Raw genomic sequence first — 129,449 nt, 5'->3', positions numbered from 1 at the left:
AAAAAAATGCTTTTATGATCTACAAATTTTTTTATTTTTAATAATTTTAGTATAAATTACAATAAAAAGTTTTAAAAAATGCATTATAAAAATCTATTACAAGTGTAAACTGTAAATACATAGTTTTAGTATAAATCTATAAAAAAAGTTGATTGTCCGATAATATAATACGAATTACGAGTGCCTACTTATAATCTGTTATTTTTATTTAAAAACCATATTGGTGTAAAAATCTAAAAATAAAATTTCAAATTCATACACTTGGTTTCCAAAAATTCAAAAAATGCTCCTAAAACTCTAAAATGCCCTAAAAAATTAAGAAAATGACCTAAAAACTAAAAAATGCAAAAAAATGCAAAATGAACTTTCTTATTCTCATTCAAATGTACATAAAACAAATTTGTGACAAGACAAGCATTGCACAGTAAGCTTTGAAAAACAATGCAAAGTGCATCGAAATCCCAGCCCTAATAATAACTTATGCAAAAGTAATAAATTTTATTTTACATTTGTCAATTATTTTTCAGAACTTTTTGCTTGACATGTTATATAATTTTTTTTTGTATTATTGTATTCATTTTTTGAAAATCAACTAATTAAATATATACCTATATGATAATTATTAATTATATATGTATAAATATCAAAATCAAATGTCACCTCTTACATATTGTTATAATATATTGTTGTGGCGTGGTGTTTCAGTGTAGCTTCAGTCACAAATGTGTTCTGAGTGCTAGTACACGGTGTCACTAGTTCCCAAATGGGTGACTACCCGGGTTCTTAGTGACAAATCCTTGCCACCCATACATGTGTTCCAAACCAACTCTCTCACAGTAAAAAACTGGGGAAAAAAACTTGTTTCATATTTGCTAAATAAAATATATATTAAATATACATAATTATTATGTTTTTCAGCGGTTTGTGTAAATTGTGGTGCTATTGGTGTTAAGCACTCATTTTATACAAAACTAAGAAATTTCTGCAGTCAAGCTTGTGTTAAAGCAGTAATGGAAAAGTCTGCAGTCTATTGGTCTGGAGAATCTCAAAAAAAAAATATTGCTGAAGAACTAGAATCTTCTTCTACTTCTGTAAATGATGAGCATTTATTTACTGAAATGGTATGTTTTTGAATTAAAAAATGTTTTGCATTAGTAACTAAAAAATTTAGAATGAATATTAGTTAGAAATTAACGTATTTAAGTCCATTAATATTTACAAGTACATTAAACACAACATTTATTCACATGACCACTATGTTAAAATAAAATAAAGTGTTTGGCACTTTGTTCTATGAACTATTGTCTATAACAACTACAATGATTTCTTAACATGTATTGCTGCATCAGCGGCCATGACAAATTAGCCCCTCTACTGTCTAATGGCATAACTATTTGTAGAGAAATCTTCTCATTATTTGGTATAGAGTTTGTAGACATGAGTAAAATTGTATATTGCAGACTTTAAAAATAATTTAAAACCAAATGCTTTCTAATTATTGTTTTCAGCCCAAAATTGATGTGAATATGGATAATTATCTTATTCCTGCTGCAAATAGTGAAGTTAAAGCTCACCAAATTGTGGAAGATGAATCTGAATCTGATGATTCACTTTCTTTTACTACATATCCCACTGAAGAAGATTTATTGTTTCCTCCTGATAAAAAACCTTGTCGACCAATTCCTCAAACATATGATTGGGTGAAAGATTTGACTAACAAAAATTATGATGTTGTTCCTGTTCAATGTTTCCGTTATGTATGTATTAATATAAATAATAGTTTATACGTACAGTTTTGACTCAAAAATGAATTTGATAAATAGGCTCCTATGGCTGATTGTTGGGATGATATAGCAGTTGGAATTAAAGTTGAAGTTGTAAATACAGATTGTGATAATTTTAGTGAAGAATTTCCTGACTACTATTGGGTTGCTTCTATAATTAATATTGCAGGTTTGTTTTTTTTATATATATATTATGCATGTTTCATTTGTTTTTAGAAATAAATTAATGTAACTTTTTTTGTAGGATATAAAGCGAAATTACGTTATGAAGGGTATGACTCAGAAGAAAGTAGTGATTTTTGGGTAAATTTATGTTCTTGTGTTGTACATCCAGTTGGGTGGTGTGCAACAAGGGGTAAACCATTAATACCTCCAAAGTGTAAGTATTAAATTTAACAAATTGAATTTTATAATATTGTTTAGTTAACTTAACATTTTTTAGCTATTCAATCAAAACAATGTGATTGGAAAGATTTTTTAGTCAAGCGTTTAACAGGAGCTAGAACATTGCCTACAAATTTTCGTTTAAAAATATTTGAATCTCTGAAGTCAAAATTTCGGTAACATTTTAGTTAATTATTATATATTTTTAGCTTGTATAAATATTATTACTTAATTAAATTGTATTGTGTCTTAGAATTGATTTGAATTTGGAATTAATTGATAAAGAACATATATCAAAAGTTAAGGTAGCCAAAATACTTAATATAATTGGTAAACGGTTAGAACTAAGGTATTATGATGATGAAGAACAAGGTAAGACCTTTTTTTGTACACTTATACAATACTCTCTCTCATACAAGAGTAACCTCTGGTGGTGGCTGATTTTTGTGTAGTTTAATCAGATCACAGCTCTCAAATAAATTGTTTTTGTCGGCTTTCTTTTTTGATCAGCCACAGCCAAAGAATTGCTTTACTGTATTAATTTTAATAAAATGCCAGCTAGGCTTTTATTGTAATATTAAAGTGATGTTCCCGAGAGAAGAACACTCAGCACTTCTGTCACATACTCATTGTGAACAGAAGCCCATCAATTGAGGTTATAGTTATATGAGACAGGTTATGGTAGTTTCGAGGATGTCAGCAGCACAATATTTGTTTTCCCTCACACCCATGCTCAGCATAGTTAAAAACGCATTCATGAAAAATCGTTTTTTTAAGATTTTTGAATGATATATTGTAACACAATGAAAGAGCTTAATATTTTTGTATAAGTTAACTCTAAAATATTTTTTTAGAAATTTAAATGGATGTAAAATTGTTTTGAGACAATATTTAGACAAATCAATAAGTAATACAATCAATAATATTACTCTCTATAATTTTGCTCTAAGATAACTTAAAAATATTTTTAAAAAAATGATTTTACATTAACGTGTTATGTCTATGTTGCGAGTGGACCAAACAAAGGGAGAAAACAAACAGTGCGCTAACATCCTATTAATTTAATCTTGAAGAACTAATAAAGTATAAACTATGAAATAAAATTGTATAATTTATAGTATTTTGGGTACATGAAGACTCGCCATTAATTCATCCAGTTGGTTGGGCTGGCCGAGTAGGTCATAGTTTGTGTGCTCCTGATGAATATTGTGATAGAACATCGAAAGGTTTACGTGATAAAGATGATGCTACAGAAGATCTATTTCCAATGTCAATACCATTTAAGTCAGGATTTCAAGTTGGAATGAAGCTGGAAGCTATTGATCCTTTAAATCTTGCATCAATATGTGTTGCAACAATTATGAAAGTAATGATGAAAACATTTTGCTTAAAATATAATACTAATTAAGAAAAATGGTTACATTTTTGATGTTCTAGGTATTGAATGATGGTTATTTAATGATCTCTATTGACTTTTATAACAGTACACCAAAAGATTGGTTTTGTTATCATTGTACATCAGCAAGTATTATGCCAGCTGGATTTTGTGAAGCACATGGCATTAATTTAAAACCTCCTCAAAATTCAATTAACCCTTTTATATGGAATGACTATCTAGTCAATTCTAGCAGTATAGCAGCTCCAGAATATCTCTTTGACACGGTATGATTAATTCATATATTATTGTATTTGTATGTACAATTAATTAATATATTAATAACATAAAATAACACGACTTTGTGATGCAGATTGACCTCAGTCATAGCACATGCTTGTTTTGTAACGACTATTAATTACATTTTAAGTATGGTTAAAATTGCTTAACTCAACATTTAAAGAATCTTTTAGTTTTATCGTATTCAACCGATAAAACCTTACAAAACAATGCAAACAATAACTTAGAAAATTCAGCCAGGACTTAAGATTTTGTGCCTGTTAACTGATGATATACTATGCATATTTACTGTATTAAAAAAAAAAAAACAAACAAATAAACTAAATCCTTATTTTGTTACCCTGGCAATATACATTAAAATTGAATAACAGAATAATTAAATTGTTAATATCATTGAGTATAGATAGTTCTAACTCACTCAATGTTAATAAGTATTTTAAATAAGTGGAACATTCTATTGGAGATTATTACTTTTATACACTTAAGAGATGTCAGCGCACTATTTGTTTTCTCTCTTTGGTCCACGCGCAACATAGACAAAACAGATTTACGCAGAATCATTTTTTCTATGTTTTTAAGTAATCTTGGAGTAAAATCACCCATTACAAAAAAGATAGAGAACAATATTTTTGAGGGAATGAGATATCGATTTATCTAAATATTTTCTCAAAACAATTTAAACATCATTTAAATGTACAACATTTTTTTGTTTATTTTGAAAGTCGAATACAAAGTCAAATTTCAATAAAATATAAAATCAATATGACATTTCCTCAAAAATATTATTGTCTATCTTTTTTGTAATGGGTGATTTTACTTTAAGATTATTTGCGAACCCAGAAAAAATGATTCTGCTTAAATGTAGTTTGTCCATATCACGCGTGGGCTAGAGAGAGAAAACAAATGGTGCGCTGACATCCTCTTAAATTATTATGTGGATTTCTTTTTACTAGGATGACATTTTCATCATTTGTGTTCTCCGTCTAACAAATATACAAAATAGTAATATTTCAATTTTGTAGCAAGTTATAGTCTTTTTAAAATTTACAAAAATATACAGTTCTAAAATGTTCATGACTTACTTTATAATTAAAATATAAATAAAAACTTCCAAGTTACCCTGGATAATCTTAAAATTGTATAATATTTAATAGGTCAAATTTTAAAAATATCTTTGTAAAATGGATTATTATATGTAATATAATATAATAATATAATATAATATAATATAATATAATATTATCATATAATTTTCATGTTGTACGTTTGTAAGACTGGGACACATGCAGGTTTGGTGAATTGGTGTCCTCTTAATTTAGTCTTGATTTATATAATAGATGACTGCATTTGCAATTTACATGTGTATATTAAAGTGATAATAACTGTTAAAAAATAAAATAATATGTGTGTAATATGAGTATATATTTAATACATAACTTTTTTAAATTTAATTTTAACTTATATATAAGATAATTAGTAATTATCTAGTAATTATTTTAAAGAAATGATGCTTCATATTATATTATTTAGTAATACATAATTGTTTTAATACTTATACATTTTAATTAAAAATTGTCCTTAGGAAATACCTGATCATGGATTTAAATGCGGTATGAAACTTGAGTGTACTGATTTAATGAATCCTCATTTAATATGTGTGGCAACTATAGTAAGAACAGCGGGCAGGTTAGTTGAAGTTCATTTTGATGGATGGGAAAATGACTTCAACCAATGGTTAGATTGTTGCTCATCTGATATATTTCCAGTTGGCTGGTGTGAATTAGTTGGCTATAAATTAGAAGGACCTATCACACAACCTGTTCAAGGTAATAATTGTTAAATAAACTTAAATTTATTTGACTGACATTGATTTAATTGCATTTTTATATTAGAGCATCGGCCTAGTAAACACAAAAAGAAAAAATCAAAAAAACATCAACGTTTACCAACTAAAAAAGCAACTGTACCACCTTTAGTAATTCATACAAAGGTTCCTACTTCTTGTTATACTTCTGTGGATGTAATATAATATAAACATTAATACTTTGAGACAGTACTAATATGTATTATTTTATTTAGGTCTGTCAAAAATGGACTGCCGACAATAAAATAACTTGTGTACGAAGTCCAGTTTCAGCAACAGAACCATTAGGTCCAGATCAATCTCTACCAGTTGCTAGTGTAAATGTTAGTACTATTTTTAATTTTAATCATTTGAAGAAAAATGAGTTATTTATATAATATACATATCATCTTGGAGCAATGACTCAAATGTATTTAGAATCATTTTATTTGAAGGAAATATATAATAGTTTAAAATTTAAATTAATTGATATTTATTTGTTCTAAGAATGCAACAAGTATTAAAGAAGATAAACCAGAACGATCATTTTTGGAAAAAGATACTAATATGTGGAACGAAAGAGATGTATCAGAGTTTTTACTTTTTAATCAGTGCGCTACATATTGTGATGTTTTTTTAAGCCAAGTAATTAGTTTGTTGAAAGGAAATTTCTATATATTTCCTATATTTTGTTTCATTAAATATTGTTTGCAGAATATTGATGGTTTACAATTGCTGAATCTCACCAAAGAAGAAATTATACATATGACAGGAAATAAAGTTGGACCATCACTGAAAATATTTGATCTTATACAAAAATTAAAAAACAAATCTAAAAGAAAAAAATACCTGTGAATTGACCTTATGACTTGTGTTTGTGGTTGTATATGCAAATATAATTTATGTTATAATATTTATAATGATAATTGATAATAATAATTATTATTACTACCTATGGTTATTAGATCGAATTAAACGAAATGTTAAATAAATATGTATTTATAGTTAAAATACTAAATAGTCTAGTGAACAAGTGAACACTATTCGACTTAGATTGGTTAAATAGTTTTAATCTATATTTTAATATAATTAGGAATAATAACAGACTAATAATGGAAATCATTTTTGCTCAACTAGTAATTTTAAATCTGATTGAAATAATATTCATAATTTTTAGAAAATTTTAATTTTTTTATGAATGATTGTAATATTCTAAATTATGTTAAATTGTTTATTATAGTATACATGAGAGTTTCATATGAACACCAAAATTAGTGTTATTTTACAAATTCTTAACTTATTAGAGACAAATGACTTAAGTATTGTTGAGCTTTTAATCTGTTGACTAAAATTATTTGAGAAATCACTTGTATAATACCTACATTACTAGAAAGATTTGTACAATTTTAATTCTATTAACTTTTATTTTTTTATTAACATTACAATATGATAAATTCAAACATTTGGTACTGTATCATTATTAGTTTGTATTTTTGTTTAATTTTTTTTTGTTTAACTTATGTGTAATTTTAATATTTATTTTGATCATAAACAGCTAATGGCAATCATGATGGGAAGGGAGTTTAATGTACCCTTCCCATCACCACAGTGGCCTTTTTTTATACTTATTAAGCAATAATTTGTACGCATTATTAGAATTAGATGTTGTTGTAATATTGTAATACAATCACAGTCTACTGAAATATAGTTTAGTACAATTGATTTATGATGTAGCTCCTATGATTTTTTGGCACTTGCAATTTGTCAATAGCCGATTACTCATAATAAATTAACTGTCCAAGTTAAGATGACAATGATACTTGACTTATTATTTTATTATTTATTATTATGCTGTTTTAAAAAATGTAGTATATGTATGAATTATTCACAATAAATGCCGTGCACATGTATAAGAAAATCATACATGAGTCATAATTATTGTTAAAGTGAAAATCGTCAAATTATTTGATGTATATTCAACGTACATTGGTACCATTACATGACTAAATACCAAAAATGTAAACTTTTATATTATTATCGGAGTTAATAGGTATAGTAGTGTGTATTTGAGTCATAATGATGAACGGTTAAAATATTTAATAATGCAATAATACATGTGTTAGAATATTATTATTCCTTTAAGTCCCTGAATAACCTTAGCCATTTTATCATTACGTTTCTCCTATAGGCGAATTGATACGGAACGATTTATACCAACATTTGACAACATATATCCATATTTTTATGCATTAGAGATGTTTGTTGGTAGAACAGGTAAGTATTTATTGAGTTCAACTAAAGTACGACACCCCAAAAAATTGAATGGTCGGCAATACCGATCGTCAAGTAGCAACGTTTTTGGACGCGCCCTAGAGGAATTCGAAAAATTTCCTCATTTCGGGTCGTTGTAACGTCGCGGAATTTGAAAAAAAATTGGTGGGGCGGGTTTACTGGCGTACTACTGTACTAGGTACACGTATTCTGTGCTTTTCACGGTCGACGGAATGATTCACATTTCATGTCTGCACACAGTGTCGCTCCCTGGCGGACGTCACCGGGCCACCGCGATCCTCGGCCTGTCGCAGTGCCTTCGCCGTACACCCGTCCGGCCTATCCCCACCACCGCTGACGGGCCGGTCCGCAAGTGAGCAGTACCCGTGTAGGAAAGGCCGTTTATCGGCTTTTAAGGCCGTTTTCGATGCCACCGATCGGATGGCCCACGTTGGTGGCTAATACGTCATGCCGTGGCCGCGTCCAAAGGCCGCCGAGCGCGAAAAATGTTGAGAAAAACATGGTGGCCGCGTGCGCGGCGTACGAATACGCGCACGTCGCTCTGGCGGCGGTATCGGTGCGCGGCGCAGCGGACAGCTGTTTCCCGCCATAACGCAGTTCATTGTGTTGGCGTACGTACGTGCATCGGTTACGCGCGCGCGCCATTTTTTTTCTCGCCAGCTCCCCGTTGCCGGGCAAACCGCCGCCGTCGCCGTACGAACGCCCCGCCGACGAAACCGCGCGCAACCCGACGGGAATTTCGCTTCGTCCGCCAGGCGACAATCACAGGGATATAATTATAACAATAATATTTAATTATATAATATCGTCGAACGTCGAATAATTACAGTTCGTGCGAGTGCTGTCGTTTGGAGAGGAAAAAAAAACAAGGGGGACTTCAGTTTGTTCTGACCGTGCGCTACCTCCTCGCTAAAACAAACCGCCACCCATCGGGTTCGCCATCGCCGTAGTCTCGCGCGCGACCAACGTCGGGCCGACGTTCGCACGTACCATGGACACGGCTATAACGATCAGATCGGAAGACCGGTTCGACGATTTGCAGCACTACGACCACGAGGACTTAAACTATTGCAGGTGAGCGGATTTTTCTGTTTGGTTTTTTGGGGGAGGGGACGGGGCGAAAGATAATCGGTAATTGGTATCATTTATACAAACGAACGTTGGTTTACGATTACGTTCGCATGTGTGTGTGTGTACGTGTGCATAGTTATCTGCCGTGTCGTACACGCCCGTCAGCTGTTGTGTGCGGCGGTATCTTTATCAATGCGCAAAAATAAAAACAAATAATCGATAAAAAAAAAACCCGCGTTGTTTATCATTTCCCATCGGCTGCTGACGGTGATAATGTTCATAGACGAAAGTAGTTGCAATAGTGTAATATTGCCGAATAGTCTACGATCGGCAGTCGGCTTTCTCGCGTGCACAGAAACCGTAGTTTACGATTTCATCGCAGCCATCGTTTTACCTGAGCGTTTTTCCCTACTAGAAATGATTGTTTTATTTTCAAAAAAAATCCTCTGGTTGGGTCATCCTGAACTCCCCGACTACTAAAGCGGCCCGGACGCGCGCACGGCAGATGGTCGGTCGGTCGCCGGCATCCAGCTGTTGGGCCAGCTGTCCTCCCCTATTGTTGTCGTCGTCGTCCTCACCGCGCGCGCTCTCTTGTGCGCCGGTGTGTGTACTAGTCGCCGGCGGCAACCGGTTTCGGCTGGCACAGCTGTCAAAACGGCGGCGTGCACACCAGTGGTGTATAATAATAATAATTATAGGCTATAAGGCGTCCACGACGACGACGATTCAACGATGTGTCCCGTCGTAGTGTTTGGTTATTCTTTTATTCGGTCCCAGAGGCCGGCCGGCCGGCCGGTTACACTATTATGTAGGCCACGCTTGGTATATTATTCTAGGTGGCCCTCGTGGAAGGAAGGCCGCACACCGCCACACCGGCCGGCCGGCGAGCGTGGTTTCGTGTGCGGTGGCCGGCGGAGCGGGGCACGGACGGTCGGAACGATCAAAACCCGCCGCCAGCCAGCCGTCTGCGGTTTTGCAGTGCGCGCGCGCTCGATTTCGCCCGTCCGTCCGTGGGCAGAGCGTCACCGCCGTCGCCGTCGCTACCCATCCCGTCTGGAGGTCACGGCGTCGCCGAGGCGAGGGTACTCGGCCGCCGCCGCTTACAGCTGACGAACAGAGATAATAATGTGTAGTCCAGGACGGAACGAAACGTGTGATTTCGTCGGTTGGTGGGCGGAGGGGGCCAGACGGTGATTATTTATGGCAAAGAATAATAATAATAATAAACCGCACAAGGACACGGACGCGCGAAAAATAGAAAGAAATAATAAACGAGCCGTCGGCGGCAGCGGTAAGACTTTAGAGGAGGAGGAGGAGAATGCGTGCCGATCGCGCCGAAACGAGTTCGAAAAAAATCAAACTGATCATAAAACGACCACAGACACGATGTTGTCTTAATATGTTCACCTACCTATTTTACTTTTGTTGCGATTGCGTTAGGTTAGGTCTTAGGTATATGCGAGTATATTGCAATGTTAGGTTCTTGCGACTCAGCTTTTGATCTTAAAAATATCCTCTTAGTCATCAGCGCGTGAGTCACTGACGCGCGATAAGGTTTAGCTTCTTCTGCGTATTCCGTCAAACGTGGACGGCTGAAAAGTTACCCATGTTCAGATGTCAAGTAGTGTAGTTTTTGTCCACACGTAGTTTAATTAAACATTCATTTCCACCAGGTTGCATGTTAGTTTTTGTGTGATATACTTACGTCTATACTGTCAATGTACTCTCGAATATACACCGTTCTAAGTCTAGAGTTTTACATGGCAATTAAAAAAAAAAAAAACAATTACATACTTGTAATACGTTTTAACAATGACCACCGGAGTAAAGCTTTGTATTTTTACCCGTAGAAAATGCAAAGATGAATGCTTAAAAAAATTTTGTAAACCGTATGCGCTGTTCACTTGTATATTTTACGAATTGTGCCTACCTGCGTTGTGTAAAAATACCGAATTACCATCAAATTTGCTGTAAATTTCGTGCTTACTATATTAATAGTTGGACTTAGAAATTAGTTGAACTTATTAGGTATAATATGTATATTATGTATTTAATTGCATAATATAACCTTATCAATTAGGTATCTGTTTAAAATGAGTAAGAATTTTAATACACCATGTTTTCCTTGATGTTTTCCCTATTAAACCAAATAACTGATGGATAGTTATAGTTACTTACTAAAGGTAAATAAATAAAAACTGATTCAAAATTCAGAAAATTCCAAATGAGTGCTATTGTTGTTTATAAAGCACAATTTTGCATAAACTAAGAAAGTGTCAATGGAAAGTTGAGAAACAGGTGTTCTAGAGAAGTACATTTTTAACGAACGAAAAAATTGAATAATTTATAATAACATAACTTACAGTTTTAAATTCATTAGCTTTGTTTTTGGTGAATGAAAAACGATGCATTCTATTTTTACACTTGTAATTTTTGAGATAATTTTACTTGGTAGTCATATGCCATTTTTAGCGAGTAGTATTAAAATAAAATATATAACTGGACTAAACAATTCCGTGATGATATTAACATATTTACTTCCCTGTTTCTTGAACACTTAAATTTATTGTTTTCCAAAGTGAATAGGTACCCAGGTATTATTTCCTTATGTTTTGAATGATAATCAAATCGGTAGTATAACTATAACGTTAAAAAAATATGTGGAAAGTACAGTGGTATTGTGTATTACACGGTTTGTACGGTAACAGACTTACACCGACCATTGTAGTGTACTCGTATGCATAATTCAGAATATAACCCTCCCATCTTTTAATATTCGTCTATATTGCTCTGCATTATATTGTGTGACGGTGAAATTAAATACCTTACATAATAGAAGCATTTGTAAAAAAAAAATGAATGATGTACCTATTATACTAATCAGTAATCACTGTTGGCGCCTTGTTGGCTGTGCAATTTGTTTGGTGTTTTTTCAAGTCAGTACCTATCACATACAGATTAGATAGTTATATCACGGAGTGAAAGAATTTATAAGGAAACTCTTAAAATATTTAACAATATAGTATATTGGTGCACTTTTTTAAATAGCGTGTTCGTGGTGTCGCGGGTATTATAGGCAGTACCTACAATTTTGATTATTCTCAGATTATTTATCGATAAAGATTAATAACTGTGTGTGACTGGTTTTCCTGTAGAAATGCTCTCTATCCGTTTGATTTTCTTACGTTTTGTTTTGTTAGCCATCCTACACTTACAATGTTAATTCTATCCAAACACTATCAAGGTTGGTGTAGTTAGGTTAGGTTAGAGGTATCTAACCTTAGGCTATGAGCCTCTCTTGTCATAGGTTCAAAATTAAAAAGAGCACTCTAGAAAACGCCATTCTGACAAATCAAGAAAAACCTCGCATTGTGAAACATGTGACTATAGACGGCAATAAGAATAACTAATATGTAGAGAAGGTTTAGACATTAGACTTTCATAAGCTATTTCAAGTTATCATTAATATTGTATAAAATTATATACGTAAATTCTTATTCAATTTACCTACCTAGTTGAAATTATTTGAATTTATTGTTATGAGTAAACTTATGATATTTACAAATATTAATTTGTATTCAATATAATTATATTTTATTGTGTGTTCATGGTGAGGGTTTGGGTCAAAGTTCATTGTCTGATTTGACTATAACCTAAAGACTCATGCTTTGGATCCTATTTACTTTTATAAGAGAGGGGTGTCAAAATTAGATTGCCAGGTGTTGTGATGTACCCAATGGTAAACGGTCACTTTTCCCGGCCCATTGTTTAAAATGCAAAACTCGGAAAATGAACGATCGGGTAAAAATGTAGATTGCCGAACACATAGACTTTGTACGGTCAGGTAAAAATATACGTTGCAGAATGTGGACGCCTTGTTTATTATACGCAAATAAACTCATAGTATACCTATTATGTATAATATATTAGAATTTAAACAAGTCATGACAAATTATATCAAACATGTTTAATGTTTAATGATATTTATTTGGTTCTAATAATATATTTATATATACATATATAAAGTTGTGACAAATAATATTTAAACAAAAATGCTTATAACCTAAATTAGTTATAATAAATCATATAGTGTTATACCTATATAGTCAAAACCATATTTTATGAGTCTTGGTCTCAATTTAATTGAAATAATTATAGTGTATAAAATCTTAGGCATTAAACTTATAACATTGTTAATATAATTTGTCATGATTTCAGACTTAATTATATTATTATAAATTATACTATAAAAAAAAAGGTTAGGTTAGGTTGTATATGTTTGATTGTTCGTATAAACTAGTACAAAGTTTTCGCATTTTCAATGTTCGACCATCCAAAGTGACCTATAATTGTGTACAACACACTCGATCCACTACATGTAATTAGATTTTCTTTACACCTGTCTTATTAACGTCTTATAATTATTGTTATCAGCTATAGTACCTACTATTTCCAGTAAGTTATCGTTGTGGCACATCCGTAGGATTATTTTCGGAGCTAAACTTTAAATCGCCTACACTATGATCCCCCCTCACTTATATCGTTTCAATAATACTGATATTAAATTGATTTTTACGTGTAGTCTGACAAACGCGTCTGAGGAAGGTGTGGATTCGCCTCCGACGGGACTTACACCCATCGTGGTTGGCCACAGGACACCCCAGATGAGCGTCACCATGGAGCACGAGAAGCGGATGCGCCGGGAGATAGCCAACTCCAACGAAAGACGACGAATGCAGTCGATAAACGCGGGTTTCCAGAACCTACGGACGCTCATACCACACCACGAGGGCGAGAAACTCAGCAAGGTAAAAAAAAAATAATAACTTTGCTTAAAAAATCTAAATCATTTTTTTTTTTTTTTTGGTTTTACAATATTAATAATAATTTTACAATAAGCGTAAGTGACGATTAAATATAATATTATATTTATATGGATATACAAAACATAATTATGCGTGTGGTGTGTACGTATACGTTTAAACGTTATTATTTGGCGGGCAACGATGGTTATTTTGTTTTCGGCTGTCGGAAAACGCCGCCGCATCTCGTCGCCTTACTACTATAGTTCTGATTATTATTATTATTATTATTATTATTATATTTTTACGTTTGCGTCGTCCTTGTCGATGCGTGTACACATAATAATATTATACGCGCAACGATTTCATTCATCGAGCCCATCATCTGCGGCGGCAGCTCGAGTACAATAATATTACACACACACACACACACACACACACACACACACATCCGCACACCCGCTACAAGTACGTAACTCTGTAGGTTGTGTGTGTGTCGACGGCGGTGGTACGCGAGACTCGTGGGGCCACGATATGGGTGTCGCAGCAACGGGCTGTCAGCTGTTTATCCTTTGGTTTATTACACGGCGTGCTAGTGTGTGTGTGTGTGCGTCAATCGGAGGTTCCCACTCTTTTTTTTCTCGACGTAACGCTGTTTTGTACGACGACTAAATAATATTATAATATAGTACGTCGTCGTTCGTACGCAAAGACCGCCGCCGCCGCACAACCGTCGTTCAGACCACAGCTGATGAATGCGGCGGTTATAGAATTATATACCACTCCTCCCCCCGCCGTCGTCACCGGTGTGAACATAAGCTCGCGGACCACTGTTGCCAACTTCTAATAATATATATAAAAAAAAAAATTTAATATTAATAAAAAAAACCACTTCGGACGGATCAGCAGCTACAAGCGTATATACAAACGCCGGCCGGGGATCGGCAAACCCCGCAGATGTATTGTAAATAGTGACGGTCGCCGGAGCCGTACGGGTAGAATGTTACGACGTAAATAATAATATTATTTCCATTTTCCTCCCGCGTTTGGGTCACGAGTCACGGCGACTGCAGCTGTCTGCTACAACTCTGCGAGCAAAGATTGCCGCCGCCGTCGTCGTCTCGGGTACCTGCGGCGGTGTCGGTTGGTTCAACGCACTCGTTGTCCTTCACGCCTATAGTTTCTCGGAACTGACTTGTTCTTCAGTTCTCCATTACTTTTTCGTCCACTGTGGTGCATCCATTATTAACAGCGCTCCCATCCCACACCAAGTCTATGTAATGCATAATAATTACAACAGTACACCGTTGCGCCGGTCGTGCGTGCGTGAAGTTTCGTTATATATTTATTATAATAAAACATAATAATATATACAATGTGAGAGCGGTTTAACGTTTTACCTGCGTCTGCTGGTATTGTTTCTAAAAATAGATGACACGTAGTAAAAAAAAATATACACGACTATTCCGGGGGAACATAATTAAATAATAATATATTACAATCGTAGCTGCTAGTCGTGTACCTCAACTGACCTACGGCATCCGGTGACGTGTTCTATGTTTCAATAGAATCTATAAAGTAAGTCTGAGTCTGTAACCCGTTTTATGGTCACGGTGATCATTTCATTGGATAAAAAATAAAATACACAAACAAATAGAAACAACTGCTTTTTCGAAGCAGCGTCCTGTACATGGCACATCGTGATCGGTGACGACGTGAAGCTCGCGGGGTACCCTTTTGGTGGCAGTGGTGATGCCCCACGCCCCGCGACGCTATCGATCCCGTCCTGCGGGAGCTGACGTCAGCCGAATGTACGCTTGCGCCCGTACGTGACGTCAGCGTCGTTACTACCACCACCCCGACATGATGTTTTGCGGCGGGTGTATCGACCCCGCCCGCCGCCGTTTTCCAAAACGTTTTTTTCGAAAAATTACGCATCTCGCCTCCCCCCCCCCGTACGGATTTCCGGTGACCCGTTTGGTTACCGTGGTAACGCGTCTCCAATTTCTTCCTTTACGGTAAAACTCCGATGTTCGCGCTCTTCAGATTTTAATGAACGGTTAAAATCGTCGCGCACACTACACGGTACTACTACTACTACTACTACTACTACTACTACTACTACTACTATTACTACTACTACTACTATTACTACTACTACTACTACTACCACTACTACTACTATTACTACTACTACTCATTTTTGCTCCTACTATTACTACTGTCTACAACTACTTCTAATAATAATATTATATTAATACAATTATTATAGTCAGCTTGTCTAGAAATAATATAATAATGTGTAATGTGTATAATAATGTTTTTCTGCGTGATAACGGGGCCCGTAGATTATGATATTATGAAGTGTGCAGAATGCGTTCTCGGAATGCATTCTTCAGCTGACTGGTTTCCACGTCGTGTCGCGTCTCAGTTTGTTTTCGCTGCGTGTTGTACCTTCGTACGTGTACCTAGAGATAATAATGCGTACCATGCGATACCTATACGTGTTTACCGAGGGGCATACGGTCGGAGAGAAAGTTGCGCGCGGGAATTGACCGACAGGAAATGACTCAGACGCTCGCGGTAGATTTTCATTCAACGCATTGCCGCATATGGATAACCGGGCCTCGGGTCAACCGGCAACTATAATACACACATACCTATAATATATAGTATTATACGCGCGCATTCCATCGGAGGCGGTGGTGTCGGTGTGTACTATAATATTGTTATGTATGTATAACGTATTATTGCGCATGCGCACATATGACATGTTTACGACCGTCGTCGCTGCGTGTATGACGTGTACGGCTATGCTCGTCCGTCGCGTGTGTATAGTACTTACTACAACTATTTTTGTATGATAATAAATCATAATAATAAAGTACGGGGCCAGCGCGAGGAATCCTTAAATAGCCAAAATTGCGATATCACGCTTTTCACTGTTGACTCTTGGATCGTTGAACTCGATAGGTTCGAAACTCCTTTTATTATTGCTTTAATTTTGTTTTACGGGGTTCGTCTAATTTGAAAATTTAATTTTTAATGTCTGGTGGAATATAAGGAGGGGGAGCGAGACATTGCATTATATTATGTATATTATATGGCCGAAATGGGGTATATAATTGATTTTTGAAAACCCTTCAGTTCAGTTGGTATTTTTACGACTACGCCATCCAAATATGAATTTAATATCATACTTAAGATATCCATAGTATTTATTTATTTAAGTAGTTGGTACTGTGTACACACGCATTAAAAAATATTACAATTCATTTTTTTTTAAACCTTGGTTGTTTAGCTTTTTATCGCACATTTTATATGCACATGAAATATTCATTTGGAAAAAAGTGTAGAAAAGTAAATATAACTTTTAAGTTGCAATTTGTAAATCATTTATATCTATAGTTCGATTTCGAATGCCTTTCTTTCCAAATTGTAAATAATTAAGAATAATAAACATTTGTATACCTACAACAATTTCATTAAATCGTATCTATTCTTTCGGGAGATACACCTCAATCATCGTAATAATAGTTTAGGTATCAAATTGTATTGTATTTTTCATGGTCAATTATTCTTAATTAGTATAGGATTTGGATTTAGAAGCAAATATTCTTCTATTTGTTGGAACGATCATTCGTACACATAATTAATTTCTGGTACTACTTTCATAAATGCACTATTTGGCTTTTTGACAAAGGGTGTTTTTTTCTATATATTTTGTTATTTGAGGGACCTAGTCTGTGGTTTATTAGACTATGGTAATCACTAATCATTATTATACATAATCATATAACCCTCTTATGTATGGACTATGGATGTTACTATTGACTGCTAACATTATATGGTACATAATGTTAATGCAATTTTAACCATTACCCTAGGTTTCAGCTAGGTCGTCTGTCGTGTCATGTTCTAAAGTTGAGTTTGATATTACTCTGGACATTTCCTGCAATATCATTATGGTTAGTGCATGAAACGATGATTTCAACCACTTATCAGAATGTAAATATAATAGCTAGGTATATACAATATTTGAACTAATGTTGATAAATAATTTTATTATAAACATAATATGGTGTTAAACGTATTACGCATGAGTAACAGATACAGACTTAAAAGGATTTTTTACCACATTTCGTTTATGTTGTAATTCTACGCTATGAAACCCTAAAATATTATTTCACAAAGTTCAAGTGTCTTATTACCCTTTTTTCATCCTAATAAATGTTATGTCTAAGCTTATACTTAATGTAGGTACATAATTTAATATTTAACATTTATATATTAATGTGTACAGAGACAGTACTTATATGGACATAAATTCACCTAAAAATGACAAAATATTCTAATGAATATTTATCTTTCGAAGACAACTTGTATATACATGCACTACCATATTTGTTTTATAAATTATTCGTCAGACTTTCGCTTTAAAATTTCTATCGAGAATAGTAATATAATACATTATATATTATACATTTTATTAGTTCCTGATTTTTCGAAATATTCCATTTTTTTAAATCTGAAATTTATCTTGTGATTTTGTTTTCTTTTGTTCACACATATTTTGATATGTATTTTTGTTAGTAGATTAGGAATTCAAATAAACTGTATTAAAACCAGTGTTTACAGATATATAACACAACTTTGTTGTTGGGGAGCGGGGTATATAAATGCAGTACTACATATTCATTCGGAAATCCTTTAATCTTTTCAGCCTAACATCTATGAGTAAAATTTGAAACAAGTTTTTATTTTGCAGACTAACATAAGTGACTGAAAAATAAATGTAAAGTTTATTTTCTTCCCTTACTATTACCTGCACCCAAGAATTTTCTAAACCACAATTAAGTATATAATATATTCCAATATAGAAACACGATTATGTTAAATTTATTATTGGTGACTGCTATTAAATGTTAAATGAGCTTTTTTATTAATTACTAAAAATCTATCGTTAAATAATTTATTTAATTCACTTTCGTTGATGAAACTTGTACTAGGTATATAGTTAAATTTTGTAACCAGTGATATGTACTTTTAAATAACATAATATTGTTAAGTTTTATAAGAGCTCTTTTAGAACATTTTAGGTAAATTATATATTTATAGGCTCTAAGCACTAGGTATATATATATTTTCTGAATATGTTTAAATAAGAGAACTTTTGAAGTTCACCTATTGTGATTAGATAAGTTTTCATATCCATTATAAAACAATCGACTTTTCTAGACATGTTTCTGCTACAACAATAATACTTCTTTCTGAAGTTAAAACAATTTTGTTTAGGTTATTCTTTCACACATCTCCCCGAAATATCCGTCATTGTTGTAACTGATTGTGTTTTTTGTCTTAAAAAAATGTAAAAACTAAAACTAGTTAACTACGTATTTTTATGTGTAAAATATTACTTGTTGAAACAAGTCGTTACTTATTACTATAATATATGCTACATATATTACCTCTTAAATACTTTTATCAATGACTTAGTTTTGATGGAATAATCTATTTCAATCAGTCAAAGTGAAGAGTAATAATGATATACAGTATATAAATAGAAACATTAAGATGATATAAGCACACATATTTGGTTCTGCTGTACGCCAATTTAATATGTTGTGCGTGGGTCAGAGAGGGAGAAAGCAAATAATGCTCATTGCATAATTTTGAACAATTTGTAAATTATTTCTCATTAAATGTTGCTATGAACGATTTAACATTAATTTTAGACTATTTAATTTAAAAAGGTTAAACTCTTTTCCCTATTAGAAAATTCTGTGATGCACTTTAATAATTGTAAAATTTAATATTGGACATTTTGAAAATATGATTAGCAGCAATAATATTCTCGTCAGACTAAATAAAATTAATTACCTACTTATAAGCCGTATAACTTTTTTCACATTAAAGAGTTGTCATCTACCTTAAAAAAAACATTTTACACTTAAGAAATAACTTTTCATATTTTCTTAAAATTCTGATTTAACAATATATTTCCGTTGTACAATTTTTTGGAATCTAAATGTATTTTTTGTAAATTACCAGTAAATGAGTGAAACCATAATACCTTTTGTATAATATATGATAATGATACAGATCAACTATAAGGCTTGTTTCATTTTTAAATATAGTTTAAACTTAAGATATCAAAAATTAGATAAAAATTTGTAACTTCTATAACCACTACAAGTGAACTGGTTAAATAAATATTTTATATTTAAAACCTGTTTTCAGTTGAAAAATGAAAACATTTATTATAGGTATATAATTTTTGTTATACCCAAATATTCAATATAGGTACTTACTTTATCTAGCTATTTCTACACCGAATTTATTTCGCTTAACTCGAACTATAGTTAGTTAACTGATACCTAAAATCTTTATTAATTTTAAGGTTTAGTACTTTTTTTTATAGATTTTATTGATGCACATTCTTGTCTCTGGTTTGAATATTTTCGAAATACCTTTATTATTAAGTCGGCGTACTAAAATAATGAGTTAGGTATATTTTAATATGTAGATAACATTTTATGAAATCGTTTCGAATATACCTATTTTATTATGCTTTTAGGTTTAAACGTTATTTTTACATAATATATTATGTATTTCAGTATTATAAATGTTATACTTTATATTCGTTTAATGAGGACGTATATAATACCTTTATAATATTAGGTAGATATCTTTACTCGTTCGTAATTTATTTTATTAAATTTATGATTTGATTTAACTGTAGTAATATCATATTTAGTATTTCATTTGAAAAACGTTTGTTAGTAAGCAATAATATTATATTCTATCTGCACATATTAAATTCCGGTAGGTAAATATTGTGTTCAAACTGTATTGATTTTATCCGGGTCAGGCGCATATTCGTCAACAAAAATGCATTTTATCATGTTATAAGTCATGACACTCGTAACAAATGCGTGTTCAGAGTATTTAATTTTTAATACTTAAATAACATTTTGATGACTCCTACAAAACGACGAGTTTTCTTGGATCGATGTTCATTATGATGTTCACTTTGGAGGCTGTAACATTTTTTGAGGACAATCATGTTTCAAATCGTGCCTTTTTATATATCGGTAACACACGCGTTACTTATTCAAACATTAAAATTCATAACAAACGATGTTACTGAGAGCATTGCTCGAATTGAGAAAAATGTAACAGGCAATTTGTACTCCCTGGTGATATTTACTGGGGGAGTTACAATTTAATCTGGAGAAAATATTTTCTATGCTGACCAACGATTTTAACTCCTTATTACCCGGGAGTAGAACTTGGTGAACGCTCGGGTATTCGGTTTCCGACTGCGTCTCATTATCAACTATATAGTTGCTATATATCATGATAAAACCTCTTATATCCTCGACCCTGGCCAAGTTCGTTGACTGAAGTGCTGCTGATTATATCACTAGCAGCTTTTAGTAGTCGTCAACGATTATCGCATGAATTCAACATGTGGACACGTTAAAGTCTCGTCCCTCTGCAAGAGAGCAGTGTTTACGTTTTCGGGGATGTCACGTACGACAGCGGAACACCCGTATTAGAGTATTTCGTCGGTCCCTTTCGGGCGTGGCACCAATCCTCTGTAATAATATATATAGTATATGTGAGTACGCACGCTGTTGTAATAAGGGATGACGAGTGGGGGTGAAGGTATAGGGCACGGTGGAGGAGACTTTGACGTACAATATCCCCAAGTTACATGTTTTATAATTTATATATGTATATGTATTATTGTTATTATTATTATTATTATTATATTGGTTTGGGCGCGTGCGTATACGCCGGTCTGTACGGCGGCGGCGCGATTCGATGTCGTGTGTAACCCGCGTGGCGTACAATATTATACGCGTGGTTATACCGCCGCGTGTGTGGATATAGTAAACCGCCGTCGAGACGGGCTAGAGGGTTTTTATTGATCCGTCTGCGCCGCCGCCACCCGCTCACCCGACTGCTATTTTCCCTCACGGTGGCTGTTTTAAGGGCGTGGTCCTCGTGCTCTCCGGAGAAGGGGGAGGGGGGTGAAATAAATATAAAAAAAGTCATTTTCGGTATTCATTAATTACGACGACGCCCCCGCTGCCACCAACGAATGATCGATCGAGTCACGTGCGCCAAACATATTTTTCCGTCGTTACTTGATTGATGATTAATATTCGTAACGCGAGTTTCCGCCGGATCTCCAGGATATAAATGAAAATTGAAAAAAAAATTAAATTAAAGGGGTCTGTCTCTCCCGCGCCCTCCAGCCGTCCAACCAACGTAATTCCCTGCATACTATCTACCCATTTAAATCCACTCTTTCCATATTTCGAAACCACATTTCCACAGCACGATGGTATATATTATAATATACAGTTTACGGTAAATGGTTTTCTATAACAAATATATTACATAATACGAAGCGCACTTGCTGCAGATATCCTACGCAGCGACGTTTCCTGTATAATTGATTCACTACGTGTAAAAAATAAAATTTGTCTCCGGTCTTTGCTCTTGTTGTTTTTAGGACTCGTTTTTGAATTGCTTACTTCATATTATACATAAACTATTTGAAGGGTATTATGATTTTTTCCCTTCGTTTCAATTATAGTTGATTGTTGTATGTAAAGTACATTTTCGTCATGATGAATCTTAAAGGGAAGAGGAAAAAAGTTCGAGATATTGACATTAAGCATAATACGAATTTACTGTATATTTGTTCCGAAATCATGATTAAAAAACTCATGCTTCACCGTGTAGTTGGTTTTTGCGCATTTTTGATTACCACGTTGTAAAATTATTACAGAAATGTACAATATGGTTTTTATGTTTTCCTTCGCTTTTATTAGGTACACAAAATAAATTACAATGTACAAAATAATTATGTATTTTTATATATATATTGTATTCAAAGTTTAAATATTTCTTAAATCAGAAATTTAATTGTTGAACAAGGTGCTATATGTTTACCTGTTCAAAATATTTTTCAATTAACTATACATACATTTCTTATCATGCTTAGGTTATTAGTTATTACTTTTTACTTATTAGTTATTACTAATACTATGAAAACTACATTTTAGTTAAATAATGACTTATGTATTGAGTATACAACCTATGTATGTCCCATGTTATATTATATTTTAAACTGGAATTAGATTAATTTCAATTATTAATTTAAAAATATTTATAATTTTGTTGTGGTTTTAGTAATTAATAATAAACATATTTTCATAAACAATACCTGTTCAATATTTCCATTAATGTTCCCGAGATTCTTTTAATTTTACTCTATTCCCTTGTTAATATTGTTATTCACAAATTAAATAATTAATAATCATTTTTGAAAATTAAAAAAAAAATTGTTATTTATTTGTATAAGTTAAAGTTCATTGTGCAATTTTATTCTGGCTACATTCTGCTATCATTATCTTACATCAACACCTTATCGTTTCAATAAACTATTAGTTTTTATTTAAAATTACAATAATGTTTAATGATTCTTTGAATTAATTATTGACATACAATTTATTATGATAAAAATACAATTCTTGGTTATAGTTAAAACTTTAAAAATGTAATTTTTAATTATTATACTTACCTAGTTTAATAGTTTGCCAATTATATCGTTATTTTTTATTTTGGATTTTTGTCCGATGAAATTATGGAAGAAGCAGTCCTTGTAAGTTATAATAATACAAGTTTGAAATGTATTTTGGAATTGTACTTATTATAATGATAATAAAAAGAATATTTCTTTTGATTTTCAATGTATAATATACAACTAAGGTCTTGTTTCTAAAATTAAGTCTATTGTTATTTAAAATACACTGTTATTCTTTTATCATATACTTTGTGTTTTTTAGAAAGTCATTATTTTTTTTTTTTATACTTCAAAAGAAATTACGCTTTACTTCATTATAATTGTTACTAGGTACATACTTATTTAAATTATTCTATTATTTGATCTTGTTTTAAAATAAGTACAGAATTTGTTTCCTTAGTGTAGCAAAAATAAATAACCGAAATAATGATTATGTGTGTAAAATATTATTTACTTATTATAACTGGATATTATTGTACAAGTAATGTATGTATTATCTTTATTGGTACCGATTTTTACAGTTTTGAACAATGTTTTCTTATAAAGTTTTGCCTATTTTTTTTATGAACAATGTAATTCAACAGCAGATCAGTTATAAAATAATATGAATTTCCGTAGACTTCAGAACTCGGTTTTTCTGTAGGCACGTTAAAAACAATCAACATAATTAATTCATTAAAAACAATGTTAATGTAATTAATATTCTCCTTCTATAGTTATATTTTAATTCCTTATTAAAATTTTGAATTTATGTTGTATACAGCTTGTTTTAATGTAATGAATCGTTTTCTAGCTTCTCAAAACATGTTTTATTATGTAAACAGAATGCTGACCGCAAACATTCGACCGATTGACTCAAATATTAGGTATTATTACGTCCATAATATATTATATAACAATCACGTCTGAATGTCTGAACTGTATTTCGATCCACTTAACTATTTTTTTTCCATTTTAAGTTACCTGTAACCATCGTGTGGTTAAGTCGATTATACTCAAGTGGTAATTCGTTTACAAATCGTACACATGATTTTAATATTTTTCTTATGCATATTATAATATTATATTATAGTATAAACACAGAATTTTTAATGCGATAAGACTATAATTATTGTGAATCTTTGTCGGGATAGCATATAGCTATATTTAATTAACTATTCGTTGTCATAATATTGTGCATCTTGCCAGTTTGTTTGTTGTTTTCGTCATTGTTTGAGGCTGGAAACAATGTTTTTAAAATCACAGTTTGAATCATTTTGACTACGCTAAATAGGCGGGGAGGAATGTATTTCGATTCCTGGAAGATGATCAATAACGAACTATTCCAGATTTCCAGGTCACTATGTATTGATCGCATTTCGAAGAAATAAAATCATATTATTTTATCGTAGTGTTGTTTCACGTGTAGAACCGTGTAAGATATTACGAGGAATGGTTTCGTGGAAGTCTGTCTACTCATCCTTTTATGGTATTGTATATTATATTTTACCGAATATTTTAAATAATTTTAGTTTGAAACGGTTTAACTAAATTATAAATTATGGTAAGTACTATTGTAATATATACTACTATCCAGAAAAACGCCAGTTTGTTTTTGAACAATTCAAGTATTTCACTCTTTGGTACTCTGCGACTTGTCTGTAGTTCGTTACAGCACTTCAAAATTTGACGTCCACGTTCTATACTAATATATTGTTACGCATATCCTCTCAGTCTGTACATTAATGTTAAGCATTTATTGACTATTATTTTACCGTCTCCCGGGAAAATATCTTGATCTCAAATGGTTCTTAATCCGACTGTTTTTATTTCAAACGCATCACGACTGCACTTTATGCATTTATATGCATAGTATGACTACATAATATTGTGACATTTATGCCTCACACTATTCAATGTTGCAATTTTCTTAAGTAGTTGATATGTACGACTACCGCGATCTGCTGCAAGACAATATGTGACCACGTGCGTAAGTACGTTGTTGTGTGTTGATAAGTGATAACGTGGTATTACCGTCGTATATAAACAATAAACATGCACGCTACCTATAGTATTGGGCGTTACACCAAGGGCATATACTATATATAACTTATTATTACTATTATTAATGGTCGAAGTAAACCGTGAACAATCGCATCGGCGGTCCGAGGGCGGTTGACACTCGCGTGCATCACACATGGCCACCTCGTGTGTTCAACACAGTGCTACATGCCATAATTCTAATATTGTAATAATGACAATGCGTTTTGTTTTCGTTAAAATGTTATATGTTCGAAATGTTGCTATGGCGTATGTTGCATCCCGAAAAATTAAAAAACCGCTGATCGACCTGCTAATACTAAAAAAAAACAAACAATAAAATTATAACAAAAATTATGTAATGTAACTCAATATTATTGTTGTATATTGTGGCGCGACGTATTAAATTAAACGCTTGTTAAATTTTTGCCCGTTGTCGAAAATCCAAACGTGCTACATTGAAGACATTGGAGGGGCTGGGGTGGAGGTATTCCGAGGTCGTCCGGTGAATTGTGTATTATAATATTATAATATTATTATTATAGTATAATAACATTGTGTACATGTGCGTGGTGAAAATATTCTATTATCGGGCGGCCCCACACGGTGGTGTTGAGTTGACAAAAATCGATATCAGTCGTGTAATACACCTAATATAATAGTGCGTATATACAGTATACACACTATATTATAATACTGTGATATGCTATTGTGTGTGTATGGTGCGTAAATTTCGAACGGATTGTGTAATGAGTGATTGATGAAGTTTGTGTGTGTGTGAAATGCTTTTCATACGTACTCGAGTGTTCTGCATATATTATGTAAATACATTTATTGTATACCCCTAGCTCCGTTTCGTAGATTGCCTTGGAAGTCGGACAATAATTTCTCCCTCACCGTGGTTGAGAACATTTACTTATTGCTCTCCTGTCAAGCGGACATTTCCTCGTATTTATGTTGTTTAACAAGTAGAAAGGCGCACGTCTCTTGCGAATTTGTATCACCCAGATTGATTTTTTAATAGATTCACTTTAAATTAGCGTTAAAAGAAAATATATTTTAATGAAATATATTCAGTGATATAGAAGTGTTATTATCATTTGTTGTAGCAGCTCAAGGAAATTAACTCATCAAAAATCGGGCTCCGTCTGCAGTGTTGTGCCACATTTTAATTATGAATCTATTGCAAAAAGTCTCTAGGTTTGGCCTGAGCTTGGGAAAAATGAATACGGTTGGATTGCAAAGCATGGCTATATTAACGGATATTTTTTTATAAAAAAAATATCGCTAAAAACTTTAATTGGTTTGTCTACTGCACGTGTACGCATATAAAATATAAATAACAGTTACACCCCGGGGTTATAATAAATAACTGGAAAATACGCTTAACAGAAGTCATAATATTTACGTAATTTGGTGTTTATCTGTTACATTCTCGTAGTATGTTTGAATAAATAGCTACGAGTATATTATCATTTAGTTTTGAGGGAAAATAATAAATACCCCCGAAATGGTATTATTGAACTGAGCTCCACTTTTTACGGTCTCGCGTTAGCAAAGCGACGCGGCCCCCAAATCGGTCGACGGTGGTGGCTACGGTATTGTAATAATAATAAAATAACAATAATAATAACAACAGCAGCAATAATAATAATAACAACAACAGTCCAATGTACTGTTATCGATTGTTGCCGGTAAGCGCGGATCGTTCTGCTACTAAGGGGTGGGAGCTTGCTTGAGGGTTGTTTACGCCGTCACTGCACGTCGTTTCTACCCACTTTTGCGTACAGCCAGCCTATAGACGACGACGTGCAAAAACGATCGCTGTTCACCCGAACCGACACTAAAACCGTCGTGATAACGATCGGTCTAGTACTCCAGTCCTAACTCTTTTCTTCTCCAAATCGTTGTAATGTCATTGTAAATTTACGAATTCGGTTCCGACGACGTACAGCGACATTGGGCGGCCGCGCTCGCGACGCACACGCATTCAAGGTCATTAGTTCTTTCACCTGAACGCCACCGCTCACCGGTTGGCCTTGGATTCTCCTGGCCGGTGACGGCTACCCGGCTGGCCAGCGATGTGGACGTCGTACACACGATATTATATCGGCGGCGTGCCGTCGGTTGTCCCATTGGTCCGTCGTCGTCACGGCCAAGCTGAGACTCGGTATCCACTTTTGACGCTTCGTGTATACCAACAACAACAACAACAACAACAATAATAATAATAATAATGCTTCGTAATCGTTTGTTGTTGTTGTCGTCGTCGTCGTCGTCGTCGCTTGTGGAAACTTAATACTCGGCGTGTAGTATTTGCGGTGTAAAAAAATACCTGGAAAAAATCCCATCAAGTGCTCGGCGTTAATATTATTTACTATTTTTATGACCCGCTGCAGGATTAATAATTCGTCGGGAATGTTTGCGCGAGAGAACGAGGAGGAGTGATCGAGGGGGGGGGGGTACCACCTCACGCCCTACCGGCGCTCGTCAACCCGGTCGAAGACTTTGGCGCTGTAGTTGTGTTTTCGTTGGCACCTTTTCCGTCCCGCCGCCGTATTGCAGCTGTTTGCGTGCGTATGTTTTTCTTCTTCAGCAGCCACCGCCATCTGCACCACCGCCGCCGCCGCCGTCGCCCGACAACTGCGGACGTCATATTTATAATATCGATATCGCCTTCTCGTGCGCTGTATAATAATATAGACGAATGCTTTCGATACAATCGAAGTATGTTCGCTCGGTTGAAATTACAAGACAATGACAATCGACTATCGGCGGTTTATACTTATCGGTTACCGCGACTTAACTCGATTCTGTTATTAGTTAGATTCTGTTATCCTGCGCACGTTAGAACTGCGTAAAGTATAGTGTTTTAGAGAAGCGATTTTGTGATCTGTGAGGCAAAACAATATAAACAGGCCCTTCTAACGAAACTTGCTGTTGTGTATGTCAACAGACAAATAATTCTCTTCTACACACATATCATGTAGGTAGGCTATATTAGGTGCCTACTACAGGGTTTTACATTTCGTTTTTAGAATATCTGTTCCGTAAGTTTCATTTGGATTCGTGATCTATTTGTAATCATTTGTTCGGGAAAATTATTTAATACAGTTAAAGGCGCAGTACTCTATGGAAAAGTCAGAGCAATTTTCTTTCATTTCATAGTAACTTGCAGATTTTTGAGTTGAAAATGCGCGTTATACAGAAAATTGAAAATTTTTTGTATGTTTGGCGTCTTAAAAGTTTTGCCGGGAAGATCTATTTACTAAAATTTTTTGGCCTTGTAGATTACAATATTTTCTTTAAATAATTTGACGCAGATTTAATCGGTGGTAGTACTAGTAGCATAAAAGCATATCGGTGGAATTTACATGTTATAAATTCAACCCTAAAAACGACTGTCTATAAATTGGTGGAATTTACAATTGTCCGCAATAACAGAGTTGAATTTACCGAAAAAATGGAAATTGTGGGAAAACGAGAACTGACTATCAAAATCATTTACTTATCATTTCACTCGGTTACGCACATGAGTAAAATATCAGTTGATCAGAAATTCAATAAAAATAATTGGCTATATCGAGATCTACAAATTTCATCAATTGAATTTTATTAATATAATAATATGTTTAGAGTTTGTCACCCTATAGTAAAAGTTTAAAGTCTTGGTAAAGTTATACCGCGTAAAAAAATGTTTCAGTGCAGTATAGCAACTACTCGGGTGCAAAAAGTTTGCGAGAGCTTTCAACTTACAAGTACTCAACATTTGATACATATACGTTTTAAATTCTTCAGGTTTCTATACTTCATGAACTAATTGTTTAATTTAGAAACTTAAGATATAAAATAAATTCAATTTTTTCTTTGTCAATTTTCTATAGAAGCTCGTTTAAAGTTATTTAAAAATATGTGGTTTTTACGTTTGTCAAAATGATCATATTGTAGTATCAACTTCAGTTCAAAACATTAGTTAACAACATAAATAGCTATAATAGCTATACATTATTAATAACAAAAAAACTCAAAATAAGACTTATTAGAGAATGCTACCCATGTGCGTAGTTGTCTCCGTCTTAAAAACGTTCGATACAGCAAATTTTCGTTTACCTACTCAATTTTCTAGTTACATTATAGTCGATGTTAAACATTGGGCGTGACGTCACGAATTCATTCGCCTTGGCGGTGGCCATATCATACAATATACCCCAATATTTATTCATTTGTGCTTTAATGTAAAATATCTGTTAAAGAACTAAATGTTTTCGAATTACCTAATCAGGTATATTTAAAAGTACCACATAATTTTTCTATTCGTATAATAAAAGTAATGATAAAACTTTTTAGTTAAATAGTTAAGTAAAAAATAACACTTACATTATAGTACGGATTTACTATGTAATGAACCCTATAGATTTTGAAATTAAAATTGGGGTATTTATAAATTGTTACTATATGTTAACATTCATATAGGTGATGTGTCATCTCCTAAACATTGACAAATATTTGAAATAGTAATGTTTTATATTACTGATCATTCTGTTTTCGATTGCAGATCATGATGTTTTATATATTTGATTATATTGTATTATAAATTCTACTCGAGATTTAGGAAATGGTCGATTATTATATTCATAATCGAAATGTCTTGATTTATACACAAATCGAAGTATTATATCCGATTATATTATATAATACACATAGCCACTTATAGCGTGCAGTGCGGGTTCGATCAACGTTGCGGGCTGGGCGGACGTGGGTGGGCCTCCCGTATCGTCCGCCCGTCGCGGTGTGTAATAAACTAATAACCGATATTATTTTACGCGCCGTATGATTTCGTGCGTCCGTTTCCGGAGTCGCACATGAAAGAGATTTTTTTTTATTAATGTATAACGATAACGGCAGATTTATTATTAATAACACATCGAGTGTAGAGGGGATTGTACCTACGTCTTTATGACGACGTATAGGAGGTATCATCCCTGCACTTACGATTAAATAAGAATATTGATAAGAATTTAATAACAAAACAACGAAACGGGATCATTTCTGAAAAATAAATCTATCTTAATACTATGCTGCAGATGTGTATGTCAATATGTTGTCATTCTTTCATTAAAGTAAAAATAAATAGATGTATGAGAAATGTGTTGATTTGACGATATTATTTAAGGTTTAAATTAGTCATCGGGGCTAATTAATGTTGTAATAATTAATTGTTAATATGCCAAAGATATGCACTGTTTAATAAATTGACTAAATTAATTTTAAACTTTTGGAAAATCTGTTTTCCACGTCTTTTCATTGGTTTGATGATTGTAATTAGTTCTAATGCATGGTGAGTTAACTGACCAGTTTTATTATGTATTTGAAAAATATTCGTTTTGCTGGTTCTGCAGTGTCACTATCTTGAGTTGTTGGATATGCTTCAGGACGTGGTTCAAATGTCCGAAAGTATAAACAACGAGTTAAGGAATTTCAACAGTCGAAAAGTTGATAATTGATTTTTAATTTGCATGTTTACGACTTGCCGCGAGACTATCGGTCTGACGATAAATCTAATATTGTGTTATTTACGATTTTAAGTCTTAAGCTGTAAATTCTTGTGAAAGTTTATAACGTGAATCGTTCAACCGTACAAATTGTATTCGTTTAAACATTTTTTTTTTATACTCTCGACATATTCGTGTCATTTTCATTTTATAAATAGAATTTTACGATGCATTGAAATTAAACTGTATAATTTAGAAAATGGTTTACTGTTATGTAATAATTTTACAATTGCCCTGTGTTTATATAGGTATTTTTTAAATTGTATAACTATGTAAATTATCGCGCATGGTGCTATTACATAAGTCTATACGCGACACACAAATTCAAGCCAACAAAGTAAATACCTAGGTACCGATAATGTTAATGATATTAAAATATGTTATTGTGTACATACGTGTGGTATATTATTATCTATCGTTTCATGATTTTCTAATGGGAAGGGATGGGGTTAAACATTTTTAAGTAATTGAAAAGATAACGTTTATATTTGTTACGTTTATTGTATTCATTACATGCAAATAATTTATAAGTTTATAAAATTATAAACATAGCAATTTATGCGTTTTGTTTATTTTGATTATTTTATATTTAGTTGTACTTAACCCCAGGCTCCAGCGTCAATATTGAAATGGATTATATGCATTATTTTTGTGCTATATTATATCATAGTTTACCATAGTCCGTATAGTCGTATCCTTGATAACTTATTGATAATGTTGGGTCAATTTAATATTGGATTTAGTGACGTTTATGTAATCACAAATTATAACAATAATTAAAAATCCAACGAATAGAACAAAATTTATTGAAATATTAAATTTAATAAATTTATAATTATTAATTACAAAATGTAAAAATATGGATTGTTAAATATTATATACCTATTGATAATTTCCTTTTATGTCCTACGATGTTTCTTATACCTACCTACTTAGTTTTTTCTCTATAAAATCGATTAGGTACTCTAAAATCATCCATTTTCGATAAAGCCCGTACCATGTGTAGGTCCGAACACCTAACTGTATGCTTCTCGTATACAAAAAAATGTAAAAAAAACATGGTAAGTACATTTTTGTAAATTATTGTCGGTAACTTTCGGGTTTACTATTGTTCACCCTAACGTTACACATCTATAATTAATGAAAATAAAATAATTATATGATATTAAAATTAGTTATCATAATTTATGTAATGCAGGATCATTGGAAGCACATAATATATTTTAGTTCATAAAACTGTTACGACAATACATTTATTTTACAGCATGTTAAATAAATTATTTTGTAGTAACCAACACAATTTTTCACCAATTTAATTCCTTTTAAGCTCAAAAAAAAAAAATTGCCTTGTTTTTTCCCGAAATATATACTAGTATTGAATAAACTTTTTTAACTAAAAATAATTTAATTTGTAGTAAAATTATAGAATTGAATTATTATATTTATGATTATTGGGACAGTCGCCTTTTCTACAATGTTTATTGTACATTTTTTTTGTAAAGGCAATACACTGTGATAATACATTTTAATTTTTAATTATAATAACACGTGGCCTATAGTTAAGTTTTTATAAATTATCACGATAAAATTGGATTACTTATTTACTGGGTGATTTCATTCAATATTTTTAAACTAATGTTTTCAATTTTAATTACATACATCGAATTTATAATATAATATTATATGATGAAATTAAAAATACATTTAAACATCAATATTCCTCTAGCTTTCTGTAATTGTATAGTTTTCTTTTGAAATTAACCTTATACAATATAATTTTGATAGAAAAATTAAAATACGATTTAGGCTGCTGAAGCAGGTTATTATTAATATTAAGTACCCTAGCTTATATTGATTATTAATTATTAATTATTATGAGACATAATATAAATGTTACCTCAAAGGGAGTAGGACATCGTTTATAAATATATAATGTGCATATTTTAACGGCTACGTATTACAATCCCCCTCGTAAGTTGATTTTATGCAAATTGTACAGGGATGATATTACAACTATGATATTTATTAATATAATATATTATACTGTTAAGAGTTAATGAGTAATTAAAATTAGTGAATAATATAGATTTTTGGAAATCAAAATGCCCTGCTTATGATTTATTGCTGGCAGTGTCTACTATTAAGACATGTTATCACTAAAGCAAGTATGACTTGATTGATTTTCTATTATATTGTACGTAATACTATATCTATTTATAAATCCATTGTTATTATAAACATCACATTGTATATACACTGTACATGCATGTGCTAATTAAAGCATAATAATATACTGCATTTTTAGATTATTATTTTTAACGTAACTCCTTTAACCAACGTCTTTGGAATTTGGCCAAAATCAAATATTTTTTATCGTTATACCATCTAACTATAAATTAAAAACATGACCTAAAAAATTAATTTATTAATTACAAAATCAAACTATGAATACTTTTCTAATTAATATTAACGTATTTGATTTTTAATGACTGGCCGGTAATAGAAACGATTATCCGTGGGATTTTCTCATAGGGGTTCACTTGTAGATTCAATATCCAATAGTTTTGTTTAAGTGCCTACCTTTTAATTATTTAACTACTTTCGTGCACAATTGTAAGAAAACATGAAAATCGTATGGTTAAAAAAATCTCGAAAAAAATTATTATTATTATTATTATTGATATTTAAACGAACGCGGTGCGGGGTCAAATGTGCAATGTATGACGGACTGTGATGTTATCGATGCACTCTGCCAACGATTATGTTGCATTATAATTATACCACTGTCGATAATAATAATTATAATTTAGAATAATTTGCCTAATCAGTTATCTTTAATGGTAATATTATTAGTGTTTGTTAATGTCAGCTGTTATTTATTACGGTAATTATATTATATATTTTATAAACGATGCCAGCGATCGTAATATTATAATGCACGTGATGTACGCTATGAACGGCGATGTTTTCTTTTCCCACACGGTTTGAGATCGTATAAGGCAATAGTAAAATATTATGAAATAATAATATATTGTACTACGCATATTACGAGTAGTTTTTTAAATGCTTTAAGTTGGAAAGGAACCGGATAGGCGTTTTTTTCTTTTTATAACAGTTTTCTAAACGGTGAGGCGTTTTTTTTCTTTTCTAACGGTTGACGGCGGAAAGCCATTTTTCAATATTGAAGTCGAATTTCTTTTTTTAAACTTTTTTCGAATTTCCTAAGCAGGATATATTCTTAACGTTATATTGTTGTCAGGCTGTCAAAATAATTTTGTTTGAAAAAATGTTTAATGCTCTATTCGTTTGAGTGTGGTGTGTTTATATGTTTGTAGGGTGCGGTCTTTTATGTCCGATAAACCCCTCCTTGAAAAATACCCTTCAACTATTATGCTCTTATAATAAATTAATCTATAGACCGGAAAATGTAATATTAACATGCAGCTCTTGTTTAAAAATCGCTTGACTTAATAATCGTGTGTTTAAAACTCACTACGTTAAAGTACCACCATTTATGACTGAAATAGCTAAACGCACGTGGGATGAAAAAATAATATGTCATGCCAGACAGCTTTGAAGTTTTAAGTGTTTACGTGCATACAATTTATATTGGATTTTTTTCAATATATGAATATTTTTAAACGTGGTGGAGTGCGTAATTAATTATAATGCATTTTAATAGTCGTGTACCCATATAATATTATATCAAAGAATAATTCACTCGCTGTAGGTTGATGTTGCATTTTAAATAATTATTCTACCCTTACCCATGTCCATCCGTTGGTTGTAAAAATCAAAAACGTAATGCTGCGTATTGAGCGTCCAGTGACGGTCAAGTATTATAATTATTGTATATTTTATATTAGCATTAATTACTATCAGGTGATCGCCGCCATTACGATTCAAAAATGTTTTTGAATTTTAATACTGTACATATTATTATGAACGCTTGATTGATCTGCAGCAAGTGTAAAGTTATATACGATCCGTGAACAAAGCTTTAATAGTATTATGATAATGTGATGTTTAATCTTGTTGGTATTCTTGTATGACGCATATTAATATTAGAGTTGGTCTTCTTTGATGCTAAGTCCTTTTCTCTACCGTGTAATGCGAGACGCATTATAAATACTAGCCCCGATATGCTATTGAATCGTAATTAGTCTAACTTCACAGCTTCCATGACTTCGTTTGGTCGTTGAGTCGCGTCCTAACATCACCACCTCTCTAATTTCATTTCCAGTATTCGTTTAAGCTTATGTTAGATTATAGGCAGGGCTTTTCTTATACACAGAAAGTTGGACTATACGCCCTAACATCGTCACTTGTAAAATTATGACCAGATTCAAGTCGTAACTTGAGTACCCCATATTCTTGGACTGCAGAAATATTTTATTTTGTCTACTCATTTTATAAGTTAAACGGTTAATAAATACTAAAATACAATATTGAATATATTATATTATTTATATTACTAACTCAAAAACGAACTAATCTTTCCTCAAACAAACCTATTATCTTATTATTTTATCTAAATGTGGAACTGCATAGTCCAAGTAATTTATAAGGCGTAGTGAGAGATCACTACACAGCTTACACCTGTTAAATCAAATCTGGGATGCAAGTAGTAATATCCACCGATTCTAAGTTCCCTGCTTCCCACATCTAAAGCACTCTTATTATAACATAATAATATTATATATCTATTTTTATATAAACTATAATAATTGTCGGAATTGGTAAATTGGGTCCTAAATTACCTTAGGTATCTCGGTAAATTGGATGCTGGGAAAAAGGTAGTGGGTACGTTGGTAATTGAGTTCCGGAAAAAATTGTATTACATCCATTCCATTTTTTAATGTATAATCATCTTTATTGGAAGTCAAATTTTGTAATTATGGTATAAATTAAAATATATGTGTTTGACGTATGACGCAACGTTGCAACAACACACCACACAAGCGTAGTGAGGGATCACTACGGTGCGAGACTATCAGTTAAACTACATAGTTCATCTTAAATATTTTTTTACATGAGTAATATTTTTTTTCACAGGCTGCAATCTTACAGCACACGGCCGACTATATATACCAGCTGGAGCAGGAGAAGACGAGACTTCTGTCGCAAAACTGTCAGCTGAAGCGGCTAGTGAGCAAGCAAGAGGGCGAGCTGTTGAGCACGGCCAGCGTGCACAAGAAACGTAAAATCGACGACTCCACCGGTAAGTACGTCGCTGTGCGTCTGCATTGTGGGATGGGTGGGGAGCGACGAGAGTCCGCGACGGGCGGTTTTGTCTCGTTGCGGAGCGGTGAAGCGGAGAGGGTCACCGCTGCGCGGCAAGGTGGCAGCACCTGCCGGTTATTACGTTTATATTTTTACATTCTTCTCTTTTCCGCCGCGCCGTTTAAATTGCGTATAATATTATTATCGTCATACAGATGCTGCACTCACGCACTTACTCGTTTACTATACTCTGCAATGTGAGTGTGGCGGACTCGCAGGTTTCTACACGGGAAAAATGGCATTATCCCTATTTTGTAGCGTGCGTTGGATCTCGCTTATTATTATTGTATATAATATTATATGGGTACCTATTTGAGGCAGGGGGAGAGTGAGCTAAGGACGGAGACCACTACGACACAGCATGAGCCAGGTGTTTTTATTGTTATTATATTTTATTTTACGTTTTTTCCCCTCGAGTATTATTGTGTTTTCCTCGTTTTCCGCCGTGTCGTGTTATATAATTTATAACCTATATGTATATGACGATGGGCTACAGGCAGTGTATAGGTACTATGCGTCTGTACGGTGCTCATGTAATGTGTATTCCATTCATCCGTCAAAAGAGAAAACAATAATGGAATACATAAAACCCCGAAACAAAACAAAAATTCCTAATGTGACCCGATGGAGTGCGATGGTTGTAATGATTTTTTTTGTCGTTTTTGTATAGGTGTGGTGATTTTGAACACTAACGTTGACGGTGATCATCGCAGCGGCGCGTTATCTCCTGATAATATCCAAGTGATCGGCACCTCATCAGGTACCTAATATTATAATATATTATGTGCATCCTATCTCCTAACGCGCTGTTCGTGTCATTACCGCCTTAGGCTCCTTATTTATCGTCGATCCTCATTTATCACCATCGTCGTACCGCCCCTGTAATTTAAGTCGTCATCCGCAAATAAAGGGCGGACATTTGGTTGAACTTTGGGGTGGTAGAAGATTGGCTAGTATTATGCAAAGTTAAATGACGCACTTATTCATATAATATTCATCACAAAGCACTAATCAATAAAATCACAAATAATTGAAGAAAAAATTTTCATAATTTAATAAGTACACAACAGTAGTGATACACTCGAACAGGCGGATAAAATATTTTTGTATATCCAATAAGCAACATTGCATAATATTATTGTTCTAATGATCAAAAGTCTATTAGTATCTATAAGTATATCGAAAATATTCTATCTTCTTGAAATTTGGTAGTAACTGGTGTCTGGTGGTGTAAGATGCAACTATGCAACCCTGATATAAATCTAGATGTCACTATTTTGATATTACTATGTGATCTGATTGACGATATTCTAGATAAACGGATATTTATAGGTAGTATTATTATCGGGGATCTCGTTATTTTAATAATTGGCCAGTCAATAATATAAATATACATCCTACTAATTGGAAAATAATATTTGGTTTGGTTTTTCTCATTGTTATTGTGATAATAGTTCACAAAATCGATGACTGGGGAATTTAGTAGTTTTTTTTGAGTTACCTTTCCCCACTCATCCATCAACGATGTCCGCCTTCGTACTTGCAACGTTCTCGTAACCCCGCCCCTTCCGCTGTCACCATAATAGTACAGTGACGGTTCTATGTGTAAATACGTAGTAGCTCTATTATCCACCATAGTCGTCAAAACATAAATAAAAATGATTTCATAATGTATAATATAGGTATGAATTGTGTAGCACATGAAATTACTTCTCATGCACCTATCTACGGAAAAAAGCGGGATGTTATGTGTGTACGCAAAATGTTTTCTCCCTCCCCATCCTTAAGGACTTGTCAAGAACCGCCCCTGTAATGATATAATATTATGTCATGTCGCCGCCGCCGCCGTTCTGATATTATAACAACGACTAACGGGGCAGATGCGCTTAGCGTGTCTCCGTTGTCTGGGTAGGTGAATTATATTATGTCTATTTATTGTATATTTGTATCTCGTGTCCGATCGGTTGGCGTTTTTCTTTTCGACGTTATGTATGTATGGTTTTTTCCGGAATATTCGTTTTGTCTTGTGCTCTGCGCCGAGCAAATTATGATGTTTCATACAATATTGGAATACATTTAAATATAGTAACTCGCTGTTATAAAAAAATGGATACATTCGAATTTGTTTGAACAGTAACGGCCGTTGTGTAAAGATGTCCGGCATTGCTGTGTACGCAGTGTTGTAAATAAAAGAACTCGCGTGCAGCTGCAGCTGTTAACAATAATTATTGAAAACTTGCACATAACCCAAAATTATTATTAAACAACGAAATATGGTTGAAAATAGTTTAAGTATTTGGTATTCTTTTTTCAATTTATTTTGAAAAATTAGTATTGTGTTTTCTGATAATACATTAAAAATTTTACGATAATATAGATATTATAATATAGGATAATATAGTTTGTTGTAATTATCTCTTTTTTTTATACTCCTATACTGTTTAGTTACAATTCGATATCAAAGTATAAAATATAAGTAATGACTAACGCGTAGTTCTACGAATATGTACTACACTCAATATGCTTGCCTATTTATCAAATATTAATAACGACTTATTGAGGTAGATTATACTTCTAATGTTTCAAACAGAAAAGTATGAGTTAATATTTTTTAATAAAAAATTGTTTTCATTGTTTAACTCTTAACATAAAACAAATACATACCTACATAATATAAATGTTTAATTATTTCGACCTACAAGTCTTTCATACACGAAAATCGTTAAATTTAGTGACTGAGTATAGTAAAATTGCTTGATTTTACAATTAAATTAAAATGAAAAGGTTGTTATTATCGAGGTGTATCTAGCTTAATATCGTCTTTAACCTACAATATTTTTTTTGCCTTAACAATGTTGGCCATTGATGACTGATCATATAATTACAAATATACCATACTTTTTATAATTACTAATCGGTTCAAATGTACGACTCATAATATAATTATATTAACACATACGTATTACATTAATCTGCGAAGTTGTGACCCATATGGAAAAACATAAAATATAGTTGTTTGATATGAACTTGAGTTCAAACCAATGTACTAAGGTATTGTTTGGGTTCAAGCTATCAGAGATTATACCTATCCTCTGCCACTCTGTGTTCTGTGAGAATATGTTTAACAGACAGTAGAACTATAATAGGCATTATTTGTGATGATAATATGCGTTTGTGTCTTAGCATTTTGATCTATCTTGTAAACATTAATCATTTTTCTAGATTTTGTACACAATTCCTATTTTGTGTCGTATACCTAATTAGGTTTAAAATAATACAGTTACAATAAGTATAAAGTAAATTCAAATTAATTCATCTTACCAAGTTACGAATCATTTAAAATTCAAACAGTTATCAAAATATGTAAATAATGTTGCCATGATAAATGGTTATTGTTTAAAATAGTTATACGTTTTTGTGTACAGTTAAACAAAACCATCATATTTTTCTGTGTTAAATTTAGAGTGATAATATTCAAAATCACTTCTTACTATTACTAAATAAACTGCAAATATAGCGAGTACATTAAAATAAAGGGGGTGTCTTAAATAACTATTAAATTGCGTTGTGTACTTATATATACATTTTTTTTTAACGTGGTTTATTGTACTTATTCTGTTTTATACGTCTGGGTTACGATTGTTTAATGTTTATGTATAATAATATTATGTGTGGTACATTTTGATTTATGACACATAATAACGGGAACTAGGAAGTTGATGTTGGTGCATTTAAATAATTGCTTACAAAGCGATTAGATTACATTTTTAAGTTAAATATTTCGAACTAAATTACGCGTGTTATTATTTATATGTATAGCTCTTATAGTGAATCCATATTCCATAACATGGTTCAGTGACACATGACAAGACATTTTATACATTTTTGTTTGTTTGTAATATTCTTTTGGAAGTCAGCATAAATGTTTCCTTTATGAAAATCTACGAATAAGTTAATATGATATGTTAAAATAATATTATTTTTAGTTTCTGAGAGACGCCATATACGGTTTTATAATAAAGTGTTTTTTTAAGGATCTAGCTAGTTTGAACGTTGGCGTAGGTGGAAAGAGGTTGTCAAAAGTAAAAAATTCTCGGAATCCTCCAAAATAATCAGGAAAAACTAAAAAACAAGAGAATATTTACAATATTTCAAAAAAAAAAAAAAAATAAGTCAAGACTGATTTTTATTCTAAATCATATAACTTGAAAATATGACGTTCTACATGGTTTTTTATATTGAAAATACACATGCAGAATTTTTTATTTCTGTTCGAATTTCAAATTTTGACAAAATCTTAACAATTTGCAAATTATTTTGTAGTTAAAAATGCATAGGATTTTTAATTTTACAGCTTACAATCAATATTATTTACACTAATTTTAATTTATCTACAAGTAACCACGCCGTTTTACAGTACAAAAGTATTGACTCAAGAGTAAATAATAATTAATAATACATTCGATTATTTTAAATTAGTGTAACCTTTTATATTTCTAATAGAAAAATAAATTAGGTTGTAATATAATTTGTAATAAATAGATGCTGATACGTGTGACACACTATGTCTACGCTCAAAATCGTCTTTTTGTATGCAATGATTTGGAGATTGATAAAAATATTTCACTTGCATTTCAGATAGGTACCTAACTATCCAAATGACTAATGGTAGGTTTCAAGGAATTTCTATAGTTTAATTCTTCATCTTAGTTCGAAACACTTCTGTTAGTTTTTATTTATTATTTAACCATCAAAGAAGATAAAAACCTTTGATTGGATCAATTGTATTGACCTATATGCTAGTACAAGTTTGTAACAGCCAATTAATCTGTGATTCATTATCTTTCATTGATGCAAACGCAGAATATAGTTGATATATTTTATAAATTATCTGGACGAACATTTTTTTCCTGATTAGTTTGTTTACTTTAACACTTCTGGTCCTTAAATAATGTATATTACGTAATAAGTAAAAATGCGCATTAACGGAGGCGTTTGCTGTAAAAAACAAGAAATTATACAAACAATCTAGTTGATGTTTTACCTTGTTTGACGTTTGTTTATTAATAACAATTTATATTTTAAGGTTTAGAAGACGGAGGACTGATGATCGACGAGGTAGCCGAATTAAGAGCTCAATTAGAACGAGAGCAAAGTTTACGTGTAGAGTTAGAAGAGCAAGTGAAAGTGTATTCAGCCCGTTTAGGCGAAGTGTTTGTGGACCCAAAATCTACCACAGACAACACCCAGACTACCATCCAATACCATCATAATACAAACACGGTAAGATGATCATTCAATTTTAGTTGTTGTCTTTTAAGAAATTCATTTAACAAAACAATTTTTTTTATATTCCAGTGTGTGGTTGGCGAGGAAGCTGGTATGGAGATTATCGAAGTGAACGAGTCTGACAATCTGGTAATCCAGCGAGAGCCAGAAGAAGATATTCCACTGGTTAAGACTGAGATCACCGATGCACCTGAAGATGATCGATTGAATCCAGTCAAAGAAGAGCCAGTTCCACAGCAGCAGCAAGTACTGCCGTCCGCGCGTGTTTACCTCACCAGTACCTCCAGACAAAATTTGGAGACTATTGTCGAAGCGATTAGACACCTAGAGGGTGATCACCTTTTTAGTGATGATCATCAGGAAGCACCCCTTGCGCTGACCAAACACGCGGCGACTAGCAATCAGAAATTGCTGAAGGTAAGTTTTGTTTAGAACATGCTTTCAAACTTGAATTGCTGTATATTTAACATACATTTCTTTTTATAGGTGGAAATGAATCCTTTCCTCCAGTTCCACAGTGGTTCTCAGACTCCTCAGGGTACAACGGTGGTAACATCAAATAGTCCCGTACGGCCGTCCAGACCTGGTGTTATTGTTGGCAAACAAGCTTCGTGACTTCATTAATAAAGGTGGTTGTACAGTTTATGTTACTACCAACCCTCATTTCTCTTCAATATCTTCTTAAAAAAAATTCTGAAACACTATCTTGTATAAGAAAGTTTATACTGTTTCAGATTTCTATACAATTTCCCGATACATGTTATATGTTATTATACTCAATTGGATATGACTTATGTTTATACATATTTAATACATTTATGTTAATGAACATTTTACTATTGTAAATACTAATTAGAATATTTACAAACATATTAGTTCTCATGATGCCACAAGTGAATACCGTTTATACAATAATGTTTTGGGCTTCTTATATTAAATGTGTCTGATAGCAAATTACAATGTTTTAATATAAATTGTTTGACAAATAATAGCTATTAGCTATTATTATAATTATGTTCAATGTTTAAAGATTTTGACTACCAATTGTGTTTCCATAAGTCATTTTTCTTTTACATTTATTCTATATTTGTATAATTTTGCATACAATTTTTTTTATATATATTATTATGTATATATTAAGATTTTTTGTTGAAAAATGTTTTATGAATTTTCAGTTTGCAATATATTGTTATATTTAACATTTAACCTCAACTATTTGCAATATAAAGTATACGCAGTAATAGCAATAGAAATTCTTACATTTTTTTAATTTACTATTGTTATTTAAATATTATTACTTAAAATGTAATGAATAGGATAAAATATTTTTTTTTAATTTATTAATTTATTATTATTATTTTTTTTTTAGAATATAGTTTTCTTGTTATATTTGTCTTTATAAAATCTTAAAACGCCCTTTTTTATTTGTATACAAAAAAATCGGTGCTATTGATTTTGGGTTTTTATTTATGTAATTTGTTTGTCGTATTATTCAAATTCATTCAATTTACGTGGATTGAGCGATAATGTTGCTTGCGTGGTGTACTTGTGTCCTGGGGGTCACAGTGTATAATATGTTCCTCGGTCTTCTTATATTTTGAATGTAGGTAATGAAATTATCAATGGCCAGTTATTGAACATTTAGCAAAATTTAATGTTGTTTTTCTTCTTATTATGGATACAATAATTTTTGTTATAATATTCAGATCCAGTATTCTTGCTTTGTTATGTCTAAACAAAAAGTTATAAAAAAAGGAAAAAAAATAATAATAATAAAAAATAATTAGTGTATTTATTGTATTTATATACACCTTCAAATATTTAATTATATAAATTTAAAAATTAAATACAAGGAAAAATAATTGTTGTTTTTCATATTTAGCATATTACTATTAACTTAATATAATTGTATTATTATTATTATTATTATAATTAATTAGGTATTATTTTGTATAAAAGGAAGAGATTTGGAGTGAAAAAATATTATTAAGTAAATGTTGTACGCCATTATCATAATCATTTTATTAATATTAAGATTTTTGGGAATTGGAGACTGATAAAATCAATTCTTTTTGAGTTTAGAAACTCGTTTTAAGCAAAATTAAATAAAATTCCTATATTGAAAAAAATGTACCCTTAATAAGTTTTAGTGTGTACTCTGTTAAGTTACAAATTATTAAACTATAAAAAAATTGAAAATTTAAACAAATTAGTTAAAGTAAAATTCATCAGTTTTTATATTTAAGAATAGACAATTAAAACATTTGCCAGAGAATATTGAAATTTTCCCTTTTTGTTTGTCATTTTTCTTAGGTGTTTAGGACAACATTTTTACTGTAATCTGTTTGTACATGTTTGATTAAATTAATATTTTTCTTTTTCATTACGTTTAGGATTTATATTGTTGGTTTTTATGTTTTTCTTTTTCATATATTTTTTTTTCTTATTATAGCTAACAAAACATCTTTGCTGAAAGTATCTTAATTATATATACATTATGAATATAATTTATGTATTTTATACAGCTATACATAATATATATATAATTATATGTAAATCTATATATAATTATTTATTCTGTACATACTTCTTATTGACTTAAATTATTATTATACAAATATTATTTATTTGCTTTTAAATTAATTGTCCCATTGTTTGCATTTTTTCCGCACGAAGACGATAGTTTGCTGCTCAGGTCTCTTGCGCGCATTCTTTCAACATAGCGATTGTGAATGCGTTTCATTTCCAATATCTCTTTCATTTGCTCCTTGTCTTCATCCTACATACATTAAATGTTTTAAAAAATAAAATTAATACCTTAAAATATTGCCTGTAAGAAAAAAAATACTAAATACCGGCCTATTCGACCTATTACTAATAAGATACTACTACTCTACTATTAGTACTATATCCATTTTAGAATCTCCTGTGAACCATATATTGTAGTAATCTATGTGTTGGTGCGGACAACTGAAAAATCCAATTGCTGTATATTTATTATATTGTTTATGTAATTGTGTTTATACTCTTTACTGTGTTTTGTACTGTAATTTTATTATTATTATTATTATTATTATTATTATTATTATTATTATTATTATTATTTTTTTTTTTTTGTTTGTTTTATTTTTCGATCTCGTGACTGTAACAATACAGTTGAAAATATTTAATAATTTTCATCATTTTTATTTATTTTGTATTTTTTTATACATATATAGCTTGTCATACATTTGTTTAATATTATAAACAAATGTTTGATATTCAACTAAATTGTTGTGTATAATGTGCGTGTACTACCTATACACACATCATTATGCACATTCTAATGGCATCAGAGATTATACTATGCAACCTTCTCGTATCCTACTAAATTGTGCACAAAGATAAGTTGATCAAGAAATATACCTATTACCTACTAATATGAATGTGTATAAGGTATACATAAGTGGTAAAATTTCAATTGATTGTCATTTTTAAATTTTTCATTAGAAGAATGTTTGGGGTCTCTGATGCCAATTATAACCCAAAATATTTTTTCCTACTTCCTCATCTATTTGCATTTAGGTTTGTTTTAATGTTTGTGTTAACTTACTTACCTGGTAAAGGCTATATTCTGGATTGAGAAATTCAATAAAAATACTCAATTTGGACAGTTGACATATACAATACTGAATGCGTCAATGAACCCATTACACAACTGATTACCTATTCTTAAAATGGGTTAATACTGTGTACACCATACAGTTGTCAATTTGTAGGATCAATATAATTTGGTTTTGTTCACATTATTATCCACACATACACACAACATACACTAATGTCTTGTTATATCAACTTGACATAATTTTTTTATAGTTGCTTATGTTTTAAAATTATGATACATTTTATAGTTTTTAGACAACAGAGTATTGTATTTATGAATGGTTGGTTCAGCCACTCTTTGTAAGCTGAAAGTTTTTGTTTAAAATGTGAACAAGTTCATTATTTTCTGTATTAACTTGTTACATCCAAATTCATAATTAAATAATTAATAAACTTACAAGTTTATTTTTATTTGATAAAATAGGAACCTTTATAATATAATAAATCAGATTTTTGTTGACATAATCAGTCTATATAAAAAGTAAGAGCTGGCTTAAACCCCTCTTTTAGTAGTTTTAAACTAATATCACTAATAGTTAATAAATAATAACTATAATGTCTTGAATCGGTCAAATTAATTTATTATTGTATACATCCCGCAGGTGTCAATCTGTCAGAGGAAAACGATAAAGAATAACTAACTAGGTACTAAAAATATCGTTGGATGTAGAAGTGTAATGCAATTAAATCTATCACTATTTTGGTTGATCAAATGGTTGATTAAATATTTACTTTTATGTTTTTATATTCTTATTAGAACAAAATAAATGTATTTATTAATAATTCATTTAAAGAAAAAAATAACTTAAGGTAAATTTCAAATTCATAAAAAATATTTTTAGAAGTTACTGTAAATACCTGATTACTATTAACATTCATATTTCAATAACAATAGGTAGTACATAAAACATTTAAATTACAATTAAAAATAATGAAGTTATTATTTATGTTTTAGATTTGAAAATAAATATTTTATTCATGCTACCAGTGAAATGTAGCTGTCAGAAATAATTATTACCATATAGGTACAGGTTACCTAACAAACAACAAATGCATAGGTACACCAGTTTATTTTTTCTAGATGGACTAATTTTCGAAATAAGACAAAATACATTTCCAAACTCGTCAGCTCGGTTTTGACGCTATTTTTTTGTTTTCGGGGGGGGGGGGGCTTTGGAATTATATCAGGGGACAAACCCTCGTAATCGATTGCCACCTATGTATGATGCATATGGAATACTTATACCGGTGTATAGGTACTAGACAAGGTACCTACAATTAACGCGTTTTAATTTTAGGGGAATAACCTTACCGTCTGATTGAGTCGCAACACCAACGCCCTCCGACCATCTGACATCGGTTGCGAGTAGTACATGAGCTTTTTGAGCCTCTGTGACGGGCTGACACCTCTCTCTACCACCAGTACGATCCGAGCCCACTGAAAATATCGCGATAACGCAACATTAAAATATTGCAATCAATATTCTATGTTGATCCTTGATTATTATACAATAGGTAAACATCAACATTACTGTTATGCAGTGTGTTACCTTTTACCTACCTATACCTATGTATGCTTATAATATTTTAAAAATAGTACATTAAATCGGTGTTAATGGAAGGTGTTTTGTTCATCATACACAAACAATTACCGAAGCAGCCGCGTTGAAAAATTAAAAATGCTTTACCTATTGTAAGTATTTTATTTTCATTTCATGTAAATCCCTATTTTTTCCCCTATCATTTCGAAAAGTACTGAGAATTTTTAATTTCGACTTCCCAAAAGCGTCAGTTGGATTTACAGTCCAACCATAAAAGATATTGAAGTTGGCACTAAGCATTTTATAATCTATAAAGTATACATCTTGTGTGACGTGTGTATAGTATATAGGTAATATATACTATACATCTTGTGTGACGTGTGTATAGTATATAGGTAATATATACATGTACAAGAAAAAATCATACATCATTCAACCATTGTAAAATCAATACATTCGTTGCCCCGATCAGAATCTAAAATACAAACGAAAAAAATAAATTTCTAGTCTTAACCAATATCAAAGTGACAAGAAATGTTCAATTTTACATGGATTTGAATAGTAAAAAAATAAATGATGTTAATTTCAATTCACTAATATAATGTTATTGTAGTGGAAGTTAGAAAAAAATTAAAGCTGTCTTAATTAGTGTTTGCTATAACGGAATTAATTAAAATAATAACTAACAATCAGGAAGAGACACGTTCTGGATAAAATGACCTTTTGTAGATAAAATCAGTTTCAATGTTCAGCAAAAAATTCTACTAATTAATAGGTCGACGTTTTTCTTTTCTCCGAATTAACTTGACAAATATTTGAGAACATGTCTTTAAAAAATTTAAAAGATATATATATATATATAGGTACATCGAAGCAAATAAAAAGATACTCTTTTACACGATATTTCGACTTAAGAACGATTAATGATTATTTTCTGTTAACGAAGTAGGACTTAGCCACGTAGGTAATGTGTAGAGGGGTCCATGCGGTCTGATTTAAAAATGAATAGGTAGACAAATAAATGGAAATAATGAAAATGACAATGGAAGGTGAATTAGATTTTGAACTAAAAATGTCCGGCATGGGGCACTATGCGGTATAGGTATTAGGTATAATAGGTATAACTAAGTTTGAATTGTATGCATATTTGATCTGGGCTCAACCCTACAACTAACGCGATCGCGAAAAGTTTACGCGGACGAGAACAGACGTGCTTGACAGCTGCTAACGTAAATACTATATAATAATATACCGTATCACGTGTAACTCAACACGTAAATGCTTGTGCTACATGGTGTTATGGTAACCTATATATTATTATACCACGGTAATGCACAGCAATTTAATCTGCACGTACGTCTTTTCGCGATGCTGTTCAGCCTGTTGTTCGCGACTTTAAAACGATTATAATAATATAGAGTTGGAAGACTTTATACATTTTGTAAGTCGTCAGTCGTAAGTGACTTCGAAAGAGAATAGGTACTTCATAATATAATATAGGTGATGGGAACATATTATTGTTATGCTTTAGTCTATTGTTATTACAATTGCATAACTTTACTATATTAATTATTTGCTTGTTTAAAATAATATTACATTATATTATAGGTAATCGTAGCGATATTCGGTGAAATGAATCATCATCGACGTTTCGACAAATCGTCAAATCCGCGAGTTTCATACCATGTCCATATTATAGTCTATAATACGTACCTACTAATTACTATTAATTATTATATATATGTGACTTAAATGCATAAATAAATTACTATAATTATAATTATTTTTTTAATAAATAATATCAATTATTTGCGGTGGTGGTGGTGGTGGTGGTGTCGCGGTAGTGGTAGTGAATCTGAAATCATGATCTGGGTATTGCTTTTTACCAGACATTAATGATAACCACTAAATTTTATTAATATCGTAACTATTCGTACCTTTAGGCTATAGTTATCATCATAAATCTCCAAACACAATGTTTAGTTGGTCATATACTTATATGTTAATGTTATAAATACAAATATCTACACCTATTTTACAACAATCACCAGTAAATAATATGGATTTCATAGTTCACTGGAGACTGGACAAACACAAAAATACATTATTACTTATTAACCGAGAATAACTTACATTTTTTAACTGAAAAATTAATTATGACAATGATATTGACATTAAAAAATGTTTATTATTTCAATATTATTTTTATACTTAGATTCACAACAACTTCGCCTGAACTAGGTACCTAAAAGTGATTATTTCCGAGGGTGGGCGGGTAGGTATACTAGTTGATAATATATTATATTGTATATAGCTGCATTGGCGAAGTTGGGTATAAATGTATAACTAAAGTTCGTCGTAATATTCGTTGACCGATTGATATTTTTCTTTTGCAAATTCGATTTAACATAATAATTATATTCTTCTCGGTGTATAGGTAACATGTATACAATGTACACATAACAATAATATAAAATAAACTATAATGCTTACTCATCGTAATATACCTAGTCGATATCTTGATTAAACAACAGTCAATTTCAACTGGCTTTGATTTAGAAACTTTCCCAACGGACAACAGTCATTAACGTTCCCTGAAAGTTTTCGTGTACATAACCGAAAATAATATACTTTGTAGGAAGTCGTACGAATCGAGTGCGGTGTAATTTGGCAGACTACCGTTATCTCGAAAACGTCTTATTTTATACATTTTAAAAATCAACTGCCACCTCCTATCACGTTATGTAGGTACCTGTATTAAATACGGTATACCTATACAGGTTACCTGACATGAAGTTACAAAGCTGTATACGGATAGGTGCAAATATGGCAATACATTTTATGGGAAGCAAGATATTCAGAACAACCGATTCTACCTACACCACTCATCAATCCTTATTTTTTAGACATACTGTAACCTCTCAATAATAAAAAAAATTAAGCGTTTTAGGACCCTTTGGAAGTTTCAATAAATAAAAAATACTTATGCTGATGAATATAAAAAGTTTTAACCGTTTTAGAATCTGAGTTTAGCGATGAATGTATTGATTTTATACAATAATGTATGTGTGTGTTTTTTTTGTGTGTCTGTCATCACCTTTTGGGACATGAAAAGTGCTTCGATGTTCTTCGACAGCATGCTAGGAAAGTGAATCTAGTTGGTACCTACTTGGTGGAGGGGAAGGGGGTCAAAAGTAAAAAAATCCCAATATTTTTCAAAATTGGCATACATATTTATACTATACTTATACATAATTGTAAAAATTTATATCAATATTTAGGTACATATTATATACATCCAACTCACTTGTCTCTGCCATTCGTTTCTGGTCTCGGCGATCTTTTGATAAGTGTTCCCCATCATGGCGATTAACATGTTCACCAGCAATATGGCCACGATCACCATGAAAACTATAAAGCAAAACTACGTTTCACGCGGCAAACGTAGTGTGTAGAAAAGAGTTAAAAAACACACGCACACACATTCACATACACACACACTGCACCCTTACACACACCCACGCACACATCAAAAATATATGTGTTGCACTGCAATAATAATACAGGGTGATTCACTGAACTTGATAGTCATTTCATCTATTTTCTACGTAAATGTTAGTGTTTTTAAAACAAATAAAAATGTTTTTATACATGGTTTGAACTACTTTGAAGTATTATTATTATAACAGTACATTTTTAAAGACGTTTTATTCATATTTTTTTTTTTACATTTTAGGCAAGCTTTTAATTTAATAATATCGATACCTAGCAGAATAGCTTACTAAATATTTCATGTTCATTACTATATTATAAGATATTATTAATTGTGTTTCACTAATAACCATTTAATATTGTAATAAATGAGCTTTATAAAATTACCAGAGTACCATGAAAAAGCCTAATACAGTAGTCTACTAATACATTTCTTATTAATTAAAAAATAAAAACTATTTATCTAATGTCCAATATTAGTAGGTAACAGGTAAGTAACTACCTCAAAAAGTACATCTAAGTTTTTGGCCTCTGGTTATGAAATCAAAAATATAGGTTATTATTAATAAAATAAAAATCCTGAGACCTCACCGCATAACCACATGTAGTGTGAAAATTGAAAAGGAGTAAAAATTAAAAATAAATAATTATAGATTTTTATAAATATGAATAATACATTTTTGTTTTTAACGAGATTTTAACACGAGTTTTATTATATCTCGACAATTATTATGAATATACAATAACCCAATGGTAAATTGTACTTAAAAGTTCAAACTATGAATTATGGTCTTATTGAATAAAAAAAAAGTTGGTTTAGAAAACGGATGTATAGTGAAGAAAAAATATTTAATGGATCACCCTGTATGTATAATGTGTGAAACACAAGTCAGTCGTTTTACGTGTACGCGGTGTCACGTGCTCGTATAATCACGGAAAATAAAAATGCATACATAATATATATATTTCCGCATAACAACACTCATTTTTTATTGTTATGCGCTAGACTGTATTATATGCTGTTTGTGTGTGTGCGTGCGTGCGTGCGTGCTTACATATTATTATAATATTATGTGTTGCGATCCTCGTTGCTTATACATGCACACCGCGGTGGCGTCGAAAAGTAATTTTTCTTCTTCTGGTGTTGTCTTTTTTTGTTCGAATCACGTCTGTATTATATGATTAATATATAAAGGGGAGTAAAATATAATATAGCATGGGGCATACGACTTCCCCGAAAGGAGACGGATAAAAAAAATGTCCACTCTACTACTACTACTACACACACACACACACACACACACACACACACACACACACACACACACACACACACACACACACACACACACACACACGAGGTTAGGTGAAGTTAGGTTAGGTGTATCGAATTTGGTAATAATAAACCGTTGGGTACCTAATTGTGGTGTATCGAAATAGTATTAAAATAGTGTACTCATTTCCGTTGCTATTTCACTGTTTTGTTATATAAATAATAATTATATATACTTGCAATTTGCAGCCATAGTGTACAGAGTGCACATTCATAAGTCGTAACAAAAAAAAAATCTAGATATTTATGAATGTTGCATATTACTATATTCTGAGTTCTGATCTACACATCGCCGATCAAATTTGAAGGTACTTTAAAGGTACGGGGAACGATGAGATTACTGTACACACCGTGGTCATGGGGTATTCACGGCGGTAACAAACTATAGTAACTATACGATCATCATCATTCGACATTTATCACAATATCACTAAGACTATGTATACTGTATATTATGAAAAAAGATTTTTTTAATATCATAAATTCATTAATAGGTACAACGACCAACTCAAATCAATTCAAGATCCGTAGGTTTGTAACATTTTAAGATATTGCTCTTATCTTTTGCATTATTAATTGTTGGTGAAAAAACTTTAAAGTTTTGAATTTTAGACGAAAATCTCTATTTTCAATTTTTTGGTTTATTAATCTGAAAGTTACACAGGATAAGAGGTATTATGGGTTTGATTAAACTAAATTGATCACACAAGTGCGCAGTAATCATAAATCGTAATAATGCTATTTATAATTGCAACTCAAAATCACAAAACGGACATTTTTTTCCTTCAAATCTGGAGAATTTATTTGGACATTAACTCAGGCGTGTAAATTAATCACCGATGGAGATAGCATCGTGTAACTTTTCGGAAGGAAAAATTGAACGAATCACTTAATAATGTAGGTTAATACACGTGCGCTCATAATATTGTTATAGTACCTGTTGTTAAACACGCTAGGAGGGATCGAGAAAAAAATGCCAAAACTGCGTAACGTACCTTTGCGACCAACGTGTGACTAGTCTTGTCGAACGCCGTGTAGTAATCTGTGAACGTGTTGACGGACATAAGGAACATCGCCATGATGGACTCGGTCGGCGTGGGCATCGGGTTCAGCACGGAATCGTCAATGCCCTCTGGTGTCAGCGGGTTGTCGTAAGATAGGAAAATCACGTAATAAGCTGCGGAATCAAACGTTTTTGTATATACAGCCACACTATAATACACATAGCAAGCCTTCGATTTCCGGTCCCAGCGATTGGATGCATTCCGTTTGCGCACATATTCCCGAAACGTGACTCATTCGCGCACTCATGTTTTTTTTATAAAAAGGACCGTTTGCGTGGGCTTAACCGTTTTCCGCCAGAGTGACCCTCGACCGTTATCATCATGACCGAAAAAAATGTATTTATTATTTTGAGACCCTAAACTTAAGCCCACCAAATTGTGATGGTTACGAATTTACGATATACGCGCCTTGCCCTCACCTCATCTCTTATAGTCACTAACTCATATCAAGATCAATGGTTTAGCGTTTGGTTAGGTGAATATAAATTGTTAATTGTTCTAATATGTGTTGTATTAAACATAATTGCAGTTAAAACGATCGATTCTATCCAGATTTATATTTTATGATACATACATATCGAATATAAGGGTAGTATTACCTACAATCCACATAATGTTTTATTCGAGTTTCCTGTAATCCCGATTTTCGGATTAAAATATAAATATATGATAATATAAGTGTGTGGTTGATTACAGCTATGTTGATTTTTATCCGATCTATTGGATGTATTGGATAAGGGGTGGGAGTGCGAAGACGCTATGGCTAGGATATAACCTACTCAGGCACATACTTTTCAAATTATATGAAAATATGTGAAATGTCACCGAAACAGGTGCATAGCCAGAAATCTCTAAGTTGTGGGTAATTTATGAAAATAACAGCCGTAATGGACAAAATAAAATATACTACCATTAATAGTACCTAGTTGTCAATACTATAATTTATGTTTTAAAAATATATTTTAATTAAATAATGTCTATTTTACAATACGATTTAATTGTCACCATTTTATTATATCTAATATAAATGTGAGAAATAAACACAGTCATAGAGGTGTGGGAGGGTGCCACAACACCCTCTCCTCACACTGCGCTACTGTGGTCGAAACACTTACAAATTATAATAACGATAACCCGCCGCCGCGTCATCGTATAGAGATGTACCTACTTACGCATATATTTTAATAATGATAATATTCTCACCTTGCGAGAACCCCATCACGAACACCATGTAAATGGAAACGAATCTCAGCAAGTCTCCCATCACCATCCTGTAGATCATCACCACGAACGGTCCGACGGTTTTGAAACCCCTGGCAGCGAGAAATATACGTTAAACGTACAGCACTCACTTATTAATAGTTATTAGACACTGAAGTATTGTATATCGATCACCATTAGTATGATTATAAATTATGCGCTTTGGTTGGTGCGAATACGTGTCATGTGTGTGTTTATTTGATACTTGTTACACCTTAAATATAGTCAGGAAACGGATTTGTACGCCAGCAATGATGTGATCTGGAGAGAGTTTAGGAAGTAGAGGGTAAATAATATAGTTTAGTAAAATATTTAAATTAAACTCGATTATTAAATACGTAAATATGGGGTTTTCCAAGCCTGATGTAGTAAAAACAGCTTAATAGTACTTGAAAAAAAAAATATTTCTATTTGCATATAAATCCGCTCCCTTCCTATGACATAATACATGGCTTTGTACCTGCAGAAGAACAAAAAGTACGGACAAGTGGTCAACATGATGATTACGGCTATTATGTCTTCGGCTTTGTCATAGCACGTCAGTCTCAGTGGTGGTATGGTCATCATGAGCAGGCACGAGAACAGAAACATCACTCTTGCCGGTGCTATGGCCTGTGTGGATGCACCAATTTATGATAAAAAGTATTTTCAATATTATTTTTTTTTTTTTGAATATCAAAAGTAAAATCATGTAAAAACATTATCAAACTTTGTGACTTAACTTATTAAAAAATTAACTTAGGTAAAGGGTAGGCGTAATTCAATTTTTCATCAAGACTATGTTAACTTAATGTTTATTGTTATTTATTTCTAATCAACATTAAATTATTTTCCCTCAAACAAAATGATTTGTTTAGTATACCTACACATATGTATTATACTATTTTATTATTTTAATAATTGAATACTAAATAATAGTATGTAATACTATTTACTATTTAGGTATTTAATATAATATAATATGTGTTTTACAAATCGATGAGGATGAGACAATTAGATGTTTTATGTCAACTAGTTAAGTTGAATTTTTTGAAAATATTAACTCCACAGAGGTAAATAAGTTACTTAATAATATTATACGAAAATAATATTGTTAAGTAAAGTTTTTCTCAAAGGAACTTAAGTTAACTGTCGAAAGTTCGTAATTGTTTTTCACTTCAACAATTTTGTTAAACCCCTATAGTAAAACAAAAATAATATTGAAAGTAAGCAAATTATTTTTATTACTATAGATATTAACAGAAGGATTGTGTATTGTACTATTGACGATGACTTTGTTGGTTACTTATATAGTTATATGTAATGTTAATATTTATAGGTTATTGCTTAATGGGAAAACGTCAATAATTTTTTTTTCAAATACATATTGACAACGAGTTTGTATACATGCGTATTACGAAGGTTCATAAACTGTATTTTTGTAATGATATGGATACCAAACATTTATTTGAAACAAATAATAATAAATCTTATCCACTAAAATCTTGTAGTCAGGGTAATTTATGGAAAAATGTCTTTAAACTTATTACGTATAACTTTTGAAGTGTATAACAACCATACTGGAATAACATTTTAATCAGTTTCGATCGATTTCACAGTTTTGCATACTGTTATTGTTCTCTTGACGCCGCCGTGGCACCACGCGAATATGTATATAGCAATATAACAACAGTTTTAGGTATAATATAGGCAGGTAGTCTCGTGACAAAACCCCCGTAATATCAGGTCAAGGGAATGTACTTATTATGCTAAACGAGTTAACACGATCTTATAATTTTTTTTTATTTATTTAAAAACCCTCGACACTGAGTGGTTTTTAAATCCATTAATCGCCTTCGTTTTATTTTAGCACTGTGATTTTATTATCTTTAAATCGCTTTCTCAACTGCAGCCGGCTCCATTCAAATTTAGCGCTTTAACAATACTCAATTTACTAGTTATTTATTATTGTTAGTTGTCTTTAAAAGGTTTAAATTAAGTATTATTTACGATAATCGAACATTAGTACATGGCTCCACCGTTTGAGTTTCTACGATTGCCTATATTAAAATTTAAAAGTATAATTTTTTCTAGTCATAAAATTAACAATTCCTGATAAACAATTAAGAGAATAAAAATTATAATAACCTTAAATTATACGATAAGTATAAAATTATTTATAAACAATGAGAATAGTTTTAAGTTATCAAATATCTTATAGTTTATACTCGTTGTCTCATTGTGCGGTTAGATGCGATAAAAATATCAAAAAACACAAAATTATTTTGTCAGTAAAAAGTTAAGTTTAAATATCGCCATTAATATTGTTTTAAAATGAATCATTCCTAGAAAACCTAATTGAATCACCAATCACGTTTTATTTTTGAACTAGATTTCAGGGAATTGGATATAGTGCGCTTGCTGTATTTCGGCTTAAGTATAACTTCGGACTCGTTTTAAGGGAAATTCTGGTCGAGTGTAATTTACTCGACTTTCACGGACCTGGATATGCAATCCACCCCAGGTGGTTTGAATACGTTACACTAGTGGCTTATTGTGCGTTTTGTGTAAGGAAAAAAAGTTGAAAGTTGAAAGTTGCGTATAAGCTGTTTAGTTGCAACATCACCCAACATATGTGTGGTTTTTTTTGGGGGGGGGGGGGAGTGCTTAAACCCCCTAATAATCTGCCAAGTTCTCTCAAATCAAGTAAGTATTAAGTAAGTGTACATTTTTTTTAAATAAATTTAAATAAATGCCATTGAAAAAAAATAACTTTAATTTTTTTTATGTAATAGGTATATTATTTTCAATAAATATTTTGGTAATATAAACACGGATGATAAAAATTGATATTTTTTTCATAGCAATTAATGTGGTGAGAGAATAATGTAACTAGACATTAAATTATTTAACCACATTTATGTGTGTCTGTCTACAGCTGTGTATTTTACTCCTTTTAGATATATAATAGGTTTATAGATATTAAATATAAATATTAAATCATACATAATTTATGTAAATAAATTTAGATTTATGTATCACAGTTTTGAAATTAAATCATTGAGGACTTGCCCTCGTCAAAAACTTGAGTTTTTTGATTTTTCCTATGATTATCACTTATCAGTTAACACGGGTAAGTAGGATGATCCTTGAAATTTTGGTGCAATATTAAACAGTGGATATTCAAATTCAACTAATGTAGTTATTAAGCATTAACACAATTATAGGTATATTACATAATATTATGATTACTGACCAGGTTTTCAATGAACATCTGGGAGCCCAAAAATCCAGCTTCTCTGACTGCGGCCAGTAGATAGAGGAAGGCTCCCACAAACATTCCCACTTCCGACCCCATTCTGATTAGATCATCAGTCGAATGCACTGCCATTAATCTGCACACCTTTTGTCTCTTGTTCCACCAAAATTTTCTCGACTGTTGACATTATTAATATAAGTTCACACACGTTTACAGTTTATAATTGAAAAATGTATTTCTGTAAAATAGTACTATATTATATATAGTACACGAAAGAAACATTCAAGTGATTCGAAATGAGTTATATGAATTTGATGTACCTATTATTGTTTGACCCACTGACTTTAAATTGTTGATTATCGTCTGTCAATGACGAAATAATACATATCAATAATCGAATGAATTATAAATCACTATCATAACGTTTGAACGTAAAAATTTGAAAATAATACACTGCATCTGTAGTAAAAATATTTACGAAAATAATATCATGTAGTACAAATTTGATAAAAAAATTGTATAACACCAACAATTTATCGAGAAAAAACTTATCAAATTATGCTTCGTGAGTTATTCGTTTGTGTTTTGTCAAGTATGTCACACATAAATATTTTGAAAATGATTATAAAGCTATATTTTCTTTACCACATAGTTTTCAAATATTAATCTAATGTTACATTAAAAGGTAAAAATCGGACTACCAAAAATCACACTGGAGAGTAAAATACTAAATTAATAATTTTTAAACCTTAAGCTAAAATTAAAAGTATATACTTACAATTCATCATGTTTTTCATTAATTTTTTAACTTAATAACTTAATGTACATTAAATTTACATTTAGTTAACAAGGTCTTAGTAAACATTTTTATTGAAGTTAACATAATTTATTTCATACAATCCAGTCTCAACGATTCGAATTTTCAGGAACTAATTCAAATAAATCTGTTTTTTGTATACCTATATCTTAAGTTCAATACAAAAGTACAACATTGGATTTTATCTCACACGAGTTACAAGCTTTTCTACATTTTTTATTGTTGTTTTAATATGTTATGATAAAAAATAAATAGTACTAGCAATATAATGTCAACTGCAGCTAAATCGTTGTACAACTGAAATTACTTTTTTTTCTAAACAACAGTAAGAATAAAAATGTTAAAAGGGATAAATATAAAAATATTGATACAGCTTGATAGTTGCATACTAGGTATCTTACTCATTTGCATTTCAAGAGTTTAAACGTGATACACTGCTATTGCAATAATAATAATATTTTTGACTTTTCTATGGCATGAATGTCTGCACTTACAATTTATACACATGTACTATTTTTTTATAATTTTTTCACCATTCATATGGTCCGGGCATAGTGACTTAATTTAAACGGGAAAAACAGGTTAAACATATCCTACAATCATTCAACCGTCACTGCAGTGCAGTGTTCTGATAATATAGTTATAAATAGGGTTATTATTACAAAAAATCGATAAATTACACATTGCTCATTGCATTTTTAATCAAAGCATATTTAACCTCGGCAATGTAGTTTTAAGATACCTAGTCAATTTTACATTGTTCAAAGCGGTGCATGCTAATAACTAATTGAGTCTCATTCAGTCATACATCTGCTGAAACTTTTACCGATAAAAGACATCTATTTATTTAATTTTAAACATCTAAAAATATAAAATATTACAGTTTTTTATCAAATTGATCAAATATTTTAAAATTAACATAAAAAGAAACAATCATTTTTATCTATACCTGTAATCACAGTCTTAAGTTTGTGAAAATGGGAAGAAAATTGTTTTTCTCACAAAGTTTTACGGGACTCAGTTGGTATCATAACATGGACTCAATTAGTATTGTATTTTAAATTGTATGGGACTCAATTAGTAGGTATATAAAAATAAACTCTATCCTCAATTCGTTGTAAAAGAATTTATTTGGACTCAGTTTGAATGCAGCAGCACCTTAAAGGAGGCAGGTGGGTACTCGTATTTCCTAGTTTCTAGTAATTAGCATAACATAAATTGAAATAATTATGCAATAACTTCACATGCATGTAATGTTAATGTATCATTATTTTCATTATTTTGTATGACATTTATCTCCGAAAATTCAACCTCAAATTAATTAAATACTGTATAATAGTAATATAATTAATTTTTTATATTCTGAGAATTTTTCAGTTAAATAGATAGTTAATTGATAAAATCATATATATATAGTATTCAGACTGTAAATCTTTTATAAATAAATATTATAGGTTTAGCTGGTAAATTAGTATTTACTATAGATCATTTTTACATTAGTGATTAATAATAAAAAGAAGATACTTTTTAGTATACATACTTTTGTATCCTTCTAGAGAACTTAAAATATCAGAATCATTACCTGTAACCGTATCTGCACGACATACGGTACTAGCATACAATATACAGTACCTAATCGTTTTTAACCTTTCATTTTTATACGCTGCGAAGACCTAAAATTAAAAATCCAGTACTCTATAAGTTTGAACAATGATAACATTATGGAAGCCAGATGTTTCAGAAAAATCTATACATACCTATCTATATTATATTGATGATGACTTTTCACGAAAATTTGAAATCTGTATATTATTTTAACCCCATAAACGTTTGTACAATTTCTTCGTTTAATTTATGGAGGGAGAAATGTCCCCTACACCGGTAGGAGGGGCTGGATATTTGTATCGTCAAAACGTGCATATATTTTGCCCTACCTACCCGCATATATTATTCTATGCATTCCTGCGCGCCAAGCGACGTGATCATGACTTATCGCAATGTGTATTATTATCATTATTATTATTATTATTATTATTGTACGGTGTCGCGCGTGCCGCCTACTTTGTTGTAGTTGTACGTGTAGTTGGTCTTGAACGTATGGTTGGCGGGATTCCACGTGCTCCTGTGTTTGCCCCTGTCCGAACCGGAACTCTTACCGTGCAAGCTTACGGTACCACTTCCACCACCACCTCCAGCACCGTCCTCGTAGATCAGTGGCGTACGGATGATACCGGTACCGTTGTTGGTTGTGGCGTTGTCATTGACCGTCGCCATCTCCGTGGTTACCACCGGCGTTTCGAATTCGGTCGGACCGCCACCGCCGATCATCATTTCGTCGTACATGACGTTGTCGGGCAACATCGACTCGTTGTCCATGAAGTCAAACGGCGTGGTGGCCACCGTGGTCGACGTCGAAGTGTAGTTGATTAATGGCGGCTTAAGACCAGTGGGTGGCGGCCCGGGACGCAAAACGAAGCACACCATGGATATGGAAAAGTAAAACGCGAACAAGATGAACTGCCTATAGAACCTAAACGAAAATATCAATTTTAGTTCACACTTGTCAGTCACTCTCGACAATCATTTTCAATGCGTAATATATTATTATTTCTCATAATTTGTTCGACAAACAGTTCACATTTTTTAAAATATAACTAAAATTAACAATTTTAATTTATTATAATATAATATTTTAAATATTGATGCGCAACGATTGGAAATTTAATACAAAATTCATCAGAAGTTGTTTCAAGTGGAGTTTAAAAAAAGCTTACTATAAGCCACATTGATCTATAATGAGTGTTTGAAATCGAAATTTTACAATATTCAACTATACAAATATATTTGGTTTTTTGTAGTAATTCACAATATATTAATAAATAATATAGAAACTTGAAATATTCAATTAGTTATTGTTTAAATTTAAATTTTCCATTTACCAACAACAAGTCGTTCAAAATATTTAGATTCCTAACTCAAAAAACGATCTATTAAGAGATAACTAAACCTAAAACAGTGTGCGCAGAGTAAACGAAACAAAGACCCTGCTGTGAATTTGGATTTAACAATCATTTCGGACGCGCGCCCCGCGGTCTTCTAATCAGTATTCGGGTTAGGTCATGCAAATTTAGTTAAACCGTTAAAATACAATTTGTCTCGTAATATCACTTCGGCTATTCGAACGCGCAGCACGCAAACTTAAATATCATTATATATGTGCGCATCTTCATCGCAAGTCTCACCTTGAGTAGACGACTACGGGTAGGTAATTCACACTGCATTTTACGTCAATCCCAAGATATTTTTATTACAAATTAATGGGCTACAGATAAATATATACGCTAAATGCACTACATTTATCCACGTGTACATGTGTAATTCATAGTAAGTAGTGTAATATGTATATTTACAAGACACCTCGTATCTTGCCGGAACGCATTGCAGTCGGCATTCGAAATCCCCATGTAGCCACTGTAAATTGGGGTGTGTGTGTGTGTGTGTGTGTGTGTGTGTGTGTGTGTGTGGGAGGGGACAGTGTGTGAACAACATGGTCCCGGGGCTATATCGCTGAGAAACGTTAATTATTTATATTTCACATGGTTTTTTTGTTATCTTATTATTTTCATTGATTTATATGGCTCACGGGACCCGTCTGTCTGTCGCACCGACGACACGCGATCGAAAAGAACAACACGAAGACGTGCACTAGTGCGCACATTATGTATTATGTATACTCACATACAACGTACCTATATATATATAAATACTACAGCGGGTCCAACATTTTTTCTCAGAAGAAGAAGCGGTTTAAAACGTAGCTTTTTTCAATGATATATAATATGACCGACGATAGCGGCTATGTATGGTTCGGAGATGATGATGTCCGAGCATAAATGGGTATTATATTATTGATTGCGCACGAGAGGTTTGCATTCGGGCGACCATTATTTACACGATATCCTCCCGCCTATACGCAGACCGGCAAAATATCTTCTTCGGCTTTACATTTGAATGAGCAGCTGTAATGTAAACGTTTGTACCGAATGTTATTCGATCCGCATGGCGGATACGTACGCCCGCGCACGGACAAATGCGAATTCGAATAATAATTCGAAAGTTATTCGCGATCGACCGTGTCGGCGCAAACCGCACGTATTCCACAACGATGGTCCGTGGGTGCGTATAAATACGGCGCACATTACGCGTATACTTGACTGTACCACGTTTGGTATAATCGTACCAAACGACCGCGTACGAGCAATCTGCTCTGCGTCTGCATAAAATAAGCGTGTACCGCGGTTTGGAGCAACGCGTATATTATATTATATGATGCGTGTACCACGGTTGTAATCAAGCGCCCGCGACGAATCGCGAGTTGGTCAGTTTGGTCGGAATGGCGGGCACGTTCGTACGTTTATCACCCGAATGTGCATAGTTTTAAAGAACCGGAAATAAAAAAAACACCGAACTCACGAGTTCCGGTCGTACTACAGCAGCGCGGAACTTTAATGAAACTTTCGAGGCGGCCGAGGGGACGGCAGGCGAGAAAACGTTTATATTATAATGACTACATTACCATGTTCACTTATACACATATGCCATTTATATATATATTGTGTGTACAGCGTGAGAGGGGAGACGGCGTTAGATCGATCGATAAAAATTCTCCGAAACAAAATAATATTGCAGTGAACTCTTATATATGTTTCGAAAATATATGGTACTGCAATGGGTTTCAAACACGGAGCTCGATGAAATATATTTTCTTACTAATCAATTTAAATGTGTTAATATTATTTGAACAGCGTAATTAAATTGATGTATAGTTGGTCAATTTTTATAAACATTTTTTCAAAGCAATTTCATTAAAAATAATAAAAATAAAATATAGTAAAACGAGATTGGTTTGGATTCTCAAGTCCATTTTCAAGCCATAAGGACTTAATGTTTAAAGATTATTCTTATGCCATTAAAAATGTGTCCTGTTAAAAAGGTGCCCCGTGGAGATGTAAACTTATGTTTTCAAAAAAACCATCTATTTTGCTGTTATTTTTTTTGTAACTGTTGATGGATCTAAATTGAAATTTGAACTAGTAGTTTTTTAAGTTGTAGAGATGTATATACTAAGAATAAAAGTCATTAATAATGGTTTTACGTAAAATGTAAAATAGATTAGATTCTTATACTTATTATAAACAAGACAATTTTTACAATTGAAATGTTTATAGATTTATAGAATTAATAATTACAAACATTATAAATTCCATGTATTATTATCTTCTTAGCCTATAGTCATAAGTGTATTATGCACAAAGCTAAATACCTAATAAAATAACTAGTTTTTATAATTCTGATTTAGGTACATAGCATTAAATCATTGTTTTAAGAAAATGATTTTTTGTTGACACTATTTTATTTATATTATACGGATAAGGATTATATAGGACCCAATAAATATCATTATCATATGTAATACACGACTACGTTGTCACATACAATATACATTATTATATATTTTTATCGTAGCTGCATAACATGTTGTGTTTGAACTCGTGTGAATCATATCATGTCATATTACATCGCAATAAATATATATTTTTATTTTATCACGAAACATTGGCTCAAAACTTTGGTCGTATCGGGCCACATTTGTCGGTTTGGACGTTTCTAAACCCGAAGTGTGCGCCGTGAGGATTTGAGGATATGGTTTCGAATCTAAATCTGCGTGGCACACACACACACACACACACACACACTATATTATGTGTACCGTATAATATCTATTGTAAATTGTAATACACGTTATGTACCTACACTAAAGCAGGGAAAAAATAAATTTCACTATAGGGCCTCAAGCCTGTTTTTTGCTTAAATTTGTGTCCGTTTCAAAATACAGGCGTTTCGCCAATATAGGTGAGCGCACATTATCATTATTATTATTATATTATTATTAATAATAATAGTAATAATAATAACAATAATAGTGCGTAAATACGAATCACGTTTTGTTTGTTCTACGACGGGTGAAACGTGACCGCAATACTTTTGCCCACGATTTATTGTATTATATATATGCAGGTTAAGAGGTGCCCGCACTTGCGGCTTACCGGAATTTCACGAAAGCGTTCCATTTAGCATTTAGCAGATCCACCAACACACCGTCCATCATCTCCAAGTGTTCTGGACTTTCCTTTAAAACACAACGGAAACTTTAATGTTTTTTATGAACCGGCTAACGGTGGCCGTATATATTATTATAATATTATTTAAACATTAAATTATTGTGTAGGGTGTTATTTATACATATAACAATCTTAATATTATTATAATGTAAAGTTACAACGCTACTGCTAATCGTCTTAATATTAATATTAATGTATTATTTGATATAAAATTATTATGTATGTATAGTCTGTCGACTCACGCCAAACACGACCAAGTTGAGCGCCGAGTTTCTGCTGATCTGCCCCGTGTCGTTGTCGATGGTGTCAATTTGGGTCAGGGGGTACGCGGCACAAGTGATACTGCCTAAACATAACGTACGCCGTCGTATTATCTAATATTTTTGGCAAATCACAAGGAAGCATTAAACATTCAAATACGTAAATAACTGGGGTAAGTGTAAGTATATTCAGGTCCTGCAGTCCTGTCCACACATTGACGGTTGACGGTATTCTCCCGCCTAGTTATAATGAACGTCTTTGGATACAACTTGAAACATATTATGCCACATACACAATATACACTCTAGGAGTTGTTGGTTGCACGTAACGTATGACACTAAATAACATACTATTACTTAAAATATTCAAATCTTTCATGTGAGTAATTGAATTCAGGGTATTTTAAAAATGATTATGCTGGTGGGTAAATGCGAATTTTGATCAAATTAAATAAGTTTAATGTTTTGATATTTCGGACTAGTGTAGTGTAATATTGTACATTTTAAATAGGCACGTACGACTCTCCGGTTCAAGCTTAAAAAGTTGAATACAATTGAACAATAATAAATGTAAATATATTCTAACGAGATGGTATTCCATAACTTAAATCATCCAGCCAGAGGGACAATATACTTAAAATCACGAATTTCCGTGTTTTACTTGACTAATATCTTATGAGTCTTAGTCGTTTAGAACCAGTATATCTTAAATAATTCAAAACAAGAAAATTGAAAATTAATATGTAATATATTACATGAACAGTGGCACAGTGCTATAGCCTATAACTCATGTCAATTGGACAGTTTAAAAATTATATTCTAAGCAGAAATGTACCTATATTGCCTATATATTGCGCCGGGTTACAGAATATTGTAAACAATGAACTTGGTCAGAATACAGGACCACTAGAAGAGTAGTTGGTAGTTCTGAATACGTCTTGCATTACTTCTTCGGATAGTTAGTACAATGTATATAATATTGTATTTATATACTTGACTGTTTTAATTGTTTTAAAAATCTACCTATACTGCTATAATTATATTATTTAACTTGTTCAAATAATCGGTGATAGTTAAGTGTCTAAGATGATAATTTATTTATAAGATAACCAAAATTGACTGTGTCAAATTGCACACAGTTTCTTTTTTTTACAAGTCTTATTAAAACTATTGCTTAAATACTTATATTATAATATAGGTATTATAAGCATAAACAGACTGAAATTATTCTAAATCTAAAAATAGTTTTACTATATTTTATGATACAACTATGGGTAATTTTTAAATTATCACAGTCTAGGGATTTGTATTTGTTTTTAAATTTATACTGAAAATCCAAATAAATGAATAAAAAAAGTGATTTTTAGTAATTGAGTCGAAATTCTCATTTTCCTAGCGTTGTGAAAGTGTACCTAATATATAATAGTATGTGTTCGTGGAGCTTAGCCAGAGTTTACTATATCGCTCACTCTGTATATACCCATGCATTTCTACAAACGTACATGCTATATTTATATAACTTATATATATATATATATATTATTTATACGAATCGAGCATATATAAATTATTATTTAACTACGTGTGTATATGTGTATATTGTATAGATAAATATTTATTTGTGTGATGTAATACGCGGGTGCTATGGTCCGTGCAAGCGATTATAGTTGGTTTTACCGATTTGCCAATAAATTTCCCGTTCGATTTTGAGTATGTGAAAGAACATTTGGATCCGAGCCAGTTTCGCGGCCAGCGTGAGTGGTGTCAAATTTTGCACGTTCCTAATGTTGAGCTCCGCCCCGATTTCGTAGGCCATGTCGAACGTCGACTGCCGGGAACACACGAGCAAACATATATTATTATTATAGAATGTCATTCGTCGGTCGATTAGGAGAGTTATAATAATATATTTCAATATATATATAGCAAGGCCTGGTTTAATACATGGAGATCCATTCTCTTCTATACGCTTTATTTTTTTTTTAAAAAAAAATAATAAGATCAGTTAATTACGAATGGGAGAGGAATGATAACAATGTTGAGCTTGCTTACGCATATGGCATTTTAATATTAGAACATACCAAAAACGAAATAGTTTTACCACAAACAAGCTATATTACAGTGTAGTAGCCGAATTGGCCTTTTGATCAACCAAAATAAAACCAAATTCATAGTAATATGTTGGTATGCGGTTAACAAGAGCCCCAAAAGTAGAACTCTACTCCTATGAGCAATACGTTTATATGATATTTAACATCTATGAATTAATAATATACTCGTATATATATTAACAATAACATGCGTAATGAAATACGGTTAAGAATAAGTGTTGTAGACAGATCCTAGCAATTTTTTCATAAACAAGATGTTTAGTTCTAAGATGTTCTAAATGTCGGTCTAAAGCAACAAAAGGAAAACTGCTCACTTGTTATCTAAAATGTGAAACTGACTTTATGCATTTTATTGTATAAATGTATAAGAGATGTATTGTTTTTTATTTCTATGGAAAGACACTAAAAGGAGAAATAATGGAAATTATCTTCATATCAGCGGCCAGCGCCCCTGTTCGCCAGCAGGTGTAACAAATCTGTCCCTCATAAGAATCCGTGAAAAATTCGAGTGTCTAAGCAGTTCTGTAGTCTTTTAGACTAAAAGTGTCCCATCTGGTAATTCCGTACAGTAAATAACGGTGACCGAGATCTATTTATTATTTAATACATCACATTATTATCATCACGAGTATGCGTGCGAAGTGCGCTCGTCATTTTTGCGAAATAGCTCCTCTCCTCGCCACTGCTAGACAGCTGAAGGATCCCCCGCCTCCTCTGTACAAACCATAAAATAATATATCGAAAATACTGGCACGTCCCGTCTTGGACCCATCCCCATCGTGAAGGAATTCTAAGTTATATATTTTTGTCGAGCTTTTTACATTATCCATTACATCCCGTTTTTCCCGGCGTGGCTAATATTTATTACACGTTTTGGACGATAGCAACGAAAATAATGTAGATGTAATATATTTGGTGCACGGTGTTGTCAATGTTTGGCCAACGAAAGAAAATTATTTTATGCCGTATATTGTCATATCACACATCGTATATACGCACTCTCATTATGCACCAGAATAACGATATTATGAGAACAATAATTTTTTTTATTCTTCAAAAAAATAATATTATCTCCATAACTACTATAACCAAATACACTAGATGTAGTACCATTCACCATGGGAAGTCTCTCAAACATACGAACAGATTCTTCTTGCTTGTTAACAGGTTGATTTTTACTGTTTTTAATCAGTATTATTTTTAACTTCACTCCTACACATTTTTTGCCCAAAATTCAAATTAATTTGATGTAGATAACACGAACGGCAATGATTTCAATGGATTTATTGGCTTATATGTGAAGGCGGCTTTAATAACATTTTTATTCTGTATAGTATTATAATCTGTAGACTGTAACCGATAACAACCATTTATACAAACAAGAAATATTAGATGTCTACCGTTCGTTGAAATCTAATTTCTTGTTTGAGCACCTATGGTTGCACCTATGAGCACCCGAATTACAGAAAATCCTTTCTATTGCACATATCGAGATGACGAGATCATTAGTGAAGCCACTATATTTTCACATTTAAAGTTCATATAACCATACGTTTTGTAGTTTTTGAGGAGTAGCGATTAAGCATTTTCATATAATATTGTGATTTTCACAAAATTCTTAACCTGTGTTTAGAATAATGAGTATTCTTACTTACAACAATAGATTCACTTCCACGCCATCTCCCTATATCCAGTTCGGTCTGGCTGTTTCGCTTGGTGAATTATATACATGGTGGTTATGGTCATGTTTCGTTCTCCTTGCATCACACACATCACACTCACAAACGTCACGATTAAAGATAGTATGGTCGCGGAACGGCCTATGATAACAACTACAATGCTCGAGGCAAATATATTCTCATCGAAAAATAGACGAGTCATTCGTATGTGTATCGAAACTATCCATCAGGTCTATGATTTACAAACATAATAAAACTACTCACTTATCATTGTTTGTTCCGCAATCATACTATCCTTAATCTTGACACACGTTAAACCATAGACCTTTAACTACTATATAAGTAATGTGTAAAACAACAGTATTAAGGGAGGTCTCGGTGGTAATACATCTCGCAGTGATGTAGGCTGTCTTGACAACAAAATAAAATAATCTATATATCGTTTACAAGAGTAGCTCAGTAACCGAAAAGCCCCCTCTATCTTTTGCCGATTTCCATTCTTTACATTACTTTTATGTACTCATTACTTAATCTAATTTGGGTGGTTTAGACCAATTATAAATTACAAGTTTAAAATGTATTTTATCCAATCATAATTATTAGTTACTATTTTATTTTTAGTAACCAAAGGCAACCTTATATTATAATCAAAGAAGTATTAGTTTTTAGCGATTTAATAAATCCCCGTGGGAGCTTCTCTTTAAAATGCGAATTCCACAAAATCCTGTATTATATGGCACCCATATACTCGTATATAGTAATAAGTACCTACATTGCCCCAAAATCTCAAATGAATAGGTTCAGTAGTTTCAGGTGTACGTTGATTACGAATCAGTCAGTGAATAAGGCAGTTGGGACTTCTCCTTGTATATATATATATATAAATATAAGTGTATAACTTATTATATTTTATGTGTGTTGCGAGATTTGTTTGGTGAGAATATAACACGCGATTTCGACCGAGTGTGGAAGAAAGTTTAATAATGGTTTTGATGTAGGTACATTTATAGTACGTACAGGGGTAGATATACAATATTTCTGAAAGTGAGTTTATAAAAACTCCATGATATTTTCGTATAAGTATTTGACGCGACTGAAATAAGTTTTTTGAACTGTATACACACACACAGTGAAGTGTTAATGCACGTGTTGCGCCTAGATTAAAAATTAAATCCATACAACGAATACGCCTGCTCTAGTATTATTAGCATCAGCCCGTTTGTCTCCACTTCTGAATTTAAGGACAACAACAACCACCTATATGTGAAAAATAAAACAACTATCGATCGTCGCTTGTATTTCCGCTGTCCATTGTTTGTGTTTTAACTTTATGCTAAGTCGGATTTCTGGTTATTTATTATCCACAGGTACCGTGCAATACATTTTACACGGCGTGGCCTCATGCGAAGAGGGTGCAGGATGATGTGCGGCGATATATTTTCGGTGCGCTGAAGGCTTTCAGTTTTTTTCGTCGTTGTTTATTCACACAGCGCATGTTACGACAGCGAGACGAAATACAAAATAATATAATGATTACGCTGATTGTGACGGCGTCGGCTTGGAGTGAAGGTTTTGTAGTATATGGTCGGCCGAGACAGGGATCGATGAAAAGCGCCAAGTGAAATGCGTCCTGTTTGGTCTCGTGGGAATTCGGACGCAATAAACACGCGCGGGACATAAGTCGGCCAAAAGTAGGCATATATATTATGAGTGAGAACCATTTCTGCAAAATTAATATTGACTGTTTCTGCCAAAAATTAAATAGGTTCGATTCCCGTTTCCGTCAAAAAAAGGTTTGGTAACCAATAGTTTTAATTTTATGCAATATGTTACGTGTCAAGTAATAATATAGAATAATTTATGTATGTATAATAGTCGTTTGGAATATTTAAATAGTGGCAAATACCGTACGATAATGTACAGCGCTACCTACGTCCTACTTCCCTTTCATTTCTTTAAACTCTCATTTAATGACTCTCCACTCTCCCCCCTTTGAACACTCCACAACAACCCGCGCGTTATCTGTAAAATTTTTAGTAGCGAAGCATGGATAAACCAGAGGGGAAGACAAATTAAAAAAAATTCACTTCACATTAGTAAACTGTAATATACTATTAATTATTATATAGGTTCCTAGGTGCATATCTGTAAGTATAATACAAACAATAACTTCACATTTCCTTCAAAAACCAAATATAAGGTTATGTGTAATTTGAAGAATCCATTTTACTTAAAATATTTGAAAAGTAATATTTATAACATAGGCGTATCACTACAAAATATAAAAGATACGAAGGAACGAAGGTACGTCAAGAGTTATTCTAATATGATCGAGATATGAGTTTTTTATTTTATTTAAAATGAGACTGAGATATATTTGAATGAAATTAAACTATAAGTACCTCATGTTATAATTATTATACTGTGAACTGTGAACTAACACATAACTTTACTTTAATCTAATACTTTACTGTGATATAATGTAAATTTTTTAAATCCAAATATTATTTATTTATAAAACACATTCCTGTTGGTATATTAGTTATTTAACAATAAGATCATTTTTTTTATTTTTGTGAATACACAATACACATATATGTCATTTGTCGTTACATTTTTACGCTGTTACAATGGTTCTAAAAAAATATTCAGCAGCTACATCTTTTCAAAAAACTAGATCTTTGCGGAAACGGCCGATGCGTAAACCTGGGAACCTGTTTGTTGGCGGAAAAGGGCCATGTCACCTTACATTTAGATACTAACCTATTATAACGTGATACAAAGATAGAATAGGTATATACGCATAAGTTGTTACCTATTGTATATTATTTCATTTATGATTGACTTACGATTTTTTCGTAAATTACGAGCATGTGCAGAACTGTATTGCCGTTGGTATCCTGGTTATTTGGATCGGCTCCTCTTGCCAACATCAAACGATAGCTCTCCTCCTGGCCGAGACATGCTGCAAATGACAGTGGATATTCACCCCAATACACGTACCTGCGATTTGGAAAACCGTTTATTTTGTGATAATATATATAGTGAGCGCGTATTGTGTTCGTACATGAAACAAGTGCATCGTGTGCTTTTGATTTTTAAGAGGCTGGTTAAAATAAGACTTTTATAAAAAAAACTTAGGCCCATACAAATATCGTATAGTAAAAAAAAGTTTTTTTTTTTTTAAAAATAATATGTATTGAGATTTAGATAATATAAGAGATTTGATAAGGGTGTCGTGTGAACGGTATTGTGGTGATTAACTCAACCCCTTAAATAGGTCGTTTACCCTTCGTAATTGGTGTCGGGACACAGGTTCACCCATTCATGGTCGAGAGAATCTGATCTGGAAGCCTTTTGATCTTCAGTGCTCATGAAGTTCCCGAAACACCGTTCGTTCAGGTCTGCCCCGCTGTCCATCAGTACCTTCACCATGGCCGGATCTTCGTTGACAATAGCCATGTGCAGCACGCTCTCTCCTGCATCAAGTAATAAAAAATTGTTTTAGGAATCTCAGTAGTGGTGTATAGTTTTTCTTCCATCCCGTGGTGGAAAAACATATTATAATAGGTTGGGTTATTAATGAATAGTGAAAAATCAATAATTGCAATCGTGGTGTTGGATATGTCATACCGCATGTTCGCCATGAGGCGTTATTTTGAAACTGGATATTTTACTGCCCACCCCGCACTCCTGATCTGTTGATTTTTGTTTATGATTTTTTTAACCTAAAATCATCGCGTGCGGCAACAACCCACACAACTTACAACATTTCGAGGAAGTTATTGAAAACGATGGAGTAGAGCAAATTCCAAAGCAGATGCTGAATAACAAAGTTTGCAGCTTCTTGGAGAGCATGTAACATGCTTTTCGGAATAAGGATAACATTTCCGCTACGTGATTTTCTGGTCATGTTAAATTTATATTTTTTTAATTTTCAAAGATAGTATTTATTTTGATACGAATAATGTTAAACCAAACCAAATAAATACTTCCCGAGTTACGTTTATTTAAAGTAATCTGTTCTACGTAACAGACCTTATATATTTTATTATTAATTCTTAATATTTTAAAATATTTAGAATTATTTGGTTTTGTAAATGGGGGATTTCTGGAAACGAGGAGCTTAAAGTTATGCTAATTCAAACATAATAATTTGTATCATTAATTTAATAAATGGTTCGATTGAACTATGGGTATGTTATAGTAATTTTTAGTTGGAAAGAAATTAATTAACTAGTGGACAAAGTCCTAATTTTTGATGCTTATACTTTATGCAATATAAATATTTTATCAAATTCGTTCAAATAGTTAAATACTTCGAAATTTAGTGCTTAACATTCAACTTAACAGCGATTATCTTTTTTAAATGGATATATTATTTTAATTTATTAATTACTTTAATTATGATTTATACTATTTATATTATGCGAGAAGTAATTTGGAACATACAAATTATTTTATAATTTTATATATATGTGTAATTATATAGAGCAAACAAAACTCCAAATCGATATTCCAAAAGTTTTAGATGCAAAAAAATTATTATAGAAATATTAATCAGCTAATTATTTATATTTTTACCTTTTCGAATGATTTTAATCGATATTAATCGTCCGATCATAACTCACCGTAGTACTCGTCAATCATGTAAATGTCATTTACGAGCTTTGGATAGAAATGCAACAGTCTTTTGGCCAAGTCTGCGTGTATAGACGTAGCGTTCAGCAAACATAGATGTAACGCCGTTTCGCCGACAGTGCCCCTTTCCTTCAGATCCCAGCACACCTCCCGGTACTGCACTTCCCCTGCGAGTGAAAAGTTTCCAAATAGTTTTTTGGGGGAATACGAAATGAGCCACAACAGACCGGTGCACTTACCCAGCTTTTCCAGTTCTTCGATGGTGGGAATGTCTTTTTCGATATCGTATTCATTGGCGTCTTCCATGTTCTTTAACGGTGGAAGCTGTGGGGTGGCAAACAAGTCGCATTAGTAACAGATATTATTATGGGCAGAGTTTTTGAGATCTCAGATGAATCCCAATAGTGAGATCCGATTGTGGGAGGGGGATATTAATATTCAACTGGAAAAATAAGAATAATAAAATTGACGAGGTTGCCAGCCAAATGCGTGTATGGTGAAAGACTCTTGCAATTATATTACGGCTAACTTATTTGAAAAGTTTTAACTGAGACGTTGTAGAAATGGAACAAACGCGGCCGAAAAGTACAAATGCCTGAAGATGAGCATTGTTCATTACATCGTAAAGTAATGCGATGTACAATACCAATACTATTTGTATTTCAAATTTGTATAGTTTTAGAAATAAAACAGATAATCGAATAGATTTATCTATACAATTTGTGCAACATTGTTGTCCATTTTTCGTTTTAATATTGAAAAATCTATATAATTATCTAGATCGACATAAAAGCCACTAAGGATTATTTTTATTTTGTAAACTTTTTTATATAAAATGATCACCTGTATTCGCTATAAAATATGTTAGTCAGGCATGGTTGATATTAATAATGTAAAGTCATATTATCACTATAAACCAGTACGGTACGGTGTGGTTTCATTTTAGTGTAAACACCAAAAAGGCAAAATTGTATTTACATAAAAAAAAGGTGCTGAATTCTACATCGACATTGTTTTACATATAATCAGAGAACTTTTTGGACATAATTTAACCCAAACTGTGTGCGTATTACCTTTGAAACGTTATAGTGGAATATTGTGTCTTTCCGTCCAATTACAAATGATAATTACATATTGAACACAAATTCATTTAGTCAGTTAAGTACATGGAAATGGTGACCGACTATTGAATTTTGTTTGATTTTAGGTTGTCGTGGGATTGACATAATATTATTATAATTATTACGATGAATTAATATTGATTGCAAGTCATAACCTAGCCAAAGTGGTAATTAAACTTTCGGGAATTCGGTAATATTTTATTATATAATTATTATTGATTATTATTATATCGTGGCATAGCATGACCACATAGCTTTAAATTAAAATAATATACATACATATTTTGGATTTTAATGGATATTTGAAGACGTGGTCAGTCGAGACATAATATTATACAATGTACGTATATTATTATTGGCAAATGGTAATATTATATTACATTTATTACTGCCGGATGCAGGTTGGTGCAATGGTTTATACCCAATAACCATACATATAATCGTACTACTACTTTTTATGAAATCGTAAGTCCCCTAATGCAATGTTATACTGCGTTCGGTAGGCCTGTTTCTACTTTACATATGGAAAATAAAGGCCGTTCATTTATTATTTATGGCACGCGTTTTAAATTTCAAACGAAATATAAATTACGTTTACTTTATTCGTCGACAGTGACGCTTTAATGGCGCATGTCTTCTCTTCCCTCCGCATTAATCTCGTGTTTTAATTTGTTATTCCATTGAGCAGTGTAAATTAGCATTCGGAAGTCGATTAATTTGTCGGAGGAGATAAAATAAAAAACAACAGTAAAACAAATAAAAAACTAAGAACGTTTATGCGGTATTTTTTTTGTTGCCATGTACACGTGTTGTATTATATCATTGTACAGAACACCCCGAACACAATATAATATATACGCGTGCCGAGCACAACACTCAGACAGTGTTCCCGAGCGACAGCCGCCGAAACTTTCGCTGTGATGTCAAACAGATAATTGAAATAATTATTATTACGAACCAAAATTTTGGGGAACTGCTTTCAACTCAATTAAATTCGTAATTTTCCAATTATGTAACGGTAGTGTGTTTGTCGTGTAAAACACATTTTATCGTAAATAATAACGCGCCATCGTCGTATTCTCGATAAACGCGCACTCACACACACACGCACACACACACACACACACACACACACACACACACACACACACACACACACACACACACACACACACACAAAAGAGCTATACGCTGTGCGTTTGTCTACTATTATGGGTACGGAACATCGTTTAAGCTCGTCACGGGCGGGAAATAACTTTTTCCCTGCGCCCTTGCCGATATAATAATATATAATATATACTATAGACATATTTAAATGCACATTGTGTAATATAATGTATATAGTGCGCCATTACCGAGGATATGATATTATAATATAATCCTTTGCGCAGAACGGCGAAACGTCCTCGAACGGCGCGTACAGTAACGCGTACATATTGAATATTATGTTGTACGCCCGCGAATTTATGCGCACGTCGTCGTGTGCGTAATATTATGCATGTGTGTACTCATTATGACTCCTCAGCGACCGTAATATTTAATATCGTATAACCGAATCGTTGGGCGTTTCACACCGATAGCAATATTTAAACGGCGCCGTGCGCTTCCGACGGTTTCCAGAGAACGACGCCATTATAATTATTATTGTTCATTGTCGAGCGCCGCGCTACACTGCGCGCGGAAACAACGAACGCGTTCGATATTACACATAATATTATGTAAATATGTAATATAATATACATACGAATACATTCGACTTGCGCGAGTGTCGCGTATTGTGTGCGATTTGAGTGTATATATTTAATAATATGTGTACGGGACATATCACGGAGGAGCGAATTTACGGGGACACACTACAGCCATACAACTTCTGGCGTGCCGATGGAATACCGAGTACTGTAGACGACACAGTGTCACAAAGTTAACTAAAAAAACCTGTTCAGTCGTCGACAGGCAGAGTCATCAGAAAAAATCCTGTCAATGAGGTGCAGACAAAATATAATATAGTGCCGAAAGTAGGCAAAACAAAGCAAGGATAAGCCCCTCCTTAAGTATAGGTCTATATATAAATCGTATCATTCATATCGATATTGATATAGGTAGTGGATCAGTTCGAGTACCCATAGGGACGTTTCTAACAAAAAACGGCAACGAAACGTCAAAGAAAGTAGAAGCGAAAATACAAGCTGGAAACAATGACGGTTCTTAATACGTACTAGCGAAGCTTTTATGACTCAATTTCTTTCAGGGAATTTTAAAAGAAACAACGCCGAACATCGCAGAAGCAATCAGAAACTACAATCATGGGCAGGACTTCACATTTGGGGCAACAAAAACCCATTACACCATACAGTACTGAAAAAGAATATGACAGGAAAATGCCATATTGGAAGACCTATTAGTTAGGTGGGATGACGTAGTCAAGAAATATGTGAAAAATCTAAGAGGAGGATCAGTTTGAAAGGAGAGAGATGTCGACCAGGGTGGATGAAAGGCTGGGTGTACAATGACATTGCTCTGGAGTGGCTTCTATGGCTCTATAACACCATTAATACCCCCCCCCCCCCAAAAAAAAAAAAAACAAACACTACTGTGTTGTGTGCTACAAAAGTTCGGCACAAAAGTCGATGCGCGGCGCTGGCCCCAAAAAAAAAAAAATACATAATAATATTGTAGGTAATATAGGCACAATAACCAGCGACGATGACGACGACGGTGACGAGTTCAAATCTCGTTTTGAGAGGATAGCCCCACTTGGAGTTCTCTTTCCGCTGCACGTGTGTACCTTCACGAAAAGCCTTATGAAATATTTTTGTATGTCGAGGGTTTTGTCTCTGTGGCGGGAGGAAGACTCTAAATTTTGTTTTTCAATTAAGCGAGCGATGTTCCCTAGCCGATAACTCATCATGATGTAATAATATTATAACGTTTATTCTCCAATGCGAATGCTATAAGCATCTCCATACCATTTTGCAGATTATCATTGCATTATTGGTCATATCATTTATATCATTATTATTTCACTTACAATCGTTGATTTAAAAAATAACACTAAAAATGATTGTTGGCGTTTACAGACGATAGACATATGTATAAATGCTGCATATATAATACTATAAAGTAACAAAGCATGAAATTATTAGCAGAAAAATAAAAAAGCTTGTTCACAGATATTACACAGCAAGTCCAACTGACATTTAGGGGAAGGATTCTTGAAGGGCACCTTACCTCTATTTGTTGCTTAGCTTCAGCACATGGCCTAGTTAAGGGTCGGTGTTAAACTCGTCAGCTTTCAACGGAATAACATAATAATAATAAAGAGTATGCGTAATGGTAAATCGTATAATATGTACAACTCTGTGTGAGGCAAAAAACTCTATTTTTAAACCTTATAACGGTTAAAATATTATAAATTCATACATGACTAAAAATTCATGAATCTCATTAAATGTGCATTTATTGAATTGTTCACTACCCGTTTGGGTCAGTACAATAATAATTAAAACATTTTTTTTATAACTTATACAAATAAAGCTAAAAAAAAACATTGATAATTATTGTATTATTATCCATTGATAGTAAAATCTTTTTTCATGCACCTAACACCAAAGGTGGGCAAGTTAATGAAAATAATTAACTCAAGTTAAGTTAAGTTAAGAGGACACAAGATCGATAGGTTAAAAGTTAACAGTTAACAAATTATAAACCTAACTCGATAAGTTAAAAGTTAATATAGAAAAAAAATTAACTTAACTCAGTTTAAAAAAAGTTAATCTATTTTTTTTTTAAGTAAAACACATAAAGAGTGAATGTGTCTTTCTAGTTCCCAATTTATAAATTATAAATCAATTTGATTTAACTTTTATCATAATGTGCACTGTATACCCTTTTACTTTTTTAATATTTATTAAATTAAACTATAAAATAAATATATTAATATACACAAAATTATGTCATCAAGAAAAAGTACAGAAATGTTTGTGTTATTATAGTATTGGATTATTTTAATTTTATACTGATACATTAATATTTACGTATAAACAAAAAATTTCAAAATGTTTTTAACTTATTGGTTTTTTTTTTAAATCAACTGAGAATAGCTAAGTTTTTTCAACTGTAAATTAAACTAGTTAAGTTCATAAGTTAATTGGAAAACAAACTAACTAGTTAAGTTATAAAGTTAAAAAAAAAAACTTTTTAACTTAACTTTAACTTTTTAACTAGTTAATGCCCACCTTTACCTAACACCAATATTAAACCTCTTAAGATACTCTTCGTAAGAAGGTATATTGACACAATCAACTGCATTTATTGAAATTTAACAATTTTAAACATCATAAATGCAACCATTATATAAACTTAAATGATTAAAGTTTAATCATCTGTAAATCGTAGTTTTTTGCTCACATTGTAATATGTAAGTGATGGCTGATGCGATTATTTTTTTACAATACGATTTTCTGCGTGCGTGTATTAGTTTACGTTTCAAAAAAAAAACTCGTTATAGCCACAAACGAAAACATTGAACGTCCCCCAACGACACTACGCGCTTTCAAAACTACCGCAGAGATTTTTTGAACCGTTAAAAAGTTATATCGATCGCCGGGAAACTAGGCGGTGGTCCTATATTATTACGATATGCTCGAGTATATTTTTTGTGGGACTGCGCTCCCAAGTGTGGTCCTCGATTACAGCGACGGGTTTGTATAGATATAAATGTATAATATATTATGATTTACGAAACTACGACTATTTTCTCTTCTTAATCGCAATTATTATCCGTTTATTTTAGTGTTATAGCCGTTGTTAAAATATTGACATCGTGTTATATAAAATATAAATATCATATTAAGTTTCAAATAACATTATTATAATTTCGGGGGAGGAGATGTCACGAGCAATCGTGTGCCCAATCCGATGGGCATTTGATCGAATGGATATTTCTGTAGTCATGTGTCAGTTTGACACGTATAACTGTTAGATCTCTAGGAAATTTGGCGGTGGTCCTATATTACGATAGAGTGTATTTTTTTTTCGTTCCAGCTAGTGTGAGAGCTGTAGTCGTCGACTACTGCAGGGACAGAAAGGTGTAATATATTATACACGAAAAAAGGTGTATAACTTTTTTCTTCGTCTTAACGTCAATTTCGTTTATTATTATTTTTTTTTTTAATTTTGTCTTTTATAGTTGTTGTTCTTCAAATATTTACATCGTGCTTTATTATGTTTTATGTTATAAACTATAATATTATTATAATTGGGGGGCAGTCACGAGAAATCACGTGCCTTTAATGAAGCTCCTTGCAGCTATAATATATACCTGCGATGAATCTGATGATGGGAATTCGATCGAATGAATAACAACATATGTGTCAGATTGACACTTGTGACCTACCGTCTTAACAACAGCCACCGATAGGTATCATATTAAACAGGTAGGTAGTCGGTAACTCATATACCAATTTTAATATAATTAATATTCGCCATTCGCGATTGTAGAAATAGACAATTGTTTTAATGATGGTATTAATGGTTTGTTATAATGTTCGTTAATTATAATTGCATAGCGAACTTATTATATAAGACGTAATATAATATATAATATGCATAACACATATACGACCATATTCGTCGGGCTTACCTATAATATAACTATATTATATTAGTAAAATCGTATAGTCTAGACACTTTGATGATTGCCGAGTTTGCCTACTGCCAACGTAATTAAACTTAAATTATATTTTGTCGATTAATTAATTTTTAACATACTGATTTATTTATTAAGTCTTGTAAATTGTTTGGTTTATAAACTGTTTTATAATAATTTTTAAAACTATAAATTTCTTTAGATTCATTATTATTGTTCGAGCTGAAACCAAAAAATAATAACTGTTGCTTTATTATTTGATTTATTTGAATACAATTAACTGTCAAACAAAGTCTATGTATATTATATTTAGTTTATAATAATATATTACAATTTATTGTCGTTGAACACATTGAAAAATATTATAATTGGTTTGTTATAAGGTTATTTTGACAAAAGATTTATTTTCAGTCACAGTAAATGTAAAGAAATTGTAAATGCATTACTATTTACTACACGTTGGACCTTAGACCTAAATGTTATTACTAAATTACCTATGAGTGAAAAATGGTACCTACCCATATACCAACGACGGGTGGTTACGTGTGTCTAATCATGAATAATTGTATTATCGAAACCGTGGTTCTAACGTTATAATCAAAGGAAATACTTTCCAAAATCGATTCCTCAGATATAACCTTTTAAAGGTAAAAATTCAAGACCAAAAGTACAAAGATGGTTTTTAATGCCTATCTAGGTGAAAATCAAACATGCTTTAAATGTATAAAATAGTTTAATTATTTAGTTGAAATTAAACGGATATAACGAATTTTATGCATATAAAGAAAAAAGGTAATTTTCAGTCGCAAAAATTAATAAACTGTATGTACTAACACACATTATACGAGCATTTTTGAAGTTTTGAAAATTATAAACAGATACAAATAATATGGTCAATCCATTGAACTGTATAATACCTATCACATTTTTAAAATACTAAAAATATAAGATTATTTAAAAGTTTTATTTGATAATGTAAACGAGTTTTCTTTCCAGGAAGGAAGTTCAATATGAAACTTTTAAAAAAGTACTTTATTGTAACATAGGCAGCGTTTAAAAAAAAATAAGGATTTTTAAAAAATCAATCAATTCTAACTGTGCTTTGATTAAAATAAATCAAAATAAGTGAATTTAGATCATTCAGTATATCATTATGACCTACACATGTTTAAAAATAATTTAATATTATCAAATATTAAAATCTGAGTTTAAGCTTTTAAAGCAATTTCAATACATAATTTTTATTTTTTAATCGTGTTAGTATTTTATTGTTAATCTTATACCTACTTCAAAGTTATAACATGCCATAAAGCATGTATATTAAATATTTATACTATAGGTGCATTTTTATTATTACAGTACCTAGTCACGAAAAATGAAGTAGTTGCGGTGATTGATTTATGTACGAATATAATATAATTGGGCGCACAATGTAATTATATATAATAATAATAATAAGTCAAAACACTAATACAGAATTAAAAATATATTATATAACATAATTAAGACTAAATTATGAGTTTAGTGATATCTATATTGTTAATAAATGTTTATTTTTTTTTCACATTATGCTAAATACATAATTTTTAGGTAGTATGCACATAATACTTAGTAAGTTATTGTGGCATAAAATATTTATGTAGTTTTTTTAGTTTCTGTAGTCGTTCATTATATTTTGGTGTGTTAGTATTTAAATCAATTTTGTATACAGCTATACACCGACGGTACTGTATTACAGCTTAGGTTTTTTTTTATTATTAATTTTTAATGTCATTTAATGTAATAATAATATGTATAGGTGGCTCGGCGTGGCGCGTTGGCTGCTGCCAGTCGTGGAATGCAACTGAGAGTCAGTAAGGGCCACAGCTACTAGCTCAAGGATGGGTGACCACTGACCACCCGAGTTCATAGTAGTTAAAAACCTTGCCACACATACACGTGTTTGCTACCTACCGTAACAATCGTAAAAAAAAACATCCAACCAACCTCATCCCTACCACAGTTTATAACCCCTACAACAGCTAATGGCCTTAGTCGCCGGGCTTAAGTTCAATAAAAAAAAATATGTATAGATACTGCAGTTATTAAAAAAAGTTGCAAATTTATCTACAACAGTTGACTAAAAGGGCCATTAGGTCAGATTGGTAAATTTAAATTATATATTATTAAATTTAATCAATTATATTATGTTATATTCCAGTATTTTGTTGTCATTATTCTAGAAATATATCATTAGTATAATGTCAGTGTTTTGTTATCATTAAATTAAATAATTTCTTCTGTATTTTTACGATGTGATATTTGCTAAATCGATTTTAAATATTTGCAAAACATTTTTTTGATGACGCTGACACTAGGTGAAATAAAATACAACAAAGCGTCATAGTTGCGTGAGATACCACTTAAAAAATGTTTGTTTAAGAAGAATTTAAAAATTACCATGGACAAAAGTTAACTGCAGTTTAATATAAAATACAAAAAAATAATTACTGTTAGTACAACTAATGAATACAATTCATTAATTTTTTAGATTTAGTGACCAGTGACCAAAGTTAAAGAAGTTATTTTTAAAATGAAGTCAGTTTTTATTTATATTATATCAATATAGTCATTTATTTTATAATATTTAACTATAGACACAAATTTTTTGAGTGATAGAAGTCACATGTTGAAGAATAATACATCATCATTATTGTTCGTTCACAATATTTAGAAAAATCAGTAGGTAACACATAAATACATAATACGTCACCAAATTATAAATTTATAAATCAAAAATGGTTTTGGGAAAATATACAAAAAATCCATCTACCATAAAATTATCATCAATTATAATTTATCTTTATATAAACCTAACTGATAATTTACGAACAAATATCATAATATCGTACCTTTTAAATATGACTTTAATTCATTCAATGTTTTTTTTTAATTTATCGCAATTAAATCAATGTTGGTGATATTTTATGTTTTTTTTATCGTTGTATGATTTTCGTTAACTATTGCTCAATATGTTAGTTTGTTAGTTTCATTATTTATTAAATTAGAATCGAAAAATCAAAGATTTCCATCAATTACAAGGCGCCTTAATGCCTTATAGAACCTAATGGATTACGTGAAAATAATCAAACCGTACGAATTTTAGAGGAGATTTCGTATTTTTTATCAAAATGTGTTATAATAGAGGTTATAAGAATAGTTTTATGCTTTTTTTAATGAACCAAAATCGAATATTAATCACTCCGTTGTAGTCGTCGAACTATAATTGTTTTAAGTTCAGACATGCTTAGAGCGCTGAGAAACATTATGTTATGGGGATAATATATGTATATATATATTATATATATATATATANTTTTCACTGACCCATCTTGCCCGGGAACGGTCGCGATTTCTCAGTAACACGAGTTTGGCAATCGGTATCATTCTGCCTTCACCCTTGTTGTACAGCTCAGACATGCTTAGAGCGCTGAGAAACATTATGTTATGGGGATAATATATGTATATATATATTATATATATATATATATATATATATATATATAAGTTGTATCAACACCACACCTTCTGTTTAAACTTTAAACGTTAATTTAGTGAAATAACGGCATGATACAAACTATATAAACAAATAAATACCGTCAAAAAATTAAGAACATTTTTTTCATTTTTAAAGAGTTTTCTATGTTTGAAAAATCAAAAGTTTTTACTGTTTTCGTATAAAATATAATGATAGTTTAAGCATTAAAATTTAAAAGAAATAAATATGTTAGATTAATTAAATAAGTTAATGAAATTCCAGCAAGAGTAAGATGTAATTATATTTTGTTTCATAAAAATTAAATCTTATTTATATTATATTATATTTTAATACATAATCTCTCATATTTTTTCCACAAGTCTCGATATACTTTATAAACTTATAATATAACTTATGCCACGCCGGGAGGAAACGGAAAGCACGGCACGTTGCTAAAAATGTCAGTTGATCGCCCATTTGGAACCGTACAATAACGCTTAGCACCACCCTCAATTTTCAAACACGGTTATACTTTTAACACCTTTGATAAAAAATATAACTTAAAAACCTTAGAACAATTTTGTTTATGATCTCATATTTAATTGTACACTCAAATTATATACATGCACGCCAGTAGTTAAAAACCTTGCCACACATACACGTGTTTGCTACCTACCGTAACAATCGTAAAAAAAAAACATCCAACCAACCTCATCCCTACCACAGTTTATAACCCCTACAACAGCAGCTGAAACCAAAAAATAATAACTGTTGCTTTATTATTTGATTTATTTGAATACAATTAACTGTCAAACAAAGTCTATGTATATTATATTTAGTTNACACCTTTGATAAAAAATATAACTTAAAAACCTTAGAACAATTTTGTTTATGATCTCATATTTAATTGTACACTCAAATTATATACATGCACGCCATAATTTATCATTCTACAAGATTTAGTTCGATAAATCTTTTACTTTATAACATTTTTCTGTAAAACATTAAATAATGAAAAAATCAGTGCTCGTAAGTTTTCGTTTTTTTCTTAGCCATATACATTCATGTTTGGCCGTTCGAAAGTTTAATGCTTTATTACTAGTTCGAATAGCATATCGACGGCACGTAACCCATCCAAATAAGTGGCATGTTTGATTTATTAATCCGATAGCAATATCTTGTTCACTCCAGTGAGGTCCTGTTCGTTTTTTATTTATTAGATCGCCTTTTTTTAAAAAATTTTTGCTGCCCACTCTTGTTACGAATTTACGTTTAACTAAATAGTAAATACACATATACAACACTACCGGCCCCTGCGTGTTTAATTTTATCCCCTAATTTTTTTACTCTGTGCCGCTTAAAATGTAATCTCATATTCATTTTTAGCAAGAGACTGCCCTACAATCACTCTAAAGAACATACCACTCTCCCCGGCTGAGGATATAATTTATTTTTAGGCCCTAAAAATAAATTATTTCCGAACGACTTACATGGGTATCTCACTTCCACAACGAATGATTCACACTAAACAGTAGACCCTGCCATTTTCTATTCTTTTTTACCTTACAACACCTACATCTTAGTTATTATCAAAATACTAATATACAATGTCCTGCATCCAATTTAAACCCATGTGGACCCTCGGAATTCAGCTCTAGGGATCAGCTAAACGTTCCAACATGAACTACAGTATGTCAATATTTAAACTTTCCAATCTAAATGTCTTCGTCAAATCATTAAAGCTCATCTGTATTTATAGGAAGGTATTAACCACAAGCAAAAGAATGATCTCTTTATTTCCCCCATCCAAATAGCGGCCATACTCTTTATAAAATATTTCAGTCTTGTTTACTTATTCATTGCAATTTGCAACCTATTCATAAGTGAGTTATTAGCTTCTAACATTCCTGGTGACTCTGAAGTAAGGTGCTTAAAACGAAAATGGTGCAGTGATCTACTAGCTGAATAAGCCAACCTACCAACACCTAAGTGTTTCCAATGAAAGTCCTCTTCGCCCACACACAATAAACCCATCAGCCAGACTACAGCACTTGCACTTATTTTTTATAGATTGTGTAAAAAAAAAAATTTAAGTTGTAAAACAAAACAAAGTTGTTAAGCTTGAATGTTTTTCACTGACCCATCTTGCCCGGGAACGGTCGCGATTTCTCAGTAACACGAGTTTGGCAATCGGTATCATTCTGCCTTCACCCTTGTTGTACAGCATGGGTTCCACTTGTGTTTTGATCGCGTTATCCAGCTCGGCAAAATTTTTTGTCTGTACGGCTTTCTTCATCAAATCCACGAGAAGACCACAACCTAATTGAACAAAAAATAACAATTTTTAGATTGTTATTGTACCTATACTGGCTAAATAATTTAAAACTCATCGTGACTGTGCAAAGGTCGGAAGAAATCCATATTGATTTTTAACGACCGAGAACGAGGCTAGAAAAAATGTCGAATTGAATAACGTGTGGACGGAATGGAATTCTGTATAGTTAGGTATAGGTACGCGTTTTCTTCGCTACACGTACAACATATAACTAAATACTATACCTAGACGTTTTATTGAACCGTACAATGCGTTATTAAATTAATAATACCCCCGAATATAATGCCGACTGTATACCCATATATTACATATATTATCATACTAAATAAATTTCGACGTCACGAAACGGTTGTACCTGCGAGTATTATAATATTATTATTATTTGATGTGGACTTAGTTTATTTTGTCGAGGTATGCGATTAATTTGAGTATAAATAGTAATATATATCTGTTTATATTTATAATTAATATACTAAGATGGTGGTGAAAATAAAAGGGATATTTAATGCTTTGCTCAAGCAGGCGTGGAGTTAAGCCGGACTAAATGGTACGCGTGTAATATAATGGAAAAATGATAACTAGATTAACATTAATTCTGTGTATACTTTTCTTTTTAATTCTAATCTAAAGTTGATTCGTAATATAGTATAAAGCTGTATGATAATAAATTATAATGCGTATAACACCGTTACACTGTAAAGTGATATAATATTATAACGTGATATACTCTTCTGTGAAACCAGCTCGCAACGAAATCGATAGAAAGGACATTTAATTTTGTAATAAATAATTTGTAATCACGCCACAAGCCCACAACAACCAACTTGCCCAAGCCCCGTCCTGCAGGAATGTAATAATTTTCACTAGCAAGTGCCTCGTGGTTCCCAGGACGTTCCCACCTCAATAATAAGTACCCGTTTATGGGGTACAATTATTGGCGAGTGGTCTACGAGGTGGCGTCACAGAGGTCTCGCCTAATATCTACAGAATGCCTAAGACAGTTTACTCTAGATCCCGTTCCGGATGAAAAATCCTGTCAGGACGACCTGTTATGTTTCCTGGAAGTAGAGGTCGTGCGGTGTCGGGGTCCAGAGGATGGCATGCTGTAATTATATTTAATATATTAATAATTGATAAAGGACCTTACGTCGCCGTCATTGGTCTTTGGACGAGGGACGCGATGACAGTTATTACTTATTAGGTTATTGCCGGTGTATAACGTGTACGTTTGAGTAGCTTTAAGGCTTAATCGACACATTGATAATATAGTTGACGAAATTTATTACAACTTAATTTTCTTTTAGGAAATAAAATGGTGTGTGAAATTATTTTACTTGATACTTTTGTTGTGTTTAATTAGATCGGCATTGGTTAAAATAATATTATAGTTACGTTATAACTTATTAATATATGATGTTGTTTACAAAAAAATTGAATTTAAATTGGACTCTTTAATTTTAAATTTTTCTTTCTAACAAAAAAAAAAAAAATACTAAGGTATTTTTGTAATTTTTAAGACAGCAAACATATGAGATTTCCTTTAGATGATCTCCAGTTACTATAATAATTTTGGCTGGTCATATTATAGTATTGTAATTTTAACATAACGTTCACTAGATAAATAAATAAATATTCATACACTCTCTCGAAGCTTTTGAAAACAAAATATTATTCGACCGTTTTGAAATCCATTATATTTGTCTTACTTTTATATTGTATTGTTTATTTTATAAGACATTTCTTAAGTGTTATTATTTATTTACAATAATAATAGTTTTAGTACTAATATAGCCACTATTATTTTTATAAGTTATAATAAATTATTTGATGTTATTTTAACTCACAGTTTTATATAAAATAGTGCAAATAAATAAAATATTTATGTATCATTTATCTGGAATGTATAGAGTTTAAGCTATGATCATTACATAGATACCGGTACTAACGATAGTCCCTTAGGAATCATACATTTATTTTCAATTATACCACTTAAAAATATTACTTTTTTATTTAAAGACAAAATACATTGGTTCCATTTAATGTCATTTGATGACCAAGATAAACCTATAAAAAAATATAGTTACCTGGTTTCTTTTAAACTTAAAACTGATTTTATATCACTTTATCTTCGTCTTACGAAATAACGTATTACATAATTGTATAACGTTTTAACTTAATTTAAAAACTTTCATTATAATAAATAATTGTCACATTCAATCAATGTAGTTCAAAATATTTAAAACATCTAATAATAAAGCGCATTTTGTTATTAAAAGTTATTAAAATATTCTAGATTTGTTAAATTGTTTTAATTAATTAAAAATAAACACTAAAATATATATAGTATACATTAGTCAGTGATTTGTTGAAAAACAAAAACAACTTCCTCTAAAAACTTTTAACGTGTACTATTGTACCTACCATAACACATAATTGGTTATAAATCATAATAATTAATTCCTTTTAAGTTGTATACCGTATGCATTTCACAGTGACTAATGAGTTAAGCAATATGAATTAAATTTGTAAGTTTGTTAATAATCTTTATTTATTTAAAAAGCAATTTCGTTGAAACGCAGTGGTAGTTTGAAATAAGCGATTAAAGTGGCAAGATATTTTATGAAGCAACATCATTTTGGATTATCGCAAAAAGTTTTGAAGCCTTTTTACATAATATGCAATTCTACAATATAACATCATGGAACCGAGCGTATTATAATATGATATTGAAAACGCTGGACGATATTATAGATTCTAATTGAATGAATTCTGGACCGAATTAAATTAACTATGTCAACGTTGAAGAGTATTAGCTGTAACCTGTACTGCAGCTCAGTACCGTAGCTCTTATATTAAGCTATTTGTCTGTTAAGCTATTAGTTGCTTTATCAACTTGTAATAAATTGTTTTTTTTTAAATAGGGTTTGAGTACAAATTGTATTATATTTTGAATATGAACTTACATTTTATATCAAAACAAACTTATATTGATTTTGTAAAATTATAAAATTAGTACCATAATAAGTGCCTAACACAGATTTAGATTAATTTTTGAAACTTTGAACAGCGACCTTGGAATATTATCACAATGTGTCAATGTCACTGATCGATTGACTAGAGCTGTAAACTATAATTAAAAAAAAAAACTATTATATCAGATTGTAACAGAAATCAACGAATAAATAATAAGGTGTCTATGAATGCATGTATAATATTATTCAATTTTGAAATAATGTATCCATACCGGCTGTATTTAAAATCTAAGGCAGCTAAGTTATAATATCATGTACACTTTTGTGTTCAGAATTTACTATTTAGATTAATTACATGCATGATAAAACGGAAATATTAATATTATATTTTTAATATTTTTTATTGGCTCACTTCATATTACGCATACGACGTAGAAACTTAGTAAGAAAATATTTTAACATTAAAATTTAAAATAGTTAAAATAACAATTATTGAATTAAACTTTGCTAGTTTTTCCGTGACATATATATATTTTGTTTTTGGAACATCTGATGGATATCATATTTTCTGTGTACTCATTTGACATAAGTGGCATGTATGAAATGTGTGTTTTTTTAGCGTTTGATAGTGCATGACACAGGCAGATAATATCACAGAGTTTCTATATTACAGCTGTGCAGTGCGTCTAACACACAATAATTTATACGAACCTTTCAGGTCGACCAGGTTGTATATCTGCAATGATGAGGTGTCGACCTGCTTCTTGACGCCACTGGCCACATTGCTCTCGGTGTTACCCATGTTTCTTGGTGGTTATCACGACGATGGCGACGAAGACGACGACGAATTCGGATATACTTTGCCCGGCCGCCGATATTATACGCGGGTTTTCGTCCTCGTCGGCGTCTCCGTCGGAGTCTTCGTCGCCCTGGTTGTTTTCGTCGCGAGATCCGGTCGGCCCGACATGCATGACGTTAATCCGATTTCACCACGCGCGACGCGCGGGCAGCCACAACCCCCCACAACCCCTTTTCCGTAAACCCAACCACCGGCACATCACCCCCTCCAAAACACCGCCCGTCAAGTCAGCGGTCGGGTGGGAGATGGATAAATGTTTGCCTCGGTGCCAGGTGCCGGCCGGCACGTTAACCTGAATCCGTCGTCGCGGGTGCATATACAGAGTGTATAATAATATCGTTTTAGGAATTCGATAACTCGAGTTTCAGCAGGTATAGGTACTGTGCAATAAATTGTATACAAGTATATAATATTATATCACTTATTTTTTTACCTACTCATTATAATATTATGTACCGTATGTATCTATTATTTTACTGTGGGCAGGGTTTTCTTTTACTCAGAAAATACCTTTTTTTTTTTGTTTATAAACATTTAAAGTTTTTTAAACGTGCACTAATTTTGTGCCAACTACTTACAGCCACATTGACTATTTTTTTCTGACATCCACCAAGATTATTTGTGATTGGTCTTGGAAACGCCTCATATATCTTTTTGGAAATGTCGATACCCAGTAAACACCCTACCTAGGTATCATAATATTTTATATTACTTTATATACGTGTGCATTGTGCACTGTGCATATTGCATACACTTCCGATGCGGCGAATGTGCATTCTTGACGCTTGGTATAATATATTATAATCATAACAATAAACAACTGCATACATAATAAATTATACATATAGTATATCTATGTATAATGCATTCATACGAATTTGAACTTGAAGAGATTTTGTTTTGTGGTCGTAAACGCTTACTGCATTTTGTCATTAGATTTTCGTATGTTCATAAGACAAAAACAAAATCTTTTCTATGAAATTCAAATCACTTACATTATATTATAATGCAACATACCTTTAAACAATACTAATACTATGCGTGCTAAAGTACTAGATTATTATATGAATATAATTTGAAAAAATGATTTATTTAATGTATGAAAATATATTTCAAACAACAGACACTTGCTCTGTATAATACGCATAATCATAATAATAATAAATGCTATTTTCGATATGTGTATAAATTGAAGAACGTAGGTTTTTTTTATCTATTGCTAAATCTTCCAGGTCTGTAGAGTTGTCCTCTTCTCTCACTTACGCTCAGACACTTCAAACCTCTTTAGAATATTTGTTATTTATGTGCTGTAATTTCCAGAATGGTTTGGTTTTTTCAGATATTATTTTTTTCCTGAGGGGGAACTCTAATCTCATGTTTTTTTATTCCCTCCTCACAAAGATCGTTGGCTCTGATACTTTATATCTGCACATAAAATCATAATATTATCCTATCTACCCAATATAATAAGGTGAAATATCTTAGTTTTGTTATATTTTATTCAATTATGATTTGTTTCATTATTTTGGAAATGACAACAAATTCTTCGAAATGTATAGCAAATTTTCTGAAGAGGTTTGAAGTGTCTGAGTGTAAGTAGTGTGGACAACTTCGCTGACGTAAACCTTTAATCTCTAATATGAATGTTACCAATGTGTAACATTGAGATACTAATTAAATTAGTTTTTGGTGTTAATATTCAACCATATACCATAAATATAAAACGTCCTATCTAGGAGCTGGACAAAGATTAATTTAAGACACGTATCATAGTTTTCGTCATACCAACAATGAGTGCATTCCACAGTACAACAACTAAATATAAAAACGTGCATATCAACCTTAGTTTGAAATGTTTTCAACCCTTCCTAATTATTCAAAATAAAATAGACGCATATTATACATTGCGCAGTGGCAACAATTTGCATTCCCTTAATGTTCGTCACACGCGAGAAACGTTCAAATCTGTTGTTACAACGTTGTAATTATATTACGAATATAAATATTATGTCAGGCCCGATCGCAAAGTACAAAATATAGAAACCGCATCGGCTTAAAAATATTGGTAAAATCACGTTTTTCAGATTTGGCGAGTAATTATAAATATACACAATTATTCATGAAGTAGAAGGTATATGAATATATTATTATATATTAATCTTCATGCTTGATAATTTAAAGTAACATAATATAGAATTCACTTTATTTATTGTTTCAGAAATCTCTCTCGGTCTACTCTTATACAATAATAAATTCAACCACCACTGTACACTGTAGTTGTATACTTGTATAGATGTACAGTTCTCCGACAAGCACAATAATTTTATGGCCGATCAGTTTGGATGAACTGTGTCAATCATTTTAGTAAATATATTCTCAACCAAAGCACTTTAGGAATGTATTAAATTGCTGACACGAATGCTGTTTTTTGTAAATAGTATTTTGGTTAGTCTAAAAAATCAATTAAGTAGCTATTACCTATCAGTTTAAAGTGTGAGTTAACGATTATATATATTTATATTTATATAATATTATTTATAAATATAAAATAATTTGTTTTTTTTTTTTTAATTCAATCACAAGTAATGAATACAAACATCTTGTAAAAATTGGGTTCAAAATAAACAGATTATTTTCATAGTTGCATAGCATTTGAAGTACCATAATCGTTATAATTTAAAAATATTTAAACACCAATATAATCCTCATATTATATTATGCTTGTGTTTTATTTTTCAAGTAAACCTAAACGAATTTAATCGAATAGTTTAAAGTTATTAATGTCTCACTACGTTTATGTTTTTATTGGTGTAAAAAAAATGAACAGTATCCTATAGTCTATAGGTATCAGAGTACTTACACCACTATTATTTTTGTGTACTGTTTATTAGAATTATGTATTAACTAATGAACAATATAGAAAAAATAAATAAATTTGAAATCTCCTTATTAGAATTCTCAATTAAGTCAGAACTTGTTCATCAAGGTGGTTTTAACTTCCTCAAACTATTAATTTGTAATCTATATAATATATTACGCTTAATATAAACTAAATACATTATCATTTTAAATACGATAATTTAGAATTAATCTAGTAAATGCACTTTAACATCCGATGGGTTTAGAAACTAGGGTCCTTAATAATAAAATAAATAATAATTGATGTAAAGATAAAATCAGAACACTATGAAGTTTTTATTTTACTTTTATTTATCCTTGTGAAACAAGTATTATGGCTACACTTTCTTTGTTGTGTTTATAAAATCTATTATTGTCTACAGAATGTTTTTTCTTAATCGAATGAAATAACAAATAATTTAAAAGTTTTCTGTTTCAGGTTTATAAATTATAAAGTATAAATAAATAATAAACTTAGAGAAAGTTGTTTCATTTTGATTAAAAACTTATAATTTTTGATAAAAATACTAAATGTTCAACGTGTTCTAGTGACAAAGAAGTTTTGTTATCATTTATCACGTTAGGTGCCATTTCGCTACTAAATAAATAACCTTTCACTAGTGGAACACAGGGCCCTTTTATACGTGCACATATTTCTCATCGAAATAAGTAAGGTAATTGTGCTTCAAAACTTTTTGCTATTGAAAGGCTCCAAGTCAAAGTTAACTTTAGACGTTTGTAAATAATTTGTAAATCCACCGTCATAAATATTTTTTTTTTCCACAGTCCAATTTGTTTTTAATAATACTGTTCCATATAAAACATTCGAAATACGAACACGTAATACATAAAAGTCAAAAAGCTAAACAATTTACTCAGGAATTAAAAACAAGAATTAAAAAAAGCCAGAGAAACAGAAAAACTTACCACAATCTGCAATATTTAGATAAGATGCTAAAATCACGATCTGTAGTTTTTAATCCTATAATTTCTTTTTCTTCAAAAATCAAAAATTTTATGAAGTACGTACAAGACTTAAAATATGCATCTTTAACCAAAATGTACCAAAATAGTCGAATTGTCTTCCCTAGCTTTGTGTATTGATACCAAATCATCGGTAAAGTAAAATATGTTATATTTTTATAACTTAAGTATTATTTTAATATAGGTACTTGTTATACAAATACTTGTTAAAATATCGTACTCCGTGCAACTATTATAGTGTCTTATTGTATAATTAAACACTTAAATCCTTCCGCATTTTATCCACATTTGGCATATATCTGTCATTGATGCACGGAACAAGAGTAATATTATGACCTCGTAACGCAATTACGTGTATACGTCATACTATTTTTTTTCGTCTTTTAGGATTTGTTTGAATAAATTTCATATTAATTTGAGTGACAAATGGTTAAATAATGGAAGTGATTTCGTCATAAACATCTTATACATGAACATTGAACATACATATTTTTATTTGGACGTGACAGGCATAATATCCAAATAAAGGCTAAAATAATAATAAGGCTCAGGAATTTTTCACTATGTTTATTTACACTCTCCCCTTTGATTGTTTTCAGACGGTTTCGATATTTACATCAATCTATTTATTTAAGCTCTAATTGGCCGTGATATGATATTACCGGTGTGTATCCATAATAATAATAGGTATGGTGTTTTTTGGCCATTTTTTTTTTACACGCACCCGTAATGAGGTATAACGATTTATTGTCCGGATGCCAGTGTTTTTTTCAATTGTTCATCGGTTTCGTTATTTCCAAGGAACTATTTATTAACGTTAATTATAATTGGCCATGACTGTGACATGAAAACATTTTACGTAGGTATTTATTCGCCCCAAAAGCCCCAAAACATAAGCATTATCAACGGTTCGGTAACCGCAGCGTGTGGGTGAGTGTCCGGATGACTGGTGGCCCTTCATTTATATCATAAGTTGTCTAAATATATATAACCTATATATATACTAATTGGACTAGGTATGCAAGGGATTTGAGGATTGATGTGAACTGAGTATATGTATATACATTTTTGTTGGGAAATATTGTATAGACTTGGATTCCGAGTATATAGAGCGAGGAAGCGTACTTAACATATTATAATGAACTATAGATAGGTCATTATTCAAATTTCTCGGTAGTTTATGTAGGTGGATAAATATAAACGAGCATCCGTTTTTTGACAAATATTGACCATTTTTGGATAAACCATGCAACGCCCACAATCGGTTTTTGAATGCTACGATTTATAAAGATACCCGGCCCACTAAACCCCAGTATCAGCACTTTTTTTTTGATTCCTCGAGAATAAAAAAATAAAGTTCCGACAATGAATAATGACGACATCAATCTGATGGGGCTTAACAACGATAAGCAATTTTAGGTATTGTCGTTTGTTAAAAAAAATAAACATTACAGTCTCCAACTAATACTGAAACACAAGATTATATTGTTGTGAATAGTTTTTAAGATCGAATTTAATATGCATTTTTAAACGTTTCTCTGTTTAACAAATATTTCCATTATTTCAAAATTATAAGAAATGTACAAAAAATAATAATATTATTGTCTGATAAAATTATCAATTCATCATAATGTGCATATTCTGTAATAAGCATAACAAAGTATATACACATATTATAATATAATATTATACATTAATATAAATTATGAGCTTAACAATAAAAGATAAATAACAAATGTGCTATATAAAAACTGATTAAGTATTATTTATTATATTTTGTATGTTATGTATACTGAATAATTTATTGTGTTTTAAAATTAGAACATTTAATTATTTTTATGCACATTTTAATAATTGTTAGGCTATCATAGTTTACAATAGAAGCTAATAATAATAATAAAAAAAATTAGAATATAATTTAGGTTACATTTTGTTTGAATTTATTTAAAATTATGTGTTTAAGCTTTGAGATGTTGATTTTTAATTAGAACCAATATCCGTTCTCAATTGTTTTCTCTAATATGTATCTTGTCATAACACAACACCGACATAGACATTTTGTAAAGATATTTTTTTCCTGAGCCTCAATTCAGTTTTTGTGTAGTACCCATTGTTTAAATTTCAAACTTTGGCAGGTCTCCAATGTAGTGGGAAATATAATAGTTTTGAAAACTTTAAGTAGCACTATACGACAATACCACATAGATATTTTATTACAAAGCCATTTTGTTTTTTTTTTATATTAACTAATAATCAGTTTTTTAAACTATGGGATTTTTTTAATCTATGTACCATGTATTAGTGAAATTACTAATTATAGGGTCACAAAAAAACCTATTTTTAGAACAAAACGAAATCGTTCGATTTGCATCAGAGCTCGTAGTGGCATAATAAAGAAAAATCCTATTACAATTATATAAAGTCACTATGTAATATATTTAGCAATAGTTCATTGAAAAGTCATGACTCAATGTATGCATGCTTTTTGTAATGCAAATTACGTATGTCCAAATTATTTATATCAACTACCAAATTACCACTGCACGTATATCCTTGGTATAATATATATATATACACATAATGTTTGTGGAATTTGTACTATCGAACCGTCGCCGCAGCCGTTATCCATAAGGAAGCCCTATGCCGTGACGATAACCGCTGCCCACCTTCCATACTGCACACCCAGCATTTTTTTTTCTTCTCTTCTTGCCCTCCGACCTGGACGGACGTCTCCGGCAACCAAAAGCCAGCGTCCGAGTTTTTATCCATATATTGTGTAAGTCTTAAAAATTGAGTGAGATCCACGAAATCGTTTCCGCGGCGGATTACCGTCGGTGGATCGGATGATGAGCGGAATGTTTTTTTTGTTTAACCATGTTGGTGTGTGAATTTTTGGCTGGTATGTAATTATTTTTTTGTTTCCTTTTATGTATATATAAATATAATGGTATGTATACCGGAAAAAAATATGTAATGTATAATGTATACCTCGGCGTCTACGAGCGACCGAGCCCCCTCGCGAGGTTTTTGTAGTATCATTTCATAATTTATTATTATAATCGGTGGCATAGTCATATGTATGACGATTGTCAAACATATATATATTATACTTTTTCTTTGTCCGAGTTTTACGCCGTTCGGCTTTCTCGGTGTCAAATAATTTCAACACAAAAAATTCAATAAAAACAATAGATTCCTTTTTTACATTTCGTGTTAATTTATTATATATATATACAAAATCCACGATGCTCCGGTCTTTTGGGCCTCGGTTCGTGGTTGGCGACCTTGTCAAACGGGCGACCACATGACGTTCGACGAGCAATTTGTCCAGGCAAATTGTCGAACGGTCACAGCTTATAAAATTAATAAAAAGCCAGAAAAGTGTAAAAGAAAAATGTGTAGGAAAAAGAATTAATTATCACGAAATATTTTGTCCAATTTCGACGATTATGGTGAAAAAAAACATTTTCAAGACGAGTGTTTCGTATCAGAGAATGGGTTTTCGCAGTAATGCAATAACACATCTGTGTTGTATTTAGATAGGGCACATAAATCATCCTCTGTTCAGGACCTAATCAACGCATGTTAAGCAGATGTAAAATGTATGTTTCAGGTTGAAACCATATTATGAGGTACTTATCTTGATTCTTAAATATTATTAATTACCAACGGACTAAAAAAACATTGTAATACAGCTTATATAGCTATACTCGGAAAATAAAATACGATACCAAGTACTAACCATCTATACGAATGAGTAATATTAATATTATTATATGTATAGCATGGCGCATTGTGTATGCGATTTTAATACAAAAAATTTACAAAGTAAAGATATACTATATTATAATAACATGCTATATTCGAAATATCTAGCTTTGCAGTTAAAATAAATAGGTAATTAGTCAAAACTACTGTTAAAATACCCCTATAGGTTTGTCAAATGATTTCTACTAGTATAATGTATCGATTGAAGATTGAAATGCGGATATTACGACCTAATATTATTGTACCATGTATATTATGCATAAAAAATTATATTTGTTATATTACGAGAAATGATTATGAAACATACATCAGACTTATAATAATTAATTAATGATGGTAAAATATTCAGTAGGTACTTCAGTCAAAACCAACATTTTCTGTATTAGAGTAACATGACAAAATATACTTAACGAAAGTAGTTTAATATATTAACGTATCTTAATTCGTGTTAAATCATTAGAAAGTTCATTACTATAAAAACAAGAACAGAAATTTCACTTAACAAAATAATACATTCCTAGATATTTAATTTGTTTTTAAAATGTCTTATAAATTCAGACTACTATTATAATATGTATTAGCATATTTCTACTACTTAATTTTTGTTTGTATTTACTCTCTAAAAAAAAATAACTTATTCTTTATACTTATTCACAATGACACTAGGATAAAAAGGAATAACAAAAATAGTTTTTTCCTCATAGTTACTATATCAAACTACATTTCATAATAATATAACTGTATGCAATCAATCCAAAATTATAAAATTAAATTTATTATGATGAAACAATCATTTTATAAGACTGTGCCTGAATAATATTTTAATTCAATGGTAAACTTTGTGTACATTATTTAGCAATAACCCGAAATTTTGGCCCGTAGGAGTTGGACCTAGTATCGCAATAAATATTGGTTAGCGCTAATCGACAATCGTCTTCTGTTTCGAGAACTTTTAACATAACAAAATGTTTAGTTTTGACTTAATTTCAGAGATTATTACGTTACACAAATCCCAAATAATTTCATACAAAATATTATATTTAAGTTTTAATCTTAAAGTGTAACAGTATCAATTTAGTATTATTATTATTTTTTTGGTTTAGAATTGTAAAGAACAAATTTAATTGTTTGAAAAACCTTATATATGTTATAAATCATGGGGAGGGTGGTCACCCTGACTGATCTCCCCCACATAATGTAATTAGGTACTCTATGAGTGTATGTGCCTCAGTAACCAACGGGCAACGGGTAGCGTAGGACGCAGTACTCCTGCCTTAATTAGTCTGTTATTTTTGTTAAATGCTAATGTTACTGTTTCACATCAGATAAATTGTTTTGTTTTTTTATGAAGTATTAGTCGTTCAAATCAATCGTGTTGTGTTCGTTTAATTACCAGACAACCATCTTTAACATATAGTAGCCACACTTTTCATTATATCTCTAACCACATTTACAATGCCTAAGGTCGATGTAGATACTTCTATTTTTTTTTTATAATCGGTAAATCTAGCGGTAAAGTTTGATTGATAAAATTCTTAGAATTAAATAGAAACAGAAGAAGTAAAACTCAAATATAAGGTTAAATTTATACCTCTTTATATTTATATCCCATTATCCTCATTTCCTATGATTCGGATAATATTCTTTAAATTTTTAAAATTGGTTTATCGTATTTATAGTAAATAGTATATACTGAGTATTATTGGTTAATAAATTATGTATGGGCCGAAATAATATTTAATAATACTATTTAGTACCTGAATAATATAATATTATTTCATCTGACATTTATTTATAAGAATGCCATTTACAAATTTTACTATGAGACATGTATGCCATATACCATATACATGTAGGTTTTAAAAATATATTATATTATAGTTAAGACTCTTTGAGCCGGATATTTAAGTTGGACAAATTCAGGCAATTTCAAGTTATGTGTGGAACAATAAAACCATTTCAACGATCAAAAATGATTTTACAGGAAAACGGACTCACAAATCGTATTATACACAGATTGATATACATATATTTTTTTATTTGAAAGACGAAAACTATATTTATGTAAGATTTTTGAATTAACTTTAAATATCGATAGAAAAATAGGCTTGAAAATACTACAAAATTGAAACATATTGACATTTAGTAAAACTTATGAAATTAGAGTTTTTGAAATTCAGATATCAATCCAACCGGTATAAAGAGATGTTTTAAATAAAAAAAAATTATCAAAATCTCACTTTCTCACGAGTAGTGGGGGTTTTTCCTGTGAGCCACGTTTTTAGTTTTTACACTAAAAGTGAGTCGACTTCGATGCACTTTAGTTTATTTTGGGTTATGTTATCAATGATTTATGACAAAAATACACCTGGATATATTATAATATTATCATAATTATTGTTTGAAAAATTCTTTGCAATCGATTTTATCCGAGTATTTTAATTAATGTATATCATTATTATACAATATAAATCATCGAACATTTGAGTTGTTTGCAGTAGTTAATCTCGATTGTGTAAACTTTGTTTAAACTACGTATAACGTCGTATTTCAACATGATGTGTGTGTGTGTATGTGTATGTGTGTGTGTGTGTGTGTGTGTGTGTGTGTGTGTGTGTGTGTGTGTGTGTGTGTGTGTGAGAGAGAGAGACGGAGCGCTCGCGTGTTCGCATCCCCGAAGTTGTAGTAAAAGCATATTGTGTATGCGTTTTGTTACGTATTGTACATAAATCTTGATAAATAACATCATTCCGGATTGTTACTGTCCCAACTTTCAACGCAATTATACGTATGCATACGCCCGTGCGAATCGAGCAAACAGTAATAATAATATATCGGTATAGGTACCGTTAGAAAAATAAACACTGTAGTTGGGCAATACGCCTGCATCAATATAATGAGTACTTATAGTGTTATGTTGACTTTAATATAACCGAAAACACCATTAACAACTGTAGTAATGTATACGTATTAGCGCGTCCGTGACAAGATCAAAACGTTTTTAAAGCCATAATATAATAATAATAGTACCATATTAGAACGACACGTTAAAATCAAGAGTTTTTATTTCATGAGATTTCAAAAGCTCTCCAAGAAAGTGTGTTTACAAATTAAAATTTGCCGTTCATTAGTCCCAGTAAGTTTGTTCGTGTGAAGTATTTCAGATTGATTGATGGATTACAACAGTTTTTTAATAGTCTGTAATGTATATTTACACATACACGGAATACTCAGTCTGCAAAAGTAGTTAAAAATATCAATTAATTCAGTTTCAGAAAATAGTTGAGGAAGCGGACGATGAATATTCATTGACGCGGTGACCATGTAATAGGTACTTATAAAGAATTATAAGCGATTGTAAAAACTAAGCCGTTTTGTAGAAACCTTTTTACACGCAATATTAGTTATACTTATTTTGAGTTCTGGCTATAAGTAGTATTATTACGAAAGTCTTTTTCACCAGGGACCATTTTATTCGCGAACCAAAAGCGTTTTTTAAATTTTTTTTTATACAGTATCGATTTTATATTGTTAACGCGGTTTGGCGTCAGAACTCATTGGCCGGTCACTGTTCCTGCCAAGTCGAACGAAATAAACCCACCATAATTATAAAGTGTTGGCAGTTCTTCTATTTAATGCGATTTTAGACAATATAGTTACAGTCGTTTTGCAGGTGTTGCAGCCTCGTCTTTTACAGCTTTGAATTCGACAACTCTGTCGGCGTTTAGTTATTTGCAAGAATAACGTGTGAGTGTGCACATTTGTTTATACGTACGTTTAGTATGGGCATAATATTATTCAAATTCTCCGTTTGATTGTTTGTTCAAGTCTTCTACCACTGTCGTTACGCATAATTGTTTCACAGACATTCCAAAATCGTTGTGGGTGAGCAGAAAATCACAAAATATAAAGGATCGTAGTTCCATATTATATATGTATATGGTAACTGAATTCTTGTGCAAAACGAATATACACTGGCCGCATTAATTGTTCTGAAATATTCTGAAATGTTAAAAATGTATAGATTTTCTTTTGTACAACATTTTATATTGTTTTAATTAAAATCCTTAATGACTTCGGTAACTGCTGCAGCTATGGAAAAACGTAATAGGTAGGTAGTGATCGTTAAAATATTTTAGTAATTTATTTCGTTTATTCGCATTTTGAGTATAGAATATAGATACATAGCCTTTCACGTAGAATACTTTGAGGAAAATGATAAGACTTAATTTAGTACTAAATCGAAGAAAAGATGTATTGAAGATTGATTTTCATTTCAATTAGTGCTAATGATTTCAAATTATTTGAAACCTTGAATACTAGTGTGCCACGTATTACCGTGATTTGTATCGCCGAAAAATTGTTTATTTATCCTGTATGCGTTCAAAGTATTAATTAGGTATGCCATTAATTATGATGTATATTACGTGATGGTAAAAACATATATAAGAAAAACGTTTGTGAAGATAGTCTCATTATTGATTTATGTATGTCATTTATATGATAAGTAAACTATAAGTTTATAATTGTTACTTTTTCAAAGGTTCATTGATGGTATAAGTGTTTTATAGATTTAAATAATGTATCGTCGTGAAAAAAAGGTTGAGAAGCACTGGCTTAGGTAATAAGTTCCTACCTTTTATGCTTAAAGTTGTATACATATAACCAATAACCAACTGTCGTTGCTGTTATTGTAATTATGTCATCAAAATTTGTTACTGTACATAAGCTTGTATACATTTTAATTATGCTTTAAAAGTAAAAAAAAATGTAGAAATATATTATCCATCAGTTTTTTTTTTAAGTTAAACATAAATTTTTTGTACAACAAAGAACTATTTTTGTTACGTTTTCAGTACAAATCGGTTAGGTTTATTAATTACTATTTGCTATTAAATCGTTCGTATATTTACATGCCTACATATATGTATTTGCTTATAGATACTATGTGCTAGAATTGGGTATTTTTTTAATACTCATGCTTTTTTAACATTTAAATTTCTAGGAAAAATAATTTAAATTCAAACAGAATTAATAATCTTTAACTAAAAAAGAAACATTTTTTTCTGTTTCTAGAAAAATATTGATCATTCAATGAATATTCATCAGTATAAAGTGACAATATATTATTCATATAGAAGTAGTATAATGCACTTTTATAATATTGTACATTATTCCGTTTTGAATGTGCACAGTTTTATTATATTTGAAACTTTAATTAGGATTATGAACTAAATCTAACGTGGTTATGTAAATACTTCGTGCTTAAACTAACTAATTATCGTATTTTATACATAAACTTAAAATGGTTATTAATAAAGATTACTTATGTTATGACATATTTATTGTGGAATAAGATTATTTGATAAACTTTGAAAATAATGAATATTTATGCAGTGACTTGCAAACAGAAGGCAGCGAAAATGTAATGCTGCTATAATTTTTAATTAAGACGAACAGATGAAGCGAAAACCAATTCATAGGGAAAAAGTTTTATCACATAATAATAACTTCATTTAGTTTTTCTGTATAACATAAATTAATTTTTCATTATATATATATATACACTACACACTATTACTATACCTTCTATATAACATGGGATATAACCTTTATTGCGTGGCATAGTACGTATTCAATTCGGTAGAAGAACGAGCATTTCACTTTTGCTTCCGTATCCGATCCTAAACAATCAACTGCAGATGGAACCTTTTGTTGTTTGACTTCAACCGACTTGCTCAAGCATTATTTATCCTTTTGGTTTACGAAGCAGCGTGAGCAGTGAGGTCATAGTAGTATGCAATTTTATAAGTTTTGGTCGGACGGACAACGGCTAGACGACGAGTGAACTTCAAAATATTTTAGTACTTTTACTTCACCTCTTGTATTTTGCGTTGCACAGTGCTCATCCACGGCATTCCTACTCTCTCATTAACCAATATGTTATCACAGAAAGACATGTCCGTTAGCTACGTACGATCAGGGCTGGACTGTACACATATATATATGTGTACATATTTACAGGCTCAAAATTACGTCTGAAATTGTTACCACCTGATAGATGGTTGATTGTGTTTTAAACATGAATTTATTTTCACCCACACTTACACGTCCGGCCCAAATTTTAATCAACCCACCTAGATTTTCCTGGTAGCTCGCCTAACCGATCCGGCACTGAGTACGAGCATTGATTTATGCCTAATGATGCTCTACCTCCTATTGTATGTTATTTTATTCTTGTATTCGATTTCTGATGTGTTTTTTTATTTTCACATATTATGTACCAAGCGTGATATTTATTTAGTACTTTTCTTATTAAAAAAAAAAAAAATGTCGGGCCACTTCTACTTTAAGCATCCGAAAAGAGTACTGTATAACGGCGGTGGGATTAATCTCCTCGGCACACGAATGATATGTTTTGAATTTATTTTTCGATATCGAACCGAAATACTCGTACCCATCATCTTAGTAGTTATATGTATTAATAATAATATGTATTCAACATAATGTATTATACACATATTTGATAATTTATATTCTGGTCTCACGTGATAGTCGTAGTGAGGCATCATTTTCATCGGTGGTTTGGCAAAGAAATTCAATCTCTTTGATCGCGCACTGACAGAGCGAATCCGTTTGTTTATTGCTCAACGACAATACAACAGTACGAACAAGCTTGATTTAACGGTACCGCTTGGCCCCTCGACATGTGTTTATTAGACATGTTTGGCTATTAAACGACGAGTAAGTACAAATTTATAGGTACCTCCATTGGTTCATACGTAAGTTATTGAGCTCGGAAAATTATAGTTTCCAATAAATGCCCGTAGTTGAATACATTGGATACCCGATGATAATGTTCCACCGAAATCACTATGGATACATATTCTGTAGAATATACGCTTACGATCAAAGAGATAAAATAATTTAAGAGTTGTTCATGAAACGCTGAACAAGATTTTTAAAAATAATTGCTTTCAAATAATCAACTGTTTCATTTATAAAAGTATATAATATATATATTATATCACTTTCGTAATTATAGATTCTGAGCATTTTTTTTTTATCTATTTGTCACCAACATTTGGGGTAGTAAACATGCTTTTTTGACATCAGCATATTTTTTAATAGACAAGTGAATCAAGGTGGTACTTTAGAGAGGTCAAAATTGAAAATTCGCGGACCCACATGTAAGAAAAAGTGGTGAAAAGCAAAATAAAAATGAAATTTGTACTCAAAACCAACTTTTGAAGAAATCGATTTTATTTTTTAGTTTAACTCAAAAACTAATAACCGCAGACACTTGAAATGTTCAATAAATATTAATTTTAGCATTTTCCATACATGGTAACCATTTTCTTTTTGAGATATTTAGAATGATGAGCATTTTTAAAATGTTGTTAATTTTTTTCAGTTAGATATCGGAACAAGTTATTGTTTTCATAGCTACCGTTAGAAATGTTAAAAGAAGATTCCCAACAAATTGTTCCACTTTTAACCAAAGTTAACCGGAAAGTAGCCATGAGATAATTTCATTTTTTATAAATTTTTTTTAAATTATTAAATTTGATTGTTCAACAAGTATACTTGGATGATACAACATCTCCGTTCAAAATCGTTTTTCATACCTGTGGAAAGTTTTATCATTGAATTCAAATATAACACACCCATGACAATGGCACACTCGACAACTACTGTATAGCAGACCGACTTTACATGAATATAAAAAAGGTAAACATTTTTTTATCCGTGTATTAAATAGTTCAATAATACGTTTACTCGTAAAACACATAGAGCTACGACATAAGTGCCTAATTATCAAGATTTTAGAACAATTATTATTAAGTCAACTATATAATTTAGTTCCTACACCTATACACTAACCTCTAACCAAACGACGAAAACTAGGGCTCAGAAGTTATAGGAGCCAAAAATGTAAAAATATGCATGCAACGTGCACGGCAAAATTGTAAAATATGCATGAAAAAATGTCAAATATGCAAAAAAATATAATAAATATTCATAAAAATACAAAATTCCCCAAAAAACTATTTTATGTTGTTAATCATTTGCGCTAAAATAAATGTAAAATAGGGAAATAAAATTTATAATATTTCAAATATGGCCAAAAACTGTTTGCATTTCGACATTGCCCGAAAAAAATTGAAACTTAAAAGGAAATTTATGCATAGCGATAGGCCATAGCTGATATGGTGCAATAATATCGTAGCAGCCGTAAATATTTGAGGTATACACTAATTGGAAATCACGCAAAGCTTTTCAGAGGCAGAATTGACAATCAATTAATGGTAGTACAATATCATACACGTAATTCTTACAACAACGACCGTAGCAACGGTGGAAAAATCCGATAATAACTGAGCACGACATGGGCTGCACATGTAACGTCAATATGTTCAAGCTATGTGAAGCTATGTGTCTTTAATTTATATACTTTCAAATAAACATTAAAACGAAATTTTTTCAAAAGAATGTCATTTAACCGTCATTATTTATTATATTACGTATGAAAATAAATACAAAAATCACCCTGACCCAAAGTTGTTTTGGAGAAAGCCAAAAAAATTTTTTTTTTAAGGGTTTGAGCAAGTTTACCTCATTTCGGTTCAACCCGAGTAACTCTAAATTAACTGGGACGAGGGCTACGTAAAACAGAACTTGTCTCTCATTTTCTTGGGACGCATTCGGGCCACGTCAAAAAACGATCATTTTTTTTTCTTGGGACGCACTCGGGCGAGTACTCCGCTTATCCCGAACGCACTCCGCCGGACATTAAATAAGGGTCATTTCGGGACGCTCTTGGGAAACCCCCTGTGTTTACATAAACAAACGTAACGACCGCCGCAATGCTATTTTATAGGTACCTACGTATTGTTATGACATTTTACCTCGACCAAATGTTCCGTACGTTCAGTGGCAGTATGCATTATATTGTTATGTTTAACGTCATTATACGCATATCATGCGACGTTTCTTATGCACGTCATCTCAAAATAATATTTTACTTCTCGCTGAGGTCGGGTGGTGAACGACATAATATTATCATCGTACGAATTGAATTATACTATCCAAGTGTACGGCGGGCTGCATGGCAAAGAATGGTAAAGATAATAAGTGCATCTACTACCTACTACACAATATTGTTACTAAATCAGTGAGTGTAAAAACAATTGTGTGTGAAATGCTATAATTTCATAGCCGGAACTTTTGCTGTCTTTAAATTTTTTTTTTTTTTATTACGGATCGAAAGGTGACGTTTTGTGTATAGACCACACGCCACATGATACAAAATATATACTCGTGCATCGTACACCTATAAATTATAATACATAGGCGTTCTTAACTTGTATATATTCCATAATAGACTATGTCATTATATACTTATTTTAAATTAAACATTATTAGATTAAATTAATGCCATTTATATAAGTTCAATTAAATGTTATTATAACATGGCAATGTTTTTATAATAAAAACAATAAATTCATAAGAGTATGAAAAAAATTATTCTAATAAGTATGCTTATAATAATGTTCATAAACAAGAATTGTAATAAATTAATACCTAAATTGTAATACAAAGGAGATGCGTAAAATAAATAGAAATAAACACGTTTCACCAAAAATATTTTCATAGTGCATATTTTCTAAAGTATTATTATAATTTATAACTAAATACATTTGTATTAGTTAAAGTTTAAATAAAAATGTTTTTATGAACTTAATAATAAGGGTGGTAAAAAGTGTGATAAATTATTGTTTAATGCAGATAATTAAAATGTAGTCACATACATTTCAGATTAACTGTTACACCGTAGTTTTATAAGTATAAAATCACAATTCACAATAATAGTTGTAATGTCTACAGTGTTGAGTAGGTATTTTTTCCAAACGTTAGTATTATAGAATTTTGAATCAAAGAGCTTATTATTATATTAATATATTTACTATCTGCATTTTATAACGCCATTGTTGTAGCAAGTTATACTATATAGGTATTAGGTAACTATGACGTTTTATCAAAAAAAAACATAAATTCGAATTCATTTTATATAATTTAATCATTTCTTTGTTGGTTCGGTTCAAGTGAAAAAAAAAAGGAGTGTTGATTAAACTTCTGGATTTCATAATATTTATAATTCTATTGGTCTGGGGAAAAAATCCCGGTTCACAAACTCTAGAACCGTGACCACGGTACATGTACATTAAATACATGCACGTGTTGTAATTATTCAAGTCGTGCTCACCATCACTTACGCGTACGAGGAGGAAACGTACACTGATATTGCTTATACCTGTACGCGGACATTCTGCAATTGGAAAAACAAATCTTTTGTCTGGACGTTTTTTTTTTTTTTCGTGACACTGAGAAATGTTCATCTATTCCCTAGTTATTGAAGAAACTGTCCGGATGAAAAATGTGGGACATTTGTATGCAACCGCAGCAAAAATCGTACTCCGGGGAACGTTTTACACCGAATTTTTAACTTTTTCGTGCGTACCGAACAAATTGGTTTCATAGAAAATTTGCCGCACGCGTGCACGGGCGGCGGACGGTCTGGGGCGGCGAGAACAAAGTTTACCTCAAAAATCGCCCTGTCTCTCTCCCGTGCTGTAAAATAAAAACTCCCTTTCCATCCGTGACCAAGGGGTTAAAAAATAAAACGTATTACATCCCAAATAAACTTAATATTATATGATATCAAGTATTATGTTCGTTCGTTGTACCTACGTACGCCGCGACGGCGCACACGACGAGTCTAGTGGAAGGGGGGAGGGGTTTTAGAAAATCGTTGCCATTTCGAGCTCCCCCCCCCCCCCAAACCATAAACACACCCATAATATGTACTTATACACTTAAACCAAACGCACACATATGACGTATATCCATACACATAAATATTACCTATATACATTATTATTTATTTTACGGTTTCGTAAGTGCAATTTTATGTAAAGCCGTAAAATGCACCGTTATACAAACAGTACTATTCTATTGTAGTGTCGATCGCGAATCCGAATTATATAAATATTATGTCATGTTGTTGTTATCTCAAAATAAGATTAATAAAAAAAATATTATCACAATTATTGGATTTTTCACTTTTCCATCTGAATTAACATTTTTTTTCTACGGCCAGTCGCTATAATATGTTATTGTATATTATCGTACATTTCCGTTTACCGCCAGAACAAAAATTTCAATTATTATGATTTGGGAACTCTTGGACTTTCATTATAAAATATATGTGAAATAAGAAGTATAGCGTGCGTACTCTAAATAATTGATAGTCACTATTTTTGTTATCAATTGTTGTACAGCGACGCTATTGCGACGAAAATTGTGGGTGCGGAACCATCTTAATTTTTTCAGTTAGTCCACAAATAGTGTAAATCTTTGAAAATGGGGGCTTTAATCACCCCCAAGCCCCCAAATGGCTCTTAGGATAATGTATCTTAATATGTGATATTTGTATTTTTAATTTTAGGTTAGGTAATCACTGAGTTGTAATCATATAACTAAACGAATGTGGGTCGCATAAAACATACATAAACATATGTTACAAGTCATATTCAAGATGGTTCGTTTAATATAATAATATAATATGGTGGCGGAGGATTATAAGGTAAATAAATAAATTATAATTATAAACTTATATTTTTTCTCTGCAATTATACCGAAGTGTCGGTGGAATCCAGAAATACTTGACCAATGACGTGTATTAGGAGTGATGGATGACATTTGTAAATTGTATTTGGTATTGTATTAACCCGGAGTCCATGTTTTCACTATACATTTTGCAGTGGGTAATTTTAAGGACATAATCCTTTTTAAAACCTGCAACAACGTATTCACACTATTACGGAAGACGTAAAACTTTTATAGGTTCACTAAATCACTTTAGTGACAAAATGTGGTCGATATTTTTACAGAAACTTCATCACATAAACTTTAGTACATGAGAAAAATGCACTTCTTTATCGTGAACTTATTGATTTGATTTATCTAGGACGGTCATACCTCATACTCATACACCTCAGTGGGAATACTTAGATTATGTTTTTACACAGATGACAATAAAAACAACTTTTTTCCGCTCTCGCACCTTCCGAACAATTTATTTGTAAAGTCCTAACGAAATTTACCGGATCACTTATTATAACTCATAAGACATATGAAATATAATACACAAAAATCGAGGAAATTTTTATTTTATTACAAGTTTTAACCACTACTCTGAAAACATTTACTTATCCTAGGAATAATGTTCAAAGTGCACTCAGCGACGAGTGAATCATTTGAACTTTCATGTGGGGGTACCTATACATATTATTTTTAAATACATTGTGGGCAAAGTGATATATTGTAAATCGTAAATGGAGTCACTAATGCATTGGTTGAAAAATGATTCAGGTCGTTTGTTATTTATATGCTATATAAGCTATCACTTTTTTGGGGTGGAAAATGTAACTCTAGTCGATCTGAAATTAAACAAACATATATTATAATACCGCATTGTTTAAAAAAATTAAAAACTCCATTTATTGTTGGTAAAAATATGTATACTATTGTTGTACCCATATATTATTACTTTCAACGTTTTTCCATTTTAAAACAATGTAAAAAAAAATCATTTTTAATCGGGATATCTTGTGAATAAATAGTGAATATAATAAATATTATGGATTATTTCATTTTATGAAGTACTTTTATAATAAGGATATATGAATGTTATTAGTTGTTACAGTTTTTATTTTATCAAATATTTCGGTTATACCTATTGGTAGTTGTATTATACATATTTTACTTAAGATTATCGATGATTCCGAATAACGAGGTTAAAAATTCTCAATATTTTTCAAAAAGGTCAAGAAAAACAAATAAAATATTATGGAAAAACTAAGATTTTTATCCAAAACCAGTTTTTGAAAAAAATTGATTTTATTTTTCAGTGTAACTCTAAAAGAATATCAGCTGTAGATACACGAATTTAACGGTCAAAAAACTTTAAAATTTATTACAATGCTTCTCGTAATAATTGCCTTAGGTGAAAATTTATAAAAAAAGTTGAGCCTAAATATACGATATTTTTTATGATCGTCTGAAGGGAATACTTATACGCAAAAAACATCAAAATCACAAAATTATCAAATCCATAACTTTTCCTTGGTTATCTAATTTTTAAAATTTCTATTCAAAATTCCCCTAAAATTTTAATACATGTAACAAAAAGAAAAAGATTACCGGTAAGTCAAATTAATTTATGATTTTAAATAAATTATTAATATATTATAATATATTTTATAACAATATAATATATAAATTATAAATTGGATATAAATATTGGAATGCCAGGGTAACACACCTATAACTTCCATGAGTATTTAGCATTACTGCAGGTTCACTAAAAATTGATCAATTAATTTTAATATTGTCAATTTCCAAACTTATACCGCCGACGACCATACCACATTAAATACACCAGTTCTCATCCGATCACTGAAGTTAAGCAACGTCGGGCATAGTTGGTACTTGGATGGGTGACCGCTTGAGAACACTGCTTGCCGTTGACTTTTTTTTTCCAGCAGATATTTTTATTATATTTATTATTTATTTTAAATTTTGAGCGGAGCGACTAAAGTATCGATTTTACAATGATGTATGTTTTTTTTGTTCTTCCGGTCATCACCTTTTGGGACAGTAAAAATGCATAGATTTTTATAATTAAGAATTTAAAATTTAAAACAAGGATTCTTATAAATTAGTATTTTAACCAAACCATCTAAAATATATACATACATACATAGTATTTTTCACACACATTTTAAGTTAAAATTTTTACAAAATTACATATTAAAACCCGGAATAACGATTTTAGTTAATTTGCTGTAATTTAAAAATATTGTTCGTGGAAACTTGAGACTTTTGGGACACATAATTATATTGTATACAGTATAGACGAATAGTAAAAAAAAAATTTAATCACAACAGTATCATAACATTTACTTGGGGTAATAGTATAAGCTGACAGACTGTCTTCGCTCAGAGTCATTTTTCGTATACAATGATTATTGAATTCAAATTTAACGCATCCATTACATTGACCCATACCCACCGGCCTAAAAATTGAAAATATTTCTATCACCAATTCCAAATACCTAGATACCTACTCAATATGCTTAAACTTTACATACCAATACGATGATATACTTAATAGGTAGATGGTAGATCATAATATAAATTAGTGATGGGAATTATTCGAATGTACATTACACTCCTAGTATATATATATATATATATATGCGTATTGCCTACAATTATAGAATAATTGTATTGATTATCCCTCGCAACTTTCTTTAATTTCTCACATTGGTCACTATTATTTACATTCTTATCTAATATAGGGGTACGATTTTTTTTTCATAATTTGTGAATTCGTCATGAATAAATATACCTAAGTTATAAGTACATCGAACCATTTTAAAATTCAATTTGTTTGTGTTGTTTTATATAAATATATTAAGTGATAGTTTTCTGATCCAAAAGGCAAAACATAACAATGTGCAGTATATTGTATGCATCTAGAATACCTGAATGGGTTATGTTAGGTAATACGTATACTATACCTAATAATTAATAGGTTATGTGGTATTTAATTAAAATATAATACAAATAAAAACCATGTTGTGTTAAGTGATCATTGTGTGTGTAAAAATTGTATAAAAGATGAATGTTTCCGCCCAGGATCGAACTGGGGACCTTCTGCGTGTTAGGCAGATGTGATAACCGCTACACCACGGAAACTGTGAGACTTTCACCTGATTTTTTAGCAAATTAAAATCTTCAATAAAAAATTGAACAAATATTAAATAAGTATACTGTAGTAATGTAATACTGTGTACAATGATTATTGAATTCAAACTGAACGCATCCATTACATTGACCTATTCCCCGCTGGCCTAAAAATTGAAAATCTTTCTATCGCCAAATCCAAATACCTAGATACCTACTTAATGTGATTAAACTTTATTTACCAATTATACGATGATATACTTTAGGTAGATGGTAAATCATAGTATATAGATGCGTATTGCTTACAATTATAGAATAATTGTTGTATTGATTATTCCTAGTAATTTTCTTTGATTTCTCTCGTTGGTCACTATTTTATACCTTCTCATATAATAATATTGGGGTATGATTTTTTTTTTCACAGTTTGTGAATATGTTATGAATAAATATACCTAAGTAAGGCAAAACGTAATGATGTGTAGTATATTATTGTGTACCTAGAATACCTGAATAGGTTTTGTTAGGTATACGTAATACCGTATACTATATTATCTAATAATTAATAAGTAATATAAACTATATGTGTTATGTGGTATTTAATTGAAATATAATATAAATTCGGAGTTCTCGAAATCTATCTATTCACGTGTCTGATCTTTCAAGTAGGTACCTACATACTACATAGTACATTGTCAATTTTCATTGTATATTTCTATGGGTCTCGGTAAGAAAAAAAAATGAGATAAAAACCATGTTGTGTTAAGTGATCATTGTGTGTGTGCAAATTGTATAAAAGATGAATGTTTCCGCCCAGGATCGAACTGGGGACCTTCTGCGTGTTAGGCAGATGTGATAACCGCTACACCACGGAAACTATGAGACTTTCACCTGATTTTTTAGCAAATTAAAATCTTCAATAAAAAATTAAACAAATGTTAAATTAGTGTATTACGGTAATAGTATGTACAATTATTATTGAATTCAAACTTAACGCATCCATTACATTCACCCATTTACTCGTTTAAAAAAAAATGAATTTGATGAATTTGATGTAGATTATTGTACAACCTAATTTAATTTGGTAAATAGGTAGATAAAAATAAATATAAAATGTTATGTGAAATAGCATGAATATGTGTGGACAAAAGTATGTTAATAGAAATTAAAACTGAAAATTATAATACTAAATTACAAGTTTTGTGTATTTGTGTGAGTTAAACATTTTGATGATTAGCTATTATTGTTATGAAATCAATAGATAAATCAATAGTAGATTGGTAATGAGTATTATTTTATGACTTAAAAACTATATTATAATATTATGTTAATATATACGTATCTACTTCTAAATCTTTTATTTATTTATCTTATAGCTTTGTACTTGTATTAGTTGTTAAATTATGCAGTCGTTCTCGTCCTTTATACTGAAGTAATGGCACGGATTCCTAACTTATATACCTATATCTACAACTTAAACGATAAACCTATAAACGTATTCATTAAATATTAGATTTATTACAATACAAATGTTGTGGGTAATTGAAAAATTACCTGTTCAAATGACTGTGCTGAGATCAAGCGATGTTAGTCGTGCGTGGCAATTTGAATTCCAAATGCTAACCCAACCGTGGGAAAACTTTTGAACAGAAATTCAATTAATAATTTGTACATTTGAACACTTTTTGTTCAAGCACATTTCATTTGAACACTTATTTTTTACCCACAACTCTGTTTATGATAATATGTTGCCAGTTTGTAGTACAATCAAGATAATATTTATCACATCAATATAACAAATTAAACCTAATTCTGAAATCTTAAAGCTGTTTTTCATTTCTATTTCTACCTATATACGTATACCTATAAAGTGATAAGATGTATCTATGTTTGTACGCCATGGGCAATGGGGTAATAGACTGTTAACCCTCGACATTAGTCATACACAGTATTTTACCCATCACGGATTGAGACATAAGAAATATGAACACCCCCATGACGTTGTCTACACTCCTAACCTAACTTAGTGATATTTACAATGTAGCTATGTACAGCAGAACCTCGATTATCCGAACAAAATATCAAATTCAATCTATGTATCCGAACGCCAATAAGCTTTGTACTGTTTCGTTCTAATCGTGTATTTCTGATAATAAATTAGTGTATGTAATAACTCAAAAATAATAAATTATAAATATCAATGTATAATATAATATTATGTATGGTTTTTTGTGATAATTATGAACATAATATGCTCTCATATACATATAAAGGAACGTTACTTTAGCAATTATCAACGCAGAGCCGAACTTATTGAGTAATCGAATTGAAATTTTGAAGCTGATGGATTAATATTATAATGCCAAGTTCCACTAAAGAAGGATTTTTCAAAATTTTGATTTTAAGGGGTTGAAATCGGCAAGAATAATTTTTTTACCTACAAATTGTATAGCTGTATACAACGCTGTGTTTTACAGCACGGCGACCTGAGGGTTTCCATAGCGACATGCAACCATAACTTTTTGTCCGTCTAACTATGTGTTTGATTGGCGAGTAGATGTGGATGGTTCCGAGAAGTAAAATTCTACAATCTATCTATATCTATCTATGTATATAAAAATAAATCCCTATTTCCCTTAGTCGAGGCATCACACTTATCGCTTATCGCTTATCATTTAAACCAGATCCATCTATCTTTCATCAATGATATAAACCAGTTAATTTATACTTTCTTAGTGCTCATTTAACAGTGGAATCAATCGGAAGATAAATGAAAAATTTTACAGTGAGTTTTTTGATAAGTGTTTGTTCATCATGGTCAGTGTAAGCAATCACGTTTAAAATGTTAAACAAACTTAATTCACCCGCGAGCCGTACAACATGTGTAGGTATAGGTGTACAATTTGCACGTTTATTTTAATTAACAACTAATTTTCCTCTCAACTTTCTTAATTCTTTCGTACAACTTGGTAATTTTTGAAATATTTTGGCTGACACTGGTTAATCGGACAGATCAGGTTTACGCATGCATCAAATCAAATTTCAGTACATTGCCCACCAAGGTGGCTGTCAGCTGAGTTACACTTATAGCCGCTCATCGGCATGTACACAATCAAAATAATTAATAAAATTAAAATTAAACATATTATTCGTATAGAGTGTGAACTTAGCGGGGTTCGCAATCCAAGACTGGTGTAAGCCTACTTGATAACATACTTTTCACGTTCTCACAACTGAGTCTCATATAGAGTTGGCATTTTTAAAGGGCAACGAAGTGCATATTATGTAAGGCAAGTAGTATTAATTATAAATACATTTTGTTTATATTTAATATACTATAATTGGCATGAGGTGTATCCACCGATAAACATATTATAATACACTATTTGAGATAATTCTTCAATTCTCATTTTCACAAGTTATAATCAGGTATACAAGTAAATCATCTTCAATTAGATATTTTTAGTCTTGGTCATATAGTCAGAACGTTGGTTTTTTTTTAATTTGATATTAAAGCATTTAAAATCGTATTTAATAGAGTTCCTAATATTTTTCTGGCCGATACAAAATCATCAAAACATCGTTGCGACTTGCGATAGGTTTGACTAGTGCAAATTATTTTTGCCATTCGAAGATGATTGGCCCGAATCGATCACTAATTACTAGTCAAGCTACCTCAAATCATCTACGGGCCCACAGTGTTCCGTACATCAACAGCATTAATCGTTGTCCGGCTTAAGTCATATATATTATATAACATAATATGTCTACGACGACTTCTAACGACAAACCCGTTATGCTGCAGTTGACGGAAGGAGAAAATATGCAAATGATATTCGAAGAGTTGAGGTCGGCCAAGTTCCACATTCCGACTACATTTTCGAGTCTTTACGTTTTTAGTCCATACCGAACCCCAACAACAGCTAATTGCCTTGGTAGCCGGGCTTAAGTTCAATAAAATGTTATAAACATTTTTTCTATACGAGAATATAATCAAACAAAATATGTTAGTGATATTAGTAGGAAATATAATATATTATAGATACTTACATTTTTAATGTATTGATATACGAAAGGTTAAGGCTAATTTTTTTTTATTTTAACTATATGTTCCTAATTAATATTTTAATATTAATAATATAATCATGTTCCAAGATTCAAAGTCTTAAAAAAAAAAATTGTAAAAACGATAAACAGCATTTCTATTATATAACATTTGGTGGTAAGAATTTTTATGTCTCTTAAATGTGAAAGGTGTTTAGAGAAAAATCGCAAAAAAAGTCATGTTTCCGCCCAGGATCGAACTGGGGACCTTCTGCGTGTTAGGCAGATGTGATAACCGCTACACCACGGAAACACCTGAAGGCTACACTTGAATTTATTTGTTTTAAAATAAGCAACCACTTGCGTAAAGCGTAACAAATCGGAACCATCGAATAAACACATAATATGTGTTATAGTACCTATGTTATTTTATTATATTTTTACTATCTATATTCAATGCTAATATTATTTATAATTATTGTTTCCCACAATATTGTATGTTAGAAAGTGATAAGCTGTAACGGGGCCGCTGTATATTATAATGTACCTATGTTATTTTTCCAAGAGCCACATACAGACCACTCCCCGTCGGCCTAAAAGGCTAAAAATTGAAAATCTTTCTATCACCAATTCCAAATACCTAGACACCTAATCAATATGATTAAACTTTATGTACCGATACCGTGATATACTTAATAGGTAGATGGTAGATCATAGTATATACTAGTGATGGGAATTATCGGAATTATTCGATTTGGTATTCGAATATTTCGAATGTACCTACATTGTACATTACACCCCTAGTATATATATGCGTATAGCCTACAATTATTACACAATTGTATTGATCAACCCTCGTAATTTTCTTTATTCCTTTCATTGGTCACTATTATTTACCTTCTTATCTAATATAGGGGTACGATTTTTATTTCATAACTTGTGAATTCGTTATGAATAAATATACCTAAGTTATAACATACATCGAACCATTTTAAAATTCAATTTTTTTGTGATGTTTTTTATAAATATATTATGTTATGGTTTTCTGATCCAAAAGGCAAAACATAATAAAGTGTAATATATTGTATGTACCTAGAATACGTGAATGGGTTATGTTAGGTATATACGTAATACGTATACTATATTATCTAATAATTAATAAGTAATATAAACCATATGTATTATGTGGTATTTAATTAAAATATAATACAAATTAGGAGTTCCCTAGACCTATCTATTCACGTGTCTGATTTTTCAGGTACCTACATACTACATAGTACATTGTCAATTTTCATTGTATATTTCTATGGGTCTCGGTAAGAAAAAAAAATGAGATAAAAACCATGTTGTGTTAAGTGATCATTGTGTGTGTTCAAATTGTATAAAAGATTAATGTTTCCGCCCAGGATCGAACTGGGGACCTTCTGCGTGTTAGGCAGATGTGATAACCGCTACACCACGGAAACTATGAGACTTTCACCTGATTTTTTAGCAAATTAAAATCCTCAATAAAAAATTGAACAAATATTAAATTAGTGTACTGCAGTAATGTAATACTGTGTACAATGATTATTGAATTCAAACTGAACGCATCCATTACATTGACCTATTCCCCTCTGGCCTAAAAATTGAAAATCTTTCTATCTCCAAATCCAAATACCTAGATACCTACTCAATGTGATTAAACTTTATATACCAGTACGATGATATACTTTAGGTAGTTGGTAAATCATAGTATATAGATGCGTATTGCTTACAATTATAGAATAATTGTTGTATTGATTATTCCTAGTAATTTTCTTTAATTTCTCTCGTTGGTCACCATTATATATACCTTCTTATATAATATTGGGGTATGATTTTTTTTTTTCACAGTTTGTGAATTTGTTATGAATAAGTACATACCTAAATAAGGCAAAACGTAATGATGTGTAGTATATTGTGTGTACCTAGAATACCTGAATAGGTTTTGTTAGGTATACGTAATACGTATACTATATTATCTAATAATTAATAAGTAATATAAACTATATGTGTTATGTGGTATTTAATTGAAATATAATATAAATTCGGAGTTCTCGAAATCTATCTATTCACGTGTCTGATCTTTCAAGTAGGTACCTACATCCTACATAGTGCATTGTCAGTTGTTATTGTATATTTCTATGGTCTCGGTAAGAAAAAAAAAATTAGATAAAAACCATAATGTGTCGAGAGATCATTGTGTGTATAAAAATTGTATAAAAGATGGATGTTTCCGCCCAGGATCGAACTGGGGACCTTCTGCGTGTTAGGCAGATGTGATAACCGCTACACCACGGAAACTGTGAGACTTTCACCTGATTTTTTAGCAAATTAAAATTTTCAATAAAAAATTAAACAAATGTTAAATTAGAGTACTACAGTTATGTTATAGACGTTATAGTGTGTTATAGACTATAGTTATAATATATCATACTTAATTTATAAGATATATAAATAATTTTATTTACTGTAACTTATTCGACAAAACAATTACTTTTATCCGAGCTTCGTTTTACGTTCATTAAAAATGTTACTTGGTAAATTACTTTAAAACTAAAGAGTTTGCTGATAAAAAAGAAGGGTATTAGATAATTAAAAGGATACGTCCTAATTTAAAATGATATTTAATTTGATATAATGTAAAAAGATAATTATTTTTTTTTATATAATATTATGTTATATTATAATTAAAACATCATAAACAGGATACCTAATGATTCGAAAAGTTTTGAAGACATTCCGCTCACACTGACATTCTTATTAAATTTAAAGGGCTTAAGTTTTTTTTCAAAGACACTACAGACTTCTGAAGTTTTTTTTGGAATCTCATTCAGGGTAAATTATTAATTGATATAAAAATCAGTTTTTGCGTATTTTAATTACGAACAAATTACAAATACCTATTAGTTGTCAAATCATTCAAATCTATTAGCCCAAATAATAGAAGGTGTCTATTAGAACCATATTCAAAATTAAACTTAAGACAACGAATGCTCATGATCTGTATCAATATAATGCATAAACAATAAGTACGTGTAATGGTAATAATCTTGGGAATTTACTCTCTAAGTTACATAATCTAGTATGTCATTAATTTTTAAAAAACGAGATTGTTCTGTTAGCTGTTGCTGTGATTGTTTAATATTCTTATTTTTTTGTTATATTACGCAGCTATACCCTATACCCTCTGCTCTTCCAACGTTTACGTGTGTGTTTTTTCCATTTTAAACGTAAAAATTGTATGCATAGTTTTGCCTGTCAAGTACCTATACCTGTAAATTATGTAGTCGAGCAATAAAATATATTCACTTATGCGATGTCGCTTAGTCAAAATAAAAAGTCGATAAAATAAAAGTACAATCTTGTATTATACTAAGTCGTATGCTCCAAATCTAAGGCCTTTTGCATATAACTTAATATGCTACGCTGCAGACATTCGTGCAAATCATTTAGTATGATGTTCAATGATAATACACAGTACCTATAGACTATAATAGTATCATAATAGATAATATATATATGCAATTAAACATGATAAAAAAATCTGATTATCTGCAGACCACATTTTATTATTGACACGCGTTTTGTGATATTTAGAGCACTCCTATACTTAGGTAATACTATTTATTCCAACATTTTTTTTTACCCAATTTTTTTTACTTTATATTTGTATGTATATTATTACCGCTTGTTAAACTACATTACATCATTTGAATTTAAAGAAAATAATTCTCAAACGTATTATTTCATCCATACATTGTTCGAATCTCCAACAAATTTAATTTCAACATTGTCTATATGGCAAATGACGCTGACTATTATTATGTTTGAAGTTCAGAAATTGGCAGTTGTACTGCAGTTATATTTGACGTCCGTGTAATTGGCCCAGAAGTAGTTAAATTTACTGTTCTGGCGTTTAAAAATCACTCTCACGTCAACTCACTGTTCTTTTCATTGACATTTTATTTCAGTTATCCATACAGTCATACAGGCATTTCCCAAAATATATAAACTATGGTTAAATTTATCAACTTAAACTACAGCTTCGGTGTTTATATTTTGTACCTAATATAAATTTATAATAACATTTTGAACTTGCACAAAACTAGGTTATAATATACGTAAATCGTATTAAAATTATCAACATTTAAAATAATATAGTATATTATTTTAATAATTTTCATTTTATATAGGTAACTGTAGAGTGAGTAATAAAATATATTTTACATTTATACGTGAGCCGAAATCCTCATTCAAGAAATGGTACATCTGACTTGGAGTCTAAATTATTATTCCACGTGATGATACGGGATTCTATGTTATTTTGAGTCTAAATAATAAATTAGGTTTTACTTTAGCTTATAAATGGAAATTTTTTTTAACCTAGGATAATATTTTTAAGTCAATTTGCTTGGGTTTTCATTGTACAGTTTGAACTAATATACTTATAACGCATTAACAAATTAAGATTTGTAGATCGATGTGTTTACTTTATATTCATCATTTTTTAGTTTTAAATTAACAATGGTGTTATAATCAAAAATAAGGGCAATATAAAAATAGTACCTGTATACATATACAAAATAATGTGTGGAATTAATACATTTTTGAAAAATAAAATTGTTTTTCAAATCAATACAATGTCACTGACTGTTAAAATATTCATTAATCGATCTTTATATAATATTATTTTATATATAACATGTTAAACCGAAAGAGCTAATTTAGCAGCAGTGTTGACCGCAGTAACCGGTATATGACTATTGCGTTAGTGTATGTCGGTTAAAGTATAAAATACTCGGATATGACGTGTCACAATGGCGATAGCTGTCATCCACATACTATACGCATTTGACCAGAGTGGGTATTATTTTTTAAACTGAAGTTGTACTTAATCGCTTTGACGCGTTTGATGATATCTGATGACTGAAACCGTCAAGTAGAATAATTTAATTTATTTTAAAGTTTATTAACGCAAAAATTTCACATTCGGATAACTGATAAGTATGTTCATCGGTGAAGTGACAAGGTACTCAATTGCAGTGTGATGAATGTGTGATATTGGTATTATACATGCAAATATTGTACACAGAAAACCGCCGAACACAGCCATCAATTTTGATGGCAAACAATGGTATCCAAAAGACAATTTATCGGAGATTGGGTTCTATATTAACCTCAATAGATGTGCAACGCAGCATCGCGAATTGTTTTATTTAGGTATACTAATAAGAATCTACTATAACCACGAACAACAGTGTTGCAGAGGCGTATCGCTGTAATAATATAGGTATGTTATTTAGTATTACATTTCGGAGGGAGTAACAACTTTTATTAACATTAAAGTGCGAGCTGCACACAATGTGAATTGTCAATAGACACAGCATACTTAATCAATACATAAATACACGAGGAAAAAGTTAAATTTACAGTAGATATTTGTTAACAATATACATATAGTTGTAAATAATAGTAAGGGTTTATGACGGTCTTAAATTTAACATTAAGCTATTTAAAATATTTAAATAAAACTCATATACAATAAAACCATGAGAGACGAACTTATTTTACTGTGAATACAGATGGTTATGTATTAAGTATAATGAATCTTTCAAGATAGATAGACATCATTTTGATAAGGTCCTTCATAGCGAGGTTGTGTGAACGGAATAATGAGCTTAACAACTCTGAAAAGGCTGTACCCAGGTTCATTACATTGGGACCACCATATATACAACAATCCGAAAAAATTCAATTAGTTTTCAACTGCTATTGTAAAATTATATCAAGATTCTTAATATTACATTTTCATGCTTTGTGACCCAACCAATACAATTTTTATGACATTTATAAAAAAAAATGTTTAAAATTGAAAATGTCTGTCAACAGCTCAAACCGATTCAAAATATTTTTAAAATTATATCGGGTTTATGAATTAATAAAATAAACATATGGTGTAAATTTCAAGTGTCTTCCATTATTCGTTTTTAAACCATGGTAAGAAAATCGCTACACGAGGAATCGAATGAATATTCAATGTTGTAAACATTTCAACTTTAAACTCTCATAAAAATTGAATTTGACTTTCAAATTCTAAACAGCTCACTTGCACTTTATTTTTCCAACTATTCATATCCGCATCTAAAACCTGCAATAATATGGCTGAATCACATGACATCGAAATTGCTGTCAGTTTCGAAACTACAATAAAAGACACAATTGAAAAGATCATAGATGAAATAGAATACGAAGCGATGCAATCAGAGTTAACCGTTTTTGACAATTATGACGAGGACGTAACCGCCGGAGACTTAGCGACGAACCAAGGCTATGCCATGAAGTTTGCAGGCAGCGACACGTCGTCGATCGTCGACCAACAATACCCTGGAACGGACCGGTTGAGCCGAGAATAGAAGACTCCATGGTCGCGGCTGTTGAGGTTCAGTTGGTGCAACAATGTGACGAGGCGGTGGACGTAACGTCGGCAAGGGGACCTGAGGTAAGGAACAGTTTCGGGGATTTGATCGGTTGGCTGGACTCGGGGGCAAAACCAATAATATTCGCACCTCCACGATCGCGGACGACGGCATTCGTCTCCGCCGCGTGTAGACTGTAGAGGCATTAGAGGAGCCGTACTTGTATTGTGTTGTTGCTCCCCGAAGTGAAGGCGTCCGAAAGTGGTGTGCTAATGTTACGGACCCTGTTGTACCCCGAGCCTCAAATCTAAGTACAAAAACTTCCCAATTTGCTTTGCCATATTGTTGTTGAAGCCACGGAATACACGGTTCATAGATGCTTTTCTTCTCTTCATTTATTGTACTATCCAGCTGTGGGTCGTTTTATTCCCAACGAATTATCGGGTCTAGGAAGAGACCTTGGTTTTTGCTTCTTTCTATTATGACGATGTTTTGAGCGTTATTATCCACCATTTATAAACAACAGTGTGGACTTCCATAAACACTAAAAATATTTTTTTTTTGCAAAAATTAATTGGCTATAGACAATTTAATATTATTTAGTATATAAGTATTATAAGTATTAAAGCGGGGGCACTTATAAAATAAAAAAATATTTATAAAAAAGACTATCTAACTTACCCAAATTGCATACAACATGTATGCAATTGTATGTATTATAATTACATACACTGTACATATACGCAGAAGTATTTGTTTGTTTTGTGTGATTCGTTAAAGTTGTTCCATCGCCAATTAATTTCCTTTATTATCATTTTTAATGAAATTTAAAATTGTTTGGAAAATGTATATTTTGATATTATAGGTAACTCTTCATATTTTATAACAATGAAAACAATAAATGATACATAATTGATAATAATTAATAGTATAGAAACTGTATTTTTATGTCAATTATCGAGCTTATATTTTAAAATCAATAAAAAATTGTGTTGTTTATATTATATTACTTATTAGTATGGAAACTTTCGATACTGGGGATTGTGCATTCCACACAATACGTTGCAATATCTATAGAAACGTATGATATTCCACGTTACCAACATAGCATAGAGTTTTAATGTTTTATGAATTTAAAGAAATTATTTTTTTTTCCTATACTTTTATGTCAAAATAATTAAATATCTTACAACCGAAGAATCAACTCTGATTTTTACTGCGTTTTATAATGTACTGCGTTATCGCCACAGGACATTAACAAATATTTAATTACATCTGATGCATCATCTCAGTATCACACGAAAATATTTCACAATTTTATGTTATTAGGTAGGTACTTATCAGAAAATAAGGAGTTTTTTTAAGATAATACCTACTTTATATTACTTGAAACCCGGTTTTTGAAGAAAGTGTTAGTGTGTTAAAATAATTTTTAAGAAAGTATTAAAAAACAAATAATTACTATCTAGTAGCATTATTGGTACATTATTTAAAAGTTCAAAGTTATATAATCAAAAAAATAAAAATTGCGTTTTGCACTTAAAAATTATACATATTATTCACTTTTAGTTTTGAAGGATCCAAAACACTTATACGTGTTTTAGTTTTTAGTGTAATTTTAGTATAATAGGTACAACACACATTAAACTTTTACCGGTATAATACAGTATAAGCACTTTATGATAATATTTTAATCATAACAGGAGGTATTATTACTTTCATTTAAAATCTCATGAATTGTAAATTATTTACTGATCAATGTTTACCTGATTAACTCAATACATCGTTATATTTAATTTTATAATTAAAATTATACCTATATAGTTTTGTCAGTCTAGAAAAAAAATGTTTCTAATAAAATAAATAATTAGGATCACCATATAGTACACGATATTCCGATTTCAAATCTTCTATATTTTGTTCATTCGTACATACATACATACATACATACATACATACATACATACATACATACATACATACATACATACATACATACATACATACATACATACATACATACATACATACATACATACGTACGTACAAACACATACACAAATTACAGAGGTACATATAGTACACTTCCGTTTACGTTACACACCTATAAAATTATTTAATATAATATTTATTAATTATAATAAATGTTGTATGGTTTCTCAGACGTGAATTCGTTATCGTGGCCAGCATAGCTTATACATTTTAATCTTCCAGATGGATTTTTACTTTAATGACTCTGATTTTGAAACGTATAAATTACGTTATTACAGTTATATACATATAACATAAAGAAAAGTTATATGTCTATTAATCAAATTATTAACTATTATATACAGCGTAGCCCCACAGGTATCTGTATATTGCAATATATTATTTGTCTCTATGTAGAGTATTATTATACATTTTCAGAATAAATTAAAACGTTTAAATTTCGTTTCATGTAATAACTATTAAAAATTAAATAGGGTTGTTTTTTTACTAAAATGTCAATCATAATTATTACGGTGTAGCATCTTTGTAAATTAATGTTAATTTCATTTTAGTAATATATATTATAACTATGACGGACTACAGTAAAAATTCATGAATTCGATTTATTATAATAATATATTATATTGTTAATTTAAATTTATTTCATATTATGTTTAAAATTAATTTTTGAATTAATAGGGTATCAGGTAACTTATATATTGCAACCTTGTCAAATGTCTTTTAAAAATAGTTTTTTTTATTAAACATTCATTATAATTTTGTTTGTACAATTTTAATTGGTTTCCTAAATTGACTGGTAAAAATAAAACTGAAATCTAATTAAACGGAATTTAAATTTGAAAGAAAAATATTCACATCGAATATTACCTAAATTTGTATGTACATAATTTTATATACATATAAATATAAACAAAACGATTTTCATTATGAAAAGTAAATAGATCAAATTACTTTTTCCTATAATAGCATTAGTAAAAGAAATCTTAACATTTCGAATTGCTGCACGCGAACGTGACGTCTCGTTGCAATAACGCCCTGTCACACCACCCCATTTGTTCCATCATTGTTAAACAATAATATGCATTAGTTAGTATACACTAGTTTGTTTAATTTAAAAAAAAATATGTTCACAAAAGTAACAATCACTATGTATTTTAAATGACTAAAATGTTATCGACGAAAATGTAAGTACTTTATGTAGAGACTATTTTCTACCTAAGCAATGTAATGAATGCAAATTTAATTTACAAAGTAATTTGTAATCGAATCTGTTTTTTTAAATTAAAATTAATTACTATGTATACGAATAATAGTTTTATTTTACTATTAGACTATACTGCAAGCTTTATTTATTTATTCGTTATTAATATTTTTAAAATTTATTTTGTAAATATTAAATAAAATGTTACAGGCTGCAGCTGTCGGAACTGAGTATTATTCTGATCGCATTATGTAAATGAGATTTATTTTCACATACATCACGCCTGCAGCACAGTACCATATTATAAGTGTTCCCTTGATGTTTCGGTATAAAATCCAAAATTTATATTGTAATTATCTGACCCATCTATGCTTACAAATTACATAATATTCTTGCATTATAGGTGTTTCATTTGTCAAATATTTAATTAAAACTGAACAATTTAGTTTTTAAAAGTCATAAATAAAGTTTATGAACACAAAATATCATACTGTTACATATTTAATTAATTGGTTATGTGCATGAAACAATACATTTTTTTCGCTTTCATCATAAAACTTAAATCTCAACTATTGAAATCACTGCAGTGCATAATAAATAAAATAATATTATACTCTAATTTTGGATTAAATCTAAAACAATTTAGGTAGGTAACTACTTTATAGCAAATCATTATTTTTAAATTGTGAAATATTTTTACTTTACCTTATTTTATTAATACCCGCATAAATTGCTTCACTAAAATATAGTAATTTGTAAATTTTTATATTTAATACTAATTTATTATGATTAACTGTCTGAATTGATACAAGTTAATAATAATAATAATAATAATAATAATTCTTTATCAATGGAAGAAATTAAAAATATTCTGTGAAGTTTAGTGATTGTGTAATTAGCATATTAGCTTATATTTATTTTAGGTACCAGTAAAATAAATATATTATCGTCTCTACGAGAACATAATAATATTATGTATATTATACCGAATAATAGAACAATAGTTGTTATTCATTAATCATTAGTCATTAAATACAACTATAGCAGTATCATAATTTCCACTATAATTATGAGCATTTATTACGGTTTGATATTGTTTAGTACAATTTTAAATTTTGGCCTTTTGTCTTAAAAATATTATTCAAATTTAACTTTATTGATATAATAAGATTACAAATATATCTTATCCAATCAACAATTATCTTTTTCATAGATATTATCATATCTAGGATAACATACCATGACTTGTGTACAACTGATTTAACTTTTACAATATATCATGGGTGTTAATTATTTTGATGACATTACTTATTAAAATATTTAAATTTGGTCCATATAGTAACATGTACCCGCCCATGACCGACCCGAGTTCACCCCATAATTAACATAACATATGTGTACATTACATTATAATTATTATTTAGACATTTAACGCTTATATCCGGTTTTGTGAACGGATACCGTAGTAGGATAGGTAACTAGGTGATTAATAATAACTTTGCTGTATCAATAACTAGTTTTGATGTTTCTGATAAATGTTCTTCTATTTATACAGTTAACTGTAATGGTGTTTAATTAATTGTTATTTCGTATTACCTATTTATTTTCGTGTCATCAAAAGTTTCAAACGTGTTATAAGTTATTATTGTTATTTTATTGTTTTCATTAGTAGTAACTCAAAAGAAATAATAGTTTCATTAATGACCTAAATTTTTAATGTTTTTGCTAAAAAATTAAAGTTTAATTGCATATAATTAATATTTATTATGCATCTACATAAAATATATCAAGATGTATTTAATTAAGGATAAATATGTAAATAAAGAAATATTGAACAATAACCATTCTTGAAAATCTTACCATTTTTGAAATTTTCAACTCTATTTTTAAGCGATAATTTCTTCCGTGTGTGTGCAGTGGTTTTAATTATTCATATTACATTCTATGCGAACAGTGGAATATAATATTGCTCTTCCTTCTTACGATGTGTTGTATCACATTTTCGTTTGTACTTTGTACTGTGGTATATTATAAACGTTAACAATTTTTGGGATAAAAAACAGCGCCTAAAATGTTTTACATGGAAGAACAATTTAAATTGCTTACGGCACTTTTTTTTAAATTTACTATTCTTGTTTTTTTTTTTTGCCACCCTTCTCTCCCAGCATACGGATCTGGCCACAGGTATCTTACGCCTATATAGGGCTCCGTCTCCCATCTAAATATAATAGTGGCTTTCAAAAAAAAATATAATTCTACCTGTATGCTAAAAAACATTGATAATTAATATGATACACGTTTAATATTTCATATGTATCATTGTTCAAACATTAATAATTTTTGAAATTGTTTAACGGTTCTAATTACATGATGTTTTTTTCCAATATTTAAACGTTTTTATTTTATTTTATAAAACAAGTGGCCCATCTATGTATCATCACTTAACAGTTATTTAAAACGATAAGCAGAATATTGATAAATATCAAAGATTATTAGCAAATTATTTCATTTGTAGTTATAAGGAAAATTAGATATCCTGTATAAACTATAAAGTGATAAAATCATGAATAAATAAAATTTCAATAGTATATTTAAAGCTTTATCATAAATTATTAAAATTAATATCGAGTATAATTATTTTCTATTAACGATATTTGGCCTTACGCTTCGTTATTAATACTGTTGCACTAATAACAATTGTTCCCTGGAATATTACTGTAGTATTTTAGTAAACAAGTAACAATAACAGTGTTCCCGGCTCTAACAAGACTCGTTCACATCGATTGACGATTTCGCACCCGGTCTTGGATAATCTTTAATATGGGTTTTGCTCGTTTGTACCGTTTGTTTAATCCAACGCTGTTGCTCGTTTAGTCTACGTGTTTACAGCGTGCAGACGTCGAATTTAATGTTTTTAATTATCTCCAAAGAATTCTGATACGTCGTCTTATGCGCCGCCTTATACTCGTAATCGTGTTCTATTATATTAATCAAAAAATGTTCGTCTGTAAAACGATGCTTTTATCTTGTTTTGCATTCGAATAAATATTCTGATTATTATACTTGTGTTGGTAAATTATATACAGGATAATTCACCGAGTATACTTAACCCTATTTTTCATCATTTAATGAAGAATTTGTTCAAATACTGAATTTTGAAATGTGTATTCTTAAATGACATTTTTTTTTAAATATTTAAATTTTAAATACAATTCAGTATCCTTCTTAATAGCAGTACTAGCTACCTTAATTCTTCAATTGACGAGAATATTGAGAATAACTATTTTATTCGCTGTAAATTATTTATTAGATGATTTTTTTACAGAACTTTGATGTGCCCGAATCGAAATTTGAACTAGAAGTTTTGAGTTATTTAACTGTGTATATTAATGATAATATTACATTTAGAATAAAAGGAGTCTATGGTAATTTTAAAATGATAGAAATTATTAAGACTAATCAATTAAAATTTTAATATTTAATATTGTGTTAAAAAAATTGACCAATTATTAAAACTGTTTTTATGACTATTATCCTAAAAGCATATTATTTTAAGAAGCTCAGAATCTACTCTTTTACATTTTAAATTAGGTACAACATTTTCAAAAAATCACCTGTTTCATATAAATTATATTAAATAGGGTCTCATTTGATAAATAGATGATTATCTTAATAAACGACACTTTTTAAGTGGTTTAAAAAATCATAGAATTTGAAATCCTTATATTTACTAAAACATTTGAAAAATCAGAAATTCAATAAATTCATTATTGTAGGTAATATGGGGGTGAGTATGCTTTACTCTGTTCAACTGTTATTGTTACTCACCGAGGTGTGATTTTCATAGAAATGTATTATTATTATTCAATTTTTCATGAAATTCGCAGTGATTTAACTGAATGTCCAGTTAGGGTAAAGGTATTATAATCACTCACTGTTGGAAACCCAATGATGTCGTTGTCGCAAATACGAAACGTTCCAGGACTTAATAAAGACAATTTA

General features: G+C 31.0%; 3 protein-coding genes and 5 non-coding genes across 10 annotated transcripts; 2 read left to right on the top strand and 6 right to left on the bottom strand.

Moving 5' to 3' along the window:
* The first annotated feature begins 902 nt into the window (after nt 1–902).
* On the top strand, nt 903–7,124 carry LOC111040698 (polycomb protein Sfmbt-like). The gene is made up of 13 exons (XM_022324706.1): nt 903–1,121; nt 1,509–1,757; nt 1,824–1,953; nt 2,029–2,163; nt 2,227–2,344; nt 2,422–2,540; nt 3,287–3,534; nt 3,606–3,830; nt 5,426–5,669; nt 5,736–5,863; nt 5,923–6,030; nt 6,194–6,331; nt 6,401–7,124. The coding sequence occupies exons 1-13, from the start codon at nt 1,011–1,013 to the stop codon at nt 6,539–6,541; spliced, it is 2,094 nt and encodes a 697-aa protein (XP_022180398.1). The 5' UTR covers nt 903–1,010; the 3' UTR covers nt 6,542–7,124.
* A 1,417-nt stretch (nt 7,125–8,541) lies between these two features.
* On the top strand, nt 8,542–42,682 carry LOC111040699 (transcription factor AP-4). Of its 2 annotated transcripts, XM_022324707.1 has the most exons (7): nt 8,542–9,052; nt 13,632–13,857; nt 36,082–36,247; nt 36,980–37,069; nt 41,396–41,592; nt 41,668–42,015; nt 42,085–42,682. In XM_022324707.1, exons 1-7 carry the CDS (start codon nt 8,970–8,972, stop codon nt 42,211–42,213), a joined length of 1,239 nt encoding a protein of 412 aa, XP_022180399.1. In that variant the 5' UTR covers nt 8,542–8,969; the 3' UTR covers nt 42,214–42,682. The 2 variants fall into 2 exon arrangements, with proteins under 2 accessions (XP_022180399.1, XP_022180400.1); XM_022324708.1 differs by lacking the exon at nt 36,980–37,069 and having other exon boundaries at nt 8,551–9,052.
* Nucleotides 42,683–44,041: 1,359 nt separating this feature from the next.
* On the bottom strand, nt 44,042–89,406 carry LOC111040686 (transient receptor potential cation channel subfamily V member 5). 2 transcript variants are annotated; one of them, XM_022324691.1, is made up of 17 exons: nt 89,162–89,406; nt 85,284–85,462; nt 73,098–73,182; nt 72,849–73,025; nt 71,507–71,696; nt 71,067–71,220; nt 66,105–66,255; nt 64,410–64,513; nt 64,093–64,175; nt 60,047–60,515; nt 57,166–57,345; nt 54,391–54,542; nt 53,874–53,983; nt 52,602–52,783; nt 50,089–50,205; nt 46,553–46,678; nt 44,042–44,377 (listed from the first exon to the last, which is right to left on the bottom strand). In XM_022324691.1, the coding sequence occupies exons 1-17, from the start codon at nt 89,250–89,252 to the stop codon at nt 44,219–44,221; spliced, it is 2,709 nt and encodes a 902-aa protein (XP_022180383.1). In that variant the 5' UTR covers nt 89,253–89,406; the 3' UTR covers nt 44,042–44,218. The 2 variants fall into 2 exon arrangements, with proteins under 2 accessions (XP_022180383.1, XP_022180382.1); XM_022324690.1 differs by lacking the exons at nt 44,042–44,377; nt 85,284–85,462; nt 89,162–89,406 and adding an exon at nt 82,993–83,071 and having other exon boundaries at nt 46,504–46,678.
* Nucleotides 89,407–111,712: 22,306 nt separating this feature from the next.
* Trnav-aac lies at nt 111,713–111,785 on the bottom strand. The gene has a single exon. It is a non-coding gene; the product is annotated as a tRNA-Val (tRNA).
* Nucleotides 111,786–112,574: 789 nt separating this feature from the next.
* On the bottom strand, nt 112,575–112,647 carry Trnav-aac. The gene has a single exon. It is a non-coding gene; the product is annotated as a tRNA-Val (tRNA).
* Nucleotides 112,648–116,054: 3,407 nt separating this feature from the next.
* Trnav-aac lies at nt 116,055–116,127 on the bottom strand. Its single transcript has one exon. It is a non-coding gene; the product is annotated as a tRNA-Val (tRNA).
* A 1,080-nt stretch (nt 116,128–117,207) lies between these two features.
* Nucleotides 117,208–117,280, bottom strand: Trnav-aac. The gene has a single exon. It is a non-coding gene; the product is annotated as a tRNA-Val (tRNA).
* Nucleotides 117,281–118,066: 786 nt separating this feature from the next.
* On the bottom strand, nt 118,067–118,139 carry Trnav-aac. The gene has a single exon. It is a non-coding gene; the product is annotated as a tRNA-Val (tRNA).
* Nucleotides 118,140–129,449: the final 11,310 nt, after the last annotated feature.

The sequence above is a fragment of the Myzus persicae genome, unplaced genomic scaffold (assembly GCF_001856785.1).
Source record: "Myzus persicae strain clone G006 unplaced genomic scaffold, MPER_G0061.0, whole genome shotgun sequence".
NCBI lineage: Eukaryota > Metazoa > Arthropoda > Insecta > Hemiptera > Aphididae > Myzus > Myzus persicae.
This window is presented reverse-complemented; position numbering and strand designations above follow the sequence as displayed.

Coding starts and splice junctions, on each gene's coding strand:
- LOC111040698 (XM_022324706.1), top strand. CDS start 1,011: ATGGAAAAGTCTGCAGTCTATTGGTCTGGAGAATCTCAAAAAAAAAAT. Junction 2,345..2,421: donor TCTCTGAAGTCAAAATTTCG/GTAACATTTTAG, acceptor ATTGTGTCTTAG/AATTGATTTGAATTTGGAAT. Junction 6,031..6,193: donor TACCAGTTGCTAGTGTAAAT/GTTAGTACTATT, acceptor ATTTGTTCTAAG/AATGCAACAAGTATTAAAGA.
- LOC111040699 (XM_022324707.1), top strand. CDS start 8,970: ATGGACACGGCTATAACGATCAGATCGGAAGACCGGTTCGACGATTTG. Junction 9,053..13,631: donor GAGGACTTAAACTATTGCAG/GTGAGCGGATTT, acceptor TTTTACGTGTAG/TCTGACAAACGCGTCTGAGG. Junction 42,016..42,084: donor GCAATCAGAAATTGCTGAAG/GTAAGTTTTGTT, acceptor TTCTTTTTATAG/GTGGAAATGAATCCTTTCCT.
- LOC111040686 (XM_022324691.1), bottom strand. CDS start 89,252: ATGGGTAACACCGAGAGCAATGTGGCCAGTGGCGTCAAGAAGCAGGTC. Junction 73,183..85,283: donor ACCGTTCCCGGGCAAGATGG/GTCAGTGAAAAA, acceptor GCCACCCCACAG/CTTCCACCGTTAAAGAACAT. Junction 64,514..66,104: donor GGAAATTTATTGGCAAATCG/GTAAAACCAACT, acceptor CGTTATGTTTAG/GCAGTATCACTTGTGCCGCG.